Source organism: Scomber japonicus, chromosome 15 (assembly GCF_027409825.1).
Source record: "Scomber japonicus isolate fScoJap1 chromosome 15, fScoJap1.pri, whole genome shotgun sequence".
Lineage (NCBI taxonomy): Eukaryota > Metazoa > Chordata > Actinopteri > Scombriformes > Scombridae > Scomber > Scomber japonicus.
The window spans coordinates 11465240-11589957 of record NC_070592.1 but is presented as its reverse complement, the minus strand read 5'-3'; the positions used below and the strand labels follow the sequence as shown (position 1 = coordinate 11589957).

At 39.1% G+C, this 124718-nt stretch overlaps 13 protein-coding genes across 17 annotated transcripts; 9 read left to right on the top strand and 4 right to left on the bottom strand.

Annotated features, from left to right (window-relative positions):
• The first annotated feature begins 6474 nt into the window (after window positions 1–6474).
• On the top strand, window positions 6475–18119 carry lipea (lipase, hormone-sensitive a). Its single transcript, XM_053333939.1, has 11 exons — window positions 6475–6478; window positions 10349–10596; window positions 11503–11787; window positions 11898–11988; window positions 12094–12239; window positions 12338–12523; window positions 12837–12989; window positions 13298–13442; window positions 14289–14516; window positions 15856–16247; window positions 17180–18119. The coding sequence occupies exons 2-11, from the start codon at window positions 10357–10359 to the stop codon at window positions 17426–17428; spliced, it is 2115 nt and encodes a 704-aa protein (XP_053189914.1). The 5' UTR covers window positions 6475–6478; window positions 10349–10356; the 3' UTR covers window positions 17429–18119.
• A 644-nt stretch (window positions 18120–18763) lies between these two features.
• On the top strand, window positions 18764–21016 carry LOC128373773 (trypsin-2-like). Its single transcript, XM_053333958.1, has 6 exons — window positions 18764–18803; window positions 19021–19171; window positions 19278–19534; window positions 19659–19795; window positions 20127–20228; window positions 20894–21016. Exons 1-6 carry the CDS (start codon window positions 18764–18766, stop codon window positions 20939–20941), a joined length of 735 nt encoding a protein of 244 aa, XP_053189933.1. The 3' UTR covers window positions 20942–21016.
• Window positions 21017–22442: 1426 nt separating this feature from the next.
• LOC128373763 (probable ATP-dependent RNA helicase ddx6) lies at window positions 22443–30424 on the top strand. Its single transcript, XM_053333944.1, has 13 exons — window positions 22443–22581; window positions 24274–25387; window positions 25472–25576; window positions 25785–25914; window positions 26134–26280; window positions 26504–26598; window positions 26725–26847; window positions 27362–27490; window positions 27906–28022; window positions 28382–28445; window positions 28537–28638; window positions 28799–29019; window positions 29140–30424. Exons 2-12 carry the CDS (start codon window positions 25145–25147, stop codon window positions 29011–29013), a joined length of 1470 nt encoding a protein of 489 aa, XP_053189919.1. The 5' UTR covers window positions 22443–22581; window positions 24274–25144; the 3' UTR covers window positions 29014–29019; window positions 29140–30424.
• A 1064-nt stretch (window positions 30425–31488) lies between these two features.
• LOC128373771 (apolipoprotein A-IV-like) lies at window positions 31489–43076 on the bottom strand. Its single transcript, XM_053333956.1, has 4 exons — window positions 43043–43076; window positions 42779–42929; window positions 41987–42662; window positions 31489–31503 (listed from the first exon to the last, which is right to left on the bottom strand). The coding sequence occupies exons 1-3, from the start codon at window positions 43074–43076 to the stop codon at window positions 42083–42085; spliced, it is 765 nt and encodes a 254-aa protein (XP_053189931.1). The 3' UTR covers window positions 31489–31503; window positions 41987–42082.
• Window positions 35159–40555, top strand: tomm40l (translocase of outer mitochondrial membrane 40 homolog, like). Its single transcript, XM_053333959.1, has 10 exons — window positions 35159–35190; window positions 36989–37206; window positions 37404–37471; window positions 37747–37839; window positions 37929–38030; window positions 38190–38295; window positions 38423–38545; window positions 38686–38762; window positions 39182–39284; window positions 39930–40555. The coding sequence occupies exons 2-10, from the start codon at window positions 36990–36992 to the stop codon at window positions 40067–40069; spliced, it is 1029 nt and encodes a 342-aa protein (XP_053189934.1). The 5' UTR covers window positions 35159–35190; window position 36989; the 3' UTR covers window positions 40070–40555.
• Window positions 43077–45986: 2910 nt separating the features above from the next.
• Window positions 45987–46948, top strand: apoa4a (apolipoprotein A-IV a). The gene is made up of 3 exons (XM_053333957.1): window positions 45987–46026; window positions 46131–46281; window positions 46367–46948. Exons 1-3 carry the CDS (start codon window positions 45987–45989, stop codon window positions 46944–46946), a joined length of 771 nt encoding a protein of 256 aa, XP_053189932.1. The 3' UTR covers window positions 46947–46948.
• A 2390-nt stretch (window positions 46949–49338) lies between these two features.
• apoea (apolipoprotein Ea) lies at window positions 49339–53223 on the top strand. The gene is made up of 5 exons (XM_053333955.1): window positions 49339–49431; window positions 50241–50303; window positions 50412–50562; window positions 51902–52189; window positions 52780–53223. The coding sequence occupies exons 2-5, from the start codon at window positions 50261–50263 to the stop codon at window positions 53081–53083; spliced, it is 786 nt and encodes a 261-aa protein (XP_053189930.1). The 5' UTR covers window positions 49339–49431; window positions 50241–50260; the 3' UTR covers window positions 53084–53223.
• Window positions 53224–63800: 10577 nt separating this feature from the next.
• msto1 (misato mitochondrial distribution and morphology regulator 1) lies at window positions 63801–71235 on the top strand. Of its 2 annotated transcripts, none has more exons than XM_053333943.1 (14): window positions 63801–63971; window positions 65030–65159; window positions 65284–65353; window positions 65553–65628; window positions 66168–66225; window positions 66318–66471; window positions 67369–67483; window positions 67669–67803; window positions 67924–68076; window positions 68205–68336; window positions 68924–69108; window positions 69300–69404; window positions 69495–69607; window positions 70145–71235. In XM_053333943.1, exons 1-14 carry the CDS (start codon window positions 63888–63890, stop codon window positions 70405–70407), a joined length of 1773 nt encoding a protein of 590 aa, XP_053189918.1. In that variant the 5' UTR covers window positions 63801–63887; the 3' UTR covers window positions 70408–71235. The 2 variants fall into 2 exon arrangements, with proteins under 2 accessions (XP_053189918.1, XP_053189917.1); XM_053333942.1 differs by having other exon boundaries at window positions 66315–66471.
• Window positions 71236–72120: 885 nt separating this feature from the next.
• srsf4 (serine and arginine rich splicing factor 4) lies at window positions 72121–78674 on the bottom strand. 4 transcript variants are annotated; one of them, XM_053333948.1, is made up of 6 exons: window positions 78482–78674; window positions 76468–76607; window positions 74546–74652; window positions 73919–74133; window positions 73737–73814; window positions 72121–73106 (listed from the first exon to the last, which is right to left on the bottom strand). In XM_053333948.1, exons 1-6 carry the CDS (start codon window positions 78586–78588, stop codon window positions 72542–72544), a joined length of 1212 nt encoding a protein of 403 aa, XP_053189923.1. In that variant the 5' UTR covers window positions 78589–78674; the 3' UTR covers window positions 72121–72541. The 4 variants fall into 4 exon arrangements, with proteins under 4 accessions (XP_053189923.1, XP_053189924.1, XP_053189925.1 ...); XM_053333949.1 differs by lacking the exon at window positions 78482–78674 and adding an exon at window positions 75147–75325 and having other exon boundaries at window positions 76468–76605; XM_053333950.1 differs by lacking the exon at window positions 78482–78674 and having other exon boundaries at window positions 75128–76602.
• Window positions 78675–81224: 2550 nt separating this feature from the next.
• Window positions 81225–84815, top strand: xkr8.3 (XK related 8, tandem duplicate 3). Its single transcript, XM_053333946.1, has 3 exons — window positions 81225–81565; window positions 82849–83036; window positions 83430–84815. Exons 1-3 carry the CDS (start codon window positions 81225–81227, stop codon window positions 84176–84178), a joined length of 1278 nt encoding a protein of 425 aa, XP_053189921.1. The 3' UTR covers window positions 84179–84815.
• A 797-nt stretch (window positions 84816–85612) lies between these two features.
• Window positions 85613–90360, top strand: LOC128373766 (XK-related protein 8-like). The gene is made up of 3 exons (XM_053333947.1): window positions 85613–86171; window positions 87001–87191; window positions 89413–90360. Exons 1-3 carry the CDS (start codon window positions 85876–85878, stop codon window positions 90141–90143), a joined length of 1218 nt encoding a protein of 405 aa, XP_053189922.1. The 5' UTR covers window positions 85613–85875; the 3' UTR covers window positions 90144–90360.
• Window positions 90361–95590: 5230 nt separating this feature from the next.
• Window positions 95591–108154, bottom strand: eya3 (EYA transcriptional coactivator and phosphatase 3). The gene is made up of 19 exons (XM_053333940.1): window positions 108029–108154; window positions 105167–105271; window positions 103844–103893; window positions 103503–103594; window positions 103337–103417; window positions 103164–103218; window positions 101544–101653; window positions 101125–101262; window positions 100849–100934; window positions 100244–100421; window positions 99925–100094; window positions 99538–99621; window positions 99316–99405; window positions 98777–98835; window positions 98511–98671; window positions 97657–97771; window positions 96454–96575; window positions 96262–96362; window positions 95591–95775 (listed from the first exon to the last, which is right to left on the bottom strand). The coding sequence occupies exons 2-19, from the start codon at window positions 105221–105223 to the stop codon at window positions 95695–95697; spliced, it is 1830 nt and encodes a 609-aa protein (XP_053189915.1). The 5' UTR covers window positions 105224–105271; window positions 108029–108154; the 3' UTR covers window positions 95591–95694.
• A 2950-nt stretch (window positions 108155–111104) lies between these two features.
• On the bottom strand, window positions 111105–116373 carry si:ch211-195b13.1 (STKc_SGK domain-containing protein). The gene is made up of 13 exons (XM_053333945.1): window positions 116272–116373; window positions 115555–115630; window positions 114698–114776; window positions 114557–114597; window positions 114389–114446; window positions 114202–114285; window positions 113910–114041; window positions 113689–113801; window positions 113431–113554; window positions 113223–113318; window positions 112756–112911; window positions 112557–112646; window positions 111105–112005 (listed from the first exon to the last, which is right to left on the bottom strand). Exons 1-13 carry the CDS (start codon window positions 116339–116341, stop codon window positions 111838–111840), a joined length of 1287 nt encoding a protein of 428 aa, XP_053189920.1. The 5' UTR covers window positions 116342–116373; the 3' UTR covers window positions 111105–111837.
• Between the last annotated feature and the right edge of the window lie 8345 nt (window positions 116374–124718).

Below are 124718 nucleotides of genomic sequence, written 5' to 3'. Positions count from 1 at the left end.
ACAGGGGATTTGTTGGAAAGAACCAGATCAGACTCGCATGAGACCGCCACAGACGTTTTGGTATAAATAAAAGTAGGCTATGACCTGCATGAGACACAATACATCTGCATAAATACTGTAAAGTGTGGTGCTAAAATAACCAATCATTCAATTAGTGTTTGCTCATGGCAGAAAAATAATTTACACTGATTAATGGTTTATGCCATTTATCAAGCAAATAGTTTTAACTTCTAAAATGTGAGAATTCACAGTTTTCCTGTGTTTTATATCATTGAAAATGAAACTTTGGGTTTTGGGTCAGACTGGACTCTGGGAAATAGGAATGGACATTTCTCACTAAAATGAATTTTATAAAGTTAAACTGATCGATTGATTAAGGTGATTTAAAATAGATTAATATTTTCTTTGGTAAAAATGTTATACAGTCTCTAGTTACAACTTCTCAGGTGGGAGGATGTTCTGTTTTTTTCTGTTTATTGTCATTATCATTTAAATATATTTTGGTTGGATAAAACAAGACATTTAAATAAGTCTTTTTGGGCTCTGGGAACTTCTGATGGACATTTCTCACTATATTTGATACTTAAGAGTAAACATTCAATCAATAGTTAAAAAAACAATCCTGAAATTATTTCATGAGGAAAATAATAATTAGCACTTAGAGATGAAGGGTTATGAAAGCAGCTTGGTAGATAGTATAACTGGACAACACAAAATGACACTTACACCCGGACACTAGATTGTATATGTCATTCTATGGATCTAAATACAAAACGACAGATTATACTGAAAACATAGTTCATCATTCTGGATACGGACGTGTAGCCTACCTATGGACATATATGGACATGATAGGACATTATAGGAACATTAAGGGTATAGAAAGCTGAGTCACAGAGAGGAAGCAACTTCAGTGACAGTAAGACACACAAAGAAAACTGAAATGTTTCCTCCTTCCTTGAGATCATTTACAAGTTTCCTATATCTATATTTGGATTATGAACTATTATTGAACTATTGATAAATTAAACAAACTCTCAGTGACTCAGTGTTTTCTGATAAGGTAAATAATCAGATCAAAATGATTATTCTTGTGTCACTGTCACTCGTTCTTCTTTATATTTTCCTTTTATTGCAGAAAGGGCAGAGAGGTCATCAGTCATCTGAATCTTGGTACAACAAATACAACTGTATTTTTCCCACTACTGGATGTAGCTATCCAGGAAAAGTCACTGCATGTTCATCTGCCACAGAGTCTGTTTATGGTGTCAGATTGCAGAGGAGAGGATGTTAAATAAGAGGTGCCACCTGCATGGACATCAGTCGTATGAAGGACGTGTTTACAGGTTTACAAGGAAGTGACAAAGAAATGTTGAACCAACAGAAGCTCCCTGAGGTGACCTTTGATATGTGCACCATCAAATTAATAAAGGTAATATCAAAACTTCATCCATTTAGTCATGCTGAGTTTGACAATATCAGAAATAACTGGCTGGAGAAGGTCAAATGCTATCTGTATAGACTACTTTCAGGGACAAATTTCAGACTTAAGACCAGTCAATTGGGGACAGGCTTGTCCAACTGGGGACAAAAGCTGTGTTTCCAATTAGTCAAATGCTGATTTTTTTTCATTCAGAGCCCGACTGATACTGGGGCCAATGATATATGATTTTTGGGGCTGATGCTATAAAAGTTCTGATATTGCTATATCGGCCCGGCCAATGTTAGATGATAATATCAGCTGACTGATATATCGGTCGGGCTTTTTGTCGTGTCATTGAAATCAGCCTTTTAGCCTTTATTGTTTTAATCTTCAATCACTGTAACTACTGCTGTATAATTTTTCTGTAGCTCTTTTAATCATTGAAATAAATTAAATCACTCGATCATGAACATATAATATAGTTATTATAACTAAAGAACAGGTGATTGCCTAGAATATAAATGTCAACAAAACCCCACAAAACTCTCTACATGCCACATCACACATAGAAAACGACCACAATGATATATACAATGATGTTCATAGTATCATCGCCACACCTAATAAATGATTAAACACCTGATATATACTGAAAAAAACATGAGTCATCTCCAAACGGATGTTTCAAAAGAAAAAAAGAGACTTACTGTAAGATTAGTCACTTACCTCAGGAGTTTTAACTGTCTATTGAGTGTAAATTCATTCATGACGTTTTCTGTGTTTACGGTTTTGATTGTGTGAGGAAATCTTGAGCCTGTCCTTGTGATGCTGTTTAAACAGACAAGAGGAAACAGAGGAGACGGTAAGAGGTATTTCTCTCACATTTGGCTGGCAGGTAAAATTTATATACCTGAATTGACCTTCTGCACTATTTTTTTTAGAAAGTTTACATGATTAAAAAAAAAGAAAAGAAAAAGTGTTGTTTCATTTGTTACACATTTTAGAATCATATAAAACAAGTTACAGGTATACGATCCTTCGGAGGATATTTGGCATTACTAGAGCATTTAGTCTGAACTAATGGGTTGAACTAACTATTGGTTATTTTCATTCTCCACTGATTGGTTGATAACTTTCTTGATTAAACGATAATTTTTGCAATAAACTGCAAGATATTATTGAAAAATGCCAATATGAACTTCTCAGTGCAAGTTTACCCATTTAAGTTGCTTGTTTGTCTGAACATCTGTGCAATGAGTCCAAAACTGAACTATATTAGGTTACCATCATGTATGCCATCGTGCACAGATCCTTATTAAGAAGCTGGAATCACCCTAACCCTAATCACCCTAACCCTAACCCTAACCCATTTTTGCTTGAAAGATTTCTGAAATATTTAACTGATCATTAGGCATGTTTATTCATATAGCTTTATCAATAACAAGGCAATTCAAAGTGATTAAGACAAAATGCACAAGAAAAACAAGATGCTATAAAAGGACACATTTGAATATTTTAAATGAGTTAAATGGAAATTAAAAATGAGCTAAAATAGAATTAGCCTGATAAAAAAGGAGACTAAATATTACAGTACAGCAAGTACAACAAGTGCAGCAAGTACAAATTATGAATAAAATATCACATTTGGTTTAATGAAAGGAAGTGACAAACAGAAAAGTCTGAACTCTTGATTTAAAAGAACTGAGAGTTGGAGCATAACTCATATTATAATAGTTTTCAGATAATAACTGATTAAAGGGATAATAATTTCAACTCTAACATCCTTGTTTTTCTATTGTAACAGTTTATTAACAAAAAATAAAGTATGTTGAAACCATAAGTTTACACACCATATGTGATTCTTGACCATCTCATTCTAAAACCATGCACATCTATCTGTCTCTGTAACAGTCTCCACTCTTTCTGACAAGACTTTCCACAAAATTATGTCATCTCTCTGCAGGGATTTCCTCTCATTCAGTCACAAGAGCTTTAGTGAAGACGCCATCTGATGTTGGGTGATGAAGCCTGGCTCGCAGTCGTTCCAAATTACCCCAGAGTTGTTAGATGGCGTTGAGGTCAGGCCTCTTGCAGAGCCAAGATCATCCACATAAAACTGGGAAAACAATCTCTTTATGGACCTGGCTTTGTGCATATTGTCTCTGTCATACTGACCCTTAAACAGGAAGTAGTGGAAAATTAGATTTAAGAAAATAAGTTTATGTTAGTTATCTCATTTGCACCTGAAGTGAAACATTTCCAAATAAATATATTTAAAATATTTTGTATATTTTGGAGTTTATGAGTTTTATGAGTATCCACCAGGATATGTTGCCCCTGTTAAGGTATTAAAAATGGTCATAATTGTATCACACACATTAGTTTCTTACATGATTTATAATTTCTATCAAAGTATAGGCCTATCACAAGCTTCAGTTCTACCAATCTAGCTCTTACAATTCAAGGCACACGCAATTAAACAACCACCTTAACCAACAGGGTGTTCAAGAGTCTGTATCTCCTGGTGCACGTTGCCCGTTTAAGGGTTAAAACAGGATAGAGACTTCCTTGAATTGTATCCACAAAGTTGGAAGCACACTATTGTTGAAAATATCAGCCTAGTCAAAATCAAAAGTATGCTGAAGTATGTGAAAAGAGTGCCTGCAGTGTCCACGAATGGCCACTAGAGACCGCCATAATCCCATTGACTACCATATCTACATGGACAACCGTTCCTCTAGTCTTTTATTTGTATATTATGTTTAAACAACAGCGTGCAGCAAGTTTACAATACACTGTTTTAATCTCTGAGCTGATGGACAGGACAGCAGAACACATTAATAAGTTTTTTTCACAGAAGACATTTCAAGAAAAAGAACAGGTGTAAAGGGTTATGGGTGTAAAGGGTGCTATTGTACATGCTGGCATTGTCACACTGTCATGGTTTACTGGGACACTTAAATATAAAGAGGGCATACTTAGTGTTATCAGTTTAGTGCATTGTCAGGAAACCTCAACAACCAAACAGCAAATCAACACACTGAAACAAAAGACAGGGTGACAAATAAAAACTAAATCTGACTTGTTATCTCATAGTGTTGACTAAGTATCTCATTATTAATATACTGATATTGTATTAACTTGAAAGTAAAAAATCATTACAGAGTATTGTTGTCTTAGTATCCCAGAAATTTGATTTACCATACTCTTATTTCTATCATTCCTAAACTCATGTTTTTCTCTTCTTTTTCCATCAGTGTGTGGCTTCCACACATTTAATTGGCTGCCATAACTGTTGTGTAAATCTTAAACTAATAAAAAAGTTTTAAAACTGTTGATAATGTTAATGTGTTGTTTTTAATGCCCTCATTTAACTTTAATCTGTATTTTATTTCTTTTTTTCAGCAGAATGGGACTTCTGTATATTTCATGTACACCCTGCTATAGCAACATGTGGATTAAAGCAGACTTACTTCACCTATTCAAACAGACTTGTTCTAATAATGGATTTAAATGTAGCAGGTGTGAGCTGTGACATTTGTTTGTACTTCATTTGTTCACATGACATCTCTGTTTAAATCAGACAATTGGAGCCAGAATTTAAAAGTTATATAGGCAACATTTTGTAAGTTTAATATAAATGTACATGTTTTATTCTTGTTTGTGTTTTATTATTTATGGGAATTTACCGTATAGCTATGAAATTCCCAGTGTTCCCACTGTTGTCATTTTATTTAATAAAGTTTATAGTTACACTGTAAAATGTGTGTTTCCATATATATATATGGGTCAATGACGTTTTTTTGTGTCCATGTGGTTTAGTCAAATTTAAAGGGGTTAAAATTTAAAAATAACGAATAACTTGCACACATTCTTTTATTGTGGACCCAGCATAACATTTCTGCTTTAAATCCATTTTGAGAGAATATATTAGAGGATTATGGCAAAAATGTCTGAGTGGTGTAACCATAAAAACTTTGTACCAAAAAAAAAACCTTGCTTAAAAATGCTAAATTCTCAATCAAACATCATATTGACTAGTTTGACATGACCTTATATTATAACTTTTTATATTCATTATAAATATTCTTATTATAAATATTAATATTTATTATTCTTTGTTGTTATACCATTTTACATTTTCAGGAGCTTTCAGTCTTATTTTTGGTTAAAACAAATGTACAAAAATACTAAATGTACATTTTAACAAACCTGATGCTGCTTTTAAAACTATTTTTAAAGATATTTTTGAATTGCCAACCCTTATTTGACACTGACCCATATATAAGATTATCGGTGATATATTGATATTGTAATTTTTTTACTCCCTAATATATGCATCAGCCCCAAAAATCCAGTAGGCCTCTAAAGAGGGCCCTAGATACATTCACTCAGGGGTGATTCTAGGATCAGACCTTTAGAAGGGCTCAGCTCCTAATGAGAATTTGACATACAATGCCCTGCAAGTGTTCAAACCCCCTGCTAAACTACTGGATAATGTAAATTACAACAAGAAATATTAATACATAGTGGAGTGTTCCACTATAGTGTATAATAATAATGGTTCAGAATAAACAATCACAGATCTCTATAGAGAGGGCTCTAAGATAGTTAATGAACCCTGAGGGAAACACAATATTACTGACATAATTATCCAAAGTACATTAAACCTGTTTATAAAAAAACAAAACAATGATTATTTAGTTGTACTTGAGCACCCTTAAAAAGGGTCTAAAATCGCCCCTGCATTCACTCAAAATCAGACTGGAATAAAATAGCTGTGCTGTACTTTACCAACAGACACACTTCTTTCCAGTATTTTTATCATCTAAATCTAAAACCTAACCTTTTATTTTAATAATGTTTCCCACTAATAAGCCACGTGGATGTGGACATTATCCTACCTGTTGATTCATAGCACGTTCCAATGGAGGGGGGGGGGGGGAGCGCGCGCGGCGTCGGCTCGCTCCCTCTGGCTCGTGACGTTTCCCAGCATTCTACGGGCGCGCGAGCCGACAGAACGCTGACAGTTGAGGAAGAAGAAGATGCGGGCTGGTGAGTGAAGTGAAAACACACCGCTAATTCACATTTATACACACATATCTGTCGTGTTCGGAATGTTTACAGTGTTGTGACCCGACTCGGAACATTAGCGACGGATGTAAAACAGTGTCTTTGTGTTTATTTTAGCGGTTTTAACGTGTGTTTTAAAACAGAAAGCAACAAGGTGATAGGCGGTAGTTAAAGTCCACCAACTTGAAGGCGGCATTGTCACCGGCGTGTAAAGCAATTGAGATGAGATCATCATGTTGTTAGCAGGATCTTTGTGTGTATGTTTGGAGACAAGCTAATTTAGCGGAAGTACAATGTCTCCAAAAAATGCTTTGAACCCCAGTGTGGGCGTTTTTGAATAGCGTGAGAAGGTGATATCTGTGCTGGAAACTGATCTCTGACCGTGTTGGACAGTCACACAGACGAGCCTGCTGACAGGTTTACGTAATTTATCAGCTGTTTGGGTTAAAAGGGCTGTGAGGCTTTGTTGATAAATGCTGGGATGAGAAATAAGTGGGTTGGGTATGTGTGATAGTGCCATTAATTATTTAGAGTTTAAAAAATCTGCAGTAGTGGAAGAAATATTCAGATCCTTTACACCAATACACCATTACAAGTTAAAATCCAGCATGACAAGTCATATTTAACCCTCCTGTTGTCCACTGGTCAAATTTAACCATATTTTTAAAAATGTTTTAATGTCAGAAATATGGATTTATTTCATCTAATTGCCTGAAAATCACATGAATGGCTCCATATTACATCATTAGCAAGTATTATCATTAGAGCCTGACTGATAGATTGGTCAACCTGTTGTTGGCCTATCACAGATATATCAGCGTAGGCCTATATGTGCCAATATTTCTTCAACTTATATATTGAGAATTTAATGTATAGTTGAACCTTTTTCTAATTCAAGTTAAATATATACGTACACTTTTTTTTGTTATTTAGTTAGTTTAGGTATAGTTATTTATAATTATTAAATTCCCTGTGTAGTTTACTGTTTCAGTGCATTGACGTCACTTTATAAAATACAGTGTATCGTCAATAAATAAACTTATCGGTCAGGCCCTAATAATCATCACTACTTTCATTGAACTGGGTGATTTTGACCCAGGAGGACAGCAGGAGTGATTAAGTGCTGCCATTCAAATATTTAATATGGTTTTACAACAGTATCCTGACTAAACTTTGACATATACCAGTCTGTGATCATCTGTCCAACACATTTTCCTTATTATTTAGATAAAACAATTCAAAATTTCTGCTTCTTTTTTTTTAAACTAAAAAATGAGGTATAATTTCCAAGAAAGAAAAGCATGTTTCTTTATGTAGTACGTCCTAAACCCTGAGGCGATTCAAAGTGCTTTACATATGCCAAAGAAATATGTTAATCACATTTAAAAATGCTATGAAGAGGAAAAATTAAATCAAATACAGAGAAACTGGGGTGCAAGTGAGATAAACCTCTCGCTGTTTGACCTCCTCTGTCTCCACAGTCACACTAACAATGACTAAGCTTTTCACCAAATCATAACCACAAACAATAACCCTCTCTGATGTGGTTCCCTGGGACAAAGGTTTATCTGTGGTCAGGGCTGTAGCCACCATCCCCCCTGAGGCCTCTGAAGTCCTTGCATCAGTATTTTTTTCCTGCTATTTTTGGGAATTGAACAACCTGAAGAGAAGCTCACATTTTTGCACTTACAGACAAAACACACTGTTGGCTGTTTTCAGTAGTGTTATGGAGATACAATATTCAGATAATATGACTTTAGTAATAAATGTAATGTAAAAATATAACATCTACAGAGTTTTTTTTGATAGTGTATTGTTTCCTATCTGGTCTACACCCTGTCTACAGCCCTGTCTGTGGTCAATGACAGCTCACACAGGGGCCTTGCAACATGGAAATGTCTGAGAGGGTAATCCATGTCTAATGAGATGGCTCAAAGAGCATCTGTAGTTACTGCCACATTGGTGTCCTAATAAGCCTTAAAGTCTCCCCATTGAGACAGTAGAAAACACAACAAAACAGTAAATGATCAATCTGGTGTCAAAACTGTGATAAACCTTCCAGTGTTTCTAAACATCGTCACAGCTAGCAGAGTGTACTGATTTCACTTTCTGCTCCAGGCTCCATGTGTGATCACTAACAGCTGCAGATTTTACATGATATTCAAAGCAACACTGCAAAACCTGTCTTGTGTTTTGTCAAGCAGGTAATTCCAGGTCTGAAAAGTGTGGAGCAGGTCTATCTATAGGACACACCCCGTTGGTTGGCTTTAGATGTAATGAGTAGGGTTTTTAGGGTTATTGCCAGCAGGGGGCAACTTCACCGGTCAAATTGTATAAAAGTATATGGTTCTCACTTGATTTATTTCCTCAGTAAACACTTTCTTAATGGGTTTATGCCCTCTGTTCTTAGTCTGAAGTCTTCTTCAGTTCATTATGAAAATTATGGTCCCATTTCATTTAAATATAACAATAAAGAAAAGTATACTTCAGGGCATGGCTATGTTGTGATTGACTAGTTGTTACCTTGGCAACAGTGGGGCTGGGTATCATTTAAAAGATTATGATACCACTACCAATCCAAGTACATTGGAAGTGATACCAATACCAGTTAAGGACATCATTTGATACCCATTACACATTTTGTGCTCTTGCTTTTATCCGGTGTAACAGGCGTGTAGTGTAGCTACACTTTAGAGCGTTTAGGTGGCGTCTTGGCTGCACTGCTAGGCATGCTAACTCAAATTCACCACGACTTCACCACCACAGATGGATCGTAGCTGCTGTGGCAGTGGGCCAATCACATGTTGCATTTAATCAAAGGGTGCTTGTGTTGATCGGCAGTGAGCAAGTCTATAGAAATAGTCATATTTTCTAATTCTGGATGCAAAAACGATCGATTGCAGGTATCATTTGATGGGTTGGTTAGGTACTGTAAACATGGCATAACCCCAGAGGATTCATAAAGTATAGGCATGGCTGTAGTGTTGCTTTTTCAGTGTGTTTTCATTTCATTAAAGTTCACTGTGACATTTTGGTTGCTTAAAAAAGTCTTCTTCAGAATTCAGTTGTACTAAAAAACCCTTTAAGGACTCATGTTCAGTTTTTTCAGTAAGTGCATTTTGTTTTAATCATCTGAAGTCTGTTTTTTTGGTAGTGACAATTAGCATTAACGTTATCACAGCTAACCATAGACTGTAAATGCATTGTGCTAACCAAGCCGCCAGCTAGCATTTGTGTGGGGTACACCCTTGTGTCCTAATATGGCCGCACTAATATGATCATCACTTTTGGCTCCAAAAATCCAAGATTTTGTCTTTGTCAGTCATCTATAAAGAGGACAGACTCTTGATGTACAGGTTTTCAATATTTTTAATCAATCAAACAGAAAATATAATCATTGTTCATGTAAGACATCCAGTTATTCCATCTCGTCCGTGTCTTAGCTTTTTATTATCTTTACATGCACAGAGCCAACAATTTATTCTATGTCTGGACTGTTGTTGTATAAAAAAATAAATATATCATCATCACTTAATGTCATCACAGTCAGCCTGTCTCCCTTGGGTTATCATCATCACATAATGACCTAGTTTCAAATCACTCTCCTCGGGCTGTACTGGAATTTCAATCCTTGACCAAAGAGATAACAAGAGCATTATCAAAAAAGCAATGGGTTTTGTTGTAGGAGATGAGCTCATTATGACCTGTGTGTTTACCCTCGAGATAATGAACCCTCTTCTTTTAAACACACACTGTGCACGTCACATGTTTGTGATGTTGAAAGTTACACAGGCAGATATAAAGGAGGGTGAAGAAATCCTGGAGTTCTAATAGCTTCTCTTTGCCTCACAGACTCAGACATGGATTTTAAGGTTGTGTTCGCAGCCTTGGAGACGGTGTGTGAAGACAACATCTCTGCTTTGTGTGGGCCTTCTGATTTGCCTTACGGCAGAGTTGTCAAACGCCTCGTCACGTGTATGAAACAGATTCAGGAGCATGGCCGAGCTCTGGAGCCTGTGGTCGCCAGCTTCACCACCATCTTCCATCACTACGACTTTGACGCACAAACGCCTGGGAATGGTTACCGCACCCTGGTCAAGGTAAGGAAACACCCTGAATGGTTTATTACAGCTCTGTTGCTTTCTACTTCTGTGTTATATCTTTTGAGAGAATAAACATAACAGAGTATATGATGTTTGTACTTTTTAAGTGAATAAAGACACAGTTTAATAATCACTTTTAACATTAAAATTGTATAAAGATACAGTTAAGTTAAGATGATTGTTAGCTTAGCTCTCATGGCAGTGTCAGTGGTCAGATTTCACAAAGACTACATTTCCCATATCTTATTTTGTGCTGGGAGATGTTTTACTATACCCCCATAATGCCAAATTTTAAATAGTTCAATTAAGTCATTGCTTATTTTCCTCTCACCATTATCACATCATTTTATTTCATTTTTCCAGCCCTAAACATCTGACACACAAAGTTAGCAATAGTGAACATAGTGGAGCATTAGCAACTAAATATGTTTTTATCACAAGTTGCTGGAGACCAAAACTAGAGCAGAACGGACAGCGAATATTGGACTTAAATGTTTGAACTACTGTTTACTAACTTGTTCACCATTTTAATTTACAGTATGCCACTGTTGTGTTTACAGCTTATTGTGCTGCCCTAAGGTGGCTAAAAAAAATCAATGACATTTTACTATTTGACAGTTCAAACAGTCAGACATAAATACATAACAGATTACATTTTTAAAATGTTGTTTATGAACAAATCTTACACAAATAATGTATTTTTTTTGCATAACAAATGAAAAATCAGGTAGAAAATTGCAGTATAGAAGATTGTAGGAAATGATTTGTCTACAGTGAATACAATGGTGTCCCAAAATGACAGCAATACACTCAATATTGCATATTTTAAAATTTATTAAACATATTCTCTCACCTCCCAAGCTGAATTCACATTATTTCATATTCTTTCTGTCTTTCTTTCAGGTCTTGCAGTCTTGCATTTTGCACATCATTCACAAGGGCCGATACATTGCCTCAAATTACCAAAATGCCTTCTTCAGGGCAGAACACAACGCCTCTGAGATGGAGGCGTACTGCAGCGCCCTGTGCCAGCTGCGAGCCCTGATCTACCTCGCCAAGCAGCTGCTCAACGACAACGACTACGGCGAGCTGTACTCCCTGCAGGACGGGGACCTGAGCCGCAAATTTGTACAGGAGTACAGCTCCATGCACAAAGCCTGTTTCTATGGCCGCTGTCTGGGCTTTCAGGTCGGAAAAAAATAAGGACTTATTTCTCACCACGCGAGTTATGTTTCAAAAACTTTAAACAGTTTGAAACAAAGCTCTTCTTATTAAATATTTGTTGTTGTTTTTTACAGTTCTCACCAACACTTCGTCCGTTCCTCCAGACTGTTGTAATAAGCATGGTCTCATATGGAGAGACGTTTGGAAAACAGCAGTCTGGTTTGGGTGAGCCATTTCTGTCCTTTTGATGGAAGTGAAGTCCTAGGTCCTGTTGTGCTCTTTCTTTTCTTTTTTTAGATGTCATCCTGAAACTCCCTCTTGATTTTCTAGGTATGGCGGCCCTTTCTCTCCTCACATCAGGGAAGTACGTCATTGATCCAGAGTTGCGGGGTGCTGAGTTTGAACGCATCACTCAAAACCTGGACTTACAGTTTTGGAAGTCCTTCTGGAACCTCACAGAGTCCGGACTTATAACAGTAAGCAGGGTCAAATGTTCATCCTGTCACTTTTTCATTCCCTAGAGTCCTCTTCAATGTTTAACTGCTCCTTCCTTGGCATGTCTTCTTCTGTCCAGGGCTTCAACAGAATAGCCTCTAGTCCAGTGCAGGTGAACTTCACCCTGACTCTGCCTCCTGTCACTCTACACCTCCCCCTGGCATCAGACCCCAGTCTGTCAGCTGCTGTGTCGCCTCCACTTGCCCACTCGGGGCCCGGACCAGTCCACATGCGTCTGATCTCTTATGAGCTTCGAGAAGGACAGGTGAGGCACCGCAGATCAGGGAAAAGGATATTGCCTGGAAGATTTGCAGTAAATCTGTAATGGCCAATAGAAATTGAAAGAATCTGAAATTGACAAAAAGTAAGAAAAGTATACTGATATTATAATTACAAGAAACAAACCTACATAATAACCTACGTAATATTAAACCTATTATAATGATAAAATAATACACAAAAAATGGTCGGAAAATTGGCTTCTTTTCTTTTTCTTTTATAGTATGAAGGTAATGGTGTTTATTTTGATGTGTACTTTATTATTCTTTACCTTACTACCTCATGCTCTTACTTTATAGGACAGTCAGGAGCTGCTTTCTTTTTCACGAACAGATCCTCCCCCCATTACTGCGTCACATCTCCCCTGGGTACAGAAGCAGCCTCGCTCCCCCTGGCTCCTCATACATTTCCATGGAGGAGGCTTCGTAGCACAGACATCCAAATCCCATGAGGTATAGTACAGAATGCTGGGATCATGCTGAATGGTTTTGGATGTAGACTAGTGTCTGTAGATGTTTGCAATAGTTTTATATGGTTAATATTACTGCCTATTTTCTATATTCTTAACACAGTGATAATATATAGCACTAGATCTTGCAATGTTAATAGTCTGCATTTTTTTAAAAATAAGATATGCCTTTGTTCCTTTCACTTGCTTGGAGTGCATGCTCTTTTGTTTTGTTTTTTCATTTGACGAAGCTGCATTCCTCTCATCTCACATCATTGTTCTATCTTTTATCCAACCCCCTCCTGTCATCAGAATTATCTTCGGAGCTGGTCGAAGGTGATGAACGTCCCCATCCTCTCTGTGGACTACTCGCTGTCACCCGAAGCACCCTTTCCCAGAGCGCTGGAGGAATGTTTTTACGCCTACTGTTGGGCCCTGAAAAACTGTCATCTGCTGGGTTAGTGTATAAGATCAGTGTCCAGCAACTCAGAACCACAGTGAACCTATAAGGAGAAATGACGTCTTGTCTTTTAACAGATTATCTGGTGAATCTGTTAATATCTGTGAAAACATGAAGTAGTTGTCACTCACTGCATTATTACACTGTGATGATGGTTGAATGTGTAACACAGTAAGATAGGGAAATGTAAATATATCTATCAAAAAATAATGCCACTGTAACACCAGAAAAGGAAGGGAAATTATTAATAATGTAAAATATGAAAGATAATGAAAGAATAAAGCAAAACTTAAATAGTATTTAGTTTCCAAAGCACTTATAAATTTGAGCAATTACTCATTGTCATAACATTATTAGCAGAAGCAGTTGCTGAAATAGGAAAGCAGTTATTTTAAATGTATATGAATACAGTAAGCACAGCTAAATATAACACAGAGCATTAAATTTCAATGCAGAAGAAACGTGAGCATAGAGGGTGTGAATTCTCAGGAGACCTGTTGCTGTACAAATTGGAAATGTGTGTATATTCTAGCTCTAGATAACGAATGTACACAGTGTGCCCTTTTCATATGTGGTGTTACCTGTGCCATGGTATGCCCTGAACTCGTTATCCGTACACAATATCAGTCAATGGAAAGTGTCATATGTTCCCACTCACATGCAGAAAAGGTGAAGAAATGTAAACAAACAGTGTAAAATATAGCACTGCCTGCTACTCACAATTATTATTTTGTTTGATTTAATCTATAAAAAGGCAGAAAATAGAGAAAAAGATCCAAAGTTTGAAGAAATGAGTATAATAATAAGTATTCACATATTAATAACTCTGTTTGTGTGTCTCAGGCTCGACAGCAGAGCGAGTTTGTCTGGCGGGAGACAGCGCCGGGGGCAACCTCTGCATCACGGTTTCCATGAAGGCCATTTCCTGCGGTATTCGAGTTCCTGATGGCATCATGGCCGCTTACCCCGCCACCTTGCTCACCACTGATGCCTCGGCCTCACGCCTGCTCACCCTCATCGACCCGCTGTTGCCTTTAGGTGTTCTCACAAAGTGCCTCAATGCCTATGCAGGTATGTGGGTGTACAGCGTTAGGCGTGTGCAGTTTCACGCCTCATTTAAATCAAGAGCACTTTCCGTCTTTGCTGGAACACAAAACAGAATATCAAAGAGATTTATGTATAAACTGGATAACGTGGGAGGAAAGGAAGATGGAAATAATCAGCAGCCTGCTGTCAGCTACACTGTAAAGCCATTGATTGCTAAATGCAAAGTTTGCATCAACCCACAGTCTGACTTGGATTATTTTCATCACTGTAGCATCACTTAGTTTGTTAACTGGCTTGGTTGGTCAGCCTCACATTAGTCAATTACACTGTAAAGACTTAGGGCCTGATTTACTAAGATCCCAAATAGTGGGTATTAAATTGTGTGCACAGTGCAATAGATTGCGTTTGCGTGCGTTTTGCGGGTGATCTACTAAGAATAAATGTGTAAATGAAAACAGGTGCAACAGGGTGGAGACAGCAGTATTTACACACTCATACCTTTAGTAAATCAGGCCCTTAGAGCCTCTAACATACCAGAGTCTGTTACTAAGCTCTCTGAATCCTGCAATGGTGTAACACTGAATAGATAAACAGGTCAATGTCCACATTTTATTTAAAGAAAACATACAGTAGGAGATGTCAGACTGGAATAGACGGACTCAAACCAGTGATTTGAGTTGTGACTCTATCATATCAAGTTGTTTTTTTTTGTCTGCACTCAGTGACAGACTTTTTCTTTTCTGAACTCACATCTCAGGTGTTCATATGCCAGAAAGCTGCTGTGTGTAATTATCATTGTATATAAAATGAAGGTTTGTTTCCTCTTGATTAAGGTTTTTAGAGTTGCACAAAATTGATTTTGGATAGACTGAATTGCATTTTTAGATTGCAATACTGTGTTATCTGTCTTTACTTGTTTATCTAATAAAACTAGCAGGCTTTAGTGCAGCTGCAGTAGTATTAAAGACAGCACTTTGTTGCTATATGAACAGTGGATGTACTGTACGTGAGGGGAATATGATAATACGGTTATGTTGCCCAGCAGGCTTTGATCCTCTACTCTGGAAGACAAGTACTTTTTGCTTGCTCATGCTTTCTTTATTTTATTATTTCATTCACTTAATTTTGACCTAGTTTAATGTTTTGCTGGATCCAAATTAATTAAATCAGTCTTTATAATGTTTAAAATCTTAAAACATTCAAACTGTTACTCAAACTCTGTGTGTTGGACACTGAAAAACTGGATCAGGATTGCATCTTTAAGAGTTACCTTTTATTTTATATTTTGTTTGTCCTTTGTGTCTTTGTTCTGTAAGACTGACATATTTCGACCTTGTCTCACCTCACATCCTCTCTCTCTCAGGCGCAGAATCTCTGACGATGCAGCCTGCAGTGGCGAGCGGCAGTCTGAGCGCTCTGGGCAGAGACACCGCCATGCTGCTCAGTGATCTTACACAGGGAGCCTCAAACTGGATCCAGTCCTTCCTGGGCCCCATACAGACCACAGGTGGAGCGCGCTCACTGACATCAGCGCAGACAACGTCCCCGAGTAACAACGCTCACAGAACGATCAGCCAAACCTCCCCACCACACTCCCGGGGTGACAGCGACTACCCAGACGGCTTTGAGCCCCTACGATCTGAGTGCCTAGCTTTTATTCGCCCAACCTCCTGCCCCATTATCAGGAACCCATTTTTGTCACCCCTGCTGGCTCCTAACAACCTGCTGAAAGGCCTGCCACCTGTACACATCGTGGTGAGAAATGAAAAATTACTTAACAAAAGACTTTAAATGACTTAGCTCAATTTATTTTATAGTGTTTTATAACTACAGCAACACAACTTCAGGTTTCAATGGCAGCAGAACATCTTTTAAATAAATGTGATTAATAATTATCATAAGATTTGTACAATATGACCTACTGATATTCTTACACTACAAGACTCACTTTTCCAACAAATTGTGTAAGCTTTATATTTTACTAACAATTTTCCTGAGTATTTCTTAAAACCTTTCTAAAAACCTAATCAGTTTTCTAAGGATTACATTTTTTTTATATATCAAAATGACCCAAAAACTATCACCCATCTCTGTACTTTTTTCTAACTCCATAAAGTGCAGAGTTGCATTTTAGTCTACTTTGGATCATTGTTTTGGTTTGTTCTGGCTGACAGTTCCACTTTTATCAACCTTGTTTCCAGCTGTATCTGATTTTAAGCTCTATTAAACCAACTATGCACTTCCTGACTGAAACCAAACAGCCGACAGACAATTTTAGCAACTTACTGGAGAAAATGGTGAAGCAATTAGCAGCTAACGAGCCTAATGTTTCCCTTCATTTTCCAAATTAGTGCTAAATGCAAACATAGGTCAGTCTGCTACATGTGTAAACAAACGTTCCCATAGAAACTTTTATTGGGTCAGTGTTTTGTGTAAAGCTTTTTCCACTGAGCCCAAGTGGCCAAAAAATGAATGCAGATTTAACGCTAGACAATAATTCATCTGGACAAAAATGATAAATGTTCTCAGCTCAAGTAAGTTTCATATCTTCAAGATGATTTTAATGCCACAAAGAAACATTTGAAGCCAAATCCTGGTACAGTTTACAGTAATGTTTAGCGTATTAAATCGTATTAATTTAAAAACTCTGGTATGTAACTATATGATTTCTCCATGTGTTCACGCAGGCCTCTGCTCTGGATGCCTTGCTGGATGACTCCGTGATGTTTGCCAAGAAGCTGCGAGATATGGGCCAGCCTGTGACTCTGTCTGTGGTGGAGGACCTCCCACACGGCTTCCTCAGCCTGTCGCAGCTCACCAAGGAGACGGACGTTGCTGCGGAAATCTGTGTGGAGCGAATGAGGGAGGTTTTTCAACAAGAAGATCCGACACCTACTGTTCATAGACGGCCAAAGCAAAAAGAGACTTACCCTTAATACTGAATCAGGCTGGTTTAGTCATTTAGGGAATTTTTGTTATTTTGGAATAAAAAAAGAAATGCTAAATAATGCAATAAGACCGATGCAATAATTTCAAGAAGAGCTTTCAAATTAGAGACAATTATGAAGAAACTACAGGAACTGTAAAACTGGAGGAAGCTCTGGCGTACCGCACTTTAAAACTATACAACGCACAACACTCATTGATGACTGAGAAAGCTACTAAAAAAAGTGTAACATATTATTCTGCAATACAGTTTTAATATGATTCTTAATAATAACTAAAAAAAATAAATAATAGTTTTTCTACAATTGACATGATCAAGATTCAAATGCACATAATGAATATTACAAACTGACAGAAGCTTAAAGTAGATCAAAGTTATTGCAGTCATTTCTTTACTGAATAGCTTTTGTGCCTTGAATTGAAAGCCTACATCATCAAACTGACCGGGTCCACAAGTTAACTTGTAGAAGAAGCACATTCCTGATGCACTGTGTTAATATTGTATTTTTTCATTAAATGTATCATCTGGCTTTTGCCAGTTTGTCACGTGTTTACAACATATTGATATGGAGGCCTTCACCTTGTATTTACCAGCATTATTAGGATGAGTGTGAAAATAACTTGTTATAATATTTCTTAATATAAATATTTGACACTTTGTTGTAATATTTAAAGCCTGTATTAAATCAAAAATGCAAAGATTTCTGGGTGATATGCTTGCTCATTTGAAGCTTTTGGATATGAAAGGTGCATGATGTTAACGGGGACTCGGCTGAGCAGCTAATCAGAGTGTTTCCACCTATGTTGGCGCAACCTGATAAACCTGTTGACCCCGTTAAGGTTCTGCTTTACATCAAAATCAGATGTTAGGTAATTTGATTCACCATTTTGTAAGCTGTGCGCGTGTACAACATGTATTTTCTATAAACGTGAAAATAATTCAGTGTTGAATTAAGTTTAATGGACAGATGATTGCTGTTATTTCTGTGCATAAGCTGCAAAACTACAAGAGACTTTATTAGCAAGAAAATCACAACAAATTTCAAAGAAGAATACTTCATTTTACTGGCAGATTTACCTCTGAATAGAAGTTATTTAGCACAGCTTGATGTTTCCCATCCCTCATGATAACTCCACACCAGCTGTTTGCACTGTTTACTCTTGTCACACTCATCAGGGTTCCCAGACTTAACATATGTTTTTCCAGTTACATGTTCTATTGGTTCTTCCTCGATATCAGCAGTCAGTCGCAAACTCACAGGATATAAATTTGAGGAGTAAACTGAGATACCGTCCTGTCTGCAGACGTCCAAACCAAAGCCGCAATGCTGCTCCTCAGTTTTCTTGTGTTGATAGCTACCAATGGTGAGTTTAAGTGATACTAAACTTTATGCATTTATCTCACTAGAGGAAAAAAGTAAGATAGATTCATGAATTATATAAAAGATTTTTTTTTTTTTGCCTAAACAGCATTCATGAAATTTCCAGCTCTAACTAAGTGCTTCTTGGATTTCAGAGTCATGATCTTTGCAGTTTTACTCTTCATTTCAACACTTTTTCTGTCCTCTCTTGACCTGTACAGCTGCCCTCGGCTTTGATGATAAGATCGTTGGTGGCTACGAGTGCAGGCCTCACTCCGTCCCCTGGCAGGTGTCACTTAACAACGGCTGGCACTACTGCGGAGGAACCCTGATCAATGACCGCTGGGTTGTCAGTGCTGCACATTGCTTCAAGTAAATTAGTTCTGATTTAGACCCACAACAGCCAGTCTTTATTCGCCTGAGAAGGGACTTTCTGCTGTAACCATCTGTTCTTCTTTTTGTCTCTTTTATCCATCAGAGGTGAGGACATCGAGCTGCGTCTGGGTGAGCACCACATCGGCTACAAGGATGGCCCTGAGCAGTTCATTGCTCCGGCTGTCATCATCCGCCACCCAGACTACGACCGTTACACCATCAACAATGACATCATGCTGATTAAACTTGCCGAGCCAGCAAAGTTTGATGATTACATCCAGCCCATTGCTCTGCCTAGCAGCTGTGCCCCTGCAGGAACCCAGTGTCTGGTCACTGGCTGGGGAGCCACCCAGAGTCCCTGTAAGTGTGGGACAGAGACAGGGATGTATTTAGTGAACATTTGGCTGCAGGTGTCACTGTAGTAAAAGATAAGGCTATAAAGCCTATAAAAATGTATCTCTGTCTCATTTTTTGTGTGATCCAGTCGGTTGTACGAAATGCCTGCACTGCCTGGATCTGCCCATCCTGCCCCAGGAGGACTGTGAGCGCTCCTACCCCGACAGGATCACCTCCTCCATGTTCTGCGCCGGCTTCCTTGAGGGAGGAAAGGACTCCTGCCAGGTATATGAAAGCATGAATGTGCACATTTGCAGCTTCACTCTCCTGTTTTATCTCTTATTCTATTTTAGCTTATTTTTATAACCAGTTTTACACTTTTTAATTGTGTTTCAATGTATTTTTATATTGCCTTCTTTTGCTTTTACAGTCTGTCTTGATGCCTCTTTTATTTTATGTAAAGCATTTTGAATTGCCTTTTTGTTGAAATGTGCTATTCAAATAAACCTGCCTTGACTTGCATTACATTTTATTAATACTACTCTTATTAGTACTCTTTACTATTTTATGATAGTTATTAATCAAGGCATTATTATTGTTCCATCTTGTCCACCAGGGAGATTCTGGGGGTCCTCTGGTGTGTAATGGGAAGCTCCAGGGTGTGGTGTCCTGGGGTTGGGGCTGTGCTGAGGAAAACCGTCCTGGGGTTTATGCCAAGGTAGATACACCACCATTACATCAACAGACTCTATAAAGGAATCAGCATTATGTCATTCCAACACTTGGATTTACTTATTCATACAGAGCTTTTTGACTTAAATACCACAATTCATATAAATTAACTTTATATGATCCAAACAGTATTCTATAACAATTATAGGGTTATCGGTCAATTAACAAATAAAAAATCCTAACACTAAAATGACTGATCATTTTATGGAAAGTAAAGTCTCTGGTATGTGCTCTTGTAAACATTAAAGGTCATTTGAATTGTGCTTAAATTTTACTCAGAACACTCAGTAATTATTTGCTTTTATCACCAAAGGATTTTGGTAAAGTGTTTTTTCCAAAAGAAAAAGACCATGTATTTGTTGTTAGTTGTATAAGTAGCTGCTTTTAATAACACTGTATGTGCTGTGTTATAATCATTACTCCTCTAAAGGTAATTTATACTCCAAATTCTGTATCTGATGATGTAAAAAAAAATTGTTCAATTTATATACACAGAAAAATCCTGAGCTTGCATCCTAAAGCACTGAACGTGTCTTTTCTGACTCTTTTCTTACTGTACGTGCTAATTTTATCACAATAATTTGTAGACATAACCTGCTGAATGTGTCTTCCTCTGCCTCAAACTATAATATTGTGGTCTGGTCTCTTCAGGTCTGCCAGTTTACTGACTGGATCTACTCCAGTATGGCCTCTCACTGAAGTCCTTCTGTAGAGGAGGGACCGACTCTGCCGGCCGCTGCTGACCATCTCAAGTCAACTCACTTGGATCATATGAGGACATTTTTACACAGTTTACAGAATAGGACTCCTTTGACTGTATGTGGATCATGTTTTTAACAATGGTAATAAAATATCACCAGGATGAATCAGCTTACACTGTCTCTGACAAAATAATCTGCTCATTTCTTTCCAATTCAGTGAAGTAGTGGAAGTAGCTAATTACGTTTTAACTCCAGTTACTGTACTTAAGTGGCTTTTTAGTGCTCATGAACAGAAAGTTTACCACTTCACTCCCCTGACAGGCAGGATGAATCTGCATGAGGATTTTTTTTTAACTAAAACAATGCACATTCATCCATTCTACTTTTTTCTTCATTGACAAAGCCCAAATTAAACTGATCTGTTTTCAGTGGCTTTGCATGTCTTTTATACAGTCTATGGTTTTAGCCCATTTATGACAAATAACATTCTTTATATCACAGCCAACCATTTTATTGTTGTGTTTTGCACATCTAAAAGTATGTTCTCTACTGATATAGACATATGCTGGTTTCCATTCAACTTATGATTTTCATGATGTGAGGGTATGAATGAAAAGTATAATAAAAAATATACAAAACTGTATAGCATGCATTAAGAAACAAAAGTCAGCAAAAATATAAATCACATCAGAAAAATTACATAATATTACATAATAACAGCAGGGTTTTTTTAATTGGGTACTTTATATTTTGCTTGAGTTTTTCAACATTACAGTGTTTTTAGTACTAAAGTTATTCGTTTTGTTACTATATTTCCCCTGCAGCTCAATGAAGAAACACAAAGAGGGAATTAGATGCTAAAAAGACTGTAAATGTAGCAGATATCTACTTGATATGACTAACTCAGATTCCTGAAGTCTCATATAAGCTCCAGATAAACTTTTTAATGCATTAATGCACAAAATGACTGGGTAGACTCACAGTGGATTTTCCTCCTGCATCACTTACACTGAGAGCACATTTGAAGATCTTTTAATAGTCCGTATGAACAGGAGGAATAATTACAGCGAGGATTTTTTCATATGGACCCCTTATTGTTGTTTTAAGGTAGACTTGGAAAAACATGTTGTGGTAGACACACACATCCGGAGTAAGAAAGCAGGTGCTTGATCAAATAACACAATCTGTAAAAGCAAGGGAAAAAAATCTGCGCTCTGCAGCTCCCAATGCAGGTAGATTTAATAGGTTACCACTAGTGACATTTCTGAGTCTGAAGAAGAGCATTGAGCTCGAAACGTCACTGATGGTCTCCTATTAAATCTACCTTGCTTTTAAGACAGACTTGAAAATGTATGAAACTCCCCTTTAATAACTATGTAAACATTTCTCCTGCAGCACTACTCGTGTGTGTCAGCAGGTGGCAGCAGCGTCGCAGAGCGTCACATGTGATAAACAGGAGAAGAGCCGCCGAGGAAGAGCAGACGAAGAAGAAGGCGACCATGTTGATTTAAAGGAAGAAGAAACACAATAGAGGCGAATTATTTCAAGCGAAAAACAGTTATAAAGACGACTTACAGTGGACGGAATTGATCAACCACAAAAGTTGGGTATCCCTTGTAAAATAACAAAAGAAATAAGGTAGGTTTGCGCCGCCTCTCTCCGGTAAAATCTTCCGAGGTGTTTGAGGCTAGCTCGGAGCTAACATTAGCCTTGATGCTAGCGAGCTATAATCGGGACATGTTAACGATGTAATTACAAAGAAAAAGCATAATGGTGCAAAAATGAAATACGCAACGTTATTTGTATTTTGCTGTTGTAATCAATGTTATTATAATCAGTAAATTATAAGTGTTAAACTGCGAGTGTTGTGTGAGTTAGCTCAGAGCTAACACTTAGCGCCGTAACGATGTACAATTATTGATCTGCAAATAATGAGTGGAAATATAACATCACTACACACATGATATTAACATTTTAATTAATGTTCAATGGTTACAGAAAAAAAAATTGGACACGGGGGCAATATTTTAGCAAGTTAATCTAAATATAAAAACTATAAAAACAGACATAAGAGGTTGAAAACAAAGTCCTGAAATCAAAACATCTTGCAGATTTTTCTTTTTTGATCATTGATATTTTAAAAAGAAATGTATATTTAATTGGTTACAGTCAGACTTCGAGGCTTTTCTTGTAGGTCAGTGTTATTTTAAATCCTGGCAGTTTGTGCTTCACTAATCTGCCACCTGCTCAATGTTAACCCTTCATTGAGGCTGAGAGGACAGTCTGTGATCCAAATTACACTCATTTATTGTCACTGTTGATTAGTTTGTACTGAAACTGGTTGTTTGTTTTTAGTGTATGAAAAATATTAGCAGTGACAAGTTACTAAAATCAAAAAATATGTTTTAATTTAAGAGCTGCAATGATTAATCTATTAGTAGGTCATCAGAAAATATAATTGACAACTATTTTAGGAGTTGAATAATTGTTTTAGTCCGTTTCTAGAGTAAAAATGCTTAAAATGTACTTGTTGTAGATTCTCAAAATGTGATTATTTGAAAATTTTCTCTGTCATGCATGATAGTAAATTTAATATTTTCAGGGTTTGGGACTGTTGATCAGACACAAGACATTTCAGGGCTTCATCATGAACCTTAAGAAAGTATAAAGTGGATTTTTCTCCATTTTCTGACATTTTATAGTCCACATAATGAATTAATAATGAAAATAGATGTAATCAACAGTTGCAGCCCAAATTAAGTTTGTTTATGCAAATTACACAGTCTGACAAAACAAAATACACATTGTGTTACTCAGTTCAACATGTGATGCTGGCTTTTGACATTGCTTATTTTTTTAGTGGCTACATGCTGAAAAGGTTTGGAGTCAATGTTTATATATCAGAGCTGAAATGATCAGTTGATTATATAGATGGCAAACTTTTAAAGAGCAACTTTTTTGCTAATTAATTGTGTAAACAGCTCCAAGCTTCTCAAATTTGAAGATTTCCTGTAAACATAAACTAAATATCTTTGATCTTTGGACTGTTGGTCCGACCAAAGAAAGCAATGTGAAGACAACATCAGGCTTTAGGGGATTTATCACAATGTTCTGACATTTAACAACTCTTAGATCTAGTGTTTGATTTTTTTCATGTTATACCATGCAAATCTTTGCATTGAAGGTGTAATTAGTCAAAGTTTTCTATTTTTAATTTGAAAAATTCCCTAAACATTATAAAAACTGTAGTGTCTTTTTCTTTTTACGGCTTACATGATTAATCAACTTTTTTGGTTCTATTATAAAATCTTTGGGTTGCATTTCTTCTAGGTGACGAGTTTGAGTTGTTGGCCGACTTTGAGGAGGAAGCAGGTTGATCACGGCCGCACTCACACACTTCACGCACCGACCTGGAGGCCTGCGGTGTCCAGGGAGCGAAGGTCCAACAGCTGGAGCAGAGAGGAAACGCACACTGAGGATTTCAAGGGGTCGGAAAGCTTTTTGGCTTCGGACTAAATTACCCCTTGTATGATTTGTGATTTGAGGATAGAATTTTTTTGTTTTTTCACACAAAGTGGAGTGACATATACCCACACGGTGGAAATAAACGGAGAACGTTACAGACTATATGATTTTGGGGAAACACTTGTACAAAGTTGGACATCCTTTTTTCGAGGACAGGAATATTGAGCAACTCTTATAGACTCAAAGTGGAAGCAGGAAATATTGTTCAATTTAGAAACAGAAGTTAAAAGTATTGAACTAAGAATATATTGAAGAAGCTATTCCCCAAGTTCAGATTGCCTTAGTTGTTCTATTTCAGGACTTGAACCGCTTTGATACTTGTTCACATATAATTTTTCTATATTGTGGGCAAGTATATTCATGCATATGAATGCAAATTTCTCTTCATTTTGAAGAGCTTTCGTGTAAAAATTTTTTGTCGTTTTTTTTTTTTGTACGTCAGTCACTCTGTTGTTGAAGGGGACCGAACTGCACGTACATGTGTATATGTAAATACTACGAATTGACTTCTGTTGTAAAATCTTTGGACTTAAAAGAATAGAGAATATTGTTTGTTAATGCTTTATTAAACTTTTTTACTTTTGAAGAGAATTTTTAAAAAGAAAAACCTAAGAAGCAGAAATCTAATACCTTGAAGAGGACAAAAAAAAAACACAAAGCAAGGAAAACAGGAAAAATGGCAACCGCCAGAACAGAAAACGTTGGCCCAGTTGTCATGGGACTGAACAAGCAGAACGGGCAGCTCAGAGGACAGACCAAACCAGCTTCAGTCCAGCCAGCACCCACAACTCAAGGAAAGGCTTTGGGTGCACCCCAGAAACCAGGCGGTGCTTCTCAAGAAGGAGGAGGCATTAAGTTTGGAGATGACTGGAAAAAGAGCCTAAAGCTCCCTCCCAAAGACAACAGGGTCAAAACCTCAGTGAGTCAAACTTGACTTTCTATTCTTACTTCAGCTCACAACTAGTTTTCTACCTTCATCCTAACCTTTCTGTGTGTTTTCTAGGATGTGACGTCCACTAAGGGGAATGAATTTGAAGATTACTGTCTCAAACGAGAACTCCTGATGGGCATCTTTGAGATGGGTTGGGAGAAACCGTCTCCTATCCAGGTATGATTACTTTCTAACAATGAGATGAAACCAATGTGACAAACAGACACAACCTTCACGTGGAGTCAAATGTGAAACACAGGCTCACTTTTCACATCCACATTAATAGTTTAGTCTCAGAGGTGCGGAGCAAGATCATAATGAAATTGATCATTCCTACTGCTGCTTAATTAAATTTAGATGTGACACTGATTTTGTTTCCTTGCAGGAGGAGAGCATTCCCATCGCCCTGTCTGGACGGGATATTCTGGCCCGGGCTAAAAATGGAACAGGAAAAAGTGGAGCCTATCTGATCCCACTGCTGGAGAGGATAGACCTGAAAAAGGACCACATACAGGGTGAGACGCTGCCTTTAGCTTCCTGCTGTTTACCTCTCTGAAACCTCATCTCGTCTTCAGTATTTGTCCCTTTGTCCATCGTCCATCTCATTTGTTTTTTCTTTTCCTTCATCCTTTTGTCTCCCATTACCTCTTTTCTTACTCAACTGTGGGTACATTTATCATCTTCTACCGTGCTCCATTGTAATCTCTTCTGTACATTTTTTTAAAATTCTCCAGCTATTGTCATGGTGCCCACCCGTGAGCTGGCGCTGCAGGTGAGTCAGATCTGCATCCAGATCAGCAAACACCTGGGAGGAGTCAAAGTCATGGCCACCACCGGGGGCACCAACCTGCGAGATGACATCATGCGTCTGGACGAAACTGGTGAGGATCCACATCGTTTCACTCACCCACTAAATGGCATTTTTGGCATTATACAGTATCACAAATTAGTAAATCCAATCTGCATGTTTTGTTAATCAAAGATGCTTTTCTGATGTTTTTAACCCTATGTTGACACCCTATTGTGTCACTAAAGTAGCTTTTTTTTTTTTTTAAATAAGTTTGTAGTTATTTAAATGATTTTAACCCCTTTTTTCTTTATCAGTGCATGTTGTCATCGCCACACCTGGTAGGATCCTGGACTTAATAAAGAAAGGAGTGGCAAAGGTGGATAGAGTCCAGATGATGGTGATGGATGAGGTAAACCTGAATAAAACCAGTACATGTCATGTACTTAAAATACTTTTCCTTTTTTTTTTTGTGGTCAAAATGAGGTTTGAACCTGCTCCCTCTCTTCATGCCATTATCGTCTGTGTTTCCTTGCAGGCAGATAAGCTGCTGTCTCAGGATTTTGTGGTGCTTATCGAGGATATCATTAGCTTCCTGGCCAAGAACAGGCAGATCCTGCTCTACTCTGCAACCTTCCCCATCAGCGTGCAGAAGTTCATGGTGAGTAGTCAGCTAATTGCTGCGCCACTCAGCCAACGCAATGGCTCTGGGCCACTTGGCACAGATCGGCTCGCACTGCAGACCAAGCTGTTTGCACACACATACACACACACACACACACACACACACACACACACACACACTGCGCCTGGTGCTGCGTTTGTATTTGTCTGTTGTATATTTTTCCAGAGTTGTCTTCGCCCACAGCACTTCCGCTAACAGTCACAGGATTTGATTGTTTGGATATTTAGCCCCTTTTTAAAGTTCCTTTGCAGTGCAATCATGCACACAGATCTCATTTTATCTTGTATGGCAGAGGAAGTGTGAATAGTAGTGCAAATATCCTGGTGTGTATAATAGAGACATAAAACCAGATTGACAAAACAACACATGTAATGTTTAACTAAGGCACATACCACATCCTTGTTTAATTAAATGTCAAATCACTGTTGTATGCTTACTGTGTGATTATAAATGCAGCCCTTTATTTATTCTCCATGTGTCCTTGCTTTAGGCCAAGCACCTTCAGAAACCCTACGAGATAAACCTGATGGAGGAGCTGACTCTGAAGGGCATTACTCAGTACTATGCCTACGTCACTGAGAGGCAGAAAGTCCACTGCCTCAACACACTGTTCTCCAGGGTAACTCACTAATTCATACACACTTGTCAAGTATTAGTGCAGCTCAATAGTAGATGTGATGTATTGAAATGTAGATGACTTAAAGTTGATGCACAGATTTCACCTCAGCAGCTTTGTGGTCTCAAAGCACTGAATAGTCACAGTCTGAGTGATCATACAGAATTACCGCACAACATTTACTGCATTCTTTTATTATTTAATGTGCAGTTTAGTTTTCCTGAACTAGTGTGGTTGTGTACAGGTGTTCTTAACATGTGTTATATCTTACCCTGATATCATTTTCAACAGTAAATATGCCAGCTTAGGACATTAAGATGCTATCAAAGATGTTGTTTCTGTACAACTTGGATCATTAACAGACCAAATGTCATACAGACTGATTATGACGTATTCTCTTTTTTTATCTCTCTCTCAGCTTCAGATCAACCAGTCAATCATCTTCTGTAACTCCACTCAGAGGGTGGAGCTCTTGGCAAAGAAGATCACCCAGCTGGGTTATTCCTGCTTCTACATCCACGCCAAGATGATGCAGGTGAGGACCAGAAACAACAGAAGGAAACTTTATTCCTTTTTTTTTTTTTTTTTGTTTGAATATTTTTAGATTAGCACTGTTTGGCTCCAAGATTACTTCAAATATGATTCAAGCAAATTTAGAAATATAATTATAGGTTTTTTGAATTGTAATAAATTACAAGGCTTTTTATAAAATATGAGAACTACTAATAATTCATTCAGATTGTTTTGGATGATTTCATTAAAATATAAATGTTAATAAGGCTGAGCGTTCGGGGGTCTTGGTTGAATTTGAATTTCGTTATTCAAAATGGCCAGAAATGTTTGTCTTCCGATGTTTTGGTTGTGTTTTTGACCAAAAGCCTCTTCTGTTTTCAGGAATACAGAAACCGTGTGTTCCACGACTTCAGAAACGGACTGTGCAGGAACCTGGTCTGCACCGGTGAGTTCCTGTTTTATACTTGCACACCACCAGATACTGCCCAGGAAGATGTAGACCACCATTAATCTCATTTACTGTTGTCCCTCAATAGATCTCTTCACCAGAGGTATCGACATCCAGGCTGTCAACGTGGTCATCAACTTCGACTTCCCCAAGAATGCTGAGACTTACCTCCATCGTATCGGAAGATCAGGTTTGTTGTTAATCACTCTTCAAGCTTCTCCTCCAATGAGGCTAATTTAATCATTTGTAGAAACTGGTTTAAGACAATCACAGTGGAGCAAAGCAAAGAACATATGAATGTGATAGGCGATGTCATGGTGAATTTTTCTCCTTCAACATATTTCTCTCAGGGAGGTTTGGTCACCTGGGCTTGGCCATCAACCTGATCACATCAGAGGATCGCTTCAACCTGAAGGCCATCGAAGACCAGCTGGTGACCGACATCAAGCCCATTCCCAGCAGCATCGACAAGAGCCTCTACGTCGCCGAATTCCACTCTGGCAGCGCCGACTGTGATGTGGAGGAGGTGGAGGAGAAATCAGGGCGTCAACAGGACAGCACCTAGAAACAGGTAAGGGAGAGAGACTGAGCGTGCCTGTAGCTGAACTAGAACTCACTCTTACATGTGTGTTGTATAGAATAAATAAGAGCTCTCCTTGTAATCAGTTTTATTTCTTTATCTTCCATCCAGGACACACCAGGCTTTTGCGCAGACATCAGCGCTTGCACACAGGCTTCAGGCAACTCTTCAGTTTAACATTTCTCACTCATTTTCAGAGCCTGTTGAATGGATATTAAGGCTGTTGGGTTTTTTTAAGTATTTCTTTAGCTTTTCCTCAAAAGAGCTGCCTCATGTTTTTTGTTTTTTTTTTAAAGTCAGAAAATTAAGTTATCTTGTTTTGCACCAAACTCAGAGTTGATCCATGCATCCTGTGTTCGAGTTTTGCATATTTCACCTAAAATCTATCTAGTTTAGACAGCACGTGGCTGTTCTTGAAAATGGAGACAGCAACGCAAATGAAAATCAAAGCTGTTTTGAACCCGTAGTCCGTGTTGACTGTTTTTCATTGCCAACAGCAAGGTTGGTCTGTTTTAATGTTACAATGGTGCACTTACACCAGCTATCGTTCTGTCCACTTACACTGCTGTTGTCACTTAAGTGCCTTACTTACTCCCGTGTGCACTCATCCATTCATTAGCCTGCTGTCGTCTGTAACTCAGCAGAGTACGAGCACAAATACAAAGAATTCAGTTGTAACCCGAGTTTATTCAAACATCCATTATGCAAGGGAAAAAGAGGACACACTCTTCTGCTGGGAGGTGTGTGTGTGTATGTGTGTGTGTTTTAAAAACAAGAAAAAACAACACGGCTCAAACTCCTTCTTGGAAAAATCATCCTGAATGTGAACGTTTATTTTTAATGTGAACGTTGCAATAAAAAAAAGGGCAGCTTTATTTAAATAATGCGTGACTGTTTTTCCCAATCACTCTGAATAAAATACATGCGCAGACTTAAAATGAGAAGACAGCCTAAAGACACAAGTCCCCCGCCCCCACCCCTCCCGTACTGATTCATGGATGTTTGCCTGCAACCTCACAAACAGCGTGGGGGGAATTTCTAGCAGCCTTATGCTGTTACATGATGGCTGTCGCCGGTGAGCTCGCCCGCAGACAGGTGTCGTCTGGAGTTTCTTTTTACATTTTAACAAAAAAAATAACATTTGGCTGGAATACTGTAAACCCTTCGTCCACTGTAGCTGGTAGATCGGAGGGGATTAAAAAGTGGTTTCCTATCCTGCATGCAGCTGCAGCACAGGACTGATGCATCAGAGACGGGTTCAAAACAGTTTTCATGTCACTTTGCTGTCATTAAGATGATTTAATTTAATATTATAGTAAAAAAAAAATCACAGGGTTATTATTGATGTTGGTGCAAAACAGTGGTTTAAATGTTCTGTCATTTTTCTTTTCCCCTGCACATCTTTAAGTTTGTCAACCCCCCCCCCCCCCCCCCCCCCCAAAAAAAAAAAACACAAAAGGTGGAGTCGATGCATTTTTATCAAATTCTGAGAGAAATCTTCTTTTTATTTTCTCTTTTTCTTTTTTTAAAGCCCCATCATGACAAACTGAAGTTGGTGAATGTATTCGTTGCCAATGTGAATTCTGCTGCCCAGTGGCTGAACGCCGAGCTCTTAGGTATATTTGACACTTTGTCATTTATATTGCTGCTGCTGCATCAGACGCTCCTCTTCAGGCTGTAATTTACTGGATAAGAAATGGTTTCATGTATAGAGGGATGAAACCTGATCAGTCTATAAAGTACAACACAAATCTTTCAACTAAAACTTAAAGTTAAAATTACAAAGTGTCTTTATGCAGCAGCAACAATATGATTTTTGTCTTTTTTTTTTTTTTTCCCCAGCACAGCTACGTTTTACAATTTATAAATGTGAGGATTCTCTTTTGTGAGGGGTGGGCTCTGTTTTTGAAAGCAAAATTGTAGCATCTTTGAACAGGCAGCTGTGACTTCTTTCTTTTTTTTAATTTCTCTTTTTTTTTTTTTTTTTGTCCTCCCCTTAAAGAGCATCACAAATGTTTAAAAAAAAAGACATAAAAAAGAAAAGTATTTTTGCTTTTTAAGATTTATTTTTGATGTTGCTTAAAGCAGTTTGGAGGGGAGGGCAAGGGGGCAAAGGGGGTGGGGGCGGGGGCACTGTGAGGCTTTAGCACTGGGTAACTTGTGGAGGTTTCGGGTGGGTTTGCAGAAGCCAAGTGTTTTATCAGATGCTTTTCAGGGCATCTTGAATTTTGTCCGTCTCTCTCTGGTACTTAAAGCTTCCAGACAAAAAAAAAAAAAGCTTTTGATTTAAACCGTTTTTATTTTCTTCTTTTTTGTGTTTTAAGTACGAGAGAGAGCGCTAAATTATACAGGAGAGAGTTTGTGGAAAGCGTTGAAGCACTGTGATCTTCTTGAACCTGTTTCCATGTTTGTGTGACAGATGATCAAAGTGCTGTGATTAGTTTTCAGCAACTCGAATCTGTTTTTTTTTTTTTTCTACTAGGGCAATCTTTATACGAGGTGTTATGAATCATTTCGGGGTTAAACGAAACTCGAGAATGATTCATTGTTTACACTAGTCGTTTACAATTACAGAAAAAAAAAAGAAAATACTTTGCTTCATGGTTGGCGGAGGAGGAGGTAGAATTTTTTTTTTGTTTCCTTTTTTTTTTTTTTTTTAACTTGAAATAGATTTTCAGGATTTACATTGAAGCAAAACCAAAAAAGTGGAATGTCGTGTGTGTGCGAGAGGGAGAGAGAGGTGTGTGTGTGTGTGTGAGAGAGTGAGAGTGAGAGTGTGAGTGTGAGATGCAGGTGACTGAACAATGTGTGTGTTTGAGTGAGAGAGAGAGAGAGAGAGAGAGAGAGAGAGTGTGTGTGTGTGTGTAGCTGTGACAGGCTGAGTTTTTGGTGAGAATCACTACGTTTTCATGCAGCTTCAAACCTCACTGATATTTTGCAGACTGGATTAACATCTTCTGGAGAATCAGAGCACATTAAGTTCAAGTATAATAAGAGTGAACTTGGTTAAAGATTTACTCTTTTAAAGAGATAAGAGGAAAAAAGTGTTGAGGCTGCATGTAAGTGTAAAACTTGTGTGTCACTTGCTTTCTTGTTCTGTTCTTTCATGTGCGGACTCGTCTTGTGGTTTTGTTGGCGATATACAATGTCTTAAATATCAGAATGGGTGTTTACATTTGTCAGGGATGTGATTTTTTTTTTTTTTTTTTTTTTCTTTCTTTGTCCCCCCCCCCCCCCCCCCTCCACCTCTTTCCTCCTTCCTCCTCTACTCCAGGTGTTTTAAGTTTGTGGACGTAAATCTCATTTCAAACGACACATTTTCCCACTTTTCCCAGTTCTTCTCTCTGTTTTGTGTTCCCGATCACGTCCCCGACAGTTGTTCCGTGATCTCCTTTGTGACCCCGGGAAAAAAACTGTCTGAAATTTTCATATAATCAGGATTTAAATGGCTTAAGATTTAAAAAAAACTCTCTTAGCATTCATTAATTATACATGTTTAAGTCGTCATCGTAGACTTTGTCTCCCAAAACAGTCAAATCACATCATGGGTTTTATTTTCATCACTCTGGCTGTACATTTATATTAGTTTTGATCACAAAAGTAATCGCTGACGTCTCAGAATGAGCTGAAAACACTAAAGAAAAGCTCTAGTGGGGCATCTCCAAGACTCACTTTGAGAATAACTTTATCAAAATTGACATGTGAAAGGTCAAAGCAAGGAAAATAAAACCCATGTTGTCATTAACTGTTCTTTTCCTTTAAGCTGTGAATGACATGATTTTGTACATTTTGTGTCGGGGTTCCTCCTTTTTAGAAGTTGTCTATGAGGGGTCACAACGGAGGTCATGTTGAATGCACTTATGAATGTTGAGTGACTGTGCGTTAATTTTGTCATCTGGTGTTTGTCGAGGCGTCTTTTTGTGTGTGTGTGTGTGTGTGTGTGCACCTGTGGAGTCAGGTGTGCTGACAGGGGTGGGAGGGATATTTGTCAAATTTATTTGAAAAAGGGGGGTAACTGTTTAAAAAATAAAAAATAAAAAAAATCAGAAAAGGGTGAGGATTTGGGAACAATAATGGCAATTTGAGGATTGCCGCTTCAGGTTCTACAAAATGAAATTGGCTGAAATTCAAAGAAAAGTTAAAAACCTGTCTTTAAGATAGTATTAATGCCTGGATTGCCCTTTAATATTTCTACTGTGCATAGCTGAATTGAATTGGATCTCCTAATTGCTGCACTAACGTAGACTCACCAATGCTTTTGAGGCAATTTCAGCTAAATTTAATGATTTAACTCAGCAGATTTGTTGTAGTAAGCTGAGGATAAAGTTACAGCAGTGTTCCCCTGCAACTAAGATATATATAAAAAAAAACAGGTGTAAAGATTCTTAATTGGCTTTCAAATTTATTTTCTGGGTCTGAATGTGACTCAGAACAACGTTGCAACAGTATTTCTCTACAGCGTGGATAGGAGGGAGTGGTGATATGATGCTGAATTGGCTGGCAAAAAAATGTTGGTTCGATTGATCTCTCATTGTAAAAAAAAATATGTTAAAAAAAACCCTCCTGTTGTCACTTTTTTTTTGTGTTTTTTTTTTTTTTACCCCAGTCTTCTCTGTAGTTATTGATACCAGCTTCTCCCCAAAGCAATTTTCAGTCCTACATTAAAGTCAGTTAAAACATTTTACATTACAAATAGCTCTAAAACCACACTCCATATTTTTGGGAACTTGTTTTCCTCAGTCCAACTCTCCCATCATTTTCCTTTTTGTCTTATGTCAATAGATCAAAAAAACAGTTTTTATTGGGTGGTAACAGCAAAAATGTCATACTTACAATGTTCATGTTTTCATTCCTTTTTGTTTCCTTTAAAAAAAAAATGCATTGAAGAGAGAAACACAAGGTATATCCAATGACCTGTGTTAATCACTCTGTCCTCTACTGTTGTAACGTGGAAATACATGCAGGGGCTATAAAATCCAATAAATTGAACTGAAATTTACTCTTTGTTGTTCTGTGTTTAATTACATTTGTCACATAATTAAAGAAGTTACAGTGCTGCTGCCATGGCTGAGGGACTGTTTCATATCTAACTTCTTGTTGCATAGAGACATAGTATATTGTTTGGCTTCTGAGACTCAATACAGCAATGTAAAAATACTCTATTACAACTAAAAGTCATGCATCCCCTCTGCATTTGGTCCCTCAGACTGATATATTATTATACATGACATCATTAGATTATTAATAGTGAAGCATCAGTGTTAGGGCAGCATGTTACTGTTGTAGCTGCTGGAGGTGGAGCTAGTTTACACTACTTTATGTACAGTTAGCTAGTTTAGTCCAGTGGTTCCCAACCTAGGGGTGGGGCCCCTCCAAAGGGTCACCTGATGAAAGTTCAGCTCTTTCCTTCATCTTTGATTTTTAGTGAAATATTGGATCATTTAAACATTTATTGAATGAAGCCCGACTACACACTGCTTTTTGTAAGACATCAAAAAGCTTGTTATATTATCCATTGTGTCAAATCTTCATCTCAAAAGTAACTAAAGCTGTTAGATAAATGTAGTGGAGTAGAAAGTACAATATTTCCCTCTTGAACGTAGTGGAGTGGAAGTTTAAAGTAGCATCAAAATGGAAATACTCAAGTAAAGTACAAGTACCTCAACTTATACTTAAGTACAGTACTTGAGTAAAAGTACTTAGTTACTTTCCTCCACTGCTGAATGCTGCTGCTGCTCTTGTGCCTTACTATAAACACAACAGGCTGTATATTTTTGTGACTTCGACCCTCAGGCTGCCATTTGACCTTGAAGTTAGTCCTACATAACGTTTTACTACAAATGCCAAGCAACGGCCGGTGAAATCCTCCGCCAATCAGAAGCCTCAAAATACCATGCCCCGCCCCCTTGCGAATGACTACACACGGAATAACCTATCATGTTTTGATAGCGTCATGACGTACTCGATACATAATCACGCCTTTGCTTGTTCAAGCGAATAAAAATGACTGACAGGTGTTTCTGCCAGTCATGTATGAGAGTTACGGCCCATCATCCAATCAGAGATCGCTTCAGGAAAATGGGCGGGGCTTATCGGCGAGAACGTCTTCTTTGGTGGTGCCGGATTCAACTTCCGGCTGCATCGTCCTCTGGAAATTACAACGTGAGTAGCCACCGCTAGCTCTGTGTTGTGTGTCTTTTTTTAAATAATATGAGTCTTTATTTTCTATGATATGTATGTTAGCTGTTTTTCCAGCAGTAGTTATTTGACGAACTGGGTTTTGTTTTCCTGTACAAGCTGGAGCTGTGGCTGTAGCTTGCAGCTGTAGCCTCGGGACTGCTAGCTTAGCTCTCACATTGGCTGCAGGTTTCATTCAAAAATATGAACTACATCCAATAAAGAGAGGGGTTAGTGGCCTCTGTTTTCTTATATATATATCTCACGCAGTGTCATTTTGATACATATTGTTAGCCTTTTGAGTTCATATGAATGATCTGTGTGAAAGGTTAAAGGGACACTTTACACATGAAGACTAGCTGACTCATTATGGGGAGTATTTCACAGCCTGTGACTCTGTGTTTAATGTCCTCTGTGGCTCTTTAGGGAGCTTTCTAAAGTCTGAGAGAATAACCCTAAAAATGTCATCAGAGTAAGCTGTGAGATATGTTAATGTGGGAGTTACCCCATGCATATAAGCTGGAAACCAGTGATGTAATATATGTACTATATTATACAATGAAAAGCAAAGTTCAACAGACTGAATTTAATCTTACTGGGAAGATTTTGCATCAATACATGTAAAATCTCCAGGGCTGGCCCATTGTTTGAATTTCATAGAAAGTATTTTGAGTTTATCAAATTAAAAACAATAAGAAACATGCACATGCAGTTAGTATGCTCCAAGATTTTTTAAAATAATGATTTTATTGTCTGTCTTTTAGGTTATGTTTCTGTTTGATGTATTTTTGTTTTTTATTTATTTGATCTCCTCCTCTTGGCATGTTGGCATCAACAAACTCAACTGAATTGTTCTGTTACTGTCTTAATGTCACTCATATTGTGAGTCTTTCTTTAACTAAAGTGATGGGAAAGATGTGTAGAAAAACATACACACTCACACACATTGAGGTTGTTGAAGTGCATGGTTCCTTATATTTTTTTCCACCCCCTTAACATACATGAGGGCAAAATATTAGGAATACTTTTGATACAATGCACTCCAGGACACCGCTACTATCTCCTATGAAATCAATAATAAACAAAAAGTAGAATAATCAGTTTTGTCACAATGTTAACAGAACGTGAACATTTCTAATCTTTATAAAAGTAGAACAGCTGTTGTATTGGATTGCATCAGATTACACAGATGTTCTTAATAAAGTGATCTGTGAGTTTTATATTTGACTTGGAAGAAGTGCCTGGAAAAAGTAAGTCTTGTCAGTTATTAGTAATCTCTATAAGGTAATTACACTAAAATCTAATGGATGTATCAGTTAACCTTTTAACCTTCACACAGGGGTGATTGCTGCATTGGAAACTGCAAATATTTAAAGGAAAGTTTACCTTACTAATTGAGCTTGTTTAAAAAAAAGACCTGAACAATAACCAGGCATGGAATGTAAAACATATCCAGTTGATCCAGTATGTTTGTGACTTGACCCACACTAAGCCTCAGCTGCTTTGATTCTTCTGTTAATTACTTGCAAGTCTTCCAACTTCACAACATACCATGTTGCTACCATAAATTGCTCCACACCTTTTGGATTATCTGATATTTACACTGTTACTGATTAGGTATTGTGTGACACCGCTGTTACCTAAACCTCATCCACTTAGCAGCTTTAATGTTATCGCTTGTGTCGACATACCTACAAAAACTAACAGCTAGTTTTTAACCCTGTCGTTCAGTCGCCCTCTCTCTCTCTTACTTTATCTCTCCATTTCCCCCCTTGCTTCTCAGGATGGGCAGTGTTTTGGCTGCCAGCTCCCCCAACCCACCACCACCAGCAGCCTCTGGTGGTGTGGCTGCCCCTGGGTTGACGGTGCCACCGGGTTTTGGGATGCCTCCAGTGTCTTCGGTTATACCCCCAACTGGGCTAACGACAGGGGAGCAGCCGGAGGCGGAAAACCCTTTGCCTAACCCCGGTGCATTTGACGAGTGTCATCGCAAGTGCAAAGGTAAATGACAGTTAAGTAAAGGGTAAAGAAACCACAGTCTTGCTTCCATAAATTGCTGCAAATGAATAAATAAGATGGCCAGTTCTACTCTTGTTACACATCTCGCATCCGGTCTGTGATGCTACTCTTAAGTTGTACAGTGTCAGTATTACCTAGTTCTGCTTTTCTATGTCTTATCTGCACATTTTTCTTCTCAGAGGTTTTCCCTATGCAGATGGAAGGCGTCAGGCTAGTCGTCAATAAGGGCCTTAGCAACCACTTCCAGGTCAGTAAACTTCCTTTATTTAACTTTTCAAATGTTTATCATATAGTTGCAGAACTTCCTATGACCAGTTTTTTTTTTTGCTCAGTAAACATTTACCTTTTAATAATCTGCATAGACTCACAAAGCCAAACCACATATTCAAAGTTCAGACTTTTAAGAGTTTGTTAAGGAAAACATACACTGACATCTCAACACTGATAAATGAGCTGACTATGAGTTCATTTGGCATTAATGGTTGATTTTCTTTTAAACGTGTCCTTTTAACTTCCTTTAAGGTGAACCACACTGTGCTGCTGAGCACCATGTCAGACTCCACCTACAGGTTTGGTGCTACATACGTTGGATTAAAGCAGATGGGTCCAGCAGAGGTATGTTCCAGTAAAACCACTGTGACCCCCATCTGTAAGACTTGACATGGACAGGTTTGAACTGTAACATGACCTCTGTTTATGTTCAGTTTTTTCCAGTCATGGTTGGAGACATGGACAACAGTGGCAGCCTTAACGCCCAGATCATCCACCAGATCTCCAGCAAAGTACGATCCAAACTGGCCTTCCAGGTAAACCTCCAGCTTCTGCTTTTTGGCTCTTGTTGAACCTTTTTTACTCGACTTAAATACCATAACCTGACCATAGTGGGGTTTTAGTTTGCTAGATTATTTCAATGTTATTATCTCTGCGCATTATTTTAATTCTGCCAAAATCTGTCATATCCTCAGACACAACAACAGAAGTTTATGAACTGGCAAGGCGATGCTGAGTTCAGGGGAGAAGATTTTACTGCAACGGTTACACTTGGGAACCCAGATGTCCTTGTTGGCTCTGGTAGGTCAACTTTGTATAAATCTGTCATGACTCTTTTTCTAATTTTCTGAAAGTAAACCAACCAAAACTAATATTTGACCTGAACCTGAAACTCCTCTTAACATCTTGCTGTCGTCCACCTTTTAAGGTATTGTTGTAACGCACTACCTCCAGTCCATAACGCCGTCTCTGGCTCTGGGAGGGGAGATGGTTTACCACCGCAGGCCGGGAGAGGAAGGCACAGTGATGTCTTTAGTTGGCAGGTACACAGGTGAGGCACAGGTAAAAGTCCTTGTGAGCATGAAGACTGGATCGAAAGATCTGGAGCTTTTATTGGGACTTTTCTAGCTGATGATTCGTTAATTTGGTTAAAGCTGTAATGTGTTAATGGTTGGAACTTCTTCTGCTCAGGTAATAACTACATTGCCACGTTGACGCTCGGCTCAGCAGGGGCTCATGCCTCATATTACCATAAAGCCAACGACCAGGTAACACTCTCATTATTTGGTTGGTAATTATTCAGGTTGTGTTTGTTTTCTTAATCTTAACTTTACAAAGCTGACTTTCAAATATTTTATGTTTTTATAAAGATTTTTATTCCTTGATAGTAAGATCAAAAGAGTTGCATTTAAATGTCCTCCAGCCTTGATGTTTTACACATTTGTGGAGTCCTGCTGTTCTTATGGCAGATTTCATGTTTCTCAAAAAAGTCTGAAGGCACACCTGAATATGAAAGGTGTGTCAGAGGAAAGTACAACTTGAAGCACATTTCAGCGGGTATATACAGAAACATTGTAAACTAATAAATATTCCAGCAGTAAGCGAGGCAGTGTGTATGGGAGTTTTTCACTTTATGTTTTGTGTATCTACGTTCATCTAGTTCTAACTGTCCTCTGCTCTTCAACAGTTGCAGCTCGGCGTCGAGTTCGAGGGGAGCACTCGCATGCAAGACACCAGCGTGTCATTCGGCTACCAGCTAGATCTACCTAAAGCCAATTTACAGTTTAAAGGTATGATGTCTGTACAGTTTATTTCATGAGGTAACACTTACAAATACATCCACACACACACACTACTTTTTTACAGTATTTTGTTTAATAGGAAAAATAAAGTTGGTTGTCACTTTATTGGCCATTGCTACATGTTGCCAACAGGTGAATGATATTGTTGTAATGTAATAGCATTTATTTGCAAATTAAGAACTCATTTACAATTTTTTTTGAGATTATTAACGACTATTTTTTCATTTTTATTTCTTGTTAAATCATAGTTGTATACTTTTCCCTTTTTCAAGGTGTAATTAGTGTGTTTTGTTTTGTGTTTTTACAGTGCGTATGGTTGTTGGTCACACATGCTAATAACAACAACAATAACAGCAATAATACAAATATTATTTAACAAATAAACGTATTAAATAATTTAACTTTATATAGCGTTATTGCATCTTTTTGTATGAATATTTTCTGGTTAATAAAAATACACATAAAGACGAGAGTGTGGAGAGTATGAAGGCATCAAAGAGCAGAACAAACTAAAAATCAAAACTCATGTCTCACGTCTGACCCACATTTATTTTCCGTACACCTATTTTTGTTTTATAACTCCTTTTTAATTACCAGACCCCTCTAACATCTTATCCTCTGCTCCTCTCTCAGGTTCACTAGACAGTAACTGGGTCGTGGGTGCTACGTTAGAAAAGAAGTTGCTCCCGCTGCCGCTCTCGCTGGTTCTCTGCTCCTTCCTCAACCATCGCAAGAACAAGTTCCAGTGCGGTTTTGGCGTCACTATCGGTTAGACTGACTGAGCGGCGGGTTCGCAGCCTGCGGACTGAGTTCACAGAATGGACAAAACTCATTATGGACAAGAAGACTATGCCATGTACACTACTACTGTGTGTCTTATCACCTCAGCCTGTCTCGTGTCTTTAGCAGATTCAGCCATTTTCATACAGTCCCAGCTCATTTTTCATCATGTGGTGAATAGAAACTCCAGAAAATAAATTATGTAAATTTAATGAATTTAATCCTATAAAATTAATTGCCATGATGATCAGAAATGTACCATATTGTAAGATGCTATCGGTCAGGAATTGGCTGTGACATTTTTTTGACTCTCCACACGAACCAATAGGCCGTAGAAAGACGTAATACATTTAGACACGTTACAGAAGTTATTTTGTTTTTGTCACTGAGTTCAGTGCCTGTTGCGGTTTTGTTTTTGAGTTTTATTCTTGTGTGTTTTTTTCTTGTTTGGTTTTTTTTTTACAGTAAAAGTCTCTTTTGGCGTACAGTGAATGAAATTGTTGTCATTTGCTTGTTTTAAAAGGTGATTTATTGGTTAGGTGAGTTTACCAGCTATAAGGAGGGTACTGTACTGTGTGTCATGTTCACAATCCATCTCATGTTTCTGTTGCCTTTTTTATGTTATAAAAACCATATACTGTATGTCACTCATATGGAACAGTATATATTACCTGTATATACCTCTTGGAAACTGATAAATACCATTTCTTACAAAAAAAATGGAATTGCATGTCGTCTTTTCTTTATGCCAGCAGTCAGTCTCTTCTTGCCTTTCAGCATTAACAACATGTGACAGGACTGTGGCACACGTTGTACCAGTGGGGGGTGATAATGGACATTAAAAACAATAATCTGAGACAAAAGTCAACAACATTCAGATTTATGAGGAGAGAATGACGAGGACCAGATCTAGAGAATGGCTGTTGGAACGTGTGGCTCTTTTAACAATTGTGCTTCAATTCATTTTATTTTTGTAGTATAGAGTATTTTATTGGCTTGAAGTAAAGAGACTAGTTTCAGTGTAAGGGCATGGTGCTCATTGTAATTAAAGTAGGGTTCAGAACTTACAAATACAAATATAGCTGAAAACTGAAAATGAGCATTGACATATCCATTTGTCTTTTGTCTTTTGTCTTTTTTCTAGTTTAAGGTGACTGAACACAGAAAAGCAGTAACATTCATAGATCCTTCTTGTCTTGGCTTTGTGTGCTGCTCCAGGCCACACCAGCAGTGTGTTTAACAGTGAGTCTTCCTCCTGATGGGGTCTAATGACAGTAAAAAGTGCAGTGTGTAGAATTCAGTGGCATCTAGCAGAACTGACTTGGCAGAAAGTGAATATAAAAATAAGTATGTTTTAAGTAGTTTATAATCATTTGAAAGTAAGAATCGTGTTTTTATTACATTTGAATGAGCCCTTAATATCTTCATAGGCAGTGGATCCCTATGATGTTTCTACAGTGGCCCAGGATGGACAAACCAATCACTGACTTCAGAGAAGGCCATGTGCATTTTTCACAGGTTTCACAACCACCATGAGTTCTCCTGGCTACCAGGGAGGGATATTCAGGTGGTAGCAATCTGTTTCCTCACCACTAGATGCCGCTAATTCTTACACACTGGTCTTTTAATTCTGACATTTTCTCCCAGATGTTTTTTTCTCTTTTTTTTAAACTATCGTATGACACTATCGTATGACATAACACAAAATAACCCTCTACAGGTCAAAGATCATCTCCTGAGTGAGATGATACTGCAGAAATGTACAGTGACTCATGATGAGTCATAAAATTGTGTGTCTGTGTTTTATTGTTAGTGGAGCTTTATGAATATATCCTTGAGAAACAAACCCACTCATCTGTGAAAACCTGACATAACTCTTGTATTATGATGAAGACACTGACACACTGAACTTGATTCTCAAGTTTTTATTTAAATAAAATATACATTAGTTGAAGAGAAAATAAATATTTGCTGATTAGAGGCTGAATAGATGCAGGATAGCTTGATTACTGGGTCTTCTTGGTGAAGGATTCCCAGAGAGCAGCCAGCTGAGCCTGCAGGTCCTGAGCGCTGGTGTCCAGCTTGGCCTTCAGCTCCTCTCCGTAGGGGGTCAGGCTCTGCTGGAGCTCCTGGGTTTTCTGGGTCAGCTGGGTCTGGAAGTTCTGGGCCAGGGGCATCATGCTCCTCTGAAACTCATCCAGGCTCTGCTCCATCTTCACCTTCATATCCTCGGTGTAGGGGACCATCTGGGCCTGCAGCTCGTTCACGTTCTTCTCCACCTGGGCCTTCAGCTCCTGGCTCTTCTGCAGCAGGACAGCCTTCAGGGCCTCTGGGTCCATGGACTCTGCGTAGGGGGCGGCCTCCTTCTTCAGCTCCTCAACCTGCCTCTGGACATCAGCCAACAGCTGCTCGCCGTAAGGCTGCAGGGTGCTGCTCACGGCAGCCAGATCCTTCTCCAGACTTGCCTTCAGCTGCTCGGCCTCCTTGGAGAACTGAGTCATGAAGTTCTGGGTCAGAGGGGCCACCTGAGTACGCACAGAAACGATGTACTGGTTCACTGTGTCAGTGCTCTCAGCGATCTTGGTGCTGTCAGACAGAAACAAAAAGCACTTATTAAACAGAAGCATTTATTTTTACATACAGATTTATTAATTCAAGATTTTATAGGGGTTTATAAGCTTCATTATCACATTGACTCTTACTTCACTTCCTGTCCCAGCTTGGACTGTTTGATCTGCTCCAGAGAGTCCTCAGCAGTGAGTGTCGCCTTGGCAACGTAGTCCCAGAAAGCATCTTTCACCATGTCCAGGCTGGTCTTGGGTGGCTCCTGCCACAGGATGTTGGCATTGCAAACTGTGGGGGAAAAAAACAGAACATTTAGCACAGATGTTAAAGCAGAAAACAAATTTTTATTCACCAGTTGGGCTTCAACGTGGATCCAAACTCAAAGACAAAAATTCACTCACCAGAGAGAAGTGCGAGAAACACAAGGACCTTCATGGTTGAATCTGTTGGATAAAGAAAATGAAAGTACAATTTAAAAAACAGTCTACTCTTATAAATGAATTTACACTTGGACTTCAAAATAGAAAAGCATTTTGTAATAATAAGATGTTTTACCTTGTAGAGGCAGCTCGTCTCTTCTTGACTCTGAGTCTGATGGCTTGTGTCGAGCAGATAGACCTTGAGGCGTTTTATAGTCAAGTTGAAGAGCAAAGTCCCTCATCTGGTTGCCTCGCTGTACAGGTTTCTGTCACCGCTGTCACTCCACGTCATGTTGTGTCATTGCTTTCTGTGGTACTTCATCAGAATCAGATGAGCAGGTTTATGCCTCACTGTAAACAGCATCACGTTGTAAAGTCCTTTTAAAGAGGCTATACAATCTTTTTAAATATAGAAAACACTACAGCACAGGACCTCTTGGCACCTTAGGGAAACCAACCTTTTCAAACCAGGATCCCTAATTAAACTCTTTCAGGTGTCATTTTTGATCATATTGGACTCAACAAGCCCTTCAAACTGGATGATGGAATAATTATTAGTGTATAATTAGTGAATATCCTTCTTCATCCATGTGAGTATTGGAGGCAACATGTTAGGAAACCCCTTTTTTGATCTTCTACTTTAACCTGAGTGGCAGGTCTTCACATGACGTCCATGAAATCTCTTTATAACCTGTTTCAAAGTCCTTGAGTGCGTCATTTGAAAACAGCGGGAGTTTTATCAAAGGTTTTTCCTGAAACTGAGACTTTAGCTCCTCTTATCAGTTAGTGAGGAGGGAACTGCTGTATAAGGTAGCTTAAAATTCTTTGGTAAAGATAATCTACTGGTCAGATGGCACAGCTGGATCAAAGTCCTGCTCACATTTGACTTGTTTCACATTTATTTTTTTATAGCTGAGGAAAATAGTTTGTCTTCATAAAGTTAAGAATATTTAAATGTCAATATGCAACTTAACTCACATTAATCAATAGAAACAATACAGAAATAATTCAGTATCTGTATGAAGCAACAGAGTGAAATAGTTACAGTCTCGTTATCTAATCTTTCTAAAGGTGAGTGATGAGGTTTCTGTGTCACGACTCGTCACTATGTTTACACATGAGATACACAGAAGTAACAATCCATATCTTACATTCATTACATAACAATCTTATGTATTCTTTCTCAGAGACCCTCTGTATCCATAAAGCTTGATTTTACAGGTATTTGACAGTTTGGTACAAATCAACAGTTCTATGAAAATATTTACTTTTTAGTGTGTAATTTTATGTGTTAAATGATAATATTAGCATATTAAGTTGTTGAAATTCTGTAATGAGTTTAATGTTATTATATGGGTCTCCTACATTTCTACCATTTAAAAAATGTATAATTAATAATTTCCTAAAAGTAGCTGCTGTGTAACTGGTGAATCTTATAACATTTCATTGACAGGGTTGTGTAATTTGACAAATATGCTCATTATAGAGTTATTAAGAAAGAATGTAATGTACTAACATGTAGTTTGACACACAAACACTGAAAACTTTTTATTATTTTAGTATTTTCTGTCAATTGCAGAGATGTTAAGAGTGTAATTTATTAAGAATTCCTGCCAATTAACAACAAAATGTGAAACTACAGTACTTGAGTGGGGACGTACCAACTAAACCAACTTAAGTTTTTCTAATTGAAACAAATTGCTTCATCTGCTCTGTAAAATACCCTAAAGATACCTGTTGAATATCTGCAAATTTCCATGATAATACGATAAAATTGAAGTGGGGCTACAGGGGAGGGTCCAAAGCAGGAATTATGATTATGATAAGGTATACAAGCAGCACAAAAACATGTAATATATAGAAGACATGACACAAATACTACAAAAACACTAAAGTATAAAAAGTGGAACACTATGTGGCTCAGCTACAATATGCTATAACATACAGTATATGAAGAGCTACTTTAAATACAATTTGCTGACGATACTTGTATACTTTTACATGAAGACTTTGACTTGTAAAGTAGTATTTTACATAGAGATGTTACTGTGATTTGAGCATTTCTTTCATCACTGCTAATCATATAAATTGCATACGTATGTAGACAAATATAAGTTGAAATTTCAGTTTCCACAACAAAACAAACAGTCCCTCTATTTAGCATTTACAAGCAGAACACAGGCATTTAAATCATATCATTTATAACACACTGTCATTTTTTATAAGCAGATATAAGAACATTTTCACTGTTTATTCATATACAGTGTTTGTCAGCAAATATTACTCCTCTTATAAAAGACATTTTATATAATTAAGACTGTGTTTTTACCATATTGTTGTTCATTATCTGTTTATATACCAGCATCCAGTTACAGTTTTAGTAATACATGAATAAACACTTATATCTGCGACATTATAGTGTTTTATAAACCATTTATTAACTGTGTATACATGATAAATAGAGGAATTTAAAGTAAAATGTAGAAATGTGGTACTTTTTCCTGCTAATGGACAGAGAAAATATGTCTTCCCACAAATAATAACTGATTTAAAAACTAAAAACTTGCTTTGGACACGATCTGAAAGGAGTAAAATGACATTTACACAATGGGCATGTTGATGAAGGCAGTGATGATGTCAGAAAATGTCTCTGTTACGCTGCTGTTGTGATGTGGAAGCAGCAGTGACAGCAAGGCACTCAGAGCTGGACTTTACTCCTCTGCCTCCTCCTTACGGCTCAGCTGCCTTTATAAACGTAGACATGAACACAGGAACACTCACAGTCTCCAGCAGCTCACTGACTGAACAGCACCAGCTCTTCCACACAGGTAAGACACAAAGAGACTGTTAGTTTTTAGTATAGGAGAAAAAAACACATAAAAAGTTACATTTTCATCTTTTTTTTGTTTCATCTGCAGTGTCAGTCATGAAGGTCCTCGTGGTGCTCGTCCTCGCTGTTTTCACCGGTAAGAAAGTTTTATGATTTGTCACAAAAGAAATTCACAGAGCAGGTTTTTTTTGTGTGTGTGTGTGTATATATATATATTTACGAACACTTTTCTCTCATCAGGCTGCAATGCCAACATTGTGTGGCAAAACCAGCCCAAACACCAGGTCGACATGGTGAAAGATGCATTTTGGGACTATGTTGCCAAGGCAACCATGACCGCTGAGGACTCCCTGAAGCAGATCAGACAGTCTGAGCTTGGAAGAGATGTCAAGTAAGTTTCTGTTAAATAACTTAATACATTTCAGCTTGAAGAAGAAAAAGTTTACATGACTTACATTTTACTTTTGTCTCTGCAGCACCCTCATTTCTGAGAGCACCGTCGCTGTCAACAAGTTCACCGACACTCTGCGTACTCAGGTGGCCCCTCTGACCCAGAACCTCATGACTCAGTTCTCCAAGGAGGCCGAGCAGCTGAAGACCCGTCTGGAGAAGGATCTGACCGCTGTGAGCAGCAACCTGCAGCCTTACAGCGAGCAGCTGTTGGCTGACCTCCAGAGGCAGGTTGAGGAGCTGAAGAAGGAGGCCGCCCCCTACGCAGAGTCCATGGACCCAGAGGCCCTGAAGGCTGTCCTGCTGCAGAAGAGCCAGGAGCTGAAGGCCCAGGTGGAGAAGAACGTGAACAAGCTGCAGGCCCAGATGGTCCCCTACACTGAGGAGATTAAGGAGAACATGGAGCAGCGCCTGGATGAGTTTCAGAGGAGCTTGATGCCCCTGGCCCAGAACTTCCAGACCCAGCTGACCCAGAAAACCCAGGAGCTCCAGCAGAGCCTGACCCCCTACGGAGAGGAGCTGAAGGCCAAGCTGGACACCAGCGCTCAGGACCTGCAGGCTCAGCTGGCTGCTCTCTGGGAATCCTTCACCAAGAAGACCCAGTAATCAAGCCATCCTGCATCTACCAGGTGTTAATGGGACTCTTGAAAAGTGCAATACCTCATTTTCTATGTTTTTATTCTCCCAGATGCTCTCAAAGGCAAACTTCTGAACTGTGTCAATATTCTCACTATTGTGTGACTGTTTACAAATGCAAGTGTTTATCCGTTAAGAAACAATAAATGGGTTGAATGTATTTTGTTGTGTCTTGGAACTTCTTTAAAATGGGAAATGCATATCAGGGATTACAAAAACGACCCTTTTAGTTAAAAAATTGTCGGCATTTTGCTGCTATGAATTCTTGTACAACACATTACTGCCCAGTCTTTTAAGCATATTTAACCCTATCATTGTGACAAAAGACAAGATTAGTAAGACAAAAGAAAAAAGTGACATTAAATTAACAACATTTCTGTAAATAAATCATTAAACACAGGAAGGCAGAGCAGTAACACACAAGCAACAAACGTATCAGAAAACTGTAAAAAAAAAAAAAATTAATATCACTTTTAACTCTTTTCCTTTTTTTAAACATATTATTGTAAGCATATTGTAGTAAACTGCTGAATTTAAACACTCACTGGCTTCTTTATGTTTATTGTTGAGGTTCATAGTGAGTGATGGTGGTGTATTAGGATGCATTATATTGAATGGTGTTCCTAATATTTTGTGCACTCCATTAACATACATGAGAGGGGCAACATATTAGAAACAACAGTCAATATAATGCACCTTAGTACAGCACCAAAACTTAATACAACCTCAATAATAAACATAAAGTAGAATTATCACCTTTTTTGATAATGTTAACAAAACCTGAACATGTACTAACTTCAAAAAAAGTAGAATTTATGGAAGAGTTGTTGTACTGGATTGAATTATATTGCACAGATGTGCCTAATGAAGTGGCCAGTGACTGTATAGTGCTGTACAATGTAGTGCTCTATCACACACACACCCCCCCCACACACACACACACACACACACACACACACACACACAAACACACACACACACACACACTGATAGCCAATCATCAAAAGCATTTTGTTGTTCAGTATCTTACTTCAACATCTGTAGGAATCGAACTACTGACATTCTGACTAGTGGACAACCTTCCTCCTGAGCCACAGCTGACCACCCAAAAATGTACCATTGCATAATTATTAATGATGATTAATGATGATGATGATGATGATGATGATCATGATGCAACTGTGATACTGAAAATATTGAAACAGCTGGAGATGCATAAAATATAATCGCAGCTTTTAAGGCCTCGAACTGAGGTAAACATTAGTCCTTCAAACACTTTTTGCTTCAGTCATGTGTTCCCCTTTAGTTTTTCTTAACTGGTGACTGTGGAGGTGGCCATGGAGAGAGAGGCTGAGCAGAGCTGGCTCAGCAGGAGCAGCACCAGGTGAGCTGACTAATCAAGCTCTCCTTTATCTCTGCAGTGGTGGCTGGTCTGAGTGAGAGCTGGACAGAAGCGTCTGAGCTGGAGGGAAAAGGCTGCAGTATAAGTTACATATTGTTTCTAAGTTATTTTGTGCAGCTCATCAAATAAACAGCTTAATTGAACTCTCTGTCTCCCTTTAATCTCTGCTGAAGAACCCACAGTGACCTTTGAGTGATTTTTGAACTTTTGATACTTCATGAGGTCAAATTACTCATTAATTCATTAGATAAAAAGGCCATTTTTAAGATGAAGCCTTAAGGTAAATACAACTTTATGTGGCTCCTTTGAGCAGATCCTGACAACCAGGTTTCATTTTTGATGTTGCATCAGTCGAAAACAGACAAACATTTCTCATGAACATAATCATGCACTGAAAGCAGTCATTATGCTACATTTATAATGCCTATATTAGTACAAAAAGTGAAGCCAAAAGTAAACGCCTATTGCTTAAAAGGCAATAAAGTAATAAATGATTATCCTGATCAGTGTGGAAGGCAGCTTATTGGAAGGTTTCCCATCTTTTAAAAGTGGTGTAAATGCAGGCAGCAGTTGTTAAAGCAGACTATGAACCTGATCCAACACACCATGACAGACCTTTGGATTTCTCCCTGTTGTTCTGTAAACAGTACAAACAAGCTGAGAGTTAGGATCAGTTTCTTTTCCTGTTTATCTGATTTCATATTTTTACATTTGAAATGAAGAGAATCACATTTCACACACTGAGTCCTGAAAAAGTCCTGAAAACACTCTGATTTGAGGTCTGAATCCATTCCCACTCTGATTAGATATTTTGGTTGCTCCTAATTTCTGACCTGTGCTTCAATGTGTACTTTGTGTGCGCGACGTGGAGACAAAATAACACACACACTGCAATAAAAGATGACAACAACACAGTTTGTGCTAGGAACTTCGGACACAGGTCAGTGATCCCTCTGACATTTTATTGGATCACATCAAAGTCAGCTCACCTGTATAAATACTGAGTGACAAGCTCAGTCGGTCTCACAGACGTCACAGATCAGGATCACTGAGGTGAGATACTGACTTTTTCTACCTGTGTTCTCCTCTTTCAAGGCTGATCTTCTCAATCATTACTTTTATTAAGATTTTATTATAACCATGTCAAATGATTTTAAATGATTTGTTGTAAAAAGGTGTGCAGTTTAAAGAAAAAGAAATCTCTGCTGAGCTACTTTTAAAAGTTAGACATTTATCACTTTATATCAATCTTTTTTTTTTTTTAGTTTAAGTTTTTTAAACAAACCTGCAACTTATTTTCCTGCTTAGTTGTTGTCTGTTAAGATGTTAGAAAAATGCTCGTCACAATTTACAGAAACCTGTAGTTGTTAAGATATTTAAAAGTCATGTTCTATGTCACCAAAGGTCCAATAATTAAGAAAATTCAGTTTGTTATCATATAAGATGCAAAGAAGCGTAACATAGTTACATTTGAGATGTTACTTTTCTGCTGGACGTTCAGGCCTGAGGTGGACTACAGTCCTAAGTCCACTTCTTTGAGTTTTATTGGTTTAATCTCAGCTGCTGATAGAATCATTTTCATGTTTTATTTATGTTCTGATTTAATAATACTTAACGTCTCCTTCCACTCAGTTCCACTTAGTTACCTAAGTTGGAAGTTTGAGCTTCACTATCCAGAATTATGTACTTGCAGAGTTTCTGATTAATTTTCTGAGGATCGACTAATTGATTAATTGACTGTTTCAGCTTTAACACATATGTAAATTAATAAGTTTCGCTTTTTGACAAATGTGTTTGAAAAAGTGTCTCATCTCTTTTTGGAAGCACATAGAGAGATGATTTATCCTCATTTATCATTGCAGAAGTCCTCTGTCTAATCACCATGAAGGTCTTTGCAGTCATTCTTGCGCTGGCAGTCATCTCAGGTGAGCTCACTGTTAAAATCTCTCACCAGAAACTTCTACTCTGGTTTTATTTTAAAGTGTGAGTTCGGTTCAGACTCTGAAATGTTTTTTCTTTTCTTCTCAAACCAGGCTGCCATGCCAGAAGCATTGTTCAAGATGAGTGGGCGAGCTCCTGGGAGGACGCGGTCGACAAGTTCAAGAATTATTTCACAGAGTTGAACACAAAGACCAATGACCTGGTCCAGAACTTCAGAAGCACCCACATCAGCAGAGAACTGGAGTGAGTCCATTTACATTACCCTGGTGATTTTAGTTATAATGTCTGCATCTGACTTACATAAATGTGACCTTAAATGACCTTACAATGATATTAATACATGATAGACTTTATGAGCTGTAAACTGACAGACCTGCTTATAATTGAGTCTACAGACCAGATTCTTCACAATTATTTGTAATATTATTCATTTTTTAAGATGCCCAACTGCCCAAGCAATTTTAAATATAGTCAGATATAATGAAGGGTCACTGCACTCACTTTTGTTTACCTGGTGTGTTTAAAACCAACAAAATCCAAAGTCCAATGGGGGTGAACTGGTTCAAAACAGGGTACATAAATTAAATCATCTGATCTTTTGGGGCAAAAGACTCTGCAAAAGACAATGCAATCCAATTTCTATTAAATTAGATGTTATTTTTGCCCAAATGAAATTTCTGCATCAAACTTTAACAAAAAAATACAAACTTTCCCTGAAAAGCAGCAATATTAGATAATCTCCTGCACAAATGCAAGCCAGCTGTTTGGTTTCTAGACTCCACATTACATGTAGTCAAATTAAAGTTACTAAAAGAGACTGTACACAAGTATTTAAACTTCCACCCCACCACATTTCAGAAGGAAATATTGTATTTTTTACTTCAATACATTTATCTGACAGCTTTAGTTACTTTTTAAATTAAATTTGACATAAAATAACATTATGATAAGATCAAGAAGTATCAAGCAACATAGAATGAACAGGTAAAGCATATGTAAAGTACTTGAGTCAATGTACTTCTCACAGCACTTTTAACTCTTTAACTATTAATTGTTTATCTGAACCTTTCTGTTCTTATCAGACTGATTCCAGTTTATTGCACTGAGAGAAAAAAAAGTAATAATCAGCATAAAACAAAATGCAGTTAGACATCAGCTGAGTGTGAGGAGGCTAATCAGCCTGTTGCAGTGAGGTGAGATATGTAGAGAGCTGCTGACTGAGGCCTGAGGTTCACTACAGTGTGAAGCCCCCTTTTACTTACGTACATTAAAGCAGATTAGAGGTTTCTGGCACAACTTTACCTGCTTTCAGAGAAGAAAAAATAGTCTACAATAGTCACTACAATAGTCTATGATACCATAAAGTTGTTGTATATACTTCTAGTGTTGCTGGAGTTTTTACCTCTTTAGGCTTTTCATTGATTTAGTCTTTGCTGCTCATAGATTTTTGATTTCTACATTGATTATTTGGATAAATGTGAAAACTTTTAATTAAAGTGACAATAAACACATTTTGTGAGTGGAGGGGAACTTATAACACACCAATAAGGTCTTTAAACTCATCTTTCTCACCCTCCATCAGTACCCTGATCCAAGACAGCATGTCAGAGCTGGCCATGTACAAGGACGATGTGCAGTCTAAGCTGGCCCCCCTTGCTCAGGAATCCGCAGACCGTCTGGGCAAAGACCTGCAGAAAATGGGTGACAATCTCCGCGACCACATGAGAGATGCCAAGGACCAGATGCAGAAGTATGGCGAGGAGCTGCAGACCATGATGGAGCAGAATGTCGATGACGTCAGGACGAGAGTCAGCGCCTACACCCGCAAGATGAAGAAACGCCTCAACAAGGACACCGCAGAGATCAAGAGGTGAGTGCAGTCAATTCTTACTAACTTTAAAAGACATTTGATTGCTTTATTGAGTTTTATTTGGGGAACTTATCAGAAAGATTAAGAACAGGGTGATTTTGCAGGTGCTTTCTCATATATTTAACACTCATCTGCACAAATCTAACACAAAAAAGCTTTTAACTAAATGCATTTTTTCCCCCAGTGTTACTTTTATGAGACAAATATTCTATATATTCATGAGTTGTCATCTTAACAAAGGCTGATGGAGAACTAATGCAATCTCAATGTATTTTCTATACTGTCGGATAGTTTAATCTACATATTTGCAACATTATATAAGCTGATCATGGGGTTGTTTTTTAAAATATGAACTTGTAAAGCAACTATAGCTGAGAAATGAATGCAGTGATTAGGCCAAAATGATTTTTCTCTCTGAATTGTGGTAGAAGTGTGAAGAGGCATCAAATGGAAATATTGAAATAAAGACCAAAATATGATTTAAGCACAGGCCTGATCACACTTTCGTTACAACATACTAAATGCTGAGGTAAAGTGATAAACAGATGTTATTTTGTACTCAATATAAACTGTTCTGTTCTTCTTTTCAGACAAGTAGCTGATTACGTTGTGGAACTTCAGTCCCGCACCTCCGACAACATGGAGGAGATGAAGACACGTCTTGACCCATACTTCGCTCAGGTCCGTGACAATGCTCAGGCCAAGGTCACCACCCTGAACGGCATGCTGAAGACACAGATGGAGACCATCAAGGAGAAGATTGAGTCCAAGACTGAAGACATCAAGGAGGGCTTGGAGGAAACCGCCGAGGGCCTGCGCTCCACCATGGAGGAGAAGATGGAAGAGCTTCGCATCTGGTTTCAGCCTCTGACCTCCATGTTCAGTGACAACTAAAGAAAGTGTCTGGACTGTCTGATAATCCATCCCTCCCTCCCTCCCTCCCTTCAGCTTATCCATTCTGTATCCATCAAGCTTGTTTGTAAAGAGTTTTCAAAAGGTTCATGAATAAAGATGCTCAGTGAAAAAGTGAAAAAGAGGGGAGTTCTTTATTTATATCCACCAATGCCTATATTTTGAGTTGGATTTCAACACGTAAAGGTGAAGTTTGCAGTTGGCAGACCTGGCTTGGCAGAATTGTAATATTTATAAGTATGTTTTAATTAGTGTATAATAACCTGTTGTGTTATCGTTACAATATAATGAGCCCTCTATGTCTATAGATGAAGAGCCTGCCATGTTTTTACTAGCCCAGAACAGATAAACTAAACTCTGGCTCTAAAGATGGCTTTTTGCAGCCACCACTGGTCATTTGAGGCACTGAAGCAGAAAACAGCAGATTATGTCCCCAGGAAATCATTGATTATTATTTATGTGCTCAAACAGTACATTTACACACTTGTTTGTAAGTGATATTGACTGAATTGCTTCAATTATTTACAAACATTAACTTATTAAAGTCACTACATGTAGGAAAATTGTGATTTGGACAAACACCTATATTTTTTATTTAAGTTTTTTCATTAGATTATTTTTTAAATGCAATAATACAATACAAAAACTTATATTGTAAATATACGTAAATAGATAAAATTTCACACAATGATAAGATATATGACACAAGTTAAAAAAATTCAACCAAAGCAAACTCACAATTGCATCCATTTTTACTGAAAAGCTATTATATTACAAAAGATTTTCACAGATCAATAAAAATTTGTTTTTTACAGATCGACAGCCTCACAGAAATATTTTACATTTATGGTTTATGGGTGTTCAGTTGATGACCACATTCAAGTATAAGACACCAAAAAACACTGAGATGCTGACAAAGTTAAAAAAGAATCTCAATTGAAATGAACAAATCAAACACAGATGAGGTTTAATCATCAGACTACAACCTGACTGGCAATGTCTACAAATAATAAAATGTCAAAAATGTACACACGAAATAAAACTGCTCTACATATACAGTATGTGCATCAAATATACTCCAAACAGTAAAGCATCACGCCAACAGGTAGAAAAGGTGTGAACAGTAAATACTATAAACTGACTAAAGTAAAAAACAGTAAACTTTGTGATTCAGTAGCAGAATCATCTCTAAAATCTTCACAGCAGTAACAGACTTTGTCACAAATCTTTGATTGTTACAAGTTATTCAAATAAAAGTTACACAGCCTCAATAAAGGAATAACTGCAGACAGAACTACATCAATAAAAACTTACATTCTTTATGGAGTTATTGAAAGCATTCATGTCTCTGAAACTCTGCCCAACACTTCTACTTCTACTTCTACATCCCCCTGGTGTGATCTATGTAATGTCCATGCAGCTTTGAGATATCTGTAAATGTTTCCGTGCAAATTGTACAGGAGTGGATTTTGTCTACAGACTCGTTGTCAAGTTCAGATGAGTGGCTGTCAGATGAGTGGCTGTCAGATGAGTGGCTGTCAGATGAGTCGCTGTCAGATGAGTCGCTGTCGCTGTCACTCGTATCGCTCGAATGCCCACATGCATCCTGATAATGATCTTGGTGGTTTGGAGGTATAATTGAATAATCCTGAGGTTGCTGATGTGAGCTGCCTGTGAAATGTTCATCCATGTCTCTGATGATGGGAACAGATGAGGACTGAGGTATATTTGAGATATCTGGAGCTGGTTGTCCTCCAGGAAAAGAGGATGACGTGTCGCTGGCAGGTGTAGTGGTGGATGGACTTTGAAATTGCTGCTGTTCCTCTTCTGTATCTGAAATGACAACGGGTGTCTCCGAGGAGATGACAGGTACGACATAAAGGCGGTCTGGGTGAGGGTACCTGAACAGATATTTTTTATTGCTCACTGGAAGACGTTTACGCTGTGATGAAACGGCCCCCTGTTGTGTGTCTTGTGGGGCTCTGCTAGGAATACAAGAGGTGACGCTCTCTGAAGGGCTTTCCTGCTTTTCTTCCGCAGAGAAATGGCAAACCTGATGCGCCTGGAGGAGATCTGTGCTCGAGAACTTGGATGTGCATTTCCTGCAGTGATATGGAAATAAAAGTGGCTCGACAAACCCTGCAGGCTGAGGCACCATTAGACGTGTCTTGTGAGTCTTCAGGTGAGTCCTTAAGGCACTGATATGTGAGAATGAGACGTTACAAGGGAGGCAGAAATGTGAGCTGGCCCCTTTATGTAGCAGCTTGTGTTTCTTCAAGTGTCTCAGGGTGGAAAAACTCTTTCCACATGTGCTACATTTCATACTGTCGTCCTGTTTGTGACATTCAAAGATGTGGACACTCAAGTTTTCTCCACTGGAGAAGGTGTCAGTACATAAAGGACACATGTAAGGCATCTGGGCTGCGTGTTCCTGTAGGTGATCGATGTACGAACCCAGGAAGCGAAACTCCAGATCACACTGGCTGCAGCAGAAAGGTCGGACTGTTTGTCGGTGTGAATGCTGATGCAGCCACAGCTTGTTCCAACTTTTAAAAGACTTTCCACAGCGCCCACAAGAGTATCTGCCACAATACCTCTGAATTAGGTGAAGTCTGGAGGGCTTTTGAGTTGTTTGATCATTTCCTGCACCAGAAAGCTCACCAACAGGATCCGGAGCTGGAACGCCGATGTCAAAGTCATCATTTACGGAGGGGCTTGAGTTGCTTGGCGATGGTGGTGGTGGTGATTGTATGTCTGTGAACTCTTTTTCACCTGCTTCCACTTGAGGTGAGAAGGATGTTTGACCCTTCTGATCCTCATCTGAAGCTTCACTCGTCTGACTCTGCAGAGCTTCTGGTTCCTTCCAGATCTCAGACATAGAGGATCTACATGCCCTCTCCTCTCCACTTACTCTGCAGCAAACAGTGCAGTGACTTCTCAAATCAGACGCAAGCTTGTACTCTTGTCCGCATGTCTCACAAGTGTAAGACTTGCTTCCACTGTGTGTTCTTAAATGCAGAATATGCTGGCACCAGTGACGGTGAAGCTGCTTACATATAGGACATTTAAAAAACACAGGGGTCATGATCTGTCCTTCAACACCCTGAGAAACCAAGAAACCCTCGATATCAACCTGATTTCCCTCAGTGGAGTCTTCTTTCTCAGAGCAAACTTCAGACATTTGATGCGAGCGTAACAAAGCAAAGCTCTGGAAGGCTTTTTCACATCTGGCACAGGAGAAAGGAGCGACCCCTGAATGCATCTCAGAGTGACGTTTAAGCTCCTGCAGCTTGACGAAACCTTTACAACACACAGAGCAAGAATACGGTTTTACAGGCCAGTGAGTCTTTTCATGAACGCTCAGACTTGAAGGCTTACGAAACTTTTTCCCACAGACAGAGCAGGTGTGTGGCTTTCCATCATGTGTTCGTCTGTGCATCTTAAACGTTGCTCTGCTGATAAACTCTTTACAACAAACTGAACACCTGAAAGGCTTATTGTGGCTGGAAGTGACCGGAGACTCAAGACAATCACTCTCCTGCTGGTTGTGTGTGTCTTCAGTCAAAGTGGAGCTCTTAATGTCCTTCACATGAGTCAAAAAATGAACAATCAGTTCATCTTTACTCTTAAATTTCTGGTCACAACATGGGCAACACACTGCAGGGGACTCAGTGTGGAGTTTTGAGTGCTGGTTGAGTTGAGAAATGTGAGCAAATCTCTTGCCACACGTCGTGCATCTGTAAGGTTTTTCTCCCGTGTGGATGCGTTTGTGTACTATGAACGCTGAGATGTGTCGAAATGAGCGACCACAAAATAAGCATTTGAGGGGTTTTTGTGGTTTCAGTTTTTGAGGTAGGGGGTCACAGTTTTTAAGTTCAGAGGAGTGTTCGACTCTAGCGTTGGCTGTCATCTCTTCTGCTTGATCACTGCTCAGTGGCTGCACAATGTTTCTTTGTGTAACAATGTCATTTTCATCTTTTACCTTAAGATTGATCAATTCATCATATGTTAAAGAATTACAGGGATGAACTGAAACAGGAGGCGTAGAGGAATCAAAAGATGCAAGACGCTGGGCTCGCTTTAGCTTCTTTCTGGGATACCATACAGTTTTATTCCTTCGTTTCTTCCTTATCGTTGTCATTATTGTACTTCCAGCACTAACAGCAGATTCCACAAGGCTGATTCTGTCCTGAAATGTTGACTCCGCCTCTGATATTTTGCTTTCATGATGTTCTTGCTTAACAGCATTTAAATCCATATCGGCTATGTCATCAATGGAGACTGCATCTTCCAGTTTTACAGCTTTTGGAGCTTTATCAGACCTAGTGGGTGCTTTTCTTTTCCCACTTTTGCAACTCGTCTTTGGTTTGTTGCAGATTTCGTGGTTCACTCCTGTATCACTTTCAGGTTGCTGCTCACAAGGATCCTGGTTTGGTAGATCCATTAATACCTTTTTCTTTGTTGCCACCTTTGTCTTAACATTTTCCCCCCATGTCAAGTCTGATTTTGGTGCCTCAAAACAAACTGTCAGGGCATTTTTCAGATCTTCCACCTTTGACGTGTCCTCTGACAACACGGCTGCTGAGGATTTCTTCTTGTGTTTGTGGCTCACTCTTTGATTTCCTTGTAGGCTCTTCTTTGCACATGTTGTGATGCTTTTCTCACTTGGTTCTGTTTCTATGATTTCTAGACTTTGTTTTGCCTGACCTCCAAGAGACCTTTGACCTTCTCTCTTTCTTTTAGAGATTACATTTTCAGGCAAAGATGGGGATGTCAGCCCATTTTCAACACTTTGGACGTCACCAGTCATCTTTACATTCTCCTCAATTAACGCTGCAACTTTTGGACATCTCCTTGCTGCCTTTATTCTGTCAGATATCAGCTCCTCCTCCTTCGGCACATTCGGCGTCTCTTCTTGATTTCCAGTGATATTCCCATCATGTGGCTTTTCATTCGGTGGATTTGTGAGAACTTCATCTAAAATATTACTGTTTTTCACCATTGTCTCATCTACCACTGGCTCCTTTTTAACACTCCTTCTGCTCCTGCATTTTGAAACCTGTGAGCTTTTCATGTGTTTTAAATAACTAATTAAACTCTCTTCAGGTTGTGCCGTTACCTCCATCAAACCATTGGCTCCTAAACTGGTCGATGTCACTTTTCTCTGCTTTAATTTCTTGCATTTTGTTTCATTCCTTTGCAGGTTTTCCAAAGAAGTGTCGTCAGGCTCCAATTTAACTGTCTTCCTTCTTCCTGTTTGCTTCACCGACTTGTGAGCTGTGTCCAGATCTTTACCAGTTATTGATGATCTTGAATTTTCTACATCCTCTTCTGCTTTATTACTGATTTCAGCACCACATGGAAGTTTTTCTTCACTGTCACAGATGGACATAAGCTGCTCGTTATCTTTGTGTTTTCTTGGGAGTTTCCTTTTCCTGCAGGGTTGAGTTTTCATGGGTGAAGTATGTCTCTCATCTGATTCCTTTTTTAAATGCACTGGAAGAAAATCCAGCTGATTTACCGGTTGTATTTCATCATTAATATTTAGATCAGGATTCACAGTTTTCTCACTAGCTTTATCTTCTTCTTCTAACTGTTGTTCTTGACTGAATGTGCCTCCCTGAATATCAAAATAATCCCTCTCCTCTTTAATAGGGGTATTTAAAGTTACTGTATTCTTCGGTCTCTGTAGTGGCCTCTTTCGTTGTCTGCTCTTCTTTGAAGTTGTTAGTTTAATTAAAGGCTGAGTTGGTGGTTCACAGTCTGGTTCAGTCTTAATATCAGACACCTGCATTATGGATTCAGCAGCTACGCATTGGTTCATTGCACTGTGATCAGAAAATGAAACAGATATAGGTACATTCACAGGCTCTGCTTTGCATTTTGTACTGTTAGCAGCGTGCTTTTGTGCTTTTTGAAGCTGTGAGGTTGAGATGTTAGTAGTTTCTTTAACCACGGCTGTTTTGTTTTTGCATCTTGGTTTAGAGGTACGAATGATCTTTTTCTCGACTTTCTTTAAAGTATTTGGATGTCTAGTTTTAACCTCCATGTCTTGCACACTGCAGTCCTGGTGTTCAATTTGAAATAATACCTCATCTTTAGGAGGAATACCTGCCGCATCTTCTGTTTTGATGATGGATTTAGGAGTTACAGCCATGGCTTCATCAGACTTAAACTTTGAGTGTTTCTTTTCAGTCGATCTTCTCTTAGGGGCACAAGGAATCACCTCTTTCTTCTTGTTTTTCCCTCTAGATGAAACCTGAGACAAAGATGGCTGCTGGTAAGACAGAACGTCTACTTTGTTTGTGTTGCTCTTTTCACTGTCACCGGGTGTTTCTGCCTCCTGAATAAACGGTTTAGATTTGGACATTACCGCCTTTGTTCTGGGTGTTCGTCCAGCTTTCCCTTTCGACTTTGTTCCAGGTGGATCCTTGATGTGTATTTCTGCAGCTGTTGTGCACAACACTTTTTCATCCTTCTGAGAGACATATGACGCCAAGAAATCTTTTCTGACTTCCTGCACATCCACACTGGATATCACTGCCGGGCCACTTCCTGCCATTTCACTGTTATCACATAGGATTTTTGTGTCTTCTTTGAAAGTCACAGAGCTAATTTTCCTTGATTTCTTTTGCTGTTTTGGTGTCGTTATTAACTCAGAGTCCGCTGAGACTTCTCGGTTCAAATCAGGTACATCATGCAAATGTGTGGATGCACTACAGTCTTCTTCTGCTTGGTTTTTGCGAGTGGAAGGTGTTCTTCTTTTTTCCTTTAATGTCACTTGTGGAGCTGCTAGTTGAGCTGCAGATGTTGAGTCTGCTGAGATAGCTGGGAGGAAAGTTTCTTCATTATAAGCACTCCTTCTGACATTGGGAGATTTTGTTTTAACTGTATTCTTTTGAGATGTAATTGAAGATGTGGGTGTTTCCTCTCTTTGGTTTAAGACTGATGCTCCATGTTCTGATAAAGGTCCATTTGAATATTTTACCTCTGATGTTTCAATCATCTCTGAATCCCATTCTTTGGCAATTACAAACAGTTTGGCCATTTTCATGAGGGTTTTCTTTTTGACTCGTCGTCCACCTTTAAGTTTCTGCTGCTGCTGCATTTGACGAAGAACTGAGTGATACAGTGACTTCTCCTCCTTGCTCTCTACTATTGGTGGAGTCTGACAGGATGCTGTTACACCAACTTTGTTGTTTACAGATTGTCTTTCAGTGTCTTTGCCAGGAGCAGTTGCTTTCCCATCATCATCATCACCCCTGACAGCTTCATCTGTAGAGTCTATGTTTTGTGTTTGAGCATCCATCAGGGAGGCTGGATGAGAATCTCCAATGTTTTGCAGTAAATCAGCTGCAGGTTGCACCATATTAGGCACCTCTTCAGCCATAGTGTTGGGCAGTGTTTCTGTAATCTCCATGCAATTCATTCTGTAATTAAATAAAATGAAAAAAATCAAACACAAAAGGTAAATCAGCGTATTTAAAACAAAAACATTTAATGCAATATTACCAATGTTCAAACTCAACTCACCTCTCCGTCAGTAGTTCTCTAAACAGGATTTGAGAAAACCTTGTGGACTGTGGAAGTGATGCAGTCGTCTCTGCCCTCCATCTTGAGTCTTTTCACATGAGTCATTTACTGTCTCAACATAAGAGATGTCCAACCAGCTGCTTTCATCACATCGCTCCATCAAGACGTCTAAAGATTATAGGACAGGACATCCATCTGATATCAGAGAATAAAACAGAAGGGAATGCATATTTGCACTAAAAACAAATCAATGCTTTCATAAAACCCTTTAAGAAAAAGTTTAGTCTACTCCATTCGCATGAAGATGCAAAAGAATTATTCTGGTTGCTGATGTCTGAATTGCTTCCAACATGTTTATTTAATCTGATTTTTAGGTTTTAAAAAATTAAGTTTTCCACATTTCCTATTTAAGGCTAAACATCCTGGTCATATCAATTTTATTTGTACAGCCCAATATCACAATATCAGAAATGTTGCCTTATATCTGTTATATGTAATCATATAGCACTAATTACATTGCACTCAAATGTTTAACTGAACTGGTTGTGCATGATGCTCTGGGTTGTGGTTGGGTGAAGCAGCATCTCCTGTCACTTCTGTATTTGCTATGTAATGAAGACATAAATGCCCCCAGAATACTTTTCATAAATCTATTTTGATGTTCCATATCAAATTCATATGTTTAATGTTTTAAAGTTTAAGAGAGAAATGGATGAAAATGAAACCACTGATTATACTGCTAATAATCTGATAGAAGTGGCATCATTTATTTCAGGTTAGCTAATTTGTCATCATATATTGTCTTGGGTTTATTTTATATCATGTTGGTGTATCATAAATCACTTTGAACTGCTGTTTGAACTGTTGTTAAAAAGGGGTTTTACAAGTAAATCCACCTCGTTAAAAGAAGAAACCTTATTAAGCATAAAAAATGATCACTTAATAATGTCATAATATTAATGTCACACATGAACAGTGTATCAGCTGAGACGGTGGTTCTCAAACTTTTTCTAAGGACCCCTAAATTGACACAAACTGGACCACAGACCCCCATCTAATCAGAATTTTGCTTTTAGGTGTTTTATAACATGAAGTGTATGAAACCCAAACAGTCATACATGCTGTTAGTGTTACTTATAGACAGAATTCAAGTGAAAATTAATTATTCCTCTTTTTGCTGGGGACCCCTTTGAACCACGCCAAGGACCCCTGTGGGTCCCCGGACCCCGCTTTGAAAAGATAAGAGATGTTTTAGCAGGTAAATCGTGGGCCTGTGCAGAAATATATACGCTCGTGTTTATGCTGCATGCAAAACAATAACTCACAAACCTGAGGAAACATAAATAAATGTTGCACACTAAGACAAACACAGAGAGTTCAGAGGGGAAAAACCGGACCTGAGCGCTAAAAACCTGCAGCTGAGACTTCCTGTTACTGTTAAACCCAACCGGCATGCTGGACTTGGTTCTTACCGGGTTCATAAACCGGAATCAGATGTGTGATGATCCTCAGGTGTAACAGGTTAACTCCGTTGCAGCGACAAAAATCCGCCTCTCACATTCAGTTTGTTTGTAAATGTAAAGCCAGGGTCGTTTTCCTGCAGGAGGGGCCACAGCAGAACGGAAGCTGACGTCATCACCTCCCCCTCCTCAATTCAGGTGGTATTTTCCAAACTTGTTCATCTTAAATGTTGTCAATTATATAATGTTGTAATTTTTCATTGTCAGTTCCAAATAAATAATAATTGCATAACAATGGAGGAGTTCACATATTTTTCTCTATAGTATTTTTTTAAAGGTAAACATAAGTCTGTATTTAATTAAGAAATAAAAAAGGGAATTAAAATTACAAACCTCTTTTACTATGATTACTTTAAAGGACCAGCAGGTAGGATTTAGTGGCATCCAGTGGTAAGGTGGCAGATTGCAACCAAATAAATACCCCTCCCCTACCCTCCCGGTGTAGCAGAACCTACAGTGATTGCAAGACTTGCAAAAAAACAAACCCTGAAAGGCCCAGTGTTTGATTTGACTATTCAGGATTGTGTTTGCTGGTACCCAAAGCCCCCCCTCAACTTTATTGGCCAAATATTGAAATACACAAAAATATCGATGAGTGTGTGGGAAAAATTATAAACTAGCAAAATGAGCATGAGTTTCAGTGCTCAGGGGCCTCTCGGGGTACTAATCCAACCTTCTGTTACACAAAACATACAACAATCAATCCATAATATAGGATATAGAGCTGATGAACACATATGTAATGTGTGTAGTTGGATGCAGCACTCTTCTTTTCGTCTTCTGCATTGTGCACCACTACACTGTCCTGTCATCTATGCATTGTCATGTTTTTGTGATTGTTGTCTGGTACAGTACTTTTGCACCAGTGCACTATTGCTTTGTCTTGTTAGTTAGTTATGTATTGTTTCCACTATGTATTGTACTGTCATGTATTGTTTGACATTAAAGGTTATCTTAGAACAATGTAAATGGCACAGGAATAGAATCATATATTTTCCCTAAAACACAGAAAGAATGAAACGAAAGGGAACACAATAAATAAGCAGTCAAATAAATAAAGAATATTAATCAAATAAATAAAGTTGGCATCTCTTCTGTGGATCTTTATACAGCTTAAATAATTCAGGAGACTTCATTTATGCAGGAAAAGCAGGAAACTAAGTAAGATTTAATAAATTTGCGTTTATAGACACAACATTAGCCTTCAAAATATACATTTCTTTTTAGTAGAACCTTTGACTTTTACTTAATCTTGCTGTTTGCTGCTTTTTTGCTCTTATTTTATTCATGATGTTTTATGTTAGTTTTTTTTAAATGTGTCTTTTATAAGATGATATGATGCTTTTACTTTGTAGGACTTTGAGATTTGCTTCAAATGTAAAGTGCGTTACAAATAAAATGTATTATTACTATTATTATTATGACTATTATTGTTATTATCATTATTATTATGACTATTATTCTTATTATCATTATTATCACTACTACTAGTAAAAACTGACAATGTGCTTACACGTGAAGCTGCGGCACCGTGAAACCCAACTTTGCGATTACGTCATCTTCTCAGCCAATCATATTCCTCCATACTTTGCTCTCAGCCAATCAAACAGCAGTTCAGGCTAGGCTACAGTGTCGCTGCTCAGCTCAGTGTTGTCATTCACAAACATGTTCATCATCATGTCCGCTAAAGACACGTTTTCTCTTTTATTCTGATCGTCCTTTCTCGCGTCAAGATGAGCAGCGTTTGCAGGGAGGTGGTCACCCTCCAGCTCGGACATTATTCAAACTTTGTCGGGACTCACTGGTGGAATTTACAGGTGCGTAAACACAGCAGCGGCGGCGGCTAATGCTACAAGCTAGTTAGCCGGTGTTATGGCGAAGTTCGTCACCCCTTCGAATAATGTACCCCTCTTGTTAAAGTTGTGTTAGTCGTAGCTTTTGGAGTTGGGTTATGGTTACGGTTAGCTGGCTGGGGGTTAAGGTAAACTTGGGTTAAGATTAAGCACCTCAGAAGATGACTGATTGTGGTTATGGAGAGAAGAGGGGACACATATCGACAGGGGAACAGACTTCTACATAACAGGTGTTAGCTTTTGCATGTGTTGTCAAACTTCAGAGACTTATTGCACGCTGCTTTCTGCTCTGATCTGTGTCTGTAGTGGCAGCAAACATGGGTGTGCATGTTGTCGTTTTACCAGACCTGAGACATGAGGTATAACTGAGTCGAAGGAGGAAACGAGCAAATAAAACAATGTTAAAGATGCTAATGATGAAGTTTCATGTAATTGTTGGTAATCAGAAAATGTGATGTTTTATCATATCGGTGGAGGTTATGGAGAGCAATCACTTCTTTAACACTAACTGAGATACTGAATGAATGATAGAGATAATAGAGATGTTTAAGCCCTAAAGTCCCCCCCAAATCCTTCATTTTTGTTGAGTCACAGTCTGCTTTCTTCTTTTGTTCATGCATCAGCTACTTATTGGATTTCATTTCATCATAATAACATTGAAGCTTACTGTGTTGTGAGTGAGGGCTTTAATCTCCCTCATAGGAAATCTGGCTGGTAATATTTTATAAGTGTGCTAAAATCTGTAACTACAATTCATTATTAATAATGAGGTTCTCATAAAATAATAATGATATTAATTATGATAATGTAGCTTTTGGACCTTAAACAATTAAGTCAGGTCACCAAGTTGTCAAATGACTGCTTCGACCATTGCTTTAATACTTAAGACATTTATCAAGAAAATAAATCATTATTCATTATTCACACATTCCTCAGCAAAGTCTCATTTTTATTGTATTGTTGTGTAATTTAGGCTTCATAATCTGACAGATAACTGGAGGTGTGTTTGTCTCTGTTTGCAGGATGCGTCTTTATCGTACGACCCAGAGACGCCACTAGGTGAGATCCAGAGCGATGCCGTGTTTCGTGAGGGACAGACCCTCGGTGGGCACGTCACCTACACACCTCGCCTCATTGCCATGGATCTCAAAGGTGACATATTGTCTTGTCATACACCTTTTATACATGCTGGAGACATCTTCTGTGCTGGTGTGACTTTACTGTTGGCCACATGTTTGACTTGTGTATGCTTTAACTCTCTCTCTCTGTATTACAGGAAGTCTTCGGACTCTACGGCAGGAAGGAAATCTTTACGATCCCGGCAAAGATCCTGCCGCTGTCACATGGTAAATGAGAGAGATTATTGTTGTTTAATACACAATGAAACTATTTGTGTAAAGGAGGCAGCTGAGCAAACATCAGAGAGTGCTTTTTAACAGAAATTACCAAAATCTGTTGGCTCCTTAAAGCTTTGAACACAACCATTAAATCCATTATACGTATGGAAACCAAACACTTAATGTAAAAATGTGCTTCATCTGGCAGGGAGGGGAGCCTAATGATGCATAAAGAAAGTCCCCTTGCAAAGAACCCTTTTCTAGAAGATCTGGACAAGCTGGATGTGAGTATTTGTGGTGGAAATTTAACTTTTAGCAGCTTTTATAATAATGCACAAAGTTTACCATCATGATATTGTTTTAAGGCAGAATAATACAGTCTGAACCAAAGACAGTTTAGTAGAGTTGTTCCAATACCAATAACGGTGTCGGAAATGCCTCTGATAAAAATATGCTGGATCAGGTGTTGTTGAGTCTATGCACCGATCTGATAACATAACTTATTAACTTTAAAATGATCCCTTTTTGCTTTTTAATGAACTGATTCTGTTGACTTTGGTTTTGTTTTATACTTCAATATCAATCAAAAGGAAAAATAAGTTTCCAAAGCTGCAATCAGGAGCCTTGCCATATGAAGTAGATATTCAGAGGAGGGTATATAGGTTAGTTGTATAATTGTAAACGGAGGTTATTTAGTGGGCTTCCAAAAACCAGAACATTTTCATCCTATTAGTCTTTTAGCACTTTTACTTAGTATTGCAGCTTCGTAGAAACACCATCATACAGTTAAGAGCCTCATCATGACAGTGCTCTTTATCTCTAGAATGGGGAGATCCTGGCTCAGGCTGATTTTCACTCCAACTTGCAGCCTCATCACTCAGGTAAGCAAAGCCTGATCCAAACATATTGATCATGAAGACCAGGATGATTTTTTGGCGTTGAATCTTTCTCATACTGAAATGTCTCCCAGCAGCAGACTCACTGAGCATGGACACGGTGAACAGCCGGCTGGATCGCATCCAGGCGGGCTACAGGCTGGAGGGCAGCGTGAAGGTGTGGTCCGACTTTCTAAGGATCCACCTGCACCCTCGCACCATCTCCGTCATCCATCAGTACAACCACGATGGGTAAAGAACAGCACCCCACTGTGTCAGGCAGGATGAGGGAAAGCTTTGAGATTTCTCTTCATAGTCGTCAGAATTAAAGACTGAATCATGTGAAACAGTTTCATCCCACAATTACATTTCTTTTTGTAAAATGTTCACAGTTTACAAAATGATGATGGTAAAGCATGCTGTAGCTCACAATCCTAATCTGTGTGACCTCTAACCAAATGCATCAGCAACACCAAATATGGTAAAAGCATCTGGTACCAAAGCAGACTGACAGCTCAGTACCTGCTGTTTGCCATTAGGTGTCAGACTTTAGATATGTGTAATGCCCAACACACACTAGAAGACTTTGAAAAGACCAAAGTTGACACTCTCCCATCTAAAGACATAATGTGTCATCATTTTGACTGTAGACTGGAGATCTTGCAGAGTCACTATTTGCAAGACTACATCTAGATTATTTGCCACCCTGCTCCTGGTGGAAATTTACTGGAAGACAAACTGTTGAACAATGGAGCAGAAACAGAAGCAGCTTTTGTCTTCTGTTTCTGTTCAGCTTCCCTTATTATGGGAAAAGCAGCCAAAAAGAAAAAGAGTACAGAGAATGTTCTTCCTGTTTGGTGCTGGAGAGAGTGCACCTGTTGGCTGCCGACAATCACGTCATTGCACTTCATTATTTGCATGAGCCAAGATTTAAAACTGATAATATTTACTAACTAATAAAAGTTTGATCTTATCAGAAAAAGATATGAAAGAGACTTTTCTTGAAAGCTTATTGCACTTTGGTTTGTATCCCAAGTGATGTCACAGCAGATATTTGCCTTTCATGGCCCGTTGTGGCCTTAAATGTTGAAAATATGGATTTAAATAATATGTAAATTAAACTTGTTTTTGTGGTCTTGTTTGGCCCAGAGAGGCTCACCGTCTGGAGGCTTTTGGCCAGGGAGAGTCTCTCTTGCAGGGGTCGGTGCTCGAGGATCTGGAGGACAGACTGCACTTCTTCGTGGAGGAGTGCGATTACCTTCAGGTACGTGTAATCCTTTTTTTTTTTTATCCTGCTAAATTCTTTTTTACACTGTATTATATTAAATTGGACACTTCCTACTTCTTTAATACTGACCCACTTTCATTCAGTTTCTCTGGACTTGTTGTGCTCCTTACCTTCTTTGTCATGTCCCTCATCTCTGTCTGCATCCTGTTTATCCCTCTCAGGGTTTCCAGGTGCTGTGTGACTTGGCCGATGGCTTCGCCGGTTTGGGGTCAAAGGTCACAGAGATGCTACAGGACTCTTACGGTGGGAGAGGCATCCTAACCTGGGGGCTGGCACCTGTCAGTTATCCAAACTCAGTGAGTCATGCATTCAGACTCAGTGTCTGTGTGGCCTATTTTTATCTCGTAGAGCTTTTTTGTACTCGTGGAGTGAAAGTGGAGTTTCTATACTTACTACTTTATTTTCTCTTCTACCAGACTCCGATGAAGGATTTCTACCACCTGTTAAACTGCACATTAGGGACGGTGAACATGGCCAATCACAGCTCTTTCTTCTGTCCGTTGACCCTGCGCGGTGGACTGGGAAGACGACCCTCATCTCCTGTAGCTTTTCCTCATCTAGACTATGATGTGAGCTTTTTTTTTTTTTCAAGCTTAGATATTGGAGGATTTTTCAAGATCAACACATTTACCCTGACATGTGTATATATATGCATGCTATATCACTGACTAATGATTTGTTTCTCTCTGTGTTCTAGCCCTCACTGTGGTACCACTCCAGCGCCGCCCTGGCTCTGGCTCTGGATGCGCTCACTGTGCCGTACAGGCTGCGGAACAACAGTGTCCCCATGTGGCAGATGGCCGATGCACTGACCATGTTGGGGAGAAAGGTGACTCCGGTGTTCCTGTTTTGCCAGCATCCAAAATAATTGCCACATATAGTAAATATAAAAGTATAGTATATAAATGTAAGATATATAAGAGAGTCTGCACACTGTAGCTCTCAGTACAGGTATAGTTTAATGGGATATCAAAAGTGACATTTCGAGCCCCTTGCTCCACTTGCTATCTTTACACATATAGTAAATACCTTTTGCAGCATGAGGGGTACTTAGTTTTTTTAAGATAGTTGATTGTAAATATGAATATTTTTTGCTTTCCTTATCTTGCATTGCTAACTTTAAAATCTGAGCAATATCAATCTCAGGTTTATTATCATTACACCAGTATCCATCTCAACATACTGTTACTATTTTTTTATTTCCTATTGTATATATTGCTTGTTTTACTTACTTATTATTTATTCTTTATTTTTTATTTATGCTCTTTCTATTTTTGCTATCCACTTTGCTTATCTTATCTTATTTTATCTTATCTTATCTTAAATTAATAGATTTTCTGCTAAATCCATTTCATGATTTTGATGATTTCTTTTCACAAGCTGTATCTACTAACATCTATATGGTTTAAATTCTAGGTGGTGGCCGCTTACGGTGCCATCCCATTTCCCATGATGCATGGCAGCTCTCTCCCCGACGCCCTTAGTGCCTATGCAGACTCGCTGCCGTGGAAACCTCTATCAACGTGCCCCGAGCTAGCCGATGGTCGATGCTATGGCCAGTGGGCGACACTCAAAGGCTTCGAAGGCCAGAAACTGACCAGGTAGTGATTTAGATATATAAACAATGGGGAGGGGGCTCATTCATGGTGATCATCCTAATACCAAGCTGCAGTTATTTGTCTGCTTTAGTACCCAGGAATAATATGGCTTGTAGAAACATGGACCTAATTAATCATCACATCAAAAGAACCTCCAACAAGTTGTCTAAATGCTGCAATGTTCTTCCCACCAGCTCTCTGTCTCCGGGGACGCAGCCACCCACTCCTCTGCACAGCCTCTACAGCGGAGAAGACATCCTGGCGTCGTACATCACATCTTTCTATCCTACAGCTCCTCTGTGAGTCACCACGGCAACACATGCTTCAAGCTAACACAAGTTTATAACCCGGTTTTAACCCGATGTTGTCCTCTGTCATCGTCCTCTCAGGGCTCTGCAGCTGGTGTCCACACCCAGTAAACTGACACCACCTTTCCCTCAGATGTTCAGCCAGTCCCTCTGTGCTCAGGGCTTCCTGCAGAGCCAGTCTCCTCCGCCTGGTTGTGAGTTCATTTCTATTTCCTCTTTGTTCCTGCAGCTTTTTTTCCCCTCCATGTTTGTCAGTGACAAATAAGGGTTGGCAAAATGAGCAATTTAAAAATATCTTGTTTTAAAACCGGCATCATAAAATGTACATACTGTGTTTTTTGGTGGTTTTGTGTCATTTGAAATTACATTTGCACCATTTTTTACGAAACGTAAGACTGAATGATCCTGAAAATGTCAAATGGTGTAACCACAAAAGAATGATACTTTTTTTTTTTAAATTGTCCACTTACAGTTTATTTAAGTGCACTTATACTTAATTGTATTCCTTTATTTAATATAAAAAGTTATAATGTAAGATCATGCCAAACTAGTTGATATGGTGTTTTATTGAGAATTTCACCAAAAAAAAATAGTTAAAAAAGTTATTCATACGTTTATTTTCAAATTTTAACCTCTTTAAATATGACTAAACCACATGGATACAAAAAAAAAACTCATTGACCCTTATACAACTATGTTTAATTATTTTATGAATTCATCTCACCCTGCAGCTCCGGCCCCCGTGGTCTCCTCTGTACCCGTCATGACTTCCCTCCAGTCGGGTCCCGCGCTCGACCCGTGGCTGTCAGAACTGCATCGAGGCGCCACAGCTTACGACATCCGCCGTGTGGCCCCAAGCTTTCTTTCCCAGGGGCCCGAAATGGCAGACTACCAGGAGACTATGGAGCAGCTGCGCTACATGGCTCGATGTTACCGAGACGACAGCAGCGGCGTGATGCGTTCTTCCTCTGAAGAGGACGATGACGATGAATGACACTGACAAGTCTCGCTCGGTTGATCTGGAGAGACTGATGTCTGCTAATGTGACTGAAATCGGTCTGCTTTGTTTACAAGCCTGCATGCACACAAACACACACACAGGCAGACGAGGAGCTGTGCCTTCCTGATGGACCAGGACTTCAACGGTTTTACAAAAACTTGCAGTTTGAAACAAAAATAATACTGATGAAACTCTGCTGCATAGGAGGGAATATTAAGATGTTAAAGGAGGAAATACATGTGTAGTGTTCATGTGATGGATGCAAATGTTTGGATTGTGGTTACATTTCCTAAAATGACTGTTTGTCTGTAATTAAATGATTTTATACGAAGCGTACACTAGAAATGCACAGTTTTTACAGAATGATGTAATTGTTGAATCTCTGTGCTGAGCAGGAAGCTGTGACCTCTGACTTTTGGTTCAGTTGAAAGAGTGACTGTATGTTGTTGTGGAGCAAGGGATTTTTTTTAATCCCCCATACACAGCAGGAAGATGAAGTGGAGACCGCAGCACAAAGTGTGGTGGTTAAAGGGGTCACATGATCAAATCTGTCTCTGATGATCTGAGTGAGGATTAGACAGCCTCCAGTCTGGTGCTCTAATTCCATACTGCACTGCGCTAATGCTGAGCAGCTTTTCAGTATGTAACCGTTCATACTTATAAAAGTGACAAAATGAAGTATACTTAAGTGTCAGTATGCATACTTGAACACATAAGTGCTCCTCATAGAAACTATTGTCTCATAATGTAACGCACAAAAGAAAACTGAGGATGAACTCAGCTGCAAAAGATTTCAATAAACTGAGAAAAATAATGAAGTGATTATCAAGACTGGATTCAGCTTCCTGTTAACTATTAGTTTTATCTTTAGACTGAACTTACATTTAACGAGCACAGTCTAGTTGACACAGACCTGTTTTAGCATTGCATACTTTGGCTTAATTTAAAGATGTCCTCCTTATTTAGAAAGGATGTTACAGAGGTGAGGTTCTTGCCATCTGTAAGTGGAAACCTTGGAGGAGTTTTGCGATTCTAGATGATCTGTCATAATACATTTGTTCAGAAGAAGTGTAAATGGAAAGCTGGATTTATGTGGACGACACTATCAGGAGCAGAGGTGGAAAAAGTCCACACATTCTGTAAGTACTGATGAAACTCCTTTACCAAAGTAAAAGTACAGGCTAGTACAAAAGTAAAAGGGAAAAATTATTTTTTACTGTCAATGATCTATCACAAATGATACTCTGAAACAAGTAACAAGCCTGTTTTGACAATGTAAGGAGTAGAAAGAACATGTTCAAACGTAGGGAGTAAAAAGTTGTAAGAAAAATACTCAAGTAAAGTACAGATTCCTGGACAATCTACTTAAGTACAGAATCAAAGTACAAATACTTCTTTATTTCCCACCTCTGGTCAGGAGTCATGACAACATAACTAACCCACTAATAAAGAGCTGGAAACAAACAGGAATAACAAACTTTCCTGATATAATTGGATCTGTAGATGTACAGAAGAAGTCGCGGGGGCAGCAGCCTAAACAGGGAAGCCCAGACTTCCCTCTCCCCAGCCACTTCGTCCAGCTCTTCCCGGGCGATCCCGAGGCGTTCCCAGGCCAGCCGAGAGACATAGTCTCTCCAGCGTGTCCTGGGTCTTCCTCGGGGTCTTCTATTGTATTAATGTATATTAAAATAAAACACAAACCCAAAGTGAGAAATCCAGAACAGGCATTTTTAATCTCAAATAAAACGGTACAAGGTTTTCACAAAGGTGAAATGTTACAACATATTCCCACCCAGCAAATAGACAACAGTATGCTTCTACATTTGATTTAAAAAAGGCTAAGACACATACCATACCATCGTTTAAACTTATAAAACTGAGATTGCACCCTGTTATTTTACAAACACCTCCGCCAGAGACAGCTCTAATGAAAAAATATGCTGAGTAAAAGTCAAATGAAATGGAGAAGCATGTGCATAAAAGACATAGAGCACGAGTGCCTGGTATTCTACAACTATTTATCAAAAAACAGGGGGCGGGGGGCGTGTTGGGGGGTTCGGGGAATGTAAAAGGAGGAACAGGGGAAACAGGGGGATAAGGGCTCATGATCAACAGTCCAAAATCAGAACTAGGAGCGAGAACGGGAGCGGGAACGAGACGGGGAGCGGGATTTGGAGCGGGATTCTGAACGGGAGGCGGATCGGGAGCGGGAGCGGGCTTTGACGGGTGAAGGGGAATGGGATTTAGATTTGGACTTTGATTTAGACCTGGCTCTGGATTTGGATTCGGCGGGGGAGCGGGAACGGGAGCGAGAGCCCCTTTCCGGCTCGCCTCCCTCGTCGTCGCTTTTGGGCGGGTCGCGGCCCTTTGAGCCAGATTTCCTGGCGCGATCCTTAATCCCCGATCTAGAACGAGACCTGGAGCGAGAGCGAGATCTGGACCTGGAGTCGTCTTTCTTGGTCTTCTTCCCTTCTTTCTTGCTCTTTTTGCTCTTGGGGCTGCGGCTCTTGGGGCTACGGCTCTTGGGGCTTCGACTCTTGGGGCTGCGGCTTTTGGGGCTTCTGCTCTTGGGGCTGCGGCTCCTGCTGCGGTCCTTGCCCTTCTGAGCTCCGTTGCTGCGCTCCTCTTCCTCCTTCTTGTTCTTGCCCTTATTCTTCTTGCTACGGGATCGGCTCCGAGAACGGGAAGCCGCTCTGTGGGGGGAGAAAATAAATGAATAAAATTAATAAAAATCAAGCAGCAGAATTCACTTCTACATTGAAAAAGTCTAAACAGGAAATTGCTACTCCTACTTCAACAAGTGCACCTCTTAGACTAAATTCCCCTTAACATAAAGCAGGTCACAGACATTAATAAAAAGGCTCAAACATGTTATTTGTTGGTGAAATTGGCACATAAAGTATTTCTATCTATCTATCTATGGCAACACACATGTATGTCTGCCATCTTGTGCTCTCAGATTACTAAACCCTAGAAACATCTGGCAGTGAGCCACTGAGGAGTCCATGACACAAACCCTGCAGTTGAGAAGAGCTGTCTCTTAGGGCGGCATAAAAAACCTTTTGCACAAAGCTCTAAAAACTTATGAATAAACGTCTTCATAACTTATATCATATGCTCAGGATTCAAAAGCAGTGAGAAGCTTGAATCACTGGTTTAATGTTTTACACTACACGGGTTCTTCTGAAGATCCGACAAAAAACTACAAAGCTTTCTCAAATCAGTTTACTCTTATCATTGCTTGTTAATTTGCACTGTTCAACTACTACAAACACTTGAGTTGCCTGATATGGCCCCTATCTGGTGGACTTTGGACTTCTCACCTGGAGTGGGAGCGGCTGCGGCTGCTGCTCTCGCTACGGCTGCGGCTCTTGCGAGACCTGCGGCTCCTGGAGCGGGACCTGAGAGGAAAAAAGAAAAAAAAACATACGTCATATTTAATCAAATTCAAAATGACCCACTACACATAATAACGCCGTGTGCGAATGCAATTTCCGACACTTACCTGGAACGGCTGCGGCTGCGAGAGTAAGAGCGACGGCGTCTGGCACCTGGCCGGTCCTCGATGAGCCGGATCTTTCTGCCGTTCACCTCTGTGCCGTCCAGCTTCTCCAGAGCTCTCTTCATATCAGAGTAGAGCCTGAACTCGATCACCCCTTCGTTCCTGCGTCCCTTGTGAGTGTCAGCGTAAGTCACCTCCCCCGCCTGCCTCATGTAGTCCTGCAGGGGATAGAAACATGCAACAGCACAGTGAGCAGAGGAAAAAGGACAGGACTGATTTAACCCTGATTTATATTTTGCATTTTTATTTTAAAGCTTATCATGTGTGGTAAACTCTCTTTTCATTTTTCTAATCATGTAGTTTTGGTGAGGTGTGGAGTATTCAATGTAACCCTGTTGGAAATGTGACACCACTAAAAACAGTGCTGAAGAACTTTGTGTACTTACATTATCACGTAAAACTGGCTTAACACTTCTAATGCATTACATTTCTAAACTACGTACTCTTAAGAGCTACACATCAGATAAATGAGTGCAACACTTCTACTGTACTACGAGGTGTCTTTGAACATGACTTTCTTTAGACTAGCCTGACATATGAAACGGTATGTATGAAAACTGAGCCGCATACCTTCAGGTCCTGCCAGCTGCAGCGGCTGGAAAGATTCTCAACAATGAGCCGATAATCTGTCCTTATCGGAGGACCGTATCTGTCTCGTCCCCAACGTCCATATCCACCTTTCAAGGTAACAAGGAAAGAACAAATTAATGAGGACTTTAAAGAAAAAAAAACAAAAAAAACAAAAAACAAAAAACAACTGAGACGGTGCAATTATTCTAAGCTCCAAGCTACTCTCTACAAAAAATATAATCAATATTGACTTGGGAAAAGGAAACAAAGAAGGGGAAAAGCAAAAGTTGAAAAAGTCTTACAAAAAAGGAAAAATTGAATTAAGTAGTAAAAAAAAAAAAAAATACTTAAGATTTTTTCTTCCTATAAATATTTATTTAAAAGCCTAGACCTATACAACAATTGTAGCTGTTTAAATTTTGGTTAAGTTCAATAGGCCTATTGTCTAAATAATAAAAGAAAAAAAAAATTTAAAATACATAACTGATCGAGGAAGTACTTACGGTGAACTAAAAGCAAGTTTCTAAGCTATCCTATCTAGAAACATTTCACTGTTACAAAACATGTTCTTTTGTCAGGCACCTATAAGAGCTGAACCCACATCTCTTCCTAACCCCCATGGCATCCTCACCACCCGGCCTGGGCCTAATGGGAAAAGCGGTCTTCATTCACAATGGCTCCCTTTTTTGGTCTGCCCAGGGGCCCAGAATGGTCAAACCACACTCTTGGAAAGGGGGGACACCATGGCCAGCAATAGGGGCAGGCAGTCAGCAAAGGACTCTTTCAATTAAAACATTGAGGTTCTTTGTTAAATCTTTACCTTTAAATTGACAATCATTTTAAATAAAATAAAATAAAAATAAAAAAAACTGAATAAGACAATCAATTACAATATATTTGACAATCAAATGGTTATTTTACAGTATTTAAAATCAAAAAAACAGATATATCCCTTTCCATCAGTAAAGCCATTTCCCCCATCACATATTCCCATGTAGCTGCATTGTTTGTTTCACCCAAAAAATTATTTAAAAATACATCACATGGAAAAAAAGAGGATATTATTTCATGTCATTGGTGGCTCTGGTGCACACAAATTTGATCACATTCTGTGCTGATAAGGAAACCGCCTCTCTCTCTCGCCTGCTGTTGAGTCTGTAGAAAAGCTGTTAAGTGGTGTGGTGAGTGCTGCTCGTACATGGTCTACCTCGTCTATTTGCAAGACAATACGAAGCAAAACTGCAGCTCTGTGGTGTCCTATAGAGAAACTGAGACACGCCTGTACGTTACAAAAAGAGCATCATCAGAAACCTGGATGGCTGACTGAGAGAGAACAATGCTGATGAAATTAAGACGGTCTGGATAAGGAGATGTGTGTGTGTGCGTGGGGCTCAGAGACAATAAAAAAACTGAAAGAAAGCAATTTAAAGCACGTTAACTTTCAAGTACGAGGACAGGCTGTGCTTGATCATCAGAAATGGAGACGAGGTGCCAGTAGAGCTGGGCGATGCTGACCAAAACCAATATTTTAACTTGTTTTTTTTATTTAAATGGCTAGATTTTTAAACAGGAAACCAAATTGCTGCCTTTATTAAAAGACAGTATTTTTTTGCTATATTACAGTATTATAATAACAAATTTAACATCTCAGCTTTCACAACATCTCCCAGCTCTGGGTACCATCTACTGTATCAAAAGCCCCCAGACGATCCACCTTAAATCAGAGTGGCACCCCTTTACAGTTCCTACCATGATTATTGCGATATGAATTGAATGCACATCAGCCACCAAGGACAAGCTTGAAATTTGTGTTTTGTGCACTAGGTAATTTAGGTTCTCTGTAATGAATGAAAATCCCTCAACAATGACATTAAATAAATTATTAATATGAAAGGATAACAAGAATCTTTCCGGATACATACTCCTTCCGCCATAGCCTCCGTCACGACGAGGTCCCTTCGTGTGCTCGACAATGACCCTTTCCCCGCACAACTCTTTCCCGTTCAGGTCATAGACCGCATCGTCTGCGTCGCGGGGGTCGTCAAATTCAACAAACCCATACCTTTATTTAAAAAAAAAAAAAGAAAAAAAAGGAAGACAAAGGCATAAGTTAAAACACAGATTAAGATGTTTAAATTCACTACAATGCAAAATAGCAAACTGGATGACACATGGATTTAAATAATGTAAATTTGGACGTCTTTAGCGTTGTGAACAGTAACCAGGAAATACAACATGCTGTTAGGGGCAGTGTGTCCTTGTTCCTGGTTGGGGCCGTTATGAGGACGTATAGTTACAGGCAAATTTTGTGGCATTAATGACACGCTGCAAAAAGAGGATGTAAAGCTCAACTTCCTCTTACAATGAGACATAAAAACTGTCACCTATTATAATCTTTGTGTGAACTGAGACAAACCATGGTTCACAGTGCGCATTGCTTTTTAAAAAATTCTTCAGCAAAACCATGAGGTGAATATTTTGTATTATGAGTATCATTTTTATTGGTTTTCCATAAAAGGACCAAAAGGGGAAGGAAAACAAACTCGGATGTAGTGTATACATTTCTTAAAATCTATACAGCACTTTCCAAATTTACAACGTACTTTAAAAAATAAAATAAAAAACAACAAAACAATTAAGCAGTAAAGCCTGACAAAATATGAGACATGTTGAAAATAAGTGTGTTATCAATAATTAATTCAGACATGTTTTGAGTTATGAGAAATGTTTTAAAAAGTCAGATATCAGACGAAAACCCAAGATAAATCAATAGATGGTCAAATGATCCAGTCACAACTTTATATTAATTATTTATCAAATAATGCTTTTAAATCATTTAGTTCACTTAGTTGAACGTGACAACAAAAAAATCCACTGGTTCCTGATCAAGTGTTTATACAAAAGCATCACTGTTTGTTTATCTATCTGTATTTGTTGTATTTCTTTTTCTCTTTATATTGCTTTTTTAATTTTAATTTTGCTAATGTTTTCCTTTCCTGCCTTTACATTTATTCTATATGTTATAGTAATATTTTAGTTTATTTATTTCTAATTTTTTACTGTCCACTTTGCTGCTGCAATACTGCAAATTTCCCCATTGTGGGACTAATAAAAGGAATATCGTTTATCTTTGTAATTTGTCTCAATGTCATTGTAAATGACAGTTACCCCCAATTATCTCTGGAGTATAAATACAGGTTTACTACTACTACTACTGCTACTATTATTACTGCAGCTATTTTGGACATGTATTGCACAACTGCTTAAATATCACCAGCTATGGATATGTGGAGTCTTAATGAGCTTTTTTAAAAGACCAATTTCTGATTGTTTTACAGACCACACGATGGAGAGATTAATGATCATACAGTGAATAATACTAAGTTGCAGGTCTGTATATACTAATTAAGGTGCTGCACGTTTAGCAGAGGGCGCCAGTTCCGCCTTTATTAACCAATAACCTCACGTTTTCTACTAAAAGCTTACAGTAAGGTTAATTTTGGGTGCAATGTGTACTTACCGAGCTGAAATCACGTTTATTAACACATGCACATTCAGTCTAATTTTACTCACAGTCTGACCAAACATGCATTTATATAATCATTAGCTTCACTCACACACACACACACACAGACATACAGAGAGGGATGGTGCTACATTGCCACGTCAGATCCGATTTAACCAGATTAAACTACAAAACAGCAAATAAAACTTTAATATTTCAGCATGTAAAAGTGTGAGTCGATAAAACTGCAAATGTGCAATTTGACCAAAATGTATCGGCTGTATTTTAAATAGTAGTAAAGGTTATTTAGCATAACGTTAGCATGTGAGGCCTGCTGCAGTCAACAAGGCCCCGGACCAGCAGCTCCCCCACCGGTGCGGCCTTCTCAGTCTATCCGCTCCGAACGCACCGAAAGCCGGTTACAAGCTCACCCGTTCTTTAGGTCGACCTCCAGGATCTTCCCGTAGCCTTTGAAGAACCGCTCCACGTCCTTCTCCCTCGCCCGGTAGCTCAGCCGACCGATATACACCCTCGACATCCTTGCTAAAAAAGCTCCTCGTGCTGCTGCTACTGCTACTGCTACTCCTGCTGCTCCCGAAAAAAAATGTGGAGAGGACGCACGAGCCGAGAGAGGAGGCGCGAGGCTGAGAAGATAAACACACACGCGCGCGCCTTCTTTGATACAATAGGTCGCGAGTACAAAAAAAGGGGGTGGTCTTTTTTTAAATGTGGGTAAAGCCCTGAGCGCGGTCTGACAGGTAACCACGAAACATCCAAAATACCAGGTGAATTAGTGTAAGAATAATAAGACTAATCATTTATTTAATAATATTCAGGGTTGGGAAGGTTACTATGGAAATGTAATAGAAGTAATATAACTATTTCAATTACTTAATCAAAGTAATGTAAGTTCATGTAGATTTCGGAATATAAAATAAATATATTTTATGAAAAATTTCAAAAGTCAGGCATGGGCCTAATTGGTACTGTGACACCATTTAAGCCCATATGTACTCTAAATAAGCCCATGCCATGATTTATTTACTACATATAAAAAATATAGTTTTCAAAGAATTAAAAACATCAATTCATGTATTCAGTAACATGTTTCATATTAAAACATGAGGAAATAAACCCAACTGAGCAAAATCTTAAAGGTCTGACTTGAGTGAATCCCATGCCAGACTTTTGACTTTTTTCATAAAACATCTTTATTTTATATTCCTAAGTCTACATGAACTAATGAATGCATTTTTAAATGAGAGATAAATCTTGCTTTCCCTTATAAAGCATGTCAGTATCCATGAAAAACACCTGAACTTAGATTTCGGTGCTTAATGGGTAGGGAGACCAGGGATGGATGAAACAAAGGGATAGTTGTAACAGCATCACTTTCACCAATAAGGTATAACATAAGAGTCATGTGATCAATTTCATGTATAACCACTCCCTCCCTGATCTTGCATGTGAATTTGCATGGCTGTGAGAAGAAGTGTGCAGATTTTGAAGCCAAAACATCAATTTTCAGGTAAGAAAGTAATTTTTTGGACCAAGTCTATATTTTGATTAGTACTGATACTGTTGAAGTTTGAATTAGGTAACGTGTATCAGGTAAGAGAGTAGGTTCTTACGTAAAATGTGAGTCATTTCATCTATGCTAATTTAAAACCACCATGCTGATACAGCTAGCTAAACATTTTATGACAGGGGTGGGCATGGTTGTAACACCTTATAAGAAAATGTTACAACCATCCCCGTAATCACAGCAGTCAAAAAGTCTTTGATTGAGGCAGCAGACTTGTACTATGGACTCACTCCATGTGGTGTAGGCCTACTGAACATTTGACAGATGCAGATAAGTATTAAATTTAAGTATTAATCTGTCACCACTGTGACTCTGATCACTCTGGTTAAATGGATAACACACACAGATACACACACTCAAGTTCATGTTTTATCATTTAGGACAGACACAGTGTGCATGTTTGTTCTTTTACTAATTGTCAAACGTCAAACTTTTACTAATTGTTAAACTTCCTGTAATTTTACATGGATTATGAGCTACTTCTGACCTCCTGCTGAAGGTTTCCATTTGTGTGTGTAACATTCATAGTTATTATCAGAATAATGTTCTTTAAGAAAGCTCTTCTAATGTTAGGATCCACACCACTGACACTGTTCTTCATTTAGCCATCAGTGATGAGTTCTTTTTGTTCTTAGTGAAGCACAGGAAGATGCTTTAGTGTTGGCACATGCACAATAAACTTATATAGATGCATATTTTGTGGTGTAGTCTCAGTTTCTATTACAATTTACCCCAGGTTATGTTACAAGTACCCTGGTAGTGGGGTAGGTTGTAACAATGGCAGTCCTTGCATTTGACATCAAATCATGAATTCTGTGTTATAGTTGGAGACATTGCTATTTGTAGTAGATAAATGAGGGTACTTTGTGTCAAAATTTGAGTCCCCTACCACAAACATTCTGCAAGTTATAGGAGCTGAGTCGAAAAGTGTTACAACCATCCCCGGTCTCCCTACACTAACCCTAACAGCTGAAAACATTTGTTAGAAAATAAGAAAAATAGTAAAAAATTTAATAAGTTACATTACTTATTACATTTTAAATAGGGTAACTAGTAATCTGTAACCTATTAAATTTCCAAAGTAACCTTTCAAACACACTGCTCTTTTATGGTGAGGGATATTCACATGGTTGTAATCCTCACCCTCACCGGTAGAGGGCGCTAAATCAAACACACCGGACCTTTAATCATCGGTCTTCACCTACTTGTGTGTGTGTGGCACCCTTTACATACCGGATTTGTTGACCTGTCTCTCCCTGTAGTTGTGCGGTGGGCGGGGTTAAGAAACTAAAAACACACTCCACAACACCAGCTGCCATCCTTTATGAGACAGTCACTTATATAAACTCTCAGGCTCAACACAACTTTATCTAAATAATGTCTGCTTCTGGTGCGTGTTAGCATCAGATTTGGAGAAGTAGTGAGCTCAAAAAGTAGCGCACAGATGTAAAACTTTACTTCTTCAATGGGTTGAAGAGCCCGAAGTTGGATTTGGGAGGGAAATAACGGTGCACGACATTAGCCTCAGATTAGCTCACAGTAAGTTGTCCAGCTAAAATTAACAAACCCCGGGGTGTGTGTAAGCAGACATGGAGGGCTCACCTTTCTCCAAATACTCCTGCATCGACTTCATCTTCTCCGTGGTCGGGGTCTGCACCTTCCTGGCCGACTGGGGCTCGGACGTGTGGGTGGCCGCTGAGTTTTACCGCCGAGGTGACTTCTTCTGGTTCGGGGTGCTTGTCGCCCTCATGGTCCTGTCGTCTGTCGTGGTCCAAATGTTCAGCTGGTTCTGGTTGAAGTACGACCGGGAGCTGCCCGGTTTCAGCAGCGGCGGCAGTAGCGTGCACGCCGGGGCGGACACCGTGCTCTGCGGGGACCGAGTCAAACTGTCCGGCTTGTTGCATGTGCTGCAGCTGGGCTTCCTCTGCAGGTACACACACACTCACACACAAATGTGGAAGTGTTATTATATCAGTGTAATAATGTCAAATCAATGCAGATAGTTATTTAAGTGTTTTGTTGGACATTAGATAAGGTAAGGTAAAGTCCACACTTTCTCCAAGTCAGTAAAGTGCCTATGTAAACACTGAAAGGGGGTTTTCCTCTCTGTAATCATCCCTCTTGCTCACACTGGCTATTAATAGATGTGATTTCAGTGTAAGTGAGCAGGGCCAAACTCCACAATGTGGATTCATTCATGCATCATTTAAAAGTTGATCTGAAGCTGAAATTAGGCTTTAGTAGTTTGAGTGAGTCATTTCAAGTGGATATCTGCCACGTTTACAGCCTTTTTTTAGCATCAAGGTCCCTCATTGTGTCTCCCAGTTGAGCTGTGGTGGCGGTATAGTAACAAAAGGAGATATTTTGGCACTTAAAGACTGTAATAATGAAAGATATCGACTAATTTTGACGAGGAGGAATGGTTATGGCAAGAAAAAACTTATTAATGTTACTTTGGGAACCAAACTGTTATTTTAACACTCCTGGACATTAGGCATTAACTCAAAAAGTATGTCATTTAAATGAGGCCTATTGACCATCATTTCCAAGAAGATATGTAAAACCTTTGGTAATAAATTGTCTATAAAGGCCTAACATAGAATTGGGGCATAATTTATACCTTATCCAACCACACTAGGTCACCTTTGATGTGGGAGAACAGAAGTTGCACAGACAACAGGAGGGTTGAAAACAGAGGAAAAAAATGTAAACTATTCCTTTAACTGTAGTTAAAGTGGGCTGTGAATGCTATAGCGTGACAGGTTTCTCAATAAGTGGAAGTGTTTCAGCAACAGGTTACACAAAACATCGACCGCCTGTCTGTGTGTGTGTGATGCAAACACACATAAGCTTTCATGTGACTGTAATAATGTTCTCAAGAGAAACAGCTGCTCTCCGTGCAAATAAATGAAAAACAGGATATTCCTACCGTGTGGCTCAGTCAGTCAAGTAAGCGTGTAATCACTTTAGGCAAGTGCTGTGACCTTAAATTAATTTTAGGTGTGGTGGCAAGTGAATTAATTGCCTCAGGAGAGAAGTGAAGGCAGAAAATGAACAAATGATGAGTCAGTGAGATTTGATGTGATACAACATAAGAATGCATCACGCCAGATTGTTTTTATTCAACTTTAAGGGTTTGTTTCTCTGCATGGATGTGGTGTGTAATCTTCACTATGCGTTATGTAACCGTCTCTCACACATTTATCCACGCAGGCACATCTCGGCCATTCGACAAGGCTTCAGGGTTTGGTGGCGGAAACAGGAAGGGTCAGAGTACGCTGTTTACCTGACACATGACCTCAGCATGCTGCGGCTCATCGAGACCTTCTGTGAGAGCGCTCCACAGCTCACCCTCATGATCTATGTCATGCTGCGCACCAACAGTGCCAGGACCGTACAGTGTGAGTTCTCCTTTGTTATATTTGCTTCCTCCGCACAAGGTAGAGCAAATAAAAGCCGTCACACACCATTGAGAGCAGTATTTTAATTTATCAATACGGGATGCAACATTACGTGTATTTAACTTGAAGACAGGGTGCGATGTTTGCGTGCTATTCCTTTAAAGCAGGATGAGACATGAGAGACACATGATCAATGAAATGCTTTGTGATTCCCCGAAACACATGTGAGGAAGGTGCTGTAGGTTTTAGAGGGTGACTTTAGTCGTGGTGGGTTACCATGTGAAGAAAAGATTGACACACAGCTGCGGTTGTAAAATCTGGGTTATGGTAAAAATGTGTGATGTTCACTTCCTGTAGGTTTTTACACTGATGGTTTAACTTCCGTTTTTGCAGTTGTGAGCATCGCTGCATCAACCACTTCTATTGTGTGGATGGTGGTAGACTATCACCGCTCCCTGCGCTCCTTCCTCCCAGATAAGGCCAAGCAGGGCTGGGGTTCCTCCTTGGTCTACTTCCTGTGGAACTTGCTGCTGATCGCCCCGCGTGTGGCCGCCATCGCCCTCTTCTCCTCTGTCCTGCCCGGGTACATCGCTGCCCACTTCCTGCTGATGTGGGTCGTCTTCGTTTTATGGGCCTGGCGACAGAGGACTGACTTCATGGACAGTGCTGGTGGAGAGTGGCTCTACCGGGCCACCGTAGGGCTGATTTGGTACTTCAGCTGGTTTAATGTAGCGGAGGGTCGGACCCGAGGCAGGAGCATCATCTACCATTCCTTCATCGCCATAGACGAAGGAATCCTGCTGACCACTTGGTGGTATTACAGGGACCCTGTTCTGACTCAGTCGTACGCCCTCCCTCTGCTCATCACACTGCCTCTCAGCTACCTCCTGGGCCTGCTCCTCAAAGCCCTCTACTACTGCTGCTTCCACCCTAAACTCTGGAGACCCCTGGCGAGGGATCCAGGACTGCCTCATGATTTGCCAGATGCAGTGTCCTTCCGAGACTTTTCCATCCAGGACAACACCATGTCCTCCCAGCTCCTCAACAGAAGGATGGCCTGCCATGCTTCTAATTTTTATTCCAATCAAGGAGTCGATAGAAACACTGATAGCACAAAGAATGCTGAGTCATCACGTGTGTGATGTCTGACTTTGTGTGTGTTACTGCCAATAATGTACTCCTTATAACTGTATTTGAATGCAACAGTCTATCTCTACACTGCCTCCTTCCTCTTTGATCTCCACATGATTTCATCAGATGCTCACTGTAGTTTGAGTCAGAATACTGGCTCTAAAAAAGTACTTGAAAATAGGAGTGGGAAATATGAATGAAATCTTTGCCGTATTCTTTGTATATTATATATTGCCATATCAGTTTACTTATACTGGGATACTTTACATTACTGGACAATCAATTGAAAGACTGTTAAAGTAAATTAAAATAATTGAATACCTGATTAATCCAGGTACGTAATCACATTCTATCAAATTTTAATATTTCCATAAAGCTGTCCTGCATTGATTTGCAACATTGCCACAGACATATTAAAGGGAAAACTACAATGGTAGAAACAGTTTACAAAAATCTGTTTACAAAGTCACATGTTTATTGTCCCATATCTCTCACCTCTACTTTACAGTATGATTATTTAATGTACTCATTTATAAAGTTATAATGTTAAATATTAATGTATATTTGATACATTTTCTACAAAGTCATTTCATATCTTTTCATATGAAGTGAAATTTTACATGTGAAATAACTACAAATTTAATGTGACCAAGGGTACGTTGTTGCTTGTGTGTTTGAATAACAATAAAATCTAAACATAAATACATTTTATAATAAATAGAATAAATATTCAAGTGGTAATAATATGATTGTTACATTATCTTTTCAAGTTTGAATTTTGGGTTTTGTAAGCCTGACAGTCCTGTTCATTCTAAATGTGTTTTTGTAACAGCTGCTACCACTGAAACCCTCCTGAGGGACTTTGAATGTTGATTTCTACTTTTTTTAAGCTTTTCTTTTCATATACTGTATATTTTCTATGTCCAGCTGTTTTAAACCACATGACATGGTTGTTTGATGAGATGATATTTATGGTGTAAAACCAGTTCAAGTCCAGTGATGATCCTACACACATGTCCAGTACAAATCCTGATGTTTCTCCTGCTCACTCGTCCAGTGTTTGTTCTGCCAAACGTCTCTGTTTACTTTAGTGTCAGTTTAGACTTTATTTAGCATTATTCTAGAAAGAAGCAGTTTTATTTAAATCTCTTGTGGTATCATAAAAAATTATTCAAGTTTCTGTTTTTTAAAATTTCATTAGTTGATTTTCCATGTTAAATCTTTTGTCAGCGAATGTAGTAAATCCAAACTAAAAGTCACATTCACTACTGGTTGTTAATGTTTTACCTCGTTTACATTGTGCAATTATTAAAGTGGAATTACTCTTTCATTATGTCTGTTTTCTGTTTTTTTTCTGTGGGTTTTTACATTTTACATCTGCGGGTAGTTACATGATGACACATTCTGCAAACATCCTATTTCCACAATGACTTTTTATAGCACAAGAACTTTATTTTAACACGGGGATGTCCTAAACTGTGACAGCTGCCAGTGGGATTTCTAGTAATATGAAATACCTTATAGGGTGTAACCCTTTAGTTTTCTCCCTCCTCCTTGGAGGGGAGGGGAGGAAGGAAGGGGGAGGGCTTACACTTGTTTTAACAGTGGACCTTGGCACTTGACTTACTTTCAGTTTTCTAACGGGTTCCGAGTGCTGTGCAGATGCCTCTGTTCTGCAGGCAGTTTCACGTCTAGTTTGACAGACACTATGGATGGATTTAAGTATACCTGCCTGGACTTCTTCCTCACTTGTGTTGGTCTGTTGTTCCTGCTGCTCGACATAGTGCTGGATATCTTTACCGTTGTGTCTTTCTACGAGGAGAAGAACTATGTGTGTCTTGGTGTCCTGGTGCTGTTTCTGGTGGGCTCGTCAGTTCTTGTTCAGGCCTTCAGCTGGCTGTGGTATAGCTTTGATGAGTCTGAGAGGGAAACAAAAGTTGAGAAATGCGTGAGTCGGAGCCAACTCAAGCTGCTTCATGTTTTCCAGCTGGGAATCTACTTCAGGTAAATGTTTGTGTTCAAAGTGCCACAGGCTGTGTGTTTTTCCTCCTTCTGTGCTGTGTGGTATGTGTTCAGAGCTGTGTGTGTGTGTGTGTGTGTGTGTGTGTGTGTGTGTGTGTGTGTGTGTGTGTGTGTGTGAATGCAGGGAAGATAGTTTCTATTCTCACATGTTGCTTTACACACAGCTGCACCCTGCCTTTACTCCACCCATTCATGGAAATATTCCTATTTCCCATAAAGGCCAAAGCGTGCTTATCTGAGAACAGAATGGAACAATTGTTTGTTGTTCTGCTGGAATTCAAACTGCACTGTTGCACCATGAGTCCACTTTTGGTTTCGGCATGCAGCACACAATTATTATCATATTTTAGCACCGTCATGCTCATGAGGGCACGGCTGTGTCAAGAACACAAGACATTCACTCATTATCTTACATGACATAAACCCGGTTTCATTTCCTCTAAACATGATACACATCGTCTTTAGTTTCAACTGTAGTCTTTCGATGTGTGTGTGGTGTAATTTTGTTTATGTAGATGCACTTTTTTGGGACTCAGAAGCAGGAAAAAACAAGTTATATTACAGTTTCCTTGTAAACAGTAGATAATATGATTAGATTTTGAAGGGCTGTGGTGCCTATAACTCATTGTTCTGAGTAAAACTGTTTGCTTGTTGAAACCTAAGCTGCTCCTTCTGATGCATTATTACCTTAGATGTGAAATTAAACTGTAATGGATATGTTTTGGGTCATTTTGTAACTGGATATGTTTATTTAAGTGTGTGTTCTCAGCTATACTGATCAGTTTCTATCCCACAAACCTTTTCTTCTCAGGCATGCAGGTGTTGTGGAGATGTCTCTACGCCGCTTCTTCTCTAAAGAACGTGACAGTGAAGGTTTGGCAGCACACCTGAGCCACGACCTCAGCTTGCTGCGGCTCATAGAGACGTTTTCAGAGAGCTCCCCTCAGCTCGTCCTCATGCTCACTCTCACCCTGCAGCGGGGTGAACTCAGTCATTGGCCAGGTGAGATATGTTAATCATGTCTGAGAGTTACATCTGGGTGCAACTGTGTGTCTTCGTGTGTGATAAATTCAGACTCAGGAATTAATTAAGGAAAAATGTTTCAGCTATTATTAAATTAAAGGTCAGATTAATGTGCACAGACGTGGCTCTGTTGAAGCATACTCTGCTATCAGATAAAAGGCCTAGTGAGGCGTCCTGAATGTATTACTTCAACATGATTTACAATCTTTTATTTGAATTGTCAGTCATCCAAATCTTCTGGTGTAATATCCACTAAGTATATTAACTCAAGTGCTGTATTTAAAGGTCCAATTAGATATGCTTTTAATTCATTTTTTTCTGAGTGAAATACTTTTTGCTCTGCTACATTACACATAACATTACAGTTGACCACTTTAGTTAGTAGTTGATGTTAGATGACGATGCTTTTTTCTCTCTTATTCGCAGTAATATCTATAACCATACTAAGTATAACAGAATTGCATCTTTCCAGAAACAGTGTTAACCATAAATATTCTAGATGATAACTGTTAACAAACCAAAGGAGCTTCAATAAAACCTGTTGACAGAGTGTTTTATGCAAAATATCTGCAACATACTGACATAGACAATGCTGCTGAATTTAAAATTTGATATTCAAATGTTGTGAACACATTTATGTGGCCGTGTTGGGGTGGTGGAGGAAATCTCTGAAACTGCAAAACATGGTCAAATAAAACCAAAACTATCTGCATGGTATGACTAGATACTACTAGAGAGTGAATTTCAAAGCAAAGGTAACAATATCCTTACAGTCAGTGGCGTGCACAGACTTTTTGAAGGGCAGGAGTGAAAAGAAAAAAAAGGGCACATACAGCCACTGAAGAGGGCACTTTAGTGCATGCTTTTGCCACCCAAGAGGGCAGTTTAGTGTGTTTTGCCAACCAGGAGGGCACCCTAGCATGCGTTTTGGCTCAGAAGGGGGCACCTTAGCATGCGTTTTGGCTCCCAAGAGGGCACTTTAGCGCACGTTTTGGCTCCCAAGAGGGCACCTTAGCACGCGTTTTGGCTCTGAAGGGGGCACCTTAGCATGCGTTTTGGCTCCCAAGAGGGCACCTTAGCACGCATTTTGGCTCCCAAGAGGGCACTTTAGCGCGCGTTTTGGCTCCCAAGAGGGCACCTTAGCACGCGTTTTGGCTCCCAAGAGGGCACTTTAGCGTGCGTTTTGGCTCCCAAGAGGGCACCTTAGCGCACGTTTTGGCTCCCAAGAGGGCACCTTAGCTCGCGTTTTGGCTCTGAAGGGGGCACCTTAGCATGTGTTTTGGCTCCCAAGAGGGCACCTTAGCACGCGTTTTGGCTCCCAAGAGGGCACTTTAGCGCGCGTTTTGGCTCCCAAGAGGGCACCTTAGCACGCGTTTTGGCTCCCAAGAGGGCACTTTAGCGTGCGTATTGGCTCCCAAGAGGGCACCTTAGCGCACGTTTTGGCTCCCAAGAGGGCACCTTAGCTCGCGTTTTGGCGCTGAAGGGGGCACCTTAGCATGCGTTTTGGCTCCGAAGAGGGCACCTTAGCACGCGTTTTGGCTCTGAAGGGGGCACCTTAGCATGTGTTTTGGCTCCCAAGAGGGCACCTTAGCACGCGTTTTGGCTCCCAAGAGGGCACTTTAGCGCGCGTTTTGGCTCCCAAGAGGGCACCTTAGTACGCGTTTTGGCTCCCAAGAGGGCACTTTAGCGTGCGTTTTGGCTCCCAAGAGGGCACTTTAGCGCACGTTTTGGCTCCCAAGAGGGCACCTTAGCTCGCGTTTTGGCTCTGAAGGGGGCACCTTAGCATGCGTTTTGGCTCCGAAGAGGGCACCTTAGCACGCGTTTTGGCTCTGAAGGGGGCACCTTAGCATGTGTTTTGGCTCCCAAGAGGGCACCTTAGCACGCGTTTTGGCTCCCAAGAGGGCACCTTAGCACGCGTTTTGGCTCCCAAGAGGGCACTTTAGCACGTGTTTTTTTAACAAATGGGCCCCTTGTGCACACCACTGCTCACAGTAATGGTAATCCTTGTCTCTTCTGTAGAGTCCAGTGCTGAACTAAATGTACTGAGGTGAAAGTATAATTTCTGATCAGCAGAAATTCTGATCAGCACATATGCATGAAGAGGTTTCTCCTGACCAGGAGGAAACAGGTTTTGCTGTTGCTTCAGTTTTCTTTTTGAGTTATTGTAACCTTTCTCGTGATGTCCTCTTATCTTCCTCAGTGTTGAAGGCACTCGGGTCAGCCTTAGCCATCGCTACCAGTGTGACCATGTACCACCGCTTCATGCGCTCCTTCCTGCCCAAGAAGGCGAAGCAGGGGCCCCTGTCCTCGTTGGTTTACTTCCTCTGGAACTTCCTTCTCATCGTGTCTCGCCTCGTTGCCCTCGCCCTGTTCACCTCTGTTCTGCCCTGCTTCATCTTCACCCACTTCTTTTGCTCATGGCTGTTTTTTTTCTTCTTCATCTGGAGGTGCAAAACCGACTTCATGGATACCCCTTGTGGAGAGTGGCTTTACCGTGCCACCGTGGGCCTCATTTGGTACTTTGACTGGTTTAATGTGGGCACAGGAAAGACGAGGAACAAGACTGTGATCTACCATGGGTGCATGCTGGTTGATATCACCGTCCTCTGTGGCTTGTGGTACTGGAAGATGATCACAGACCCACCTTATTTTCAAATCCCACAGTTGTATGCTATAATCATAGCCGCCAGTGTTGTTTTACTTTATGTTTTTGGTCTCTTATGTAAAATAATATATTACAAGTTTTACCATCCAAGCCTCACCAAAGACGAGTTAAAAGAGAGCCCAACAGAACAAGGACAAGTTACTGCTACTGGAGATGAAGTGGACAATTTAGTTGTTACAGATCGCAGCATGCCGAGCCCAGCACCCGAAGTTAGACACTACAATAAAAGAATGAGGAAGTTGGCCGAGAACTTCTACGCCTCCTGACCTGCATCACTTGACATCCACCGGACAAGGAGGCCAGATTGAAACTGAGTCATGCAACCATCAGTCAAGCAGCCTTCGTTAACGTGATCATCGGGCTGTGTGTGGGATGGTGGACTATGACACAATCTCATGGGAGATGACTTCAGTTCACATCCAGACTGCTGGATTCTTGTAATCCTCCTCTGCACTGCTGCTGTCTACCAAGGCACATAAACCCTAACCCTGGCAATTATTATTTATCTTTTTTAATTTTTTTTTATCAATAACTGATTTATTTGTTGATAGACTTTTCATTTTATTAAGGCTGCCAAGGCTAAAAGAAGAATACTCACATGCTCATATGTACATTGAACGTTATTGGTCTCTATAATTGTTCATTTTGTCCATAACAGTGCTGCAACTAATGATCATTTTCAGTATTGATCAATCTGTCGTTATTATCAATCGATTAGTTTACTCCATAAAATGTCAGAAAAGGTAAATCAGTATTTCCCAAAACCTAAGATGAGACACCCTTAAATTTCTTCTTTTATCTCAATCAAACAATTCACAATGCAAATTATTTATCATAGACTTAATATTCACATTTGAGAAGCTGGAATCAGAGAATTTTTGACTTTTCTCTTTAAAAAAAATGTCCCAAAATGATTAATCAATTATCCAAACAGTATTAATTTAATAGTTGGCCATCAAAGAGATCCCTTCCTGGTACTGTTGGCCAAAGTCCTCAGTCCTCTCTCTGTATTTACTGTACAGACGGAGATCGTACTTGAACTTTGCACTTTGCACACAGACTTTAAAAAAAATCATCTTCCACAGTTATATCTCCAAATAATATAACGGCTTTGAATTTGTACAACTTATTTCATCAATGAAACAGGAATTTAACATGTTGTACTATTTTAAACTTTATATGTTTACTATAAAGTCCATAATATTCACCAAATGGCACACTAGAAAAGTTTATCACTAACACTTTAATTGACTTTTACACTCACTTCCAAAAAGTTCACACTACTGCTACTCATAACTCTACTACACCCTTTATTGATCCTTTTCCCCACCCTAATCATTTTCACAGTCAATTGAAGCTAATCTGAGGCTTCAGCAGTCTGAGTCAAAGTGAACTAATTTACTGTTTTTTTTAGTATTTAATTCACTATTTTTGTTATTTCCCCTTCGTCTAAGCAGGGAAATACTATCCAAGGGAACAGAAAGAGAATTAAACATTTAAACAAACGTAATTTAGGATAAAAACTATTTGATTTGACGACTAAAAGACTGCCAAAGCTTCAAATGAACTTCAGCTTAACTTTAAAACTAAATGTCTTGCACATGAGGGATGGATGATTTTGTCCCTCCGTTTCTAAACTAACAACCTGAGTAGCTTTATTAACAGTAGGAGGGATTACAGCTGGGTAATGATCAATAATTGTGTCTATGTACAAATGGAAAAGTGAGTAATGTATTAAAATAGAAGTGAAAAAGAAGTTCTCCCACAATAGAAACAATTCTTAAACTTGGTTTACTTGAAATGTAAAGAAAGATTATATTTATACTAATATTTGTAGGTTTATTTTATAAAGTTGATTATGAAGATATTTTTATTTCAATTATGTAAGAAATTGTGTTTTTTGTACATGGAAAAGAACTTTTTGCACTAAGAAATAAAAAAATAAAAAAACATTCTTGTACTCAAGTGAGTCTGAAACTTTTCAAAATTTATTTACATTGTATTGAGTGTCTCAGGTACACAGGAAAACCTTACAGAGGCTGCGTCGAGGTCCCAAACAGCTACGGTGGAGTGTGGGGGGGTGGCGGGGGGCGGGGTGGCGGGAGGGCGAAGGGGGGATAGTGATTATTGTTCTTAAATTAGCTTTGATTATTATGATAGTGTTCAATTTACAGGATCACATTCAGGCTTCTCTACATTTCCCTATGTAGCCTCACAGGTCCTTGACGATGAGATGAAATACATTTTAACAGAATATATATTTTTTTTAAAACAAAAAACAGACAGCACATTAAAAATAACAGTATTTGGCATTGAGGGGAAAAACAAACAAAAGGATTGCATGGTCATAATCGACAGCCATGGTACACTCAAAATAAAAACCAGACATGACATGCAGACATAATAAAAAGAAAAAAACACATTCAACATGCTAGCTCCGAAACAAATGCAAAGATATGGTCTCTCAATTTTCCCCCCAAAATGTGAGTCAGGACTGATTGATTTTTCCCTTGGATTCACGTAGGTAGTACAACACTGAACAAGCACAAGCGCCTCATTAAAAAGCTGCTTTTCAAATCTAGTTATTATTATTTTAAAAGAATGCCATGTTACTGATTGTGATTGTCTCTAAGCCAAGCTTTTCACAGCAACGGAAAAAAAAACAAAACAAAAACTTAATCCCCCCCTTTTTTTCCCTCCCTCCAAGAATCTTAACACAAAGCAGTCATGAGTTTTTTCTTTTTTAGAGAAATTACATTTTCTCTATGCTTGAAAACTTGGATGCTTGGAAACCAAACAACCCGTCACTAAAAACAGGTTTCTTTAAACAGGTTTCTTTAAACACTGAGTGATCTACGTCTTCACCCCCCTCCCAAAAAAAAAACTGAAAAAAAAAAAAGAGTTTTCTTATGGATACAGTGCAGACAGGACACAAATCAAACTACTGGAGCTTTACAATAAGCCTCTTATAAAAGAAAAAGAAAAAAAAATAGGTATTGAGTTTAAAAAAGAAAAAGAATAAAAGAAAAAAGGTAAAATAACACTTTGGATAATATAACAAATGCAGTGATAAATGCACTAGACAAAAAAACAACAAAATCTTACATATTTCCCTTTGAGATTATGCATACACAGATGATGGTTAAAAAGGCACAATTATAAATATGCACAGCCACGCAACACACACAGACAAATACACAGAAATACACAAATACACATTCGTAACGGTCAAGCTGCATGTGTGTAAAAATCTTCTTCAGGCTCAGTATTGTTCAGTCGTAATCTCGTACGGATCGGGTATGGGGGGGGGAGGTCGACCCCTTCTGCTTTCCTCACTGCCAACAAATAATAATTAAAATGAAAGAAATCCCTTGAAATACAGTTAATGAGAAATGTATTGCACAGTCATCATCTTGTGTGTTTTTCCCTTTTTCCGCCTGTTCTCCAGCATGACTCGTGGGGCGTCATGTGGCCGACTGAGGACAAATTAAAAAGGTGTACAAGTGATTTGGGGAGGGGGGGGGGGGGGTTTGCAGTTAATAATATTCTCTAAATACAATGAATGAAAGCTTAATGCTTAATCAAATACAACTTAACAGGATGATTCAAAAGCAATTTAAGCCACTAACTCGCAATTATTTTCAATTTTGATGAATTATCTTCTCAAGGTGACATCTTCAAATGTCTCGTTTTGTACGACCAACAGTGAAAAACTGAAATATTTTCAGTTAATGATATGAAAGAAAGAAAGAAAAAAAACAGAAAAGCAGCAATACTCACATTAAAGAAACAAAGTTTGGCTTTTTTTTGCTTAAAAAAATGGTAACTGTTATTTAATAATTGAACAGCTGTAGATAAGTTTTCTGTTCTGTTAACTAATCAACTATCTTCTTATTATTTTTTGGTAAATGACCAGACGATTAAATTCAGCTGCATTAATAAAGCTTTTCTGGTTTTTAAGACTAATTAAATGAAATTCTGTAACTGACTAACAACGTATTTTATTAGCCCTTTTCTAAAGAAACACTCATTTAAAGTAAATCTCTCTCCTCCCACGGTTCATTATAAATGTGATGAGATGCTACAACTGTCCAGCAATTAATGAAAAGAGAAAAGAAACAGCTAAACTGATTATGATCAGAGGCTGAGGGCCTTCACATTTTCCTGCTTTGACTTGAAAAACACAACAAAAACCAAAAAACACTGAACATGCAGAAAAATGTGAATGGGATAATTTGTTACCGGGGTTACACGTTATCCCTTTTCACACCATTAAACAACATAAATGGCCAAACGCTCTCCGATAAAACTGTATTTAATACAATATGTATTGTGCCACTTTCATCTTCTAAAAACACTTTTCAAAGCTTTGTTTGCAACCACGTTAATTTCCTCGCAGGATTTCAAGGACACTTAAGGACTGTGCTCTGAGGAACCCGAAGGACCGGCTGCGTATATATGTACAAACAGTATGCTTTTTGATTATTGTTGCTGTCCTGTAAAAAAACAAAAAAAACAAAAACACGAATCTCCAAAACTTTTTACAAGCCAAGAAAAACAACAACCATGTTTTCAGCTTCATGTCGATGCATATTTTAGGTCATCGACTGAGTTTTGTAGAGTAAAAAGTAGAATTTCCCTCCAAATAAAGGATGAGGAAATCTGGAGATTCATGGCTTTCATTAGGTAGCAACCTCTTTTTGCTCTATAGCCTGTGCATTGCTTTACTACTACGATTAGCGGGGCAGGAAATGTACTTCTTGTCTACCAGCCAAGCTAAAGCAAAGTGCAGCTCTCATGGCGACCCCCCCCCAAAAAACTCTCTGCTCACACTGAAGATGGGTGTTTGGTTTTAATGTCTAGTGCGTATTTCCTGCCCCTAAGCTCTACTTCCTCTTGCATTTACACACACACAAACACACACACACACACACACACACACACACACACACACACACACACACACACGCGCACACACACACACGTCTCCTGTTGCAACACAGTGGAGAGCTGACTGAGGTGTGGTCAGGTCAGGAGGGGAGGTCACGGTATATAGGCTATATAATTTTTTTTTTTACTCAATCTCGTACCTTACGCTAAATATTGGACTACTGATACTCGTCGTCAGTAACTTAATGACTGCGAATATGATGCTTTCAAGTCTTGGAATGAGTGCAAAACAACCCAGAAAGATTTTTTTTTTTCTTCAAACAAATTTGTGTTGATATTTTTCATGCATGTATACAGATTCTGCAAGAAAAGCTAAAAAAACAAAAAAAAAAAAAAATCAACAAGAAGATGCCAATAAAAGAACAACGGCCCTTTGGTTGTTTAAATCCAGAGATAGTAATTAGAAGGAAAACGTTCATCGCAGGAGATTTTGGTACTTAGAAAGAAATGAGGATAAAGGCCAAAAAAAAAAAGAAAAAAAAAAAAAGAAAGAATGGATGTCTTCCCTTCTGCGTCCAAATCAGTGCCAGTTTCAGCCATGGTGAGGTTAGCTGCCGTAGAGGAGGGAGTGCCGGGTGCGAGGAACCTTAAATTCAGCTGACTGTGCGTTTAAGTCTGTGTCTCACAGTCGAGCTCCGACCCAAAGTCCGCCTCAGTACATTTACCATCACACAGTCATTAGTCGCCAGTGAGAGCCAATTTGGTGTTCCTAATATATATATATATATATTTATATGAGTGAATGTTATTGAGAGGGGGTGGAGGATTTTCAATCTGTGTCACTCAACAAACCGCCAGGATGACGACTACATTTTGTCCTTTAGTGTGCAACATTCGGTGCCACTGCTGCTGCCGCCGCCTCCTCCTTTACAAGAAGTCCAGTTCCAGCGCTTGGTGTAGGGACACGAGGTCGCCGTGAGTGGAGATCCGCCAGAAAGGCATATTGTGCTGCACAGAGACACACAAAACAGCTGCTTTACACACGTGGCACGATACATGGTGGAAAAATGGTAGTTTTAAGACCAAACAAGCACTGTACTGACTATGATGCAGTTTTAATTTAAGTTAATTTAATTTAAGACTAGTTTTACTGTTGTTTTATGTTTATTCCTGAATCTTTTGAACTGTGTGGACATCTTTTAAACAAACAAAGTGGAGCCACAGTGACTCTTCTGCTAGTCGGTGAATGCTCCCAACGGGAATTAGTTTGAGTTTACAGTTTTTCAAATAAGGTCAAATCCTTTTCTTTTAGGAATAATAAAGACACGGGTCCCATGATGTCTGGGTCCTGATAGATGGGGCTATAATTCACATAATTCATGCTCCTGTTATGTTCAATGCTGTTTGTTACTAAAGTGCCTGGAGATAATATTTGTTCTAATTTGGCGCTATATGAATAAAGATTGATTGATTGACATGGAAACTAAAACATACCTGTTTTGCTGCAAATTCCTCATCTCGACCGTCACCTATCACCACATACGTCACTTTCTTCCCAAAGCGAGAGACGATCCTCTCGAAGCAGCTCTCTTTCCCTGCACGAAAAGGACACCAACACAAATGTTACGTAACCTGTTGCTCATGTGAAAATTAGAAAGTAATTTATAGGGTGTGTTATTTGCTTGCCTATTTTGGTGGCGCTGTAGATGTTCTCGATGGGGAAGACGTCTCCCAAGCCGTAGAGAAGCACCTTGGCCAGAGCTGGAACCAGCTGAGTGGTGGTGACCAACACATTCATACATTTTCCCCTGTCAGGTAAAACACACACAGAGTACAGAGAGGCTTTAAAATGAAGCAATGAAACTTGAATAGAGCACAGACTGACGCTGGACCACAATCCCAAACATGATGTTATTATCAGGCTGAAATATTCCTGGTAATTCCCATGCTGCTTATTGGGCTGTTTGAGGACTGATTTGATGATTGTGGATGATGCCATGTGTCTACCATTCATATGACCTGATGATGATAATGATGATGATGATGCAAGACTGGTAAGACTGAAGTCCGAAGGGATTTTCTGTGCTATCCCACACACACACACACACACACACACTATGAAAATGAAACCTTACTAAAATCTTAATGAAATGCCAAATGTCCACAGAGCAAGTTCTGTTTTTCATTATGCAACGTGTTTCACTTTTAAAATGAAGAATTACCCATCAAAGTGTCACTTCCTCCGGCTCTGACCTTTAAACACTCAAAATGAACTCTGTCCTTTCACTGAATCTCAAAATATGTTTGGATTGGTCTCTTTCTGTTTAGTGTTATTCCTTTTGTTGCCATGTGTATTATAACTATCAGTAACTCTTCATTATGAGAATTGAATTATGATAATGATCTGCATATTTTTCTATAATCTTAATTATAATCAACTTTCTTTCATAATAAATCTAAGAAATCTGAAAATTGTTGGGAGTTTAAAATCTAATTTGGATAACTGAGTTAACCATGTACAAAGAATGAACATGTTGTCTTCTGATTCTTGTGGTTGTCTATCTGAATAACTAAAAAGTGGCTATTTTCATTTAATGTCATCATTTTGTTAACAGAGTAAAAACACGTTGAAACTAAAGCTTCAGTGTTTTCAGCAGTGTCTACAGTTAGATCGGGTTCCTTCACTTCATTACTCCGCTCAAGTTTGCTTTCATAACTGGAGGAAACAGACTTATCTGACATTGATGTTAATGTTTAAACTAAATTGTCAATTATTCACAATGACTGGAGTACTTTGTGTGGACTATAACAGCCAGTAAGAGACACCGTAGAGCACTTTTCTTTCATTATAAAAAAAAAAAAAAAAAATGATAATAGTAATCCTCAGACCTGGACTGGATGAGCAGCAGAGATTTGAGCGCTGTGCTGAGCCAGGCGTCTGTCACGTTCTCGATCTCAGACTGGAGACGTAAAAGCAGATCCCTCTTCATCGGGCTCAACAGGCCTGGAAGAGAACAACATGTTCCTATGAAGCAGCTCTATTTACAACATCAACATGATACGGTTTAAACATTGCCGCCAAATGTATGTAAATGTAACATTACTCCCATTTTAACCTTTAAAAATGTCTGAATGAGGCACCAAAAATATTTAGTGTTGTTGAGTTGGTGTCAGCCCAAAAACGGATTTCCAGTTAAATATTTAAACAGCAAAAATGGAGGACACACACACACACACACACACACACACACACACACACACACACACACACAGAGACACAGACAGACACAGACACACACACCCACACCCACACACAAAAAGGTCGACAACACAAGAAGCCTGCTGTTTATTTTAGCCGCTGGGCTGACACGTCACCATGTTTGTCTGGAAAGTTTGGGAAATTCAGATCTCCCTTTTTGCCTTCTGGATATGAGACTCAGAGTTACTTTGACTGTCATCATCAGACATGTTTGAGTTTAAATAGCTGTAAATGCTCAGAGATTTCAAAAACACCAAACAATAGGCCATTTATACGATGATGCCAAAGAGTGAAAGTGAACTTCTGAACACTGTTTACTGGCTTGGAAACCTTTTTTTTTTTTTTTTTTTTTTTTTTTAATTTTAAGCAACCAAGCAGCACTGTTATATTCTCAAAGAAAAATGCTCAGCAGTGACCTCTGCTGTAGAGTTCTCCTTGTGTTTCTATCATTTAAAAACTACAGATATTTTGGACTCAAGCTCACCTCCAACGTTTCCTTTGTAGCTATTGTAAATCTCTTTTAGCCGGCGGTAGCGAAAGGCCAACTTGCGCATCCACTCCACTCCTCCCTGGACTCCCGTAGTGGCTCCTGAAGTACCTCCACCACTGGGGCCATTGAAGCCATCCGCCAAGAAGTTGTAGTTACTTAAGTGGAGACATGGCACTAGGGATTAGTTTGTTTATATATTTGTGATGGTTTAAAAATAATTTTGTGTGTGTGTGTGTGTGTGTGTGTGTGTTAAAAGTCACCTCAGGTCCTGTCCATTGTCATCAGAGGCCACATCCTCAACATGGACCTGATCACATTCCTTAAAACAAAAAAGTAGATTGGTTGTTTTTCATGAATTTATAAACCATAAACCCATACAAAGACTACAACACCCAAATACAGTGACGATCGGTTCCTCCAGGAGGGAAAATAGGTTTTTACTAAGGTTGGGAAATGCATCATTTTCATCTCAAGTGCAGAGAGGTCGAGAGAAAGTCTCATCAAGGTAATGAATCTCTGTAACAAGCTGTTAATCTGCTTTACGATTGGCTGAGCTTGAAAACAGTAATTTTCGGGGGCAGCACCCCTGTTGGATTGTTATTGGATTCAAACTGGTCCATTACTGTGGTGTTACTGGTTTTGATTGACAACCCACAGTGTTTTCTAATTAACTTGAGCCAGAAAAATCATGATATATTGGAACATTTAGAGTAACGTCTAAAACAATAGGTTTGGGAGAATTTGGAGAAGCTTGTATCAGCTGCTGTGACGACAAAAAACAACACACTTCATACTGTACCTCAAGGTCATTGAAGAACAGGTGGGTGTCTGCCAGCTCAAAGATAAACTCCTCCATCTGCAAGCCTAAGTTCAGCACTGTTGCCGGATCCTACACACACACACACACACACACACACACACACAAATATAAGATCCATAAAAAAAATTGTTTTAGACAAACTGTTTTGTTATTTCCTGTTTTAAACTAGAAAAATATTTAAGTTTATTTACAGAAACAAACCTTTCCAAACTTCTGTGCGTAGGAGCCTGTGAGCAGTGAGTGGAATATAATAATAGTCTCATCCAGATCCCACAGAAAGATGCGCTACAAAAAGAAAGGCAGGGAAAATTTATTTTATATTACTGCATTGTAAAAAAAAAAAAAAAAAAGATCTTTTTTATGTTTTACAAATAGCAGAAGAAATTATTACATTATAATCTTTGGCATCACATGTAAAATTAAGACAAATACAACATTTATGTGCTTTTACTTTGTCAGTTTGGACTTGACTCCTGTGGCTGTGCTTTTCTGGGGTGTTAATAAGCAAATGAGTGCAGAGATTTGATGTGCCTCTCTGTCGTTAATAATATTTCCCATCGCAGCTAAATGAAGTCACTACATGTTTACCTCCAGGTCACTCTCAGTGGGTGGAGAGTTTTCAGGCTTCTTGCCCTTCCCTTTAGCTTTGCCAACTGAGTTCCTGCGTCCGACCTCATCTTGGTCTCTGGCTCCAGCTGGAAGAGCCACACTGGTAGGAAGGGCCGCGCCTGCCGGGAGGTTCTCTGGTGGAGACGCATCTTATTACAAGAGGACAAAAAGTCAGACATCAGTGATTAATACCTTGCTTCTGTTGCCTCTCAAACACGTGTAATATTACACAGAACACATCCTATACGGTGTAAAGGTGATGAAGTTCAGTGATTTTGAAACCTAGTATTGAAATCACCTCTGGGAGGCAGTCCAGCCGATGCGGCCTCCTCTGACTTTACCGCTGAATATCCGGCTACACCAACACTGGCACTGTGATCGTCGCTGCTGGGCAGCCCGGCAGGCACATAACTGGGAGGCAGAGCGTAGTACTGTGAGAACTGACCTTGTCCCAAAGAGTTGTAGCTGCCAAATTCCTGAAGAAAGCAAAAACAAGAGTGAGATAATCTCCCAATCACCTACAGAGTCACAAACCATTCAAGTTCTGTTTCAACAAGCAAGTTAAGCTCAAGATGAAAACTTTATCCTCAGAGTTTTGAGAAGTTTGTATATTTGCTCAATGACTATGAAACAAGTTCTGTCAACTTTGGCAACGTTTATAAAATACAATTTTATGACTCACTGTGTATAGTTGTGTAATTTCCTACCAGGACTTTTCAGTACATGGCTTAGTGCTTTTTTCTTGCCAGTTTTCTAATGTTTGAAATGTTTTACCTGAATTATGAGTTGATTTTCTTTTGACATTTTGAGCATTTTAAAAGATGCACTGCATATACAAATACATGGTGTGACTTAAAAAAAGAGAGTTTGTTGTTTTCTAATAAAAATGAATGTACTTCTTACTTGGTGGGCTGCTGTGGTTGAGGCGGTGGTGGCTGCTGTAGCTGAGGGGATGTTGGAGTACACACTGGATGTTGTGAAACTTGAGCCTGAAGACAGAGAGAACTCATTTAAAACTAGGTAAACATTTCTACACAGTGTTTAAAGTGACAAACAGGAGAGGAAAACAGAGCGGTGCCACTCAAAAGTTTAAAACTCTCCTTTATTTTTCAGAGCTTCACATATTTGCAGAGAGTGTGACGGCGTTATCATGTGAGACAGAGTGACGTTGCAGCTTGCCTTGGCTGGGGTATGAGTAGTGCAGCTGGCCTGGCTGGGTTGAGGTATATGTGGTGCTGAAGCTGAGAAACCCAGGCTGGCCACCAGAGGGCGCCTCAGACAGCCCAGTCTCTGATTTTATGACTGGCCACATAGCACCTGAAGATGAAAGAGAGCAACGGAAGCAGAAAAATAAAAGAGAGAGCAAGGAGGAGTGGAGGGGGGGGTCATTAAAGACAGGGCAAAGTTAAAGAAACCAGGTCCTCCGGTCAAGATGTGGGTTTTGTGTGTGAGCAGAGATCAAAAGCAAAATCAATTCCGCAGCGCCAAAGCACAGTAAGGCCTCTAAAGCATAGTGACAAAGGTGCAGTGCTGGGTTTTTAGTGAGCAGACAAGTGTTAAAAAAAAGGAGAGTTAAGAGTAGGAATATGGGGACTAACCAAAGGGTGGGAGACCGTAGGTTTGGCCTGTCTGGGGGAACGCTGAGTACACAGTCGACTGGAGGACAGGAGGAAAGGCCACCTGGCTGGTGTACGACGTCACTGCAGGGCTGAAAGGAAGAAGAGACAAGAGAGCGACATTCAGTACCTGCATAAATCAGAGAAGAGCTGCTGGGGGTTCCCCATTGCCTCCTGGTTAGAAAGCACATCAAATAACCACAATATCTGCAGGCCTTTGTTGAGATATGGTAAACACTACATTGTTTTGTAGTGTTAGATTGAGGAGAGCCGCCAAATGCACACACATACATGCCTCTATTATATATGTTTTCCAGATGATAATGTAAAAAATTTGGTTCCCACAATCACACAAAACCAAAGCTTAACCAAAACCAGATTAATTCCCATTTTCTTCACCATCACATTTGTTATTCACACACATTGTTTTGTAGTGTTAGATGTGATTATTGTAACTGAATAAAATCTACTTTTGTGCATCTATGCAACACCTATTTCACACAGTCTTCCTTTAAAAAAAGAGATAATTCAGTGTTTATCATTTGGCCAATTTTGGTCTCTTCGTGTCCTCTCTCCTCTGTCCTCCAGCCATTACCCGGAAACCGATCTCCCTCTCTCCCTCTCTCCCTGCTATCATAAAGGATCTTCCGATCCCTTAAATGCACCTCTGAGGAGAGAGGAGGCTCCTGGAGGATCTTAGAGTGAGGAACCTCTGCCAAAGTTTTTTTTATTTTTTTTAATCAGACGTCAGCACGCCTTTGATTGAATGTGCTTAATGATTGAACAGCGGGTATCACGTTAGTCAAATGAAAAGTACCCACTGTATCTCAAGAGACTTCCTGGTTAATAAACAAAATAACAGTCCAGAGGTTGCACATTTATTCTTACTAAAGTAGGATTCATTTGAAATAAAGGCTTTTAATACATTTTTACATACACAGCATGTAGGGATCTATATTAACAGTTGTTGGAAGCTAAGCAGCACCTATTATTGGTGTGCTGTAAAGACACAGGAGCAGGAGTTACTTCCCCAGTTGTGTATTGTAGTGTTTAATAAATCTCTCAATGAATATCTTTGGGTTATGAACTCTTGTTTAGGACAGAAGACATCTGACAATGTCATTTTGGGCTTTGGGAAACAGTGATTGACATTTTTTTACATTTTCTGAAAATGTAGAGAACAACCAACAGATTCATTGATAATGACAATAATTGTTGGTTGCAGACCTAGTGTAAGCCCAGGTTTTCACTATGACACAGGTAATGTTGTGTTTCCACTATCAGCATAGGTAAAAGCATTTTAACCATGTGTGTGTGGAGTTTGTCGTCTCTGTGCAGAAAAACATTGTAGAGTGATAAAAGAAAGCTGCAGCTGCAATTTTGCAACTGATATAAATGCTAAGTGTCGCTGGGCTTGTTGCTACTTGCAATGTAAATAAAATAGTTGCACACTGTTGAGTCTGAGCTATAATTCACATCACAGGAAAATAAAAAGGTGTCACAGACAGTTCAGTTCAGACAGTGATCACTTCTGAAATCTGTGTTACAGTAAAACGTGACAAATGAAAACATTCACAGTTGTGTGACTCTGTGTGTACTCACTTGCTTCCTTGATAAACCTGCTGAGTGTATTCAGACGTGGCCGTTGCGTCTGTGCCTGTCAAAACAGACAGAAAAAACGGAGCATGGTTTCAGTTTAACAAAGAAGAGCAGCTTTCTTTCTTCAGATCTTTATCATTCACTGTCCGACACCGAGGCCGTGTTTCTGTTCGTACCAGAGTGTGCATACGAGTTCATGGAAGCACCACATGCTTGAGGTGCCGCCCCTCCATCTGCGTCCGACTGCTCCTGATCTCCTGCAATCAGACACGAGCCGTCAATTCTCTGCAGCGACATTTCAGAGCCACCCGCAGCTTTTTTTCCCCCAAATGTTCTGCTTACCTGGATCAAGTTGGGTGGTGGACAAGGCAGAGTAAGAGCTTTCCTGCTCTGATGAGCCTAACACAGCCGCTGGGCTCCCGTCCTCACCCAAACTATTGAAAGAGAAATGATGTCAATCTAAAATATTCTGCTGCCAGTTCACATTAACTAATGAAAGAAAGGCTAAAAACAATCACCACATTTAAAATAAGCCACACTGATGAGTACACTGTTTAAAACTCAACATTTTCTCCCAGTAGTTTAAAACTGTGCAAAATATCAATTTAAAAGATTCAAAATGAATTTATAAGATTCAATAGAACAGAAATAGAGCTAAAAATCTCAAATTAATAAAGACAAACCTTTGCTCTTTCTCAAGTCCACGGTCTAAGTCAAGCTTGACTTTCTTTGCCTGTTACACACACAAGAAAAAACACCATATTGCTGTTATAATATACATCTTTATAAATAAATAAATAAATACATATATATTTTTAAAAATCAGACTGACTTTGCCTTTTTTCGTCTTTCAGATTATTTTGACATCAGTGTGAATTTCACAACAAACTATTATTTAACATTATCTGCAGGACTGTTGTGAAAAGTTTAATGCAAATCGTTTTAGTCAACAAATCTGGTTGATGTAGTTTAGGATGAAGGTGAAGGTTCTCAACTCATTAATGAAACTCTTAAACCTTCAGTTCATCTAAATCACCAGATATAAAAGAGATCAATTATTTTCATTGGACAGCAACAAAATTCAGATTACAAGAACAAACGATGTATTAAAAGTGGTTATTTTGTCTGATCAGCATAAAAGTGATGAATATATTATCATGTGGAAAAAAAGCTAACAAATATTTAATATTGTTAATTCTCTTCAAAATTATCATTGACACTCAAAATAAAGTGGCTTCTCGGCCACATTTGTAAGAATCTGACAACCATTTATAGACTACACTAAACTATCCGAGTATATGTGTACATGAATTAAGTAACATTTATTTCTGGTCCTGTTTCTACCTCAGCCCAGCTCAATGGAAAACTAATTTAATTGATATTAACCTTTGAATAGGAAACGTGCACCAGGAGATACAAACATATATACATGTTTTATACCTTAATAGTGGCAACATATCCTGGTAGAGATGGAAATGTTTTCTAGTAACATCAAAGTAAATAAAAAGAATAATTTTCCACTCCTCCCTGTTTAAGGGTTACAGTAAGTTTATCTTCTGTAACTGCCTGTTTTTTCTTTTGTTTATTTTCATTTCATTGTATTATTATCATTGTTTTTCTTTGTTGCTGTCTTGTTTTATTATGAGGCTGTTAATATTTGAAAAAAAGCCAATAAAAATGTTAGAAAACAAAAAAATATCATTGATTCATTTTCAGTCAGTTACTCATTTCACATCTAGCTATGCTTTTTCCCCTTTTTTTCTCAAATTTTGCTGTAACCTAAAATCTAAAATCAACTTAGAACATTAAAAAGAAAACCTGAATACAAGATATTACACAAAAGATATGAAATGAAACATTAAGACAACTTAATCATGCACACACTACTAAATTATTTCATTTACTTGTAATTTAACATTCAAACTTTACTCTGAAACATCATTAATATAAATCACTTCCTCCCTCCGTCCCTACTGTACTCTGATGTCATCTCGTAGCGTACTCACCGGCAGCTCAGGCAGCTCCTGCGAGTCATCCATCTCTGCGGCGGAGCGACCCGACATGTCTGCACACTCAGCCTACTCTCTGGACACGGAGAGCCGGTGCGGACCCTGCTTCACACAACACACAGGAGCCAAAAAACACACACACACACAGACACACAGAATACATTAGTATGAATGAGGGGTTTTTACTGCTTTTATGTAGTGATCATCCTCTCTCCCCCTCCTCCCGAATTTTAAAAGAGCGGCGCCCTGATTCGATCTCCGGCACGAGAACTGCAGGTGAGGCACGTGTGGCACTGATGTCACCCCGATGACCCCACCACACCACTCTTGTCTGTGTGTGTGCGTTTACTGTGGGATTAAGGAAGCGTGCCACCTTACATGTGACCTAATCTACATTCAATGAAAACATCTTCTCCAGGAGCATTAGGTGCTCAGGTGCAAGCTGTCGTATCAATAGAAGTCCCCGGGGGGATAAGATCTAACCTCGATTTGTCCACAGCTTGCCTGACTGGCCCTTTCTTTCCTCCCCGACGCCACCAGGTAGGAAAAAGACAACTGACATAATGTAGAAAAATAGGTCAGATCACAAATGAAAAACCTGCACAAATGTGTCATGCGGTCGTTAGTGGCACGTTCTGACTCAAAAAGTGTGCCATGTGCGTTTGACGGCACCGAACTGAAGCATATGTTGAGCTTATGCAAGTATGTATGTATGTATGTTAGTGAACTCATTCAGGTAGTGCACGTGATGGGAAATAAGGCCACCGGATGATTGATGAGAAATTAACCCACAAACTTACATGTGAGGTGTTAAGAGCACACAGACTATATTTTCTCTGCTGCACTGACCCTCAAAAACCGTCTCTGAAGTAGCTGCTTTCTAGTGAGTTTACATATGTGAAATCACCAAAGCCGCCCCTGCATCTGTCCCGTTGTTGCCGTCGGTAACTTAGCTGCCCACAGTCACCTCTCTTCGGCCTCGGTATCACAACACTTTAACGCTGCTGCTTGAGGGAAACATCACAGTCCCTGATACTGGATCCTCGGGGACACTCTCTGCTCGCCCTGATTGCTGTCTTTTCTTTCTCTCTCCCCCCTCTCCTGAAGGGTGGAGGAGTATCGCCTGATCAGGAGGAGACACCGCACACCTCCGAAAATCAATTTAACTGTTACTCAACTAGACATCTATCAACATATAATCATATTAATATTGTGTTAGATTTATATGACAAAACATTGTTGTGTATTTAATGGGAAATTGTCAATTGATTAGTTGTTTTGTCTATAAAATGCCAAATTTGAAGGTGATATCCTTAAATGTCTTGTTTCGTCCAGATCAACAGTTCATAACCCAAAAATATTTAGTGTTTACGGTCATAAAGGACAAAATAAACCACAAAACATTAACATTACATATAGTTTAAGTGACAAATAAATAAACTTTGCAAATAATCAACATAGTGTTGCAGCTCAAAACTCAAGTAAATAGTTATTTATTATTAGAAACTTTAATATTAATTGAATTAGTTGCTTCAATGTTATTGTTCATTTGTGCATATTTAACCAGCTGATGTGCAGCTATATAAGCTGCCCTCTCTTTTCTTCGGCCTTTTAGTAATCAGCACAATCACATGATCACACTCTTTATCTTATTTATCTATTCTCTCTTTATTAATGCTCTCTGTGTAAGGACGTTGTGTTTTTTTAGGATTTAAATCCCACTTTTATTCATTTCATTATACGCTTTTTCTTGATCCTCATAATAACATCTGTGTTTTCATTTGATTATATTTTTCAGTCTCTTTTAAAGCACTTTTCTTGTTTTTAAAAAGGTTACTCTACTAATAAACTGACTTGAATTAAAAGTGAAAGTGTACCAACTTGACATATTGTCCATTTAAGTGCACAATAAAGTATTATCTCATTCCCCCTGTTACTATTATTATTATTATTATTATTATTATTGTTACTAATTTGCTAGTGTGGTTTCAGACACTTTCTAATAACAACATTATAAATTCATGTTTATAAGGTAATTTGGTGAAGATAGATGAAGCTGTGTGCCTCTATGATGTAGTTTCGATATTTATTTATGATTATTTATGTTGATAAACTTGGGGGCAGGCTATTGATTGGTGATCATTAAAACACCTTTAACACCTGCCTCCTATATCTGCAGTGTTTGGGTGGTATATAATGCACATTTAAAAACACTATCTGAGGTGGAAAATCCCATTAGCCTATATAAAACAGCAATTAAACCCGACTGAGGACGGTTTTAGCTGTGAAGGTGAAATCAGACATCTGGCTATTTCCTGAAAATCTACAGCTCATTTGGTTGCAATTTGAATGCAAGAAAAGCTGGAAAAACAACTTACACAAGTAGTCAGCACACAGTTGAAGCTACACATGGATGCCTGACTAATTAAACTAATTAAACTAAAATAAGCGACTGTGATAGACACTTTACACAGCGTGTGACACCAGTATTTACACGGCACCCACACTAACGCTAGCTACATACATTAGCAGACAGAGCCGATAATAATGACTACACACGCCTTTTCAATAACTCAATTAAAGAAACAAAAGATCATGTCATCCACTACGTACTTTGCCCATAAGCCAGCTAAACAATCCAGGTTCACAATCATCTACTTAGTCTGGCCTGGGTGTGAAAGTTTTTCCACTCCAGAGATTAGTCAGCACCCGCAGCCATAGCAAGTGGGTACTGAAATGGCAGCGTGTGAAAGCATCTCTCTCCTGCTGCGCCCCCCCCTTCCCAAAAAAACCGCAAAGCCACTCGCAGCAATTAAACCCACTCCTGACACCCCCAAAAGGATCAAAGCCAAGTCTTACCATTGAAGGAGTAAATACGCAACGCCTTTTGAAAAAAAAAAATGTAAGCGTCTCCAAATTGAGTCCACTGTGCCAAGCTTTGTCTGTTGTTAGGGAGCACTATTTCGCAGGAAGTTTTCGTTGCTGGGCCGCCTACTGCGCATGTGCGGCGTATTTCATTCACACAGCATGGCGCGACAGGTGTGGAGGTGAAAACACAGGTGAGGAGCAGACTGCACACGTGTTGTTTAAACAGATCCCCTCTGTTGTTAAAAGCTTGTCAACCTCTCAGTGTTTTACTAAAAATACACAGAGGGGGGTCCCAAAAGTGAGACCACCCCTCAAAAGACTGCTAATGCAAATGATAACATCAGTTTAACCTTTAAACTGGCAGGAGTGGAAAATGAGATTTGAAGAATAAAATCCTAGTTGTCTCATGTGCACCTCAGTAAAAGAATTCCATAAATATATCTTTAAAATATTTTGTATATTTAGATTTTTATGTTGGCTTTCCTCCAAGATACGTTGTCCCTATTAGGGTATAAAACTGGTCATAATGGTAAAAATTGAATGCTTTATTTGATAAAGAGAAATGATACATTCTTTCTCTGATTATTCATATCACAGGGAGTTGATGTCGATACTGATATTAGGGAGTGGAAAAATACTTATTTTTTTTTTTTTTGGTAATGATCCATCAAATGTAATGAAGGTATGATATTTTAGAGTTTAACATTAAACTTGATTGTATAAAATGACATCAGTGCACTAAAACTGTAAACTTCTCCCAGAACTCATTATAATAATTTGAATAAGCTATGAATTACAAAAAAACAACAACATGTATATTTTAAACTTGAATTAAGAAAAGGGGTTAGGGGGTCAAATATACATAAAAGATTTTATCAGACAACATATTCACCGATACCGATTTATCTGTGATAGGACCAATACTATTGGCTAATCGATATATCTGTCGGGCTCTAGTCTCAGGTCAATGTTTTGTTTTATTATGTTTTATCTTCTTCTTATTATAATTTGTATTATTTTAATCTTAACCTTCATTCTTTCTAATCTCCTGCATGGGGCGACTCCACTATTTGCAACTAATGAGTTTGTGGTTTCAATCACTAGTTTCAAGTCTTCATCAATGCAGCATGATGTTCATTTTGTAAATCATGGTCACCTGATAACACACACACACACATCCCAGCAGGATATGTCACTGTTTCAGAGTTTCTTGTGATGTGATAGAAGGTTTGGTTTTCTCAGTCTTCACGTGTCTCCATAAATGTTCAGGTAGTTTGAGGTCAGGAATTGGTCTTCTTTGGTCTTCAAGTGCAAAGCCTTGAAGTGTGTTTGGGGTTATTTATATTGCTGTAGAATGAATGAATCCTTCTCCAGAAAGATGCAAACCAGAGGGTGTAGCTCCGAAGAATGGAGTGGTACTTGTTCAGGGTGTACTCAGGTGTCCATCTCCAGAGGAGGCAAAAACACCCCTAGACTTGTATATTCCCACCACCATGTGTCACTGTGGGCTTGATACACTGCGGTATCGTTCTCTCCCCTGTTCATCTCCTTATATACACCTTTCTCGGATTTATAGGTAAATATGAATGTTTCATTTCATTCACAGTGAAATGCTGGTTTTTCTTAGCCCACCCCAAGTGTTTGTCCTTGTTTCCCCTCCTGAGAAGTGGTTTAGAAACTGAGACCCATCCTCTGAGACTACTACAACACAGCGTTAGAGTCTTGTGTTCTTTACTTAACAAATTCTGTATCTGATAAAAAAAATAGCTTTCCATCTCTCAGGGGGAATAAGCTTGACTTATTGGTCTTCTGATGGTGTGGTCACTGCTTGATCCTGCTTTGGATACAACTGATCCTGTTTCTGCACTCCCGCCCTTAGGAAGATTTAGTCTATGTGTTTATAAAGTAGCATCTGTATCATTGTAAAGAAAAACAGTCCATTTACCTCCAATTTATAGATTTTATTTGCCATTTCTGACACAGATTACAATTCAATATTTCATTTGATCATGTAAATTCTTTTATACAATAGCAGTGGCATGAAAATAAATATACTTAAAAATACAAAACAGAAATGTAACGCTTCCAAATATGGAAGAAAATGATCTAGAACTGTGCTGCCTTTTTTTGTTGTTTTTTTTTTTTTTATCTTCAGCAGGCTTGAAGATGCACTTCCTGTATGCATCAATCTAAAGATGGGGTAATAAAACAATGTTATGAGCAATTTCTGTTTGACTGAACATCCTCTCACAATAATTTAATGAATATCAGTTCATAAATGATAACTTAAACTTCTGCTAAAATAGATAAAATGATAATTATCCTTTCAAAGCAGACAAGATCTTATTGCACTTTCCAGAACCACATCATGCAGTAGGCGTGTGGCTCAACACTGTCAGGTGAATGCCAACGCCCACCACACCTAATGGTTCCTCATCAGGTTAATGAAGCACTTTTTTTTATACAGATTCTTGTCTAGAGAAGGGAGCAGGAGGTTTAGGGGAAAGAGATATGTACATACAGTATACATGGATCAGGCCGCCTTGGACAGGCACAAGACATTCACAGTTCTTCTCTACATGATGCATAAATACAAAAAAACCCATCTGTAATAGACTCTAGTTTTCTCTATAGAGTGTTTGCAATAAAACAGCAATCACTTTAGTTAAAAATAAGATTGATATACAGTGTGTGCTATCATTGATGTGGGCCTGTTATTGCTGGTTGAACTCTCCTGATCAATAAAAGAAATCTTTCATAAAGTTTGCAAAGGACAGATATAGATTAACACGGTCACTGGTTGTAAATGAGAAGGAGTGGGATAAAACAAAAATGAAATATATTGCCATACAGGAAATAGAATTTTCATTAAATCTATTTATATGTACAAGGAAACAATATAACTCATTTATAATATATGCAGTTTTCTTAAAAGTAAACGTGAATGAATGTTTATGGTTATTAAAACATGTAAAAACCGTTTTGGTTTTTCAATAAAATATATGTAACCTTTTCTTCTACACAGTACAGTAAAACTTTGATCTTCAGTTTAAGAGGACAAGCCGGTCAAAAAAGCAGTTAAAGCAGAGTATGATTTACTGTTTGGTCCAAGTATCACTAGTACTATACAGTACTGAAATGCCATCATGTATTTGTTTTGTTGAAAGTGGAGATATGAAGTGGAAAGATATGAAGTCCAGAAGCTAAATGTTACACTTTTCTTGACCCTTGTTTCCTCAAGTGCAATTGAGCATTCACATGAAAATAAAAATACATTGTGAACTTTCAGACAAACACAGTCTTAACATATGCAAACATGTAATGAAGGCATCCCCCTTAAACGGCTAGCGCCCTGGTCAAAAGTCCGCTCATGTGAAACAGTTTTGTGGTTTCTGATAATGCCGGATCTCGCCAAAACACTGCTGCCGCTGTTCAAACTGCCTTTTGAACTTCAGGCACTTCTCTTCATGTCACTTCACCGGTGGCTGTGACGTCCGGAGTCAACGGAGTGTAGTGATGTTGTATGACCCCAGAGTGCATCCATACTTGGGACACATAGTCAATTTTCAGGTGGTTGAGGCGGAAGTGTAGAACCAGTGGTGTTGTAACATGAGAGTCCCAATCTGTACACAAGGTCATGCACATTATCCTCGGTATTCAAGTTCATTTTGTCAGGTTGTCAGATCCTCTTATAACGTCCCCCCAGACGGGCTACTCCAGTGTGGTCCCTCTTTTTAAAATAAGACTCTTGATCCTTATCCTGTTTCCTTTGAGTTCCCAGGACAGAAGAGCAAAGATGTTCACATGAAGGAGTGGCCTGCCGGAGGCCCGTAAGAAAAGCCCGGAAAGGCTCCCGCTGCTTCTTTAATGCTGCTGGTCACAGTGTGGGGGGCGTCAGTGCACAGGGAGGAGGACACGGGCAGGTGGGTGAACTCAGGGTCAAAGTGTCGGAGGTCTGTGGGGCCACTCTGTGAAAACAAGCAGGAGCAAATGTTAGACACAATCTGAAGAAACAAGTCAAGTCACTTAAAGATGCTGCTGCTGATAGTGTTTTTCTGCTTTTCAGTGTTTTGTATCACTAAATGTTTTATATCTTTTGGTTTTAGACTGTTGGTACAGAGTCAGACCAATCCCACAAAATTGATGGTTTCCACTTCTCAGATTTGAAGAATTGCTGATTTTCCTTGTCATATATGATTTGCAATTGAATATTGCAACATTTTAGACTGTTAGTCAAACAAAACTAGCAATTTAAAGACATCTCCCTGTCATCTAAGAGTCTGTGAATGCCATTTTTCCCACAAATTCTTAACATTTCATAGACTAAACTTAGCTGCAGCCCAAGTCCTAACATTCAGAATTATTAACTGATGAAGACCTAATGTTGAAAATGTTGTAGCTGTCTTTTTGGAAGCATCAGTTCAGCTTTTTGTCAGTGCATCTGATATAACCTAATATTAGGATGTGTAAGGAGGCAGATAAAACAATAAATCTATAATGAAAATAATAATTAATGTACCACTGAGGGGATGAATGGAGGTGTGATCTTCTTGGCCATCAGGTCATCCCAATTGATTGGAGAGAAGAAGGAATGGTGCTTGAGTTCAAGCTGTAAGAGAAAAAACAAATTCAAGATGAGAAGATTGATATCAAACAAGCCTCCCTGATCTCTCACAGTTCTCCATACATGTGCTTCACTGTCAGCTTTGTACACTTACAAAATCGTCCTTCACTCCCAGCCTCTTGGTGCGGTCCTTCTGCAGGAGCCCCTCCAGCAGCTCCCTGCCTGCGTTTGAAACGTTGGGCTTCAGCACCGGAGACTTGTGTAGGATGTTGTTGTACATCTCAGCTGTGTTGCGACTGTAGAACGGGGGCTGTAAAACAAAAGCGACAATCATTTTTAGTTTGTTTGACATGTGAACAAGTAGGAGGAAAGAAGAACTGCAATGATAAGTTCATTAGTTGAAAACTGAATATCTTTGGGTTGGTTGGTCAGGACAACATCTTGCATTTTAGCTTTTGGGAAATGGTGATCATAATTGTTCATTGTTCATAATTTTCTGACAACTAATTCAAGATCTAACAACTAATTCATTAGTAAAGCAGATAATCCTACATGTTAACTGATAATGAAAATAATTGTTTGTTGCAGTCTTAGAGGCATAAAGTCACAGATTTCACTTACGAGTCCATAGAGCATCTCGTAGAGCACAGATCCCAGGCACCACCAATCAACTGTGCGGTCGTACGCTTGCTTCTGGAGAACCTCAGGGGCCAAGTACTGTGAAAGAGATGACAGGAAAAATCAACACAAGTCCAGGAATCATCTTGTTTATCACCCGTAGCATTTCTGTATTAATAATGAATGTATGAATGTCTAGAGAGATTTGTACCTCGGGTGTCCCGCAGAAGGTTGTAGTTGTGCCATTCGCCTCAACGCCTTCTTTGCACAGGCCAAAGTCAGTCAGGACAATATGTCCCTGTGAGTCCAACAGGATGTTCTCAGGCTTCAGGTCCCTAAAGAGGAGGTGGAGGAGAAAGAGGAAGAAAGGATTTACTAAAAGAAGTCAGAGCTGCTGTTATTCATGCATGCTTCTGCCAGAGTTTATTTACAGGTGTCCACTAGGGGGTGCTGTAGGATTGTTCTTTACCTGTATACAATGTGCAGGGAGTGGAGGTAGCCAAGTGCACTTGCAATTTCAGCAGCGTAAAACCTGGCTCTGGGCTCCAGGAAGACCCTCTCTCTCTGAAGATGGTAGAACAGCTGGAGAAAACAAGACGATGACATCTGTTAACATCTACTACTTGAACCAGATCTTGTTGACCTGATTTCCTGGTTTCTGGTTTCTGGGTGTCGTGGGACATTTCTTACCTCTCCACCATTGACGTAGTCCAGTACAAAGTAAAGCTTGTCAGTTGTCTGGAAGGAGTAGTGCAGCCCCACCAGGAAGGGGTGTTTGATGTTCTTCATCAGCACACTGCGCTCAGCCATGATATGTTTTTGCTGGAAGGAAGGAAGGAAGATTTATTCATTACTCATCACATTGGCATTTGACATTATGCAACAGAGGACAAAGGGTTGAGGTTTGCATGTGGTGATTAAGCTTAATCTCTGGAGTTTTACTTTATAAAATGGGATGAACACATAAGCTCAGAGGACTTACTTCTTTCTTCTTCATGATTATTTTCTTCTGTAGCACTTTCACAGCGTAGTATTTTGTGGACTCCTTGTGTCGAGCCAGCAGAACCTGTATCGGAGCAAACATTTACATGAGTTATGACATTACAGCAATTATAAACGTGAGCAGACAAGTTGCATGAGAGACACAGCAAAATAGAACAAAGACTCACCTTTCCAAAGCTGCCTTTACCGATGATTTTGAGGTAGTCAAAATCACAGGGTTTGATCCTAATGTGGAGAGACAGTCAGATGATTAGGATTTTATACTGACAGATAATTTAACAAAGTTGTAGCAGTCAAGATTTATACGTTAAGAGAGATTTTATAAGGCCACTTACTGAGTTTCCTCTGCCAGTGAACTTCTTGACTTTAGGTACATCTGAAAGGAAAAACGAAACAAGGAAGATTTATAAGTACATTTGAATGTTTTGGAAAGAAGATGAGTCATAAGGTCAGTAACTAAAACACTTTCTGCTTACCGGACTATCAGGAAGATCGTCATTGTCAACCTCCTCGTTCTGATTCTCGTCAATCTTCAGAAAGTTGTTAACTTCAACACTGGGAGAAAGAAAAAAACAGAGCCAGTTACAAGGTGGACTTTCATTTTCTGTTGTTCTTGTGTCAGTGTGGAATTTGGGTTTGAGTGATTGAATCAGTTAAAGGATCTGTGTTCATTTGTTCGACTGATAAGTGGAATGATCGCTCCCTGTCTGGGGGCATGAATCAACCATCTGACACATCCAGACAGGTCAAGTTTGGGACAGGCTCATCTCTGTTGACTGCCTAACCTGTCTGAGGAGAAGCTTAAGCTGCTGACCCGTTACAAGACGGTTCAGACTGTTCTTGCAGGACTCAGCGGTCCAGCTTAAACACCTGTTCTCTCTTTCTGGACCGTCTGGAGGAGACAGATTCAGACACCAACCGACCTGGAGGCCTGATTTGGGAGTTCAGGACAGTGTGATGGCCAAAGCCATATCATGTAATAATTGAATTACCGGTTTATCCTTGTCTAGGACAGAGAGGATTTGTTTGAAAGGTGATTAGGAAATGGAGAGGGTGCCACAGGCTTGTCATGAAAGGCCTATTCTTACCCTGGATTCTTGGACCCAGATTACACTTTTCACAAAGTGTCCTGCCAAACTCAGGTTGCTGATTGGATTGGCTGATCATGAATGGGCCCGCTGATTGGAAATAAATACTACAGTCCAGGAAGTAGCTGATTCCCAGAGGTGATTCTTGTACCTAATTATCAGTTTTCTCCTCCAATCCCTCCTCCATCTTCCCATTAGAGAGGAATATATTGTTGTTGTTTTTATTTTTAAATAGAAATACTCACTGTTGGCAGATATGTGGAGTAGACACCAGCTTCTGTATGAAGTCATTCAACCCCATTTTTCTCTCTTTGATGAAAGCTGCAGATGGAGAGAGAGAGAGGAAGAGAGAGAGGGGGGACCCATTTAGTATGTCAGCGGAGAAAGCATCAAACATATCATTGAACACAGACGATGACAAGATTTTTGTTTTCCACCGGTGAAGAAAAGATCTGTTTCATAGCTGTAATCCGTGAGTTCCAAATATCCCGTTATAGGCCAGATTTGCGCGGTTGTGCATAGACCTCTTAATGCTGCGGGCTTATAGGTTATACAACCACTTGGGTCACCCATTCAGATACCAGCACTGGCGGCCAACAAAGCATTTTCAGACTGCACTCTTAGCGCAATAGGAATAACCAGTTTTGAGAATTAAAAAAACTAAACTGAAAAAAAATCTGAATTAAAGAAGCGATTTAATAGATTTTTCGACCCAGTCCTCATAATGATACATTAACTAATCACTTTGCAATTTGATTTAATTAACCTCTTGAGAGCTATTTGCCATACTAATCAATAAATCCATTTATTTTTGCTTCATTAATCAATGCATAAGTAACACATTTTTAAAAAATGTCTTTCACTATAATCAACAAATTAACAGCTTAAGTGATGAATGTTATAATATTCATCTATAAAGGTTATATTATTATTAGGCTATTATTATTATTTTGGTTGCTCACCCGTCACCACGGCTACAATTCCCCTCATTTTGCAGTAAGTTAGATCACATCCAGCCTCGGTCACAGCCATGTTGAGTGAGAAACGAGTATCCAGTGTAAACAGGGAGAATGAAAAAAAAAAAGCAAAATAAAAACAGTAATATTTCCTCTAACAGGTTCTGCTGACTAGTTGTATCGCGGTGTTCAGAGCTCCGCAGACAGCTCTTCAGCTCACTGCGCGAAGAGGCGGCCAGCTCTTTATATATACGGAACACGTGGTACCGAGGAGGAGGTGACGCCCATTTTTTTTTTTTTTTTTTTTTACATCACTCGCTGTAACCAAGGGCAACCACCGGGGGCGTGACGTCACGGGATTCCGCTGCACCCATATTCTGCCTGCAGGAGGCGGGGGATGACGAGGAGAGCTCAGACCGCAGAGCAGCAGCAGCAGCAGCAGGAGGAGGAGGAGGAGGAGGTGGTGGTGGGAGTGTAAGGGGCATCTTCATCTTCCTCCTCCACATTTTCTCTCAATGGGGAAGCTCCAACTGGCTGTGATCATTGAGAGTTATTATTATGGAAGAGCTGCTGCAATCACGCCCAACAGAGAGATGCTGCTGAGATGCTCTTTTTTTCTGGGATCGTGACTGCATACAGGTTCCAGAAAAATGAGCTGCTGTCAAACCCCCCCCCTGCTGTTGTTTTATTTCGAGAGCGTGAGGGAAAAAAATGATAAATAATAGCGGAGCATAAGATTAGATAAGATTTTTATTGTTGCCCTATGGGAGAAATTAAAATTGACTCAAGCAGTACAGTGGAAAAAAGAGTAGCCGTGTCAGGATGAAAGTGATAAATACAATTAAATAAAATACTAATATACAGTACACAATTTCTGTGTGAATAAATCTGCAATATGTAAATTTGCATATATATATGAATGAATGAATGGATGCCTTTATTGTCATGGCATGTTCACATACAACAAAATTAGATGTCTCTGTTTCCATTCACTCTGCTCAAACATACACTTGAATACACTCACACAAAATAATATGCAGACGCTCCTGACATTACATGTGTGAAATGTTTCTGGGATTTTCAAAGTAAAGTACAATTTCCACGTATCCCCATTTGACTTTTATTCTAAATAATTACTGGATATCCGCAGCTTATTGCGCCTGATGTTGAGGTCAAGGTCATGGAGGTGACTCGACACGGCCGAATTATATAAATTCAGAGAAATCAGAGGTGACATCATGCTCCTCTAAGCTGATGCACTGATCAGACCAGCTGTTCTGGTTGTGGTCCACTAACCCTGTTACAAGTTACATAACTGTGCCATAACGCAAATCCCTATATCGTCCGAGGTAGAGACAGAGCCACATAGAAATATATTCTATCGAGCGTTGATTGTTCAGGACTGTTTCATTCGGTGTCTGTTGACTGTAGTTTTGTTTGGTCATTCATAGAGCACTCAGTACAGTCCTGTGATGGAAGTGAAAGTACAACAACAGCAATGTAAAAATGATCTGTGACAAGTCCTGCATGAATCAGCAGCTAAATGTAGTTTAAGTATTACAGTAAAAGTAGTGTTCCGGTCCCTCTGACTGATAATATTATTATATGTGGCATCATTAGATTATTAATACTGAAGGTGTCGAGGCCACTCCAAAGGGTCACCAAGTTCAATTTACTGTTTGTCCCAAGATCAGCAAGCATGAAAACACATCAATTACTCAACTCAACACAGAAACATACAACATCTGACATAAATACAATGCACTGTCTAAGCACCACTGTAGCAGGCTGTAAGTAAGTGTCCTCTGTAACACCACAGGTCATAGACATAGCGAATGGACACTAAATATTACCAATAAATAATATCATCTCGCCTCATAATGTCACAATGTATAATTAGTAATGGACATCAGCGGCAGACTTTATAAATAAATATACCACCAGTTAAATCTATCATTAATCACCATGGTGACCACAACAATTACCTCGTCCTTCTACTAACATTCAGAGTGCGGATGGGAACGAGAACAAAAACAGTTTTTGTACCTGTTTTTTGTGGCAGTATAGGAACACGAGTGCAGGCCAGATGATTGTCATGTGAGATGATTGAGACGAAAAAATGATGTTCGAATCTGTTTTCAGTGTTCCTCTAATCTTTGACTTTTGATGAAATAATTTATTATTAGAACATTTATTGAAATGAAACCATGTGAGCAGTTTCAACTACTGGTTTCATCTTTAACAATGTGTTGTATTTTAAAAACGTGTTATATTATCCATGGTGTCAAATCTTCATCTGAAAAGTAACTAAAGCTGTAAGAAATGAAGTGGAGTGGAAAGTACAATATATCCCTCTGAAATGTGGTGGAGTGGAAGTATAAAGTAGCATCAAATGGAAATGCCCAATTAAAGTAGAAGTACAGTAAATTTACTTAGTTATTTTCCACCTCTGTAACAGTCTAATAGTGTTTTAATCCTCCAGAGAGTATTGATCCTTTAAATACCTCCTTCGGTCCTCAGAGATTTAACTCTGTTAAAGTCTGTGGGGAACTCCTGGGTTTTGTCCCCTGTATGACATGTGACATTCATGCATAATTTAAGGGAAGTGAGACTTCACAGGACCGGTAGTTCTGGTATTGCGGGAAAGAGGAAGTTGAGTGTCTTATCTGTGGTGTAGGCCCAAACAGAAATAAGCTGTGTGGAGCTGGCAATCTATCATGTCATAGCGTGGAAAGGCTGCTCACACTTCAGCTTCAGCTCTGTTTACACACAGAAACACATCAGATCCGATTGCTTGACACTGACACCTCTTCTGGGCTTTGTACGAGGCCTTTTCCTCACCTTGTGTACCCTTTCTCTCAATTATTCAAGTGTATAATGTTATTATCTCTGGTTACATACACTGGGGCAAACATGAGTGGGGTAGTTCCCTTGTACAGTATAATTCCTCTGCCACACCTGTTTTTGATTTGCATGGTTTTTTATTGTTGTTGTTGTGATGGAACAGAAAGTCAGGTGCAGCTGAACAAAAGCACAGCTGCATTCGGGTAAATTGGTACTTCCCTTTTTGAAAATGGTGTTTTTCTTAGTAGCTAAAGTGACGCATAGATGATAAACTGAGAAAGGAAACTCAGATTCACGTCAGACTGATCAGACTCATGTATTGAAGATGCCATCTCTCACTTTCCTTTGGTAAATGCCTCACTCCTGCCAGCGCTGCTATGTGTCATATGACAAATTAATCAGTCTTTATTTAGCATCTTCAAAAGCTTCCCAGCTTTCCATCACTCCGTCCAACTGTGTGATTGATGCTTAACAGACAGGAGGCACTTTCACTCGCTGATAAGAGGTCGTGTGAGTCACCTGCCAACAGATTCAGTAAAAGCCTTTCCGACTCTCACACGACATCGATCATTCCATCCCAGCCTCAGCAGAGGTACCATTTGTGTCACGTGACTACAGGCAATCTATGGGGCTGCAGGTTGGTATGTGAGTTGCATCAAAAAAACCAGCCCCAGTTTAAGATAAGCATCTGATTTTCTAAAAAATAATCAAAGCTTTCATCAACACTTACAGCGTCTCTGCTTCTATTCCCAGAATTGATTTTTAAAAAATTTCATCATAAATATTTTAGTAGTTTTTCTGCTAATCCCCTTCAAAGTAGCTCATCTCCTTGAAATGTGATACAACTTTATGCCCCTTCTTGGAAACATTTCCTGTAGTTTTCTTTTCCTTTTCAATCCCTGTTTGCATTTCACCTCTATTCACTCACTATTGGCCACATTATATATTGTTTGATCTAATTAAAACAAAATGTAAATCACTTTCATATTGCATGTTAAATACTTCAGCCAGCAATCTAGCACAAAGCTTAGCACAAAGATTGGAAAGCTAGTCTGACTCAGTCCAAAAGTAACAAAATCTGCCCACGAACACCTCTACAGCTCACTAAAGAACATTTTTTTTATCTTGATTGTTTTAATTCAAACAAAAAACTAAATATATTAACAATTTATGGCTTTAGAGCCAGGGTGTTCTCCCCCCTCGTTTCCAGTGTTTATGCTAAGCTAAGATAACCAACTGCTGGCCTTTCATACAAAGGACAGACATGAGAGCGACATAGATTTTCTTGTAATGATCTGTTAAAAAACAACAAACAAGTGTTGCTTCCTGGATTTCTCCCACGGTGTTGAATCTTTCCCCTTTTAGTGCCATTTTTAGTTTCACCGAGCTGTAGTCATACGTTACCTAGCAGTAAATCTGATAAATACACCTTATTCCTATGCTATCTATGGTTTATGGGAAATGTGGGTCCCTCCTTGTATTTCCAAAATCTTTCAAGACTCTTCTAGTCATTTAGGTGGAAAAAATATTTTTAACCAGTTTCCAAAGTTGTGACTGTATGGAATTTACCTTTTTACTTTATGAAAATTGAGCAAGGAGATATGAAATATCTGGCGACCATCTGTGTTTGGATTAAGAAGAAGAAGCACAACTTGGAAAAAGATATAAAAATCTCTTTTATTGTGCAACAGACGGAGTATTTTTTCATCCAGATGGACCGAAGAGTCTCTGAGGATTACCTTCAAAACAACAGCGTTGTTAAGCAACCTGGGTTTTTTCAAAGATTGTGTATTGGGTATTCGTTTTTCATTCAATCTAATGCTCAGGTTTGTGATTGAATGGAAATATAAGGGACACAAATGGACCTCTACCTGCCTTTCTGTTTGCTTCCAGCGTAGTGGGTAGGAGGCAGCAGAAGGTGGATGAATGAGTCATCCGGGCAAACAAGTCCTCAGTGACCAACTGTAGGGCCAGCAGGAAGGTTGCTGGCTAATGAGGATGGAGGATCTCTAATTACACTGTTGGTCTTGTTGACTGGCTCTCAGGAGCGTTCACGGCCTTAGACTGACACCCACGCGGCCATGCCACCTCTGCTTTGTGCTTGCTCGAAAACAAATAAACAGCTAAAATCGAATTTCTCCTCAGTTCCTCTTTTCTGCCTCTGCATGAATCTCTCTCATAATCTTGGCACTTAGCCTTGCTCATACAGAGAACCGCAGAGACACAGACCGGAGGTGGTGGTCCAGCTCAGCCTCAGGCCCCAGTGAGTGGGAGTAGATTTGGCAAACGAAACCAGAGTTAGAATTACGCTGTCTTTGTTTCCCTCCTGAATTCACAGGCAGGAGATGAGATGTTTTTATTTCCATCCTCTGCGGGGATTAAATGGCTGCTCATGCGCCTGCTTCATCAGATAAAAAAACAAAAAAAAATCATTTCTCTTATGTGATGACTCAGTCCCACACTGCTGCCAAATTACTCCATATGATGCATCACTTTAATTTGCAGCCAAGTAAATGCTATGATCCTGCCTATTTAAACCTGCAATCCTCTATTAATTATATCAAAATGACTGTTATATTTACTACCATGATAGTATGAGACTTTGCCCTGATGTACGCTGGTATTAACACCAGTGTAACATCATATTTCTGCTCTTTTAGTGATGACTGAAGGCCATATGTGAGTCTAGAAAGTGGGCTTCCTGTGTAGTACTGAAACTTTCACCACTGAAAAAAGAAGCACATAAGTTAAAAGCTATTTTCATTCAGAGCAGAGTGGAGAGCAGTGACTTTCTAACTGAATACAGTGTGTGACAATTCACTAGTGTTAAAATACAGAAATTGTTCATTTAATGTCACAGTTTTACAAATTCTGGTTTGAGTAAAGCTAAATCACTAGCAAATCCACCAGCAAGTTATTCATTGGATCCAGTCTGTGGTCTGCTGAGTGTTGATATCCTCTCAAATCCAGCGTAAACCTCATGAGGTCAGTTATCACGATGAGATATTCATCTGGAAAACATCCACTGAGAATCAATAGAGTGTGGTGGCTGGCAACCAAACCAATTAATCTAGTGTGAGAAGTCATTAAGATGATGTCAATGAGGAGTATTGTATAACGAATTTGAACTCAACTCGCAATCCTTGTCAACAACCATTAAAACTAGATGTTCGTATGAAATGAGGCATGTTTCTATGACTGTATGGCCTTTTCTCACTTCACCATTTTCACTGGTCATTTTTTCCATTTTAAAAAATGGGGGCGATGTAAAGGTGCAGAAAAGTGACATCTCAGTGCGAGGAGCAATAATCTGTCAGCTGGTTAAAGTCTAATCCAATCACCTGCATAGTAATTTTGGGCTACTCCCAATGATGATGCCACAAATCTAAAAATCCCCACTGAGCCTTTCCAGATCAGTGAGTAAAGTGAAGTTTATGCGCTGGCTTTGAAAGGCTTCAGATTAACCTGATATCTGATATTCACAACTCGATATGGCTAACTCCCTAAAACAGATGCAAAAAATGCAAAGTAGACCAAATATGGGGATAGTCTTACAGGAATAGTTATTCATGTTATTACTAAACATGAAAATTGATCCACTTACACAGAAAAAAGGGGAAAGTAGCTAGGCTAGCTCTGTCCAAAAGTAGTAAAATCCACTTACCAGCACTTCTAAAGCTCACTAATATGTTATGTTTAGTTTGTTTGATTAACATAAAACGAAAAATTACAATTTGGGGTTGTACAACTTTGTAGGCAGGCCACGTGCTTCCCTTTTTTTCCAATGTTTAGGCCATGGCTAACTCCCCCGACACTCGCACACAAAACTTCAAAGTAAGCATACAAGTTCTTCATCAACGTCTCAAAGGAATAGTTTCATATTTATGGAAATACGATTATTCTCTTTCATGCCAAGGAATGAGAATACCACTTTAATATCTGCTCGTTAAATATAAGGCTACAGCCAGCAACCTGTTAGCTTAGCTTAGCATAAAAATTGGAAACCGATGGAATGACTCAGTCCAAAAGTAACAAAATCCACCCACCAACACCTCTGCAGCTCACTAATGAACACGTTATGCAGTGTTTGTTTTTATTCAAACAACAAATAAAGCACAAGAACAAGAATTAATGATTTTAAAGCCAGTCTTGTATATAATTAGCAGACTAGAGAGAGACATGGATTCTCTCATAACGATCAATTAAAAAGAGTGAATAAATCTAGAAGTAGATCTATCTCTTTTTAAGGAGTTATGAGGAAAAGGCAAATTTGCTTTCCAGATTTTTCACTTTTCATCTGTATCTGTAGGATAAAAACGGTAAAAATGTTTTTTCAGGCTACAACTGAACACCAAAATCAGTCCATCCTTTCATCCCTGGTTACAATGTCAAGGCCTAGGCAGCAGCTTTTATCCTCTCAGGTGACAAATGAGATGAAGAGCTGCAGGGAGGCGGTGATAGTCCCTGGGTTAGATATTACAAAACTAACCAGATGCTGCGATAATAAACAGAGGTAATACCTCAATATCAATATTGTGACAATGCTTTTACAAAATATTCACACAATGAAATTTTTGATACATAATCATCAGTAGTGTGGATATAATGACTAAGTGGGTGAAGGCAAATAATACAACAGCTGCAACAGTCTGTTAAGGTTAGAAAATTACATCACTTCAGTGTAATGAGGCCTTTAAACCCAGGATAAGACAACACATATGCCACATCATGATATTGCAATGTCTCGAATCTGAAGTCTTATATCATTATATCAATATAATATCAATATAAAGCCCTTCCCTAGATGAAAGAGAGCTAGATTATGTCTTTGAATCCAGTCATGTAGTTACACGTATAACCAAAAAAAGCCTTTTAAGTCGAGGCAATCACATCAAGGCTAGCAGAGCGAATGTGAAAAGAGGACGGGATTGAATTAGTTAATAAGCAGTGGTATGAATGACTGCAAACACAAGGACAAATTTTTCGATGGCTGAGCTTTAAAAGTTGCACGTCTCATGGCGCATCATCCTCTGCTGTGCTGCTGAGAGGCTGCACGTTATCCCCAAACACAATCTCATAACACAGACAGTGAATCAAAAAGAGAGAGCTTACCTATAAAGGATTTCTTGCCGGTCTTCATCTCCCCTGAAGTGTTTGATTATATTTGCAATCGGGTGCTGAGTCTGTGATGAATGAACGTCTGTCTGCTGCAGAGCGTCCAGGTGATTGAGAGCTTGAGAAAGATGCCTCCGACTGTAGCCCTCCTGTAAATACACCTCCCTCTCCTTTTTCTCTCTCTCTCCTTGTCAATGGCTCCTCACTGCAGCTCTGCTCGGAAAACTCTTCAATTCACAAGCTAATAACTTTCCTTGCTGCAGTTCCCTTTTCCTCTCTGTTTCTTCCTCTTATCTCCCTGCCTGCACTGAGACCAAATAGCTGAAACCAAAGATCTGTGACGCACCTGCCTCTCCTCCTCTGTTACCCCCCCTCCACCCTCCACCCTCCCTCTATTCCACCTCCACCCTCATTTGCTCTTTTATCTACCTGGAGAGCCTCGAACAAAACAAAAGCAGGTGTCTGGTTACAGCTCCCGTGAGTGTGAGAGTCCC

What these genes read in the sequence shown, in the direction of transcription:
- LOC128373773 (XM_053333958.1), top strand. Translation starts at nt 18,764, where the DNA reads ATGCTGCTCCTCAGTTTTCTTGTGTTGATAGCTACCAATG. An exon ending in TGTGTTGATAGCTACCAATG is followed by an intron (nt 18,804 to 19,020) that starts GTGAGTTTAAGT and finishes TGACCTGTACAG; the next exon opens with CTGCCCTCGGCTTTGATGAT. An exon ending in GGGAGCCACCCAGAGTCCCT is followed by an intron (nt 19,535 to 19,658) that starts GTAAGTGTGGGA and finishes TGTGTGATCCAG; the next exon opens with TCGGTTGTACGAAATGCCTG.
- xkr8.3 (XM_053333946.1), top strand. Translation starts at nt 81,225, where the DNA reads ATGGAGGGCTCACCTTTCTCCAAATACTCCTGCATCGACTTCATCTTC. An exon ending in CAGCTGGGCTTCCTCTGCAG is followed by an intron (nt 81,566 to 82,848) that starts GTACACACACAC and finishes TTATCCACGCAG; the next exon opens with GCACATCTCGGCCATTCGAC. An exon ending in CAGTGCCAGGACCGTACAGT is followed by an intron (nt 83,037 to 83,429) that starts GTGAGTTCTCCT and finishes CCGTTTTTGCAG; the next exon opens with TTGTGAGCATCGCTGCATCA.
- eya3 (XM_053333940.1), bottom strand. Translation starts at nt 105,223, where the DNA reads ATGTCGGGTCGCTCCGCCGCAGAGATGGATGACTCGCAGGAGCTGCCT. An exon ending in TGTTCTTCAATGACCTTGAG is followed by an intron (nt 98,836 to 99,315) that starts GTACAGTATGAA and finishes TTTTGTTTTAAG; the next exon opens with GAATGTGATCAGGTCCATGT. An exon ending in GACAATGGACAGGACCTGAG is followed by an intron (nt 98,672 to 98,776) that starts GTGACTTTTAAC and finishes TCTCCACTTAAG; the next exon opens with TAACTACAACTTCTTGGCGG.
- si:ch211-195b13.1 (XM_053333945.1), bottom strand. Translation starts at nt 116,341, where the DNA reads ATGGCTGTGACCGAGGCTGGATGTGATCTAACTTACTGCAAAATGAGG. An exon ending in CCTTCTGCGGGACACCCGAG is followed by an intron (nt 113,319 to 113,430) that starts GTACAAATCTCT and finishes TCTCTTTCACAG; the next exon opens with TACTTGGCCCCTGAGGTTCT. An exon ending in CTCCATTCATCCCCTCAGTG is followed by an intron (nt 112,006 to 112,556) that starts GTACATTAATTA and finishes TTGTTTTCACAG; the next exon opens with AGTGGCCCCACAGACCTCCG.
- srsf4 (XM_053333948.1), bottom strand. Translation starts at nt 78,588, where the DNA reads ATGTCGAGGGTGTATATCGGTCGGCTGAGCTACCGGGCGAGGGAGAAG. An exon ending in CGGAGGCTATGGCGGAAGGA is followed by an intron (nt 74,653 to 76,467) that starts GTATGTATCCGG and finishes TTACCTTGAAAG; the next exon opens with GTGGATATGGACGTTGGGGA. An exon ending in CGCAGCCGCTCCCACTCCAG is followed by an intron (nt 73,107 to 73,736) that starts GTGAGAAGTCCA and finishes CTCCCCCCACAG; the next exon opens with AGCGGCTTCCCGTTCTCGGA.
- LOC128373766 (XM_053333947.1), top strand. Translation starts at nt 85,876, where the DNA reads ATGGATGGATTTAAGTATACCTGCCTGGACTTCTTCCTCACTTGTGTT. An exon ending in CAGCTGGGAATCTACTTCAG is followed by an intron (nt 86,172 to 87,000) that starts GTAAATGTTTGT and finishes TTTTCTTCTCAG; the next exon opens with GCATGCAGGTGTTGTGGAGA. An exon ending in TGAACTCAGTCATTGGCCAG is followed by an intron (nt 87,192 to 89,412) that starts GTGAGATATGTT and finishes TATCTTCCTCAG; the next exon opens with TGTTGAAGGCACTCGGGTCA.
- apoea (XM_053333955.1), top strand. Translation starts at nt 50,261, where the DNA reads ATGAAGGTCTTTGCAGTCATTCTTGCGCTGGCAGTCATCTCAG. An exon ending in TGCGCTGGCAGTCATCTCAG is followed by an intron (nt 50,304 to 50,411) that starts GTGAGCTCACTG and finishes TTCTCAAACCAG; the next exon opens with GCTGCCATGCCAGAAGCATT. An exon ending in CACATCAGCAGAGAACTGGA is followed by an intron (nt 50,563 to 51,901) that starts GTGAGTCCATTT and finishes ACCCTCCATCAG; the next exon opens with TACCCTGATCCAAGACAGCA.
- msto1 (XM_053333942.1), top strand. Translation starts at nt 63,888, where the DNA reads ATGAGCAGCGTTTGCAGGGAGGTGGTCACCCTCCAGCTCGGACATTAT. An exon ending in CTTGCAGCCTCATCACTCAG is followed by an intron (nt 66,226 to 66,314) that starts GTAAGCAAAGCC and finishes AATGTCTCCCAG; the next exon opens with CAGCAGACTCACTGAGCATG. An exon ending in TTCCTCATCTAGACTATGAT is followed by an intron (nt 68,077 to 68,204) that starts GTGAGCTTTTTT and finishes TCTGTGTTCTAG; the next exon opens with CCCTCACTGTGGTACCACTC.
- lipea (XM_053333939.1), top strand. Translation starts at nt 10,357, where the DNA reads ATGGATTTTAAGGTTGTGTTCGCAGCCTTGGAGACGGTGTGTGAAGAC. An exon ending in ATGAGCTTCGAGAAGGACAG is followed by an intron (nt 12,524 to 12,836) that starts GTGAGGCACCGC and finishes CTTACTTTATAG; the next exon opens with GACAGTCAGGAGCTGCTTTC. An exon ending in TGCCACCTGTACACATCGTG is followed by an intron (nt 16,248 to 17,179) that starts GTGAGAAATGAA and finishes GTGTTCACGCAG; the next exon opens with GCCTCTGCTCTGGATGCCTT.
- LOC128373771 (XM_053333956.1), bottom strand. Translation starts at nt 43,076, where the DNA reads ATGAAGGTCCTTGTGTTTCTCGCACTTCTCTCTG. An exon ending in GTTTCTCGCACTTCTCTCTG is followed by an intron (nt 42,930 to 43,042) that starts GTGAGTGAATTT and finishes TTTCCCCCACAG; the next exon opens with TTTGCAATGCCAACATCCTG. An exon ending in AAGCTGGGACAGGAAGTGAA is followed by an intron (nt 42,663 to 42,778) that starts GTAAGAGTCAAT and finishes TCTGTCTGACAG; the next exon opens with CACCAAGATCGCTGAGAGCA.
- tomm40l (XM_053333959.1), top strand. Translation starts at nt 36,990, where the DNA reads ATGGGCAGTGTTTTGGCTGCCAGCTCCCCCAACCCACCACCACCAGCA. An exon ending in AGCAGATGGGTCCAGCAGAG is followed by an intron (nt 37,840 to 37,928) that starts GTATGTTCCAGT and finishes GTTTATGTTCAG; the next exon opens with TTTTTTCCAGTCATGGTTGG. An exon ending in TTTAGTTGGCAGGTACACAG is followed by an intron (nt 38,546 to 38,685) that starts GTGAGGCACAGG and finishes TCTTCTGCTCAG; the next exon opens with GTAATAACTACATTGCCACG.
- LOC128373763 (XM_053333944.1), top strand. Translation starts at nt 25,145, where the DNA reads ATGGCAACCGCCAGAACAGAAAACGTTGGCCCAGTTGTCATGGGACTG. An exon ending in CATGCGTCTGGACGAAACTG is followed by an intron (nt 26,281 to 26,503) that starts GTGAGGATCCAC and finishes TTTCTTTATCAG; the next exon opens with TGCATGTTGTCATCGCCACA. An exon ending in CAGGAACCTGGTCTGCACCG is followed by an intron (nt 28,446 to 28,536) that starts GTGAGTTCCTGT and finishes GTCCCTCAATAG; the next exon opens with ATCTCTTCACCAGAGGTATC.
- apoa4a (XM_053333957.1), top strand. Translation starts at nt 45,987, where the DNA reads ATGAAGGTCCTCGTGGTGCTCGTCCTCGCTGTTTTCACCG. An exon ending in CGTCCTCGCTGTTTTCACCG is followed by an intron (nt 46,027 to 46,130) that starts GTAAGAAAGTTT and finishes TTCTCTCATCAG; the next exon opens with GCTGCAATGCCAACATTGTG. An exon ending in GAGCTTGGAAGAGATGTCAA is followed by an intron (nt 46,282 to 46,366) that starts GTAAGTTTCTGT and finishes TTGTCTCTGCAG; the next exon opens with CACCCTCATTTCTGAGAGCA.